This window comes from Calypte anna, chromosome 1, assembly GCF_003957555.1.
Source record: "Calypte anna isolate BGI_N300 chromosome 1, bCalAnn1_v1.p, whole genome shotgun sequence".
Classification (NCBI taxonomy): domain Eukaryota; kingdom Metazoa; phylum Chordata; class Aves; order Apodiformes; family Trochilidae; genus Calypte; species Calypte anna.
The window spans coordinates 181,645,932-181,790,110 of NC_044244.1; the positions used below are offsets into that span (position 1 = coordinate 181,645,932).

Consider the following 144,179-nt stretch of genomic DNA (forward strand, 5'->3'; position numbering starts at 1 on the left):
AAAGAAATAAAGAGACAGGAAGACACTCTGTGCTGGTAATGATCTCAGTGCAGCAATTCCTCTACCATACCTGAATAGCTGCACAAAGCTGTGCAGATGCTTCCTTGGGTCCTCCTCTGCAAAGCAATGAGCCAATCTCATGGACAGGGCATTGCTCTTACACTGCTAGATCACTTTTTTTGTGCATTCAGCTCAGTCAGCACTACAAGGCTTCTTCACTTCCCAGTGGAAACATACCCTTGCTGGCTGTACATGCGGAGGGAGGAGAAAAGCCCAGATGTCATATATCACCTCTCATTTCAGGCTTGTGCCTGAACACACACGATTCCTCATCTGAGGTGCTCCCCACACTCAGACAAATGGTCCCCAGGGGGTCCCCAGAGGGTTGCACTGTGCTGGTGCTGGTAACACAACCTCTGCCCACCTCCCTTCTTGCTCACTGCCATGTACCACAGCAAGGAAGGAAACCTGCCAGCTTCCAAGCACTGAAGTACGCTGCAAAATCTGCTGACTTCAAGGACATCCACAGCCATGCATGCAGTCATTCACTAAAGGCATGGGGTGGGCAGCAGGACTGTACAGCAGCTTAGGCCTCTGGCTGCCTGCACCAGGAGCCCCCATGGGCTGCTCCCAGACACGCAGGTGAGGGAACCATTGGTCACTTGAAAAACAGAGAGGCTCTGACAGTCATGTAGAGATGGGCAGTTTTATGAGCCAGCAGTACAGGGGTGACTGCCTGTGCCCAGACAATTCAGAGTTGTGAGGAACCTGCAGATCTCACTGCTGGGCAGTAGCCACCACTGCCATCTTCTCACTCACTTTGTAGTGGGAGTGCAGAGAATGCTCCTCCACTGTGCTAACATATACATGAAGTGATTCAAACACGTCCTTTTTTTGTGTATATTGACCTGGTGTTACCTGCTCTTCATCTTTATAAGCAGGTCAATTGGTTTATATTTAAAGATTTTATATCCCTGAGCTTTTTGCTATTTTTCTTTCCTATGACAGGAGGCAGTGCAGGCTGAGGACAACGAGAAGCTTACAAGAGATGTGCTGTGCCATGCAGCACTGCAGCCCAGGGAGGGAAGGGCATCAGAGCTCACTGCTATCTTGGTTACAGGACACGATTGGTGCAGGAAGAGTCACAGAGCTGGAAGTACAGGAGGAGCAGCTACTGCAGCAGGACAAATCACATCCCTCCTGTGTGTACTCTCTGCAGCCTCCAGCCATCATGTCCCTGCAGCTTGATGGCTCCTGGCAGTGGTGGACAAGGAACCAAGTTCCCAAAGGACTATCCCAGGTCTTTTCCCAAGTGATCCTCTTCCCTCTTCCCTCTCCATTGTATGGAAGAAGTATACGCAGGAGGCCCTGAGCACTGTGGTGTATTTCAGGTAGGAGAGGAAATGATGCTGAGCTGTGGGATGGCTCATTTCAGGGAACTGACTGAAGAGGACACATAGGTAACTCTTCTCATGGTGGGAACTGGAAGGGGGTGGGTGGGGTGATGGCATTTATGAGCTCCGTGTCTGCAGAGATGGCAGCCCACCAGAAATCCAGTGCTTGTGCATGGAAGCTGTGTGTGTGGAAAAGAGAACATGACAACTCCATTTGAGGTTATCAGTTAGGACAACAGAGGAAGACAAAGGAAAGATAGACTTTTTCTACACTTCCACATTCTGTGTATAAAATGCTTCTTCTTCTTACACCCCAACAGCAACCCCTGGTCCTCTGTGCATCCCTCTGCAAAGCTCTGCTCTCCAGGCCCAGCCATGACTTTACTCTGCCCCATGAAAACCCTGCACATCAAGCCATGACAAGAAGCCCTGAGGTATGCTGCTACAAGAAGTTTTCCAAAAGGAGGTTCTGCTGTATGAACATGGGAGGCAGAGATGGAGGAGAGGCAGAGGAAGGTCTCCTTTCAGATCGTGCTTCATAGAGTCATAGAATTATAGAATGTTTGGGGTTAGAAGGGACCTTAAAAATCATCTAATTCTACCCCCCACCCATGGACAGGGACACCTCCCACCAGACCAGGTTGCTCAAGGGCCCATCCAACCTGGCCTTCAACACTTCCAGGGAGGGGGCAGCCACAACCTCCCTGGGCAACCTGTGCCAGTGTCTCACCACCCTCACAGGAAAGAATTTCTTTCTAATGTCTAACCTAAATCTCCCCTCTTCAAGTTTTAAACCATTTCCCCTTGTTCTCTGACTACACACCCATGTAAGAAGCCCTACCCCAGCTTTCTTGTAGATCCCCTTTAGATATTAGAAGGTTGCTATAAGGTCACCTCAGAGCCTCTTCTTCTCCAGGCTGAATCATAATTTCCTTAGCCTGTCTTCACAGGGGAGGTGCTCCAGCCCTCTGATCATTTTAGTGGTTCTCCTTTGGACACATCCCAGGATCTCTGTGTCCTTCTTATACTGGGAACTCCAGAATGGGACACAGTACTCCAGGTGGGGTCCCACAAGAGCAGAGCAGAGGGGGAGAATCACATCCCAGGATCTCTTTGTCCTTCTTATACTGGGAACTCCAGAGTGGGACACAGTACTCCAGGTGGGGTCCCACAAGAGCAGAGCAGAGGGGGAGAATCACCTCCCTTGACCAGCTGTCTGTGCTTCTTTTCATGCAGCCCAGGACCCAATTTCCTTTATGAGCTGTAAGTGCACACTGATGGCTCATGTTAAGCTTCTGTTCCACCAGCACCCTTAAGTCTTCTCCTCAGGGCTGCCCTCAATCTTTTCTCCTCCTGTCACAGTCATTAACTATTATTATTTTATATTTTGTTTATGATTAAACATTAGCCACCACATATATATGCCCCACAAATTGCAAAAAGTAACCAAATTTAAGATCTAAGCAAATTAGTACGGTTTATTTCAGGGATAAGCACTCAGATGGTAATGTGTTTCAGGAAGGGGTTAATAACGGAAGATATAATGCAGAGAACAGGTTTTAAAAAAGATGAATCAGCCAAGAGAGAACTTTTAAGAAAAAAAAAGGAAAAAAAAAAAAAAAAAAAAGAAGAAGAAGAAGAAAGGGAACAGATTCACAGTTTTCACCCTCTAAAGTCCTCTGCGAAATCACTGCTTCTCCACTGCCACAGTTGCTGTCTCGTTAAAGGTGTCCTTGGTCTCAATGATCTGGATGATGATGATGCTGTCGATGCTGTTGATGATTTTGATGACTTTCCTCATTTTCCCTCTGGTTTTTATAGCCAAATGTCTGCTTTTCACAAATCATTGCCAGGGATTTTTTCAATTTGTACTTCAATTTGGCCTTCCATTTGCTATTCAGACATTTCAGTTCCTTAGCTCTTGTATTCAACACCAGCTGTTTTGCACCAATTCCCATTACCTGTCTGGCAACTTTGTATCAGGAGCTGTTCTGATTTGCATTTTATCTTATTAGCAGGATACTTCAAGGTGGCTGTTACCATATCAAAGAAGAGAGAGTCTGCTGCTGAATTAACTTTGTTATCTCTGAAGAATGTAGACAGTGAAAATGGAGCTGACTCATGCCAGCTTGGATGTCATTTAGCTGATTCAAGAGACATTTTTTTCTATTTATTGATGTGTCTATGACACATCCCAACCTGTATTGGTACATGGGATTGCCTTGACCCAGCTGCAGAACCTTGCACTTGGCCTTGTTGAACTTCATGCAGTTCACACTAACCCACTTTTCAAGATTGCCAAGGTTCCCCTGGATGGCATCCCTTCCCTCCAGCGTGTTGATTTCCCCACACAATTTGGTGTTATCAGCAAACTTGCTGAGGCTGCATTCAATTCCACTGTCCATGTCACTAACAATGATGTTAAACAGTCCAAGTACTGACCCTTGAGGAACACCACTCCTCACACATCTCCATTTGGAAGCCAAGCCATTGATCACAACCTCACAATCTCTGAGTGTGATCACCCAGCCAGTTCCTTATCCAACGAGTGGTCCAGCTATTAAATCCCTATCATTCCAGTTCAGAGATCAGAATGTTGCACAGGGCAGTGTCAAATGCTTTGCCCAGGTCCAGGTAGATGATGTCTATTGCTCTGCCTTTGTCCACTGAGGCTGTGACCCTGTCATGAAAGGCCACCAAATTAGTCAGGCAGGACTTGCCCCTAAATGAAGCTGTGTTGACTGTCACCAATCACTCCTTTGTTACCCTTAATGAAACCACTCAGTATAGATGGAGGGAAAAAGAGCACCTTTAGCTACTGCCTTGATGCTTCCTTCCACTATGCCTGAACATGACATCCACAGTGAATTTGCTCCCACAGACTGTGGAATTGGAGACTAAGAAAACTGGGGAGAAAAAAAGCCAAAGTCCTGACAACAGAGCAGATTTCTGAGCCTACAAGGAGCATGATAGAGAGGGCAAAGTGGGAATAAGATATTTTTAACAAGTGAAAATTATTAAGATGACAGAAAACCACAAAATGGCTACAAGTTGGAGAAAAAGAAAATAGGATGAGAGAAGTTACCCTATTCATTTTAATGGAGAAAATTGTTCACATGGTCCAACTCCAATATTCCTTGCCTCCAGCAAGCTGCAGGAACTAGCAATATAGAAGATAAAATATTCCAATTTTTATTCACACAGTCCTTCAACTACAGATTTCTGGAGCTGGGTAATTCTCTATCACCCTAGGTACAGAATGCAGCAAAGGAAGTCTTGTTCACCCACTCCTTAACCTTCATTATCCTCATATTAACAAAGCCATTCTCCTATAGAACTGCACTGGAAATAGTCCAGGGACACATCTCCTGCATTTCTTGTCTCTGAAATATACAATTAAGGGTTGGCTCCACCTGACATGATCATTGCCCTGCTGCACTGAATGAGAAGCAGTCTTGTAAGGAAGCAGGCTAGGAACTTGCCAGTTCCCTCCAGAACATATATAATGATTTCACTGACATTACTACTAAGGTCTTGTAGTCTCAAGAGGGCTTCAGGGCTTAAGGCAGGGTTTCACTGTGATGGAAAGCTCATCTAGCACTAATGATGTACAACACAACAACATTGTTGGGCCCAGGACAGAAAGAAATTTCAATATACACTCCACATCAGAAGGCATGACAAGAACACCACTAAATAAAAAGATATAGGTGACCCTTCTGCTCTTGACTGACAAAACTGTATTTAACAGGCAACCATTTAGATGTTGTCTTTGGACCTGATCAGTTCCACAGGAAAATTTTAACTCTGTTTATTCCGAAAAAAATGTCATTATGAGTTTTAATTCTTATATCTTGTATTTTCACCTGCACATTGGACTGAAAGTCTCTACAATTATGGCACAAACCTAATGAGTGGAAACTACTGAATGAGGCAGCCCTCAGTTGAACTTAGACTTCCTTAAACAATTATGTCCATCCCACACAGCAAATGGGTCTCTGGAGAGAGAATGTGCTTTTGCTGCAAAGAAGCCCTGCAAGGATCAATGCCCCAAGCCTTAGAGCTGTTCCAGGGGCACTTGGATAGATGCTGGCACCCCAGGCAGATGTCCTTGCTTCCTCTGCCTCTCCCATTAGCCATGACATGCAAACAGCAGCACTCTTCACTGCAGCATTGCATTGGTATACCAGGAATTTCCTCTGAGCCCTTTAAAAAAATAATGCAATGTTGACACATCAGTGAAGGAATAAGCTGTAATGTCACTGCAAATTCAGCTTCATTTAATTCAGTTCCAAGGAAAAATTCAGCAAGGCTTTCAGTATTCATCAGAGGCTGAGGCAGCGCATCTCAAGATTCCTAAATAATGTATTGAAAGCAAGAGTTAGGTTTCCCTTTAGTTTCTATAGCTCTTTTGTCAGCGTTTAACATTACTGATCACAAGCTCTCTCTTTTCATCCATGGGAGGTGTCTTGTAGGATTCTCAACCTGCAAGGACTATGTCAAAGTTGTTCCAGAAAAGAAAGCCTTGGTGGCCTGAAGATGCTCTGGTGAGACCCTACAGCCTCTGGTGTGATGCCAGCTTTCCCCTTTACCAGCATCAGGGGCTCTTGGTACAACTGACCTCTGCTCTGTGTGCTGCTTTTGTACCTGGGGCATGTGCTTGACAAACACATGGCAAGCAGCATGTCCTTGGAGCTGGGAATCCAAACAACTTGAGTAGTATTTTGTGCTTTTATACACCTGCCCTATACTTAGGTGTGGGTTGCAAGAAGCAATATCTTTTTTTCTCCTGGCCCCGAGTCGTATCTTGTAACATCAAAGCAAATGTCACAGCTTAATTCCAATGCCAGCCACCAAAGCCTTATCTTTACCGGTTTCCCACCTAATTTCTCTTCTTTCTGTTTCAGCTAAACATGAAGAGAGTTAACTCCATTTCTTTTTCCCAGAAGATGATGGATTTTCAGGACACTATAGGAACCTGTATGAAGATTAGGTCAACCCCATACTGTTGGTAACTCCTCTTTCAGAGCAGTAGTTTAACCCTGGCCAAAGTCACTTCTTATTTGTAGCTACTTGCTCACCCAGGCAACAGTCTCTTGGCTGTTTCCAGAGCTTACACTGGATGCACATGAGAAATAGTTTAATCTCCAAAAAAAAACCAGGCCTAGATTTAAGGTAGATTTAAGGTAGATTTAAGCATCTATCCATTTTTTCTCCAGAAGCCCTGACCTGTAGGGACAAGAAATGATGTAGAAATTTTTTTAGGAAGCATAAGCATCTGCATAGCAAAGTTTCCAAATGAAATCAGCTTTAAAAATCCTCAGGTTGATTTTTTTTCTTGGAGCATGGCTTGTCCTTGCATGGTAACATCTCAAAGAATGGCAGCAGGTTGGTATGTACAAGCCTCTGCTGCCTCCAGGATCTCAGTGCCCCATCAGGTCACAGAAATCACAGAAACCACTGAGTATTAGAGGTTGGAAGAGATCATGGAGTCCAGCCCCCTTGCCAGAGCAGAACCACCTACTGTAGGTCACAAAGGGACTTGTCCAGGTGGGTTTTGAATGTCTCCAGAGAAGGAGACTCCACAACCTCACTGGGCAGCCTGTGCACACACAACCTCCTATGCTCCAACTTGCATCCATTACCCCTTGTCTTGTATGTCTCAGGTTGCTCAGTAGAAGCCTGCAGCAACAAACAATTTACTGACCTGGAACTTAGCTCAGAAATTCAAATTACAAACTTGGCAATGGAGGAAAAAAACACCAAGTTCTCTTCAACTCCTGTGTTAAACCAAAAATCAGAAAATCTAATAAGAAAGAGATGCCTGCTGAAGATTATTCTCTCCACGGAAACTTGCACTAACAACAGCAGGTTTCTGTTACATAAACGTGGATGGGGTTAAAACCTGATCAATCAAAGAATGTGTCTACAGCACCACAGGACAGAGGATTCACTCTTCAGAAGTTTGCCTGTGTCCACTGCAGAATTGTTAGTCAGACAACTCTGGAAACAGACTTAGCTTAAAGCTACAAGTTAACAATGTAAGATTACCAGTGTGATACCTGAGCTATATGGGAAAGACCATGTTCCTGCCACAAGTTCTGTCCGTTCAGAGAAGCTCAACATGAGCCAGCAATGTTCACCTGCAGCCCAGAAAGCCAACAGTATCCTGGGCTGCATCAAAAGAAGCTTGGCCAGCAGGGTGAGGGAGGTGATTCTCCTCCTCATGAGAAGCCACCTGGAGTACTAGTTCCAGTTCTGCAACACAGGAAGGACATGGAGCTCCTGGAGTGAGTCCATAGAGGGGCCACAAAGATGATCAGAGGGCAGGAACACCTCTCCTCTGAAGAAAGACTGAAAGAGTTGGTGTTGTTCAGCCTGGAGAACAACCTAGGGAACAACAGCCTAAGGCTCTAGGGAAACCTCACAGCAGCCTTCCAGTGCCTGAGGGGAGCCCTCAGGAAAGCTGGAGAGGGGCTTTGTATCACCCCAGGGCATGGGGTGATATTACAATAGGAAGATTCACATTTAAAAAGGGTAGATTTAGATTAAATACTAGGAAGAAATGTGAGACTTTGACCAACTTGATCTAGTGGGAGTTCTCCCTGCCCATGGCAGGGGTGTTGGAAGTAGGTGATCTTTGAGGCCCTTTCTAACCTAATTATTCTATGTTCCCTTATGCTCCACTTTATACGAAGATACTAGTAAGATGCAGGCTTAGTATTTATTCCTTTCAGTGTCCTCTACATTGCCTGGGTATTCCTTTCCACACCACATTTCATCATGACCAATGTAGGACTGACCTATACATGCCACAGAGAGGCTTGAATAGCATTTCCTTGCACTGCTGTCAAGCTCTGGTATGAGCATTGTTTCTTATTTCACCAGGGAGGTAATGACACTAAGAAACAAACAGAACAGGTGGGACTGGCCTTGTACTTTGGGAAAAAAAAAGCAACCACAAAAATAATCAACAACAAAACCAACCTAAAAAGCTCTCCCTTCACCCCAAAACAAAAACAAAAACATCCCAACAAAAATACAACAAACCAACTAAAACAAAACAAAACAAAAAAACAAACAAAAAAAAAAAACCAAACCCAAACTAACAGAGTGCTTGTGATAAAATATGCTCTTTTCACTCCTTATTGGATAAGATGTGGGAACACTTTCCTGCCTTCTCAGGCCACACCATGTTTCTGAGCAGCCTGGGTGCCTTTCAGATCACCATAGACAGACAGCCTAATAAAAAAATAATACATGGGTGCCCAGTCAGTTGCCCTGAATGCCTGAACATCTGCTTAGGGCTGTGCTGGTCCCCAGAAGCCCTTCCAGGAGAGTCCCTAGCATGACCCTCAGCCAAAATAGTGAAACCCTGGGGAGGACACAGAGCACCTGTCGGGCAGACAGAGCTGAGGTGGTGGATGAACCCAATGGGAAGCAGGGGCCATCACACACCTTGGCACCTTCCAGACTAAGGCAAAACACACTCCCTTGTCTTTGCTTTTTTGTTTGTTTGTTTTTGTAGCATGAAGGAAGCCATACAATAAGACAAACAATTTTCTCCCCCACTCCCCAAATCTTAATTGCTAAACTGTAAAGTGAGAGAGCAAATTCCATCCACCAGAGATTAGTGAGGCCTCACCATGTGCTGCTTTAGGGTGCTGTAGGAGCCAGTGCAACATACCAGCCACCATGACCCTGGCTTTCCTCCCCTAGGGTCAATTCACCACAGATGTGGCCTGATCCTTTGGAGAGGAAATGTTTTAGCCTGAGTGTGAAATACTGAGTTGGATTTATCCTGAAGGCTACAAAATAAATAAAATCCAGGAAGATGTCCTGGCACAAAATTACTATTGAGTTATTCTACTTGTAACCAAAGTAAAAGTAAGAAAATCTTACTTTCTTCATTTTATTCTGAAATGGTGTTTGCTGTCACAGTCTGGTTACTACCACCCTTTTCCTTTCCCCTGCTAGAGTTGCCCTAGATAAAGAGCTGGGACCACCACTCTGCTCTTTGGAAGAAGCAAACTGGAGGTATCCCAGCAGGGATTTGCCTATCTTTCATTCACAGGAATATCCCATTTGACAGATACTGTTTGTATCAACCCATGAATAAGGGCATAAATCTAAAGAAGGATCTGGGATTATTCTTGACTGTGAGGTGGTAGCGTGCACCTTGCTTACTATTGTGTTGCCTCCCCTTACTCTCTGCTGTGTCATTAAATGAAGATCCTCCAAAGCAGAGACTCCTTAAGCATCAAAGACAACAAAACCAGTGGTGATGAGCAGGAATTTCTATTACATGCCAACCCAGTGCCTGCCAATCCTCATGCTTTTTCTTCCCATGGAATTCATGTTGCCTTCACTCCTTCCCAAGTCTCTCTAATCTAAGCCTCTACTGCTACCCACGTCCTGAGGCTCAGCTTCACTTCTACATCTGCATCCCTCTGACTTTCAAGTCTCTTGCAAAGTCTTTTCTTCTGGATCATTCATTAGTCTAAAGTGGTCATTCCAAAACAGTTTAGACTTGAAACCAGGAGGGTGCAGAATGAGGGGAAGAAGGAGAAGAGAGGCAAAAAAAAAAAAAAAAAAAGATGAGATCTGTGCAAGATCCAAGGCTCACCACAGCCATTTGCTGCTCATCTCCATGTGTACATTGCCTCTTTAGAACACTTCTTTCCAGCTGATGGTTTAATTTTTGTACATAAAGTCCTGTGCAGTATTATAGCATCATGGAAATATTAATGAATAATGCAATCACACATCTTCCCACTGGAATAAAATTATCATTTGATTTGTGAATAATTTTCTTTAACTCCCACTAAATTACTTCTGTCAGAGATTATTTTTTTTTTTTTAATGAATAATGGTGCTTCCCATTAAAATAAATAAAACAATATGTTGAGTTTCTTAATGGCATGGTGGTATTCAGAGACAACTGCAGAACAAACTATTTGATGAGGCTGGTAATCATGAAAAAATTAATCAAATTTTCTTTTTTTAAATGGTAAACATTTCCTAAGGAACACACCAGCAACATGTTAATAAAGAGTCTTAGGATCACAGTACAGCTGAGATTTCTTCTCACCTTGTTTCCCATATGGAAAAGACTTGCCAAAGGATCCCTGATTCCCCTCTAAAGTGATGGGGAGTTTCCCTTTTGTCTCAGTCAGTGCTGAATGAGCTGCAATGTCCCCATACAGAGCACAGCAGCCATGACTGGAACCTTCTATGCCTTCCCTCTTCTTCCAGGCAAATTTCCAGGACTTTGCTGATGGGATATGTGATTTCTTTGTTGTTTTTCTTTTCTCAGTAGCATAAATTTCCATTTTAAATCTTCGGCAATAAAATTTTCAATGCAGTAAGCAAAGGGCAGTTCAGTCAGGTGACTTTCAGCTGAGTTTACTAAAGCTGGAGATCACAAAGAAGTGGCAAGTTAAAGCTTAAAGTAATTAGAGATGTTTAGCAGTATAGCATGAGTATGTTATGATTTTGATTAATTATAGAAACAGCCTGAAATAAATAACAAACATTTCATTAGGACAAATATAAATTTACTTCGGAAAATATTTCCCCAGATGCAGAAAGACTAATACTATTAAATGATCTTCAGAAATATACTATCAAGTATTCCATTGGCAGTGTTCTCATGAGGATGATGTTGAGGTAGCATGGAACAGCTGCATAATCTGATCAGGGTTTTCATAAATTATCCTTTTAAAAAATACCTTGAAGTCCTCTCCGAGCAGCAGAGGAAGAGCCATTTGCCTCACTGGTTTTCATTCTCCTTTATCTTGTCCCAGGGTGCCATAAAATCCACAGCAATTATATTTAAGTACCTATAATCAAGAATCTTGAAGGAGGATATATGAGAGAGCATAAGCAGCAGTAATTCTGGTGCCATCACTGTGACATGCACAGGCAGAGTGGATCCAGGGAAGGGGGCACAGAATTGCTGGTGGGAGGAGGAGAAATCTCCATGGGTCCTCTGCACCCCTCGAAATGACTCCCAGCACCATTGTGAGCCCCAGGGGAGTGATGACAAGAGGGCAGCTTGCTGGCATGAAACTCAACTCAGAAAGGTGGCTTCTCCTGAAAAAGGATGAAACAGTAGTTTGTGCAGAGTGTGGTTCTCCAGAAACCCATCTCCAAATCTTTAGGACATTTACCATCCAACAAACACATGAAGTGAAACATGACCACTCTGGCCCCAGTTCCAGTCACACAGACTTTGTTGCAAACAGAGCAAATAGATGACAGGTTCTGTGACTGTGCCAGAGCAGTAAGCCAAAATAAAGTCACCTATGGATATGATGTGTAGTGAATGCACCATCACCTGGGAAGCTGCATAAGCTCATCTCACAAAGCACTCATGGGGGGAGAGTAAAGGTGGAGTACATTGTCCTTCTGTTCACTGAAGTCTTCTGGTTGTCTTCCTGCTGAACACAGCTTATGCAATTTTAATGTTCATGCACTTTCTTTTAATCATCAGAAACTGAGAGTTAACATTTAAATTTGTTGTTTTCCTTCTAAGAAAAAGGCACTTTACAGCCAAAATACTCTGTCCATTCAAGAACAACATCCAGCCAGGCAGGTTCCTAAAGGCAGATTTGTTTCATCCTTTACTGGTTCAGTTCAGTCAGAAGATTTCAACAGATGTGAACCAGGCAGGAGCTGGTGGTCCCTGTCAGAGGCTGATCTGACACCACCTACAACTGAGCCCCCTGGATCCCTCCAATCACCTGGGTGATTACTAGTCCCAGTGTGCTTTGCTTTGGTCCACAAGGTCTTCTCCCCACACCCAGCAGCCACATCTCTCCCCGTACACAGAGTCCATGTGCCAACCACAACCACATGAGATGGTGATGGCCGTTCCTGGCCCAAATCTCACCTGGGTGTCATGGCTCAGGTCTCCTTCATCTCTGCAGAGCTCCTCAGAGGCCCATGATCTGCCTCTTCCTCCTGTAAGTTTGGCTAAGGGCAACCAAAAGGTTAAAAAATTATCATAGATGTTGGAAAAGGCAAGCAAAGAGATAGGGAGGATAGCTGCAGGAATTTTGTCCCCCTAGGAAACAGTGAAGACTTGTTTGGTAGGGTTTAAGCATTTGCTAAAGTACCAAAGCAACTTAAAATATGACTTTCACATCTCTATTAGTTGTACACTTCTCAAAGATTTCCCAAAAATATATAAAAGTACTTCTCCTCAGTGGTGACTGTTTCTCTGCCCCATCATAACATCATGAGCCATTCCAAGAGTCTTAAAGGTATTTTATTTAAGTAAAAGGAAAAGCCTTTCTTGCATTTATCACTGCAAAAGGAAGAGCGTATACACTCACAGAGATCCAGATTAAACAAACAAAAGAACAACTAATAACGTACTCAGAACCATGTAAAAACAGAATATAATACAAATTTGGTGACAATCTTTCTACATTGATCAAAATTTTGTACTAGATACCCTGTTTTCCCCAGAGGGCCTGACATCAGTTTTGAAAAAGTTGCTGAAATGATCACAGGAATAAATCTGGAAATATATTTAAACTGTGGGAGAGCATTAGTTTAAATTATGGTAATATGACCTATTAAAGAAAGAAATTAAAATCTCCAAATTTATTATGTCAAAAGAAATTAAAATCCAAAAGGGAGTTGAAACACCAGTTATCATAGAATCATAGAATGGTTTCAACTGGAAAAGACCTTAAAGACCATTTAGTTCCAGCCCCCAACACCTTCCACTAGACCAGGTTGCTCAAGGCCCCATCCAGCCTGGCTTTGAACAATTCCAGGGATGAGACATCTCTGGGCAACCTGTGCCAGAGTCTCACCACCTCGTAGTGAAGAATTTCTTCCCTATATCTAACCTAAGTCTAGTGTCTTGCAGCCTAAAGCCATTACCCCTTGTCCTATCACCACATGCCCTTGTAAAAAGTCCTTCCCCAGCCTTCCTGGTGTCAGCCCCTTGAGGTACCAGAAGGCTGCTCTAAGGCCTCCCTGGAGCCTGTTCTTCTCCAGGCTGAACAACCCCATCTTCCTCAGCCTGTCTTCAGAGCAGAGGTGCTCCAGCCCTCTGATCATCTTTGTGGCCCTCCTATGGACTCACTCCAAGAGCTCCATGTCCTTCCTGTGTTAGGGGCTCTAGACCTGGACCCAGTACTGCTGCCATTCTTCTTTTGATGCAGCCCAGGATACTGTTGGCTTTCTGGGTTGCCAGCACACATTGCTGACTAATGTTGAGCTTCTCACCAACCAGCACTCCCAAATCCATCTCCTCAAGGATGTTATCAATCCATTATCTGCCCAACCTGTGTTTGTGCTTGGCATTGCCCTGACCCAGTTTCAGCACCTTGCACTTAGTCTACTTGAACTTCATGAGGTTGGCATGGGCCCACCTCTCAAGCTTATCAAGGTCCCTCTGTGTGGCATCCCTTCCCTCCAGCACATCAATCACACCACACATCTTTGGTCATCAGCAAACTTGTCAAGGTGAGTGCCAGTTCCACTGTCTATGTCACTCACAAAGTTGTTATACAGCACCAGCCCCAGTACTAACCCCTGAGGAACTCCACCCATCACTGGTCTCAATTTGGACATCAAGCTGTTGACCACTACTCTTTGAGTGCAACCATCCAGCCCTCAATCAACAAACCTTTGGGTGGATTTTCTGCTCCCTGTCCCCCACTGGGAGTGGGTAGTGGGCAAGTGGAGGCCTGATTGTCATTGTCTGGGCTTAAACTGTGACAACAAAGAAGTAGAAAACAGAAAGAGTTACAATTCTCTTATCTTCACTCTCACATTTTCCTGAAACAACTTATTTATTGTTGTATTTTAAATATTATATGATTATCTAAGAACTGAAAGGCAAGGACTAGAAGGTTACACAGGCAGTATACAAATACAATATCAAGTTAATAATTCAGACAAGTGAAAGTTGCCCAAAACTTGTCCTTTAACTGAATAAATAAATGTATGAGGCATGGCCCTGCTGTACTGCTGGAAACACTCTTTGCTTTCATGGCACTGATATTGTAGAATGGTCTGGGCTGGAAAGAATCTTAAAGATCATCTAGTTCCAAACCTGCCATGGGCAGGGAGACCTCTAACTAGAGAAGGTTGCTTAAGCCCCATCCAACCTGGCCTTGAATGCACCCAGGGAGAGGGCATCCACGCAGCGTCCATTCCCTCACATACCCTCACCCCATTAGCTGTGTACTGCCCCCAAAATTAAAGGAACATATCTTCTGGAATATGACTAGAAAAAATTCAAGACAAGGCCTGCACCACAGAAAGGAAAAGGGTTATGTAAAGAATTAGATCAGTATGACTCATCCTGAACATCAGGTTTGAAGAATGGTAATAGGACTATTGTGGTATCAACCTGGCTGCTACAGTTAAGATTGCACTTGGAATTTCCATTATAAATCCTATTTTCAGGGGTTTATAACTTGGCTTTAGTATAAATTCAATCACAGCTGAAACTCAACACACAAAGTATCATTACTTGAAGCAAAAGGTTTTTCAAAGAAAACTTGTTTTGGTTGTTTGAGGTAAAAGGATTGGAGAGAAAAAGGTAGAATCATGAAGGGAGAGTTGAAACTTTTCTGGCCTCCTGTTAATTTACAAATGTCCTCTGTATTCAAACTCAGGGCTGACAGAAGACATGAAGGCACAGATCCTGACTGCCGTGCACAATCAGAATCAGTTTATTGAGTGGTTTGTTACACTTACATAGTATCCTGATATCTATTGATTGATCTACAATTTACACCTCAACATGCCCTTTCTACTCACATAAAACCTTATCTATCTGTTCCCACTGGAGGCACCTGATAGCAGGACATAACATCATCCAGATGGCAAATACCTTATTTACAGCTCTTTTTTCTTCTTCAGGGTCAGCAAGTGCCAGAGAATCTGCAGCACTCCTCTATCCCACACAGGCCTGCTCTTCTGCTGTTCTCCTACAATTCCCCATTTTTATATTTGAAAGCACCAAACAAACCATCTTTTCTTCCAGCCTCCTGTTGCTTAAAATCACTTCAGAGCAATAAAGCAAATAATTACCAAAATTATCATTCCTGCCAGAACCACTAGACCTCCCAGTACCCAAATCCTCAAATTCAATCTTGTGAACCATTGTTTAGGATTTAAGCAACTCAGATAATTACTCAGCGATTGCCATATCTTCTCTGTATGCATATCCTGTAATTGTAGCACTTGTTGTTCCAGCAAGTTGTTGTTCTAAGCACTTGTAGATGGTGTTTAACCAACCCATCAAAAGCTCCTTGCAGATGAGCTTTTACAACATCCCCCTCATGTGGGATTGGGAATATCATAAGCAAGATCCGTGTGTCACGTCCTTAAAATAGGATCTTTCCACTATACTTTGCCCAGCTGGTGAATGAGGTATGCCAGTATGGTGTGTAATTCCCCATTCTTAAAAAAATTCCAAGAGAGCTGCAGATACATATGCAGGACCATTATCAGTTTTAACAAAAGATGACAGAACCATAGTAGCAACTGCTTTCCTAAAATGTAGGTGTGTATCTTTTGCTTTTTCACCTGTGTGGGCAGTAGCCACTATATAGTAGCCACTAATAGTATAGTAGCCACTAATAAGTATCTATTGATACATACACATATTAAGATGACTGAATTCAGGAATGTGTGTAATACCTGACTGCCACATCTCATTGATATAGATTCTTGCCATATTACTATTGCTTCCTTTAGTGGTACTGCTATTAAAATAGTAGAGCATTGTATGGTTAATTAATTGCAGTTTTGCAATCACTTCAGATAACATTTCAAATCTAGATCCTACTGTTTTGGTGGAATGATGTGACAAAATTGCCATTCTAACATCCAGACATCCTTTCCATCCCATTGCCCTACTATACCAAACAGCTGGAAAGTGTTGTTTATCACAAAATCTCTGAAAATTAATCTTGGATTATAATGATGTGCAGAAGACTATTTTTAGTCATAACAATTTCTAGTGCTTGAGATGCTTCAGGATTCAATTTCCTAGGTGATGTAAGATTACTATTGCTTTTCAATAAATCAAATAATGGGGATAATGTATCAGCAGAGATACCAACCAAAAGTGCTATCTAGTTTTTTGTCCTTAATAATTTTTGCAGGTCATTCAGAATTTGGATATTGTTTTCAACTGTCAATTTTTGTGGGGAAACTCAGATTTCTGTTAGTTTCCATCCCAGGTATTTCCAGGGTGGTTCTTACTGAATTTTTTTCAGGACCTATCTGTAAGCCATAGTTTTCCAGACATTGGGTAAGTAAAGGTAAACATTTTTTAATTTGACCTTCATCACTTGCACAAAGCAAAATATCATCCATATAATGAGATAGCATAATCTTAGGATGAGCTTGACAAACTGGTTTCAATGCTGACTGCACAACATATTGACAAACTGTAGGACTGTTTTTCATACCCTGTGGCAACACTACCCACTCAGACCTCTCCATAGGAGCTTGGCAATTTACAGAAGGAATTGAAAACGCAAAATGTTTGCAATCATCTTCATGTAAATAAATGGTAAAAAAAACAATCTTTAAGATCAATAATATAACATTGCCAATTATCAGGGAACAAACAACGTGCTACTCAATCCCACAACGCTTGAGACTGAAAGTCGAAATCTTTACCGATGGAGCAAGGAGTGTATGGAGCAGAGAGAACAGCGCAGGGAAAGCACGATGGAGGGAAGGGGGGAAGAGGAGGGGCAGGGGAGAAGAGAAAGAGCGCAAAGAAAAGAGGAATTCCACACACAGTAACACTCCCTCCCTTGCTCGGTAGAGACCCCGGGAGCAGTGGCGGCTCCGGTGCGGGGGGTGCGGCAAAAGAAGCGGCAGTGGCCCCGTCGGGCGCCCGCCCCCCCGTCTCGGGGAAGCGGCCGGGCTGCTGCGCTATCCCTTGGCAGGACTTCCCGGGAAATCTCGGGCATTCATGGCATGTGGCAGCAAATCAGTTCCAATTTTTACTTGGTGATCTCTATCGATAATTAAACCAGTCATTGCAATTGTCAATCGAAAAGTCACAGGCACGTGAAACTTTCACAGTTTGCATCAGAGCCGAGAGCACAAAAGCGTTCCCGGAGCTTTCCCCTCCCTCCTCCACTTTTCTCCCCCCATTCTTCCTGCGGGCAGCTGTTAAATTGTGTTTTACAGTCACTGCTGTTAAATTGTGTTTTACAGTCACGGCCACAGTTTTTAAAGATGCGAGGGGGGGGTGTAAGTCCGGCTCCCCTGCAGGATCCATTATCCCTGGATCAAAAGGATCCTTATGCCCTGTAGAATCCAAGTCCTGGGTTGAAAAGCTTTGATGTGAAGTTTCAGAGTCAATTAACAATGTATCGATCGTGGCAGGTATATCGGTAAGTCTGTATTACTGCGTCATGAGAAAGCGGCAGGGACAAGCAGCTTGGCTGTGGCTCCTGCACCTTCAGTGGCAACCGACATGAGATTTTTTTCAGTCTTTTCCTGGTCGCCAGCATTCTGAGACTGCCCTGCTTCTCGAGCAACAGGACGTGAATCAGATAGCACCGGCAAGGTAGTCAGTCGAGTATGTAACAGGCTCATAGCAGTCATTCTCATTCCCCAGGTTATTAAATGATCAGGTGAAAAATCTTGACCAGCAACCTGCACCTTTGTCAATTCTTCACCCACTTTTTGCCATTCCATAACTTTGTTAGTCCCTGATTCTGGATACCAGGGGCAGCATAGCACATTTCAGTGAGGTACCTTGTTCAACACACCACTTACCTGGACACCTGCCCACTCCCCTCTTCCTCTGCATTAATGTAGCTGATTAATAATAAGTATTGAAGTTAATAATAAGCATTTCAGTTAATACTTCATTTTCAGCTCCCTAAGCACACATTTTCTACCTTAGCTGAGAAAAGACCACCAGTTCACCAGCATCCAGAAGATACACCTTGCAGGTAGTTTTTGAGCTGAAGGCTTTTTTCCTACATTCCTTATATGCAAGGAAAAGGGCAAGAATACATTAAATAGAATGGCCATTCAGGCTTGGGAGAGGCTTTACACGCACCAGAGGCTATTGGAGTCCTGAAATTGCTCAGTAGCCCTGGCCCACAGGTGGGCTCTCCCCAGGCTGGTCCTGCTCACATGGCAAAGCACTGCAGTGTGTAGCCTGATAAATGAGCTACAAAGAAAAAAAGGCTCACTTTGGCATCTGGCAAAAAGGATTTATCTTAGGCCAGCAGTTTTCACTTCAGATCAAGCTATTTACTCATTGCTAGTCAGATCTTTCATGGCAGTAGCAGTGGTTTGGAAGGTTAATAGCACTTCAATGATACAAGTTGCAACTTAATTGGAAGTTTCTAATTGAGTGGTTCTAAATTGAAGGAATTAATTGCATCTATGAAAATTTGATGGGGCTCTTGTCAGGTGTCCGTCTAGATTGGTAGTATTTTCCCAAAGCTGCAAAGTTAATAAGCTTCTCAATTTCATTGAAGAAGATTTTGTTTCATTAACGTCCCTCACCCACATCTGCATAAACTTGTCAAAAGAATTTCACATGAACATCACATCACTGCAGTGCACCTCAAACACATAACCTCTCTAAGGACATGCATCACAGGCCCTTGAGACAAAATGTACAAAGCCTTATATAATGGCTTTGATCTTCAAATTCACAATGCTCTTTCTTCGGTTTTTTTTTCCCTTCTTCACATGAAAGATACATTGGGTAATGAGCAATGCCTGCCAGCACCCATAGGAAAGACAGGGCTGAGGCAGTGGGAGCAGCTGCTTGGCCCAACCCAGGAACATCCCCAGGAGCTGCGACACTTTGCACCCAGTGGGTATCATCACAGCTGCAATTCATCTTTCTGTGTTTGGGTTTTTTTTTCCTGCTTTAACACAATGTTAAGGGATGTTCAGTAGGTTCCACATCATATGACAGGATGGCAAAGCCTCTGCTTCATCTCACCTTCTGGTTGGTCCTAACCCTAACCCTAAAGATAGGCTTCAAAGTTAGCCACAGTGTGGCACAGAGCCATGAAGGGATGCCCAGGGGATACAGATGGGGAGAGGAGGCCTGGTGGAGGAGCAATGGTCAGTGCAGCTGCAACATGTTGAGTCAGAGACATCCACAGATTTGCTGAACTGGTGGACAGAAAAGAGAGAAGAGGTTTCACCTAGGGAGGGGTCTACTTCTACACCAAAACAATAAAAAAGGGAGGGCTTGCATATCTGTCACGGTTTAACACTGGCCCGGCGATTAAACCGAATAACAGACGCTCTCTATTAATCTCTCTCTCCTTGATAGAGAAGGAGAGAGAATAAGGGAGAGAGACTTATGGGTTGGAAACTAAACTACACAACTTTAATGAAAACAGTAGTGATAAATAGGTAAAATTACTAAATATATACAAATATACAGGAAAATGGAAACCACATTCCTCCCCCCTCTCCCCCAATAACTCTCACGTCACCACCGAGGCTGCAGGGCAGCCCTGGGAAAGTCCAGGCTGGACTCCTGGAGTCGGCAGCAGTCGGGAACCGGAGGCAGGAACACACAGATATGGGCTGGCATGGATCAGGACCACAGGCAGATGAACAGACAGGATCCTTCCAGGATGCCGGGTGAAGGAAGGGAAGCAGGAAATCAGGAAAAGATCTGGCTCGGCCCTCGTGATGCCTCAAATTTATACTGAGTGTGACGTATATGGGATGGAATACTCTGTTTGGTCAATTCTGGCATCTATCTTGTCTGTTCCTCCCCAAAGGAGGGTTCAGGTGGGACCTCTTTGCTCCTTCTGGAGGGCAAAATGTTTTCCTTAGAGCTGATAAGAGTCCTTGGCTCTGCATACCAGTCTCTAGCAGTAACTATAAACATCAAGTGTTATCAATCCTAGAAACAGACACTGAGAAACTTGCTGTTAATTTCAGCAAATGCAACTACTTACAAGGGACTTAGCTAAAAGCAAAAGTACAGAAACAGAAAACCACCTTTATCCTGGCCCAAACCAGGACAATATCATATTCAGAGCTTTCAGGTTGGTACCATGCTTGGTATTTCCTCAGTGCTCCTTCTCTTGTCATGATGCTGCTTGGAGAAGGTGCCTGTTCCCAGTCCTCAGTGGGGTGAGCAAATGTCATCTCCTGGACTGAATCACACATATGCCCTTCAAATTAATCTTGTGGGAACACGTATGGAATAGAGTACATTGCTAATCAACATAAGCAAGGTGGTCAGCATAAAAGGAAGGATGATAGGCTGAGTTCTCAATTTATTTTTAAAGAAATCATGAGATTGTTTCTCTTTGAACTCAAATAATTGTATTTGATGCATTATAATTTTTTTCTTATAAGCAGAAATATTTATTTCTAAAAGATAAAACCAAAAGCAAAGTGATGTTTTCAAAGGATTTAAAACACATTTTGTAATTTTCTCAGGGTAATTAAACAAAGTAAGAATAGTGTTAGCTAGACTCAAAACTAGGCAGGAGGAATTCAGCTATCTATATGGGTGGTCATAAACCAAAATTAATCAAAATTGTATCTTCTGTTACAGTGAACACAGAAGGGAAAATTATCTGTACTAGAAATGTAGGGAAAAAATAAGTTACACCTGAAAAATAAAATTATGAAAATCTGTTCCAGCTGCATGCTCATCAGCTGCCATAACACATCCACTATGTTCCTGTGGGCTGTCCCCTGAGTTCTGTCCTTGATGCCCTGTGTGAATGTGTGTCCTTTAATGATACACTGGGAAAATGCCCTAATACAGAAACATGAAACTTTGCCCATGATATTTAATTGCATAAGGATTTTTTAAATAGAAAACATTGTTATCCTTTTTCAATCTGTGAGGCTATTCTAAACAAGGGAAAGTAAAATTTAATTAAACCTAATTCAAATTTGTTCCTTGTGTCCCAGTGGAAAAGCTTTATCTACAAGGGCCCAGCTGCCAGGCTTGCTAGAGAGACACATATTCAGGGTGGTTTATGTCAAGCAGTTATTTTATTAATGTACAAACTGTTTGTATTGCTGAGACTGGAAACCAAATCTTTCAAGTGAGAACACAAGTGCCGTGGGCATTCACTTCCATGCTCTCTCATCCCATGAGTTTTTTCATGCACAAGGCAAAAATCTCTTATTTGATGATGAAGAGAAGTGGAAGGAACTTCTTCAGGCAAGGACAAGTTTGGTCTTGGTCTTCTACATGACAGAAAGATCACCTCTCTTTTCTTAACTACCAGATTGTAAAATAAAGGCTCGATCTCTACTGCTTTTTTTTTTTTTTTTTTTTTTTTTTTTGGCAGTACTAACCTTCAGGAAAAAACTTGCAGTTGTAAATTCAGATTGATTCAGTTCTTCCCCTCCCTTCTCCTTAGCTCTGAGAGAAGATCTGAGTCTCAGAGTGGGAAACTCACTCCCATCTCATGTGCCCTTCACTAACTGGCATAGCTCCTGCCTGCTCAGCCTGCTGTCTCCTGCTGCTGCCCTCCACCCATGCTTAAACCTTCTCCTATGCTTACAGATAGAGAGCTCTTACCTGGGGCTCTGGAGTTTACTGCATAGCAAAGCCACCAAAACCACAAACCACTCCACATCATGGGGCCCAAGTCCCTTTTTTGGACAGCCATTCCTGTTTCACAGATCACACACATCATAGGTCAGAGCATCAGTTCTATGAGCCCCGTGTAGACACCAGTTCAGAATCAAGGACTTGGAGCCCAGGACATCACTGACCAGCAGGTCTGTGGATGACAGCTCTGCTCCCATGCTTCATGGTTCCTCCCCTTGGGATTCAGCTTCTACATGGTGTTGCACACTCGCTATGCTGCACCCTTCTCTCCCCTCCTGCCCAGTTGTCTTAAAAATTATTTTCCCCCCTGTTAATTAGCAATGGCTTCACTAGCCATGTAGCCCAAGGCAAGTCCAGTAGTTTCCACCATGGTTTTCATCAGCTCGTGTCTTCCATCAACATTTTGGAAAATTAAATGTTACCTTTATTATCCAGCTCACACAGGATTAATTTGGTCCATGCTGGCTGGGCGGAGGTCCAGGAGGTGCCCCAGGGCAGGCTGCAGCCAAAGCAGGAATGCACAGTACATTTCTGGCTAACACTGATAGTGAGACGTCTGATTCTTCAGGCTGGGTACTTTCTGCACACAGATCACCATACCAGGCATGGTACCAAGAAGTGACAGAAGAATCAAAAGAGGAAAGTTCTAATAATCTCCCTTTCTCTTCAGTCAGAGGGCTTCTCAACACCCACTTCCTTCTGCACCACCCCAAGTGGTTAATCCCATAAAAATTAACAGCACCATGGACCCATACCTGCTTCTCATTAGAAGACTTACCTTACCTTTGTCTTGTTTCCATGGTGTGTCATGTTCTCACCCCTTCACACATCTAGATAATAGCAAATGCATTCTAAGACAGGGCATATGTTAATTTTGTTTATTAATTTACTTTTTTGCACTATGAGGGGACCACCATGTTTTAGTTTTTTTATAAATAACAGGCAATGAACTTGATCTCATGTATCCTAACTTTGATAAAATTCCAGTTAACTTTACAAAGATACTCTGTAGACTGAACATTAAATCATCCAGATCAAAATAAGTAGTGAAAATACTGGTTTGACTAATGATCACACAGTAAACCAGAACTTAATCTGAGTTTGGAGGGGGGTATTGATTAAATTTTATTCATTCAATTTACTTCAAGCAATCTAGTAAATGTGTGGTTATTTAATTTTTTTTCCCTGTAGATTACTTCAGCAACTTCTTCCCTCCTGTCTCTGGGCACTCTGCAATAATTAAATGCATATTAAAACCATGCCAACTGGTTATTCCTAAGGCAGTACTAATTGCTCCCAATGAAAGGCTAGGCTAGTTGCTGTAACATATACTGAAACCATGAATACTTGTATCTATAGAAGCAGAGTAATGAACAATATTCAATATGAAAACTGGGAATAGATTTCTGTACTTCATGGGGATTCCTGAAGATCTAAAGGAAAAATTCCAAACCAGCAGATAATCTCCTGTGAGAACCATGTGGTTCTCACCACAAGAGGTAAAAAGAGTGCTTCACTGGACACAAAACTCATTTGGCAGATTTTAAATTTAGTTCACATAATATAATTCCAAAATTCAAGTGCTTATTTAGGATCTAACCAGGGCAAAAAGTTCTCTTCGTTGACTTTGAATCTCTCAACTTCTCTATTTTTCTGCCCATCCACTGAAGATCTCTCTCTCTGAGATATTTCATGCTCTATTAGTCCACTGGCATTCAGAAGTGATCTCTGCTTTCTCTTCATCCTGCCTTGTCTGGTCTATTCAGTTCAGCTGCAGCCAAGTGTCTACAGCTGAGTCTACTGCGGGCCTCATTCGAGAGCTGCAGATGTTCTCTAGATCTTCCTGGAATACTGTCTGCATTGCCAGAAAATTGAGTAAAGCAGGACTCAAACTGAACAAAAGAATTGGCCCTGCCCATGCACTGCCCATGCTCTGCCTATCCCACACCAAGCTCTGCTGTGGGGCAGCACTGCCTCAGCCCTGGCCAGGGACCATAGTACTCATGCACAATAGCATAACCCAGCACAGCAATATGTCCCAGCCAAGCACAAACAACATAATGGAGCTGGCTGAAAAATCTGTTTGGGATTTTATGGCATTTTTTACCCACTTTATTTGCGCAGCCAGCCAGAAACTATAGGAAGCCTAAAGCAGTTAGGACAAGATGTTCAGGACACAGTGCAAGGCAGGAGAACAAGAGCAATTTGTTCCATATCCACAACAGGACAAACAACTCAGTGTAACATCATAGAGTGCTAAAGAGAGAGACATTTTTAAGCAAGCTGGGGATTCCCTTAGCAATGCACATTCTGCATTTACTGAGCCTGCATCCAGCTCATCGTCCTTCCAGATGGGTTTCTATTGCAAGTCCAAGCAGCACTGGGGTTGTGCTCCATGCCTTGAGTGTGGCCACTAAGAGGGTGCTGGGGATGATCTTTTGTTTCCTAGCACCAGGGGAGCAGGGGGCTTTCAAGCAGAGTGTGTGGTCCCTTGCAACCATAGTAGGAAACAAGCCCACAGTCTGTCCCATCTCCTCCTGTGGAGCAAAGGGCTCCAATGCAGGCAATCACAACAGTGCATCTGATTACACTAAGAGGGCTGGCACAAGAGAAAGTGGGGGTGAGTTTGTCTTGCACTCCCTATGCAGCACTTCCAGATTAAGACCCTGTGCTTCACTTCACTCTTCCGGTTAAGCAGAACTTCTGACTTAGAGGATTTGCCAACCCTGTCCTGCCAGACAGGAGAAACCTGGTGGGACCTGGGAAGCAGGATGATGGGGTATAAAAAACAATTGCTCAGGGTACTAGTCTGTCACTCTTGATCCCTCAACCATTTTAAAGTCTCAGAGCAACACTGGAACGCACCCAAGACTCCTCGGGTTACAACTGCCTTCATCCTCTTTCACAGCTTTTTGGTTAAATACAGGTGTATTAAAGTACAAAAGGAGGTTGATACCATCTTCAAAGGGCCCCTAATCTCACAGGAGTTATTGAAATTGAAAGGATATTTTGACTCATCTCTTCTTGTTTAACTGGCTGATCAGACAGATAACTTTGTCTGATCTGTGCCAGCATGGAGATTGAACTTAGGATTCACATCTCATAGCTCCTAATTTTATCACATTAGAGCTCAAAGGAGATAAGCAGCCCAAGCTCTTTCCAAGTGATAACCTGCAGGACTCCTTTGTGAAGTGGTTTAAAAAAGACCTTTGGTAATTTCCTAATAGATAGCCTTCATTATTTACAGATTTTAGAATGACAAAAAAAGATTCACTGCAGAGCTAAAGCCAGCTGACAGACTACATCTGAGTTGCATGTAACAGATAAGGAGACATTGCTGAACTATAGACTTTATATTTCTGAAGCTCTGATGTTCAACCTGTTTTTAATACATGGAGGATTTGCCACCCTTCTCTGCTGGACTTTTCACCATAAGGAGGATATCTTATAGGACAGCTCCTTTCCTGGTGGCTGTGTGCTCCATTTAGATTATGTGAGATGTGATTTGGCTTAGTACAGAGGTGTTTTAAAACCCTTGAGAAGGGGGAGGAAGAAGGCATTCTGTCAGAATTTCTCTTCTCCTGTTATCTAGAAAAGAAAGAATTAAGGGGGCTTTGCAGGACTTTTTTCTATTGAAACCTAGAGTATGGCATGTGTCTGGTGACAATCCAAAGCTCTTTTGGTATGATGCACTAAGCTATCCATGGGGCTAAGGGCAAATGCTGCAACACTGTTTAGAGAACAACATTTTTTCTACATTTTCTTTTTTTTACCAGGAACCAAATAAGCGAGAAAGCCAGTGGCAGGTTCTCTGCTACCAAGGGTTATTCATTTCTCTGGTCATTAGCTATAATTAGCTATGTAATTATACAGGTTGCTATTTTATGCTTCCTGGAAGGCTAATGTCATTTTATCTGAAGCAGAGGGTGCAGTGTGAGAAATTAAATTGCTGGGCCTTTTGTGGAACAACAGTCATCTCCTCCACATGCACAGCCTCTGGGATAATGTAAATCCAGCTAAACCAACAGGTGACAGGTTGCTTCTTCATGTAAGCCAGAGAAGGAGAGCAGTCACTGCCATTTCTTTTGGCACTTACTGATACAAATTAGAGTGTGTGTTGGTAACAGATAGATGAGGAGGGATTCTTACTACTGTAGCACCTGGAAATCTCAGCCAAAGTGTGTCTCCCACTGGGGGAGGTCCTCATCAAGCAAATAAATGTATTTATCAGCCATTAAGCATTTGCAGCCTAGACACAGCATGGACAGGGAACAAGAGGACAAACGGGGACCAGAAAGGGAATAGCATTGCCCAGTGTGATGGTGAGGCAGAAGATGATCATTTCAACTCTAGATTTGGATGATGTTTCCTTCCAGCTGTATGATTGGTCCCATTGTATTGATCTCTTGTTCACTAAGCGTGAAGGATAACATTTTCAAACATGCCCTAACACCTAAGGCTCCTGAGCCCTATTTACAAAGGTGTTTCTTGAGATACCTGTGGCAGACAGCTATGTGCCCAAGACACTGAAACACTTCAGACATTTTTACCCAGGTGTTTAATTAACCCAACAAGAGGTGCAATGCAGGCATTGCTGTTCCCCATTTCACCCTAACACTGACCCTCAGGCTTTGCTCAGGCAGCAGGCCAGGCTGTGGGGCCACATGGACATTCAAGTGCTCTCCTGTATCAGTGGCCAGACAGGGCTACCACAGTGTCAAAGGCTTTGCTGAAGTCCAGGTAGACTCCATGGAGTATTTGCAGTAGCCACCATTGCAGCAATTCTTTAAAAACTTGGGCAGCACTGTGCCCAAGATGTGAGGAAATAAATCAGTTAAAATAAGTCACTGTGCATAAAGTCAGCTTTAGGATGAAATGGTTAACTGAACCACAGGCATCCTGTTGGAGGACAACCAAGACAAGGTCCAGTGAGATCATGTATATGACTCAGCACCATCTCAGTACCAGCTAACAGTGTCCCTCAGGGCACAGATCTAAACTAATTGACATTAAACCAAAGATGGTAGTGAGCAATAGACACCTACTAAGTCATTGGAGGGGGCAGAAATAAGAGTATTTCCAACAAGCAGGATGGGTGTCTGGTCCTGGCAGCTCTTTTCTGAAGATACAGAGCAGTGGTTAATCTTGCAAGCAGATGCAGTAGGAGCGTGCAAATGAAAGTAGCAGTAACCTTCAGTTCCCATTGTTCCCCGTGTCCCAGTCATCCTCAGAGAGCTGCCCTCCACCATGCTTTACAGGAATCAAAAGAGCCATCTTGTTCCTAACCTATGTGCCAGTTTGGCTCTTGCATAAATCATGGTTTTATCTGTCTCCTTGTAAAAGGACAGAGATAACATCCTCCTCCAGCTCATCAGCATGTGTGTCCCCAAATAAATTAACTGCAGCAGCCGCTTTTGCTTTTCTCAAACAAATTAAGATTTCGTTCTTAAATTAGGCTATAGAGAAAACATGTACAACACAGGGACAAAGAGATTACGGGCTTCATTCTCAGGAATATATTGCTGCTCTGCTCCAAAGTAATTTCAGGAGATTTTCTCACAACTTCCAACAACATGATAGTCATCAGAATCTTGATCTGCCCCAGTCCTCCTCTTGGAGAAGGTCAATGAGTGTCTGTCCTAACCTCTGCTGTATAAGAAAGAAGATGATGCTTCACTCCTGGGATGATAAATTGCTTCAATACACTCATTCAGGATTTGATCCTCAAAGTCAGAGCTGCAATTAATTTCATCACAGAGCATGATTCTAACCCTCAGTCTTGCAAACATAAGACCTCAGTCTACCAAAAGACTATGCAGTGGATAAATATTTGAAGTTCACATCTAAATAAGGCTGCCTAAAGCCTAGAAATTGCCACTGCTTCCTGTTAGTTCACTAGCATATAGAAATGCTTCTAGATTAAATGGAATGTTTTGTGTCACTAGGAACAAGATAAGCAAAGTACTTCTAGTGAGTAGTATTTAGCAGCTAAGCTGGAGATCTGAGGCCACTGCTCACTGTGCTGCCCGTGCTCCCCTTGTTATGAGGTGTTTCTCACCTCTGCATACTCAGGTTTTTACCTCATGACATTCCTGAAACTGGTTGTCCAGTGAGGCTGTGCAATCTCTGTCCTTGAAGATGTTTGAAACTCAAATGAAATAAGCAGCCTAACTTATCTGGAACCAATTCAAGAAGGGACTGGGACTGGATGGCTTCCAGTGTCCCCTTTAAACTGAAATTATTCTGTGATGTGTTCACAAGTATATGGAACAAAAGTTACCAGTTCTTTGATTTGTCTTCACGAAGCTAACTAGTCATTTATTGACCACAAAGCAGGGCAGTTCCCTTTATCTGCCTCAGTGTCATGAGTGTAAGAACAAAATGGAAAATCAAAGCTTTTTCAGTAAAGAATTATTGCATGGTATATGGAGCAAACAATGGATTTTAGTATTATTGGGCTGAAATGAAACAGAATAAGGCTCTTAGGAGAAAGAAAACTCTGAAGGACTGTGAAAATGGAGTCCATCTGACAAAACCAGTAATTTTGCTAGACACATTGCCTACATAAGCAGACACTGTTCCCAGTGTTGCCAGCAGGCAAAACTTCACCAGAGCCAGAGCATTCGGTCAGTGCTGTAGAAAGTACCAATCAATCAGTAAATGTCAATCTTCCTCCAGGTGATTGTTGAGCTATAAATGATCTAATGGTAAAAGCCCTGAATGGTTCTTTTGACCTTTGCAAAGATATCCTGTGTGTCCTTGGCACTCACTTAGACTGATTCAGCTCAGCTTACTGCAGCTATCTAAATTTAGTCACCTGCTTGTCTAGATGCTACCTGTAGCAAATGGAGAGCTAAAGACCTCCAGATTAATCTCTTACTTTGAACAGGTATCTCAGATTGTCTTAAGTTTCCCATTGAGGGTATCTGTCTCACACCTTTTACCCCTCCTTGTCTTTACATTGGGTGGGGAAGGTGTCTGCCCACTTTGCAGGTTGACATCATAGACCCAAGCACTGGTTATTTCTTGCCCATTTTCTGTTTGGCACACAAAGGAGCACTTGTCCTTGGCTGGGGCATGAAGGTATCATCATCAGACAAAGCATGGCCAGCAGCAACAAACAAACCCACAATATCAACCAGCAACACATACCCCCAAGAAGGCACCAAGAGACCAGATTGGGGTGGAGGCACCAAAATACCCATCGTGCAGAGGAGGCACACACCAGCATCCCACAGTAGCTGGACCTGCACACTTACGTAACGAAAGCTGAAAGCTAGCTAAAGTTCTGCTGGTAGGACTGGTCTAATTTTATTTTATGTTCAATTACTTAAAAAAAAAAAAAAAAAAAAAGGAAAAAGCAGTAGAAGATATTTTGGTATTCAGCATGCAACAGTGTTTTATAATAAACTCCCTGCATAGCACCAGGAATGTATATGATCTGCACTTTGAATAAATATTTAACATCTAAAGTGGAGACTCCAACTTTGATCAGGGACCACACTAGGGAATAAATTGTCATTGCCTTTTAAATTGCTGCAGTTAAGCTATAGCAGGTTATATACAGCAGTTACATAAAGCTATATACAAAGAACAGTTTCTATGCCACCACACCAGGAGCAGACAATGAGTTATACAATACTGAGACACTCTGTCCAAGGGAAACCCTATTACTTATTCTGAGATTTCATATTTTATACCTTGGGCAAGAAAATGGATTTTTATTGGAATACATATAAATACATTTTGCTCTTATTCAAACACAGCATTTAAAAAGTATATTAAAATCCAAATTAGAACTGAATTGCCTTAACTGCTCAATGCCAGGTCTTCTCTGAACAAAACCATATTCAAGATATTATAGGTCTTAAAATTTTCTAATTAATCTTCTGATAATATGCCAAGTAGCTATCACTGTTCAAAGAGCACTGGCAACTGGTAATCAAGACTTACATTGTGGTCACTGACTCTAGGTCTTCCATGACAGTAAACCCCCCCCTCCCCCCCCCTCAAAAAAAGTACTTTCAAACTCTGTTACCTACACATGAAAACAATCAGTGAGAGGAAGAAAACAACACAGGTATGAGGATATCAAGACAGCATTCAGCACTAGAGAACTGTGTAACTAGTTCCAAACACCTGGAAAATCTCTGTCAGGAACACCATTTCTTTCATCTTTTAGGCATCTTTCATGCTTACAAAACAAAATTGGTTTTCCCCCTCCAGAGCTTTAAGTCATCCTAAAGTGATGGAAAATAAACACTACCAAAAAAGATACCTTGTCTGTGGTAGAAATATTTTTTATTTCCACTGGAGAACCAGCACAACCAGCTGGATCTGATAAGACTCTCTGTGGTCTGGAGGGGAAAAATGTCACAATGTCACCTACTAAATCAGTGAGTTAACTTTCAGCAGTGAGCAGATGCTCTCCAGCTGTCTCCAAGGAAAGCTGAGATGAGTTTCCAGGGGTGTATGGCAGCCCTGGTGCATCCACCTGGAACCTGCACAGCCATCCCCTGGGCAGTGAGTGGGATGTTTGGGGGCTACAGTGCCTCCTGAGCACATCCTGCACAAAGCATGGGCAGGATTCCCAGCCACAGCCTCACAAACCCAGGACAAGGCAGCTCAGCACAGCAGGAGGGGGCCCTGCAGAAACCAGTCACAGGTCACAGCCCCTCAGCAGATGTCACAGGACCTCAGAAACTCAGCTTTGTCTCCCATCCAGGCAGTGTTTTCCTGGCATGACATTTTGTTTTGCTTTGTTTTCTTTCCCCAGGATCAAGAGGCTGCTACTTGTATTTACAGTTCAAGCTACTACCCTGCCCCAATGCCATTCCTTATGGAATGCTGCTCTTCTAAAGGAGTGCACCAGCTTCCTTTTAACTCTTAACTCTAAGAGAAGACAGCTGTGAGGTCACCAGGCCATTCCAAAGGAAAAAAAATTGAAATTAATCTACAACTGCTCCCTCAGACCTTCTGACTCCCCACCCCAAACTCATAACACTCCAGACACCAGAGCTTGTGATTCAGTCCGTAAGTCCCAGGTCTTGCACACAGGCAGTAACTGGAATTATTGAGGGTGATATCCTATCACTTTAATCAAAACAACATCTCCCAGGCCTTCATAAGATGTGAGAAACACGTCTGCTTATCCTGGCTAAGGACGTAGGCCCGGATCCAGACAGACTTTTCCCTCTGACCTCTCACAAAGCAACCAACCCACAGGTACCCGCACGCTCCCATAGCCCACCCAGGCTCATGCTCTCCAAGTTACCTGTGCCATAGCCCATTTGCCATTAAACCCCAGCTCAGGTGAGGCTGAGAGCAGCACACTAAAAGTCCATCAGTATGCACATAAATGCAGCTTGCACATTAAAGCTTCACCAAGCATAGTTACAGTATAATGTATTTTACCTTCTGTGAGGTGAAAAATTTCAGTCTGGCTCTTTCTTCTCTGAGGTTTATAGCAGCCATTTCAGTTCAATGATATCTCATTACCTAGAGCATGAAGCCACCCTGGAAAGCCCAAAGCTGCTGTCTAGCCAGCACTTACCACAGCCTTTCAATCAGAGCAGCAGACCTGCAGGCATCAAAGAATTTACTCAGGCATCGCCTGCCTGCCCCATCAGTGGTTGCAAGCGGACTTTCCCAATTGCATTTTCTTTCCACCAGAGGGTAATTCTGCATTGTTCATTTGGAGCCATAGGCAGCTGACCCATTAAGCTTCACACTTTCAGACCCCCAGGTCATGGTGCCATTTGATGCCAACCAGGCTCTGGAGTACCAGAAATCCCTCAAGCAATTCCCAGCACAGGAGACTGAGCTGTGATTTAGTCAGCCCTGCCTCCCTGGACAGAGTCCCATGGCACCCACAGCCACCTCACTGGGGTTGCTGGGGATCCCTGCTCACCTCCAGGTTCTCCTCCAGCAGAGGCTTCCTGAGAGTGCCATCAGCCAAGCAGGACAGAGCCCCTTGGAGGAGTCCTGGTAATGTGCTCCAGCTCAGGATCTACTGATGTAAGAGGAGCCCCAGGTCTCAGAGGAATTTGGGAAAAGGCCCCTGTGCTGAGGCTGAGATACATGATCAGCTCCAGGCTGAGAATGAGGAAAGCCTGCAGGTTACCCAACCCAAAAAAAAAAAAGTAAATTTTGGAGGTAATTGCTACAAAGCTGTGCTAATAATAAAATTGGAAGCTGCTAGGAAAAGGATGGTAATGTTATCTCCATGAAGATTTACCAAAAAAAGAGTATTGCCAGCAGAACACATGAATTTAGCTTCATAAACAAATTCCTTGCCTAGACTAATAGAAATAAAATCTTTTCTTGATGATTTTTGGCAGATGGGTAGAAACAGAAAAACTTTCTGTAAATGTTGAGGAGATTCTGTCTTCTCTTGCAGCTGCCCCAAGTGTCAAGGGAGATGAGATTACCTCTGAAATCAAGAAAAGGCCAAGTATTCATAGAAAGTAGAAAGCCTTGTCTTGAGAGGATGCTGCAGCCACCTGACAGAACCAGGGATCGATGCCAGTGGTCAGCCATGTCCCCTGCAGGACAATGTTGCTCTTACAGGCCCCTGCTCTGCCATGAGCTCCTGGAGGCAAAGTGGACTTTGACATAATCATAGAATTATAATCAAATGGTTTGGGTTGGAAGGGGCCTTGAAGATCACCTATTTTCAACCCCCCTGCCATGGGCAGATACATCTTTCACTGGACCAGGTTTCTACAAGGCCCCATCCAACCTGGCCTCGACTAGTGGAGTCCCTCAGGGGTCGGTGCTGGGACCGGTGTTGTTTAATATCTTCATCAACGACTTGGATGAGGCTATAGAATGTGCCCTCAGCAAGTTTGCTGATGACACTAAGCTGGGAGGAGTGGCTGACACACCAGAAGGCTGTGCTGCCATTCAGAGAGACTTGGACAGGCTGGAGAGTTGGGCAGGGAGAAACATGATGAAATTCAACAAGGGGAAGTGTAGAGTCTTGCATTTGGGGAAGAACAACAAGATGTCCCAGTATAGGTGGGGGCTGACCTGCTGGGGAGCAGTGTAGATGAAAGAGACCTGGGGGTCCTGGTTGACAAGAAGATGACCATGAGCCAGCAATGTGCCCTTGTGGCCAAGAAGGCCAATGGCATCCTGGGGTGCATTAGAAAGGGTGTGGTTAGTAGGTCAAGAGAGGTTCTCCTCCCCCTCTATTCTGCATTGGTGAGGCCGCACCTGGAGTATTGTGTCCAGTTCTGGGCCCCTCAGTTCAAGAAGGACAGGGAAGTGCTTGAAAGAGTCCAGCGCAGAGCTACTAAGATGATTAAGGGAGTGGAACATCTCCCTTATGAGGAAAGGCTGAGGGAGCTGGGTCTCTTTAGTTTGGAGAAAAGGAGACTGAGGGGTGACCTCATCAATGTTTTCAAATATGTAAGGGGTGAGTGTCAGGGAGATGGAGTTAGGCTTTTCTCAGTAGAGACCAGTGATAGGACAAGGGGTAATGGGTGTAAATTGGAGCACAGGAGGTTCAAGTTGAATATTCGAAAAAATTTTTTTACTGTAAGGGTGACAGAGCCCTGGAACAGGCTGCCCAGGGAGGTTGTGGAGTCTCCTTCACTGGAGACATTCAAAACCTGTCTGGACACGTTCCTATGTGATGTACTCTAGGTGGCCCTGCTCTGGCAGGGGGGGTTGGACTAGATGATCTTTCGAGGTCCCTTCCAACCCCTAGGATTCTGTGATTCTGTGATCTCCAGGGATGGGGCATCCACAACTACCCTGGGAAACCTGTGCCAGTGTCTCACCACCCTCACTAAATTTCTTCCTAATCTGTAATCTAAATCAATCCTCTTCCAGTTCAAAGCCATTTTCCCTTGTCCTATTGCTCTATGCCCTCATAAAAAGTCCCTCCCCAGATTTCCTCCAGGTACTGGGAAGCTGCCATAAGGTCTCCTCAGCGAGAGAGGGGAGATGGGAGCCCTCCATGAAAATCAATAGGGCTACAACAGAGGGCAGCACAGAAATTAACATAGGAAGGTAACCAAGCCTATAGGAGCAACCAAGAACTTTGGTGCCTGCTTTGCTCTTTAACCTGGATGAGTGACCTTACTAGAATAGTGAGAGATGCAGACGAGCACCTTGGGGAACTGGAGATACCTGCTGCAGGGAAGTAGATGGGAAACTGAGACTCATCCTGTGCCAAAGACACTTGCAAACACTTCAGCCCCCCCTGAGCACACATTCACCTTCTGCCTACTCTGGAAGACAAAACAGCACAGGAGTCAGGCACAGTGCATGAAGTCCCACCAAATACTGGTGCAGTCCATGGCAAGGGTGGGACCAGCAGGAGGAGAGGGGGCAGGGGCAGCATCTGGGATGGGCAACTGGGCAGAGGCAGCTGCAGGCACTGACAGAGCTCTGCAAAGCACACCTCTCCTCCTGCCTTCAGCTGAGCTATGAGAATGGGAATCAATTACAGAAAAACAGATAGAGCTCATACCTGCCAAAAATGAAAGAAAATTGAAAAGCAGTCACAGACTTCAACAATAATAAAAAAAATGGTTGAGTCCATGCATAGGTGGCTGAGAGGAGACAAGGAGGAGGCAGGGCTGCTTGATTTTGCTCTTCATGGGAGAACAGACAGGCTGGGGATAAAGCTCACCTGCAATCTTCAACTAAACCCTTTAACTTTGCCATCATGGACACATACTCTCTAGAAATGTAGTACACTGAAACTGCAGGGAACCCTTTGCCAGAGTCATCCAAAGCACTAAAGGAAATTGGGAAAGATAATTCTTCATAGCACATTGGGAGGCAGATATGGAAAAAAACAGCACAAAATTAGTTCTGGGATCCATCTGATGAGGTGCAGATGGCTACATCTGTGCTAACCCTCCCAGGTGCCCTGTGTGCTCCCAAGAGGGTTTTCATGAGGACAGAATCCCCATGTCTTTCCCTCTTTCTCTCCCCTGTGAGCAGCAGGAAGTATATGCATGGGAGACAGGATACATGACTTATGTGGAAAAAATAGTTGTTATATTTTATAAGGTGAGAAATATTATCCTATCAGAGAAGCTGCACTGCAGGATACCATGGGTGGAAGACAATGTTTTCTGATTCATTTGTGACCCTAATAACCATCTGTGTGACCTTAATAACCTCTTCTCCAAAGAGTTTCTGGCAAGGCTGTGCAAGCACACACATCAGTGCTGGTTAGAGGGTGATTGACAGTGAGTAATTGATGTGCTGCAACCCTTCTCCAGATATCTGACTGATAGATGTGTGTATATGTGACAGAGCAAAAAGTAATTATACACATCTAGCTCTTCACTCTTTCTAGCCTCGGCTGTTTGGCAGTTTCCTGAAGTTGCCTATGTCTGTAGCCAAGTTTTAATCACTGTTAAACCACACCATATAACTTGTACTTTAGAGTATTTTGTCAACATCAAGAATAAATATTATTCGCACAAGGAATTCGGCTGGCTTCTAATTAGCTTTCAGAATATATCAATTAAGGTGTTAATGTGCTGTTCAATGATGAAAGCCTCCATCCCATCAGCTTCTAGAAGATCAATAGAACTGTATTATATGAAATATCCACCAATTTATTTTCCTGGCAAATGAATCAATATGCCAGTTTTAATGGGACCAGTCATTAAATAAATGCTATCAATCCTGGAGAAGACCCAAAACTAAACAAAACCAGTTGTATACATTGTATTCAAACACCATTTTTCCATACCTGCAAATTTCTTTCAGGTACTTCTCATTGCTGAGTAATGACACTTGCATAACAGCAGCAATACCACGAATGTAGCAAATCACTGTCCTGAGTTTCAAGCTCTGCATTACACAGCAAAGCCATCTTTATTTTCCTGAGGAGCTATCTCTGAGAACTGTGGAAATCCATATGAGATTCAAGAAAAAAAAAATTCTATTTGCCCTCAATCCCTCTGTTTTATCATATTTCTGATGGCAGAGTGGCTATTAATGTTCACTTCTTTAGAAGTCCCATGTATTTCATGGCTATCTCAGCAGCATCTGAAACTCCTTGTAGCCAGGTTTACTGTATTTATATTTCATTCTGCTTCCCATTTGGGTCTGTTCCATAACCAGGAGCAACCCAAGGTTTGAGACCTGATGCTGTGGGATGCCTGAGTCCCTGAGCTCTGTCACAAGCAGAGCCAGAACCTTGCTCTCAAAGTGACACCGGCCAGGATGCACAATTAGGAATCAAACAAGAGGTTGTTGTCCATGAAAACATCTCACAGAAATGCTTTTACACAAGAAAGGAAAATCTAGTGAAAAAATCTCTCATCAACCCTAAAAATGGGTCACAAATTAGCGAAGTTGACAGAGGTACAAAATGCTACAAGAGCATCCCAGAGGCTGTTATCACCTGCAGTAAAGCACTTGTCAAACCAGAAGAAAAGCTGAGGCAATGGCAGCTTTCACACAGCTCTTGGGAGAACACATTTGCATTACTGCTCCCAATGAGTGCTCATTAGTGTGAAGTGTTTGAATGTACACTGAGAAGCAGCAGCAAGCTCACAGACAGGGGAATAACACTGCAAACATCATGAACCAGAGGGCTTCAAAGTACTCAAAGCCCAGCACCCACCACAGGGCACCCCTTTCCCAACCTGCCCCTGCTCCCAGATGATGCCAATCTGCTTTGATTTCCAGTCCCCTCATCTCCTGCACTGCAGACACCAGGTTTTTTGCTCATGCTTCACATTAATATACTGAGCAGATAAACCCACAGCTGGTCCAAGCTGACACTGCTCCATTGAGGAGATGCTGGTCAAGTCATGAGCTATGTTTATGGACAAAGAAGGTACAACACAGAAGTCCAGGCAGTCAGGGTTTGTCCCTTTGTAAATCCTTCTAAATGGCCCTTCCTCATGCTACTCCTCAGAGGCTGGAAATAACCCTCTGGAGACACAGCTACTGGTGCCTTGCACATTTCTTCTAGGTGGGGAATGGGCCCAGAAGCAGCCTGCCTGGCTCTGTCTCTTCTGTTTGGCAGAGCCTCTCTTCTGTTTAATAAATAAAATTAAGACCACTGCCAGTGCGGGGATTGTAATGGGTTTTTCATATCTGAGCTCAGGTTTTGCAGATGCAAAATCAGTCCCTTGTCTCATTCCAAGAGTTTCTGCATCCTTATCTTGCCAGCCACCAACTTCAGTGACAAACTTGTTTGCTTCAGGAGAGAAAGCAAAATGAACTTAAGCTTGAGCTCTGGGGCTCAATTTGATGCTAATGAATCCTGCTATTGCCTACAGTAGCTCCAGAACGAGGTCCTGCTTTGAATACTTTCAGACCATGATCAAATCTGTTTCATAGACAAAGGAGCTTTCTGTTTAATCTCCGGAAAATAGGGCACCTTTGAACAGCATCTCATTTTTAACATTACAATGAATTACAGCCCCTTCGTGACTCTATGTAATTACTTCTGCAGTTGAATTGCACATGTATCAAGTGCAAATTCCTGAAAGAGTATCAGAGGCAGAAGGTGTTTAAACAGTACAGGCTAGTAAAATTCACCAGTCACCTTCACAGTTTCATTTCCACACATCCAGTTGTGGACAAAGTGTGCCAGAAAACAGCCAAGTGCTTTTCCCTCCTTTAAAAATCATTTCTCCACCAGACTCAGAAAATGCCTTTGCAAGGCCATCGATGAAGTGATGAGAAAGCAGCCAGTGGTGCCCCTGCTAATTTACAGATTTATTTTTGACAGTGGCTGATTACTGCTGAATTTTTGCAAAGCTAGAAGAAACTTCAAAGCATTTCAGCACACAGCCAGACCTGAGCACACTTACCTCCTAATGCATCAATTTTCACAGCACACAGTTTTCTTTCCAATAGCCCTCATAGAGCCCATCACCACCTGGCTGTTGCTACTGCTCAGATCCACACATTAAACAGAGAAGTGTTATTCAAACAGAATTGGTTTTATAAAATAGATTATTCTTTATGAGCCATAGAGAAAAAATTCAAAGTGATCTCGCATGAACAAAAATGCTTTTTCCCATACATCAACCATCACATTTTCTGGGGCAGCACAGAAGCCTTACAGAGGGGGGTGAAATGCTGCAGCCCAATCTTGCCCAGTGCCCGACTCATGCACCATTTGCCTCACCAAAGTGGCCTTTGGGCCCCTCCAGACTGGGCTCCTTTATGCTGTAAGCAGCCTGACAAACCTCCTCCCTACACACCTTGTGCTCTTGAAGGCCAGGAAGACAGAGCACTTACCAGGTAGGTTTGCAGCCAGGGCAGCCTTAATAGCCCTGTGCAAAGTTCCACCAGTGGTTGGTTTCTCCTGGCTTTTCATCTCTGAGGTTACTGCCCATGGATGAACAACCTGCACTGGAAGGGGACAGACTACCACCACAGCTATAACAGCCTTAAATGCACATGATCCTCTCATGCCCAAGTGCTGGGTCTTCTGAGGGCACAGTCTCCAACAAGATCAGCTGCTTGGAGGAGAAAAAGAATAAAGGAGACAACCCCAGCAACTCCTTTTCCAAATGCAGTGGGGGACTGGGTGCCACAATTATGCTCTACCACTGCTGAAAAGTAGTGGTAGCTTCCTCCTTTCAAGATGGAAAAGGGCTCAGGGAAAGAGAGAAATGGGTAAGAATCCATTGGCAAACCCGCAAAGTTGGGAGAAACTGGGAATTTTGAAAGACCAAAGCCAATGTGCATTATTGCTCTAGACTGGAGGTTACCCCATCCATCATCCCAGTTCACCACAGCATCAGAATGTGCTCAGGGCTCCTCCTCACGAGGTCACCAGTGAATTGTGCATCTTTTCCCTCTCTCCCAGGCTGGGGAATCCAGCTCTCCCCATCCCTCTCCTGCCTCATACAGAAGCTCTCTGTGTTCACAGCCTCTTTTTCTTGGCTGGGCTCGCTCTCCAATACACAAGGTGACATCAGGAGCTGAAATCCTTCTCTCCCACACATCCAGGCCTCCCCATCATTGCTGACACAACCAAACCACTGCCCAGAAAACAAAAGTGGTTCCCCAAAGCTTCCCCTGAGACAGCCTCACTGGTAGTTTTTCACAACACTTTGGCTCAATATAAGCTCTTGAACCCAACTCCATGCAGTAAGTGCTGCTCAACATGAGAACGGGTGACAGGTCACAAGCTGGGGGAAAATATCACTGGAGCTGGAGTCAAAAGTAAGGTTTTTTTCAGAAATATGAGCCCTGAGGCCACTTCCAGTCTTAAATCATCAGGAATTTAATTGCTAACCTTGAGGCACAGAAAATGCCAAACATTTCAAAGAGTTGACCTGTGACTTTCAGATGCTTCAAGCAGTACTTAAAGCACTAACATGGGTACAGAGAGAGGTCCTCTCCCAGCCTGCTGTTTCCAAATGAGGGTAGGGGGTTGATGCCAGCAGTTCTTCAGGACATGATATGAACAAGAGGGAATTAACAGCAGCCTGACCCAAGGCACATAACAAACCTGGTGTTTCCTTCTGGAAAGGATGGCAGAGGCACTGGTAGGATTTGCACCTAGAAGTCTGAGACCCAGGTTCTCTTCCCAGCTCCACCACTGGCTCCTTCTTCCCCTGAGCTCAACAAACTGCTGATAAAATGAGTGTAACAGGGTGCAAACCAGGATCCTTAAAACCCTCTGCAGAAACAGTTTCATGAGCCACAGCTGAGTCCCAGACTGGCAAATTGGCAGCTGAAACACCTATTTTTAATTGAAATGATTCATGCTAGACAGATTTTCATTATTGTTCGTACATAATAGTAAAATTGCTCTTCATAGGGTAATCACCCATTAATCTGATGAAGATCATGGTTTCCTTAATGATGAGGCAACTCAATGAAACATTTTCAGTAAAGTGAAAAATTTCTCCACTCTCTCCAAGTTGATCATTGCTCATTTCTGTTCACTGTAATCTTTCTTACACTATGCATAACAACAGCCTCTTAAGAACTCACATCATTTTCTCTGCTCTTGTCCAGAAGGCTCAGTGTCTGTGTAGGGCACCACTTCTCCAGAGAGCTCCTGTTGCACCACAGATGAGCTCTGGGGTGACAAAATAAACATCAGGTCCACAAGAGCTGCCTGGACAGAGGTTCTGACCTTAAACTACACAAGGACCAACAAGGGGAATGTTTGCTCCTGCTAAAAGGAGAGTGCATGACCCAGTCCCTGAGGCAGCAACCCCACATTTCAGAAAAGTTCACCCTAACAGAGGTGTACATGCACAAGAGCACTGCCAGAGGTTTGCAGCATTGTCCTCTGCCCAGCACAGCCCCAGTTGTCCTCAGAGGGACTTCTCAGGCCAGCTTCAAGGCTGCACTTGGAGAGGGACAGGGCAATCAATCAAGGAACCAAACCAAGAGGCCAAGAGGAGTGAAGACAGTGGGAAATAGATGCTAGAGAGGGGAAATGGTCTGCCCACTGGACCTGATTGCCCAGCAAGCCCATGGATGTCTTCCTGCTGGGAGGTTGTAGCAGGAGATGAGATGTCACAGGAATGAAGTGGGCATTATGGAGATCACTGCAACACATGGCCAGGAACAGACTGGACAACACAAGCTCCCTGCCAGCCCTCAGACTGCTGACAGCATTTTGCTGTTATGCTCCAGAGCAGGCATTGCCTGTCAAATGGGCAGTGATGGCCAATAACACACAGCTGACTGAGAAATGGGGGAGGCAAGGGGCTGAGAGCAAGGGGAGATGTGGTGGTGGTGGTGGTGGTGGGTATTTTAGATTATTTATCAGGCAAGATCAAACACTGAGCTTTGTGTTTCCCTAACAAAACACTCACCACATGATTTTGTGGGGTTACTTGTTCCTGCAGAAGCTGTGGCTCCACTAGCTACACATTCACTGAACACAGACCAGATGCTAACAACACTGCAGAGCTCAAAAGACAAGCTCATATTTTCACTTAGTTGAGAAAAGCTGCCCCTCTTAATGCTTTGTGGCTTGACTGACAGAAAGAAAATTTCTGTGTCTGTGCAGGCAGTCAGGAGTAGATTGGGAAAATGATGAATATTTATAATACAGAGGAGAATATTTAGGTGAGATATTGAATATTACCTACCAGAAATATCAGTGTGAATTGGTTTTAAATGTCTAAGACTTGATATTATCGCAGAGAGAGTAAAATTTTGAACATTCAAAGTAATTTCAAGTAGCTAATGCAATGAAAGAGCTTTTATTAAGTCTTGCAAAACAGCGTGGTTGGCCAATCACACTTGTCAAATGACCAGAGAGGATTTGATGGTCATATTTTGGGAAAAGACCAAACGAGTGGGGTGGCCCTGGCTGCCCTGGCAGCCCAAGGGGACAAGTGCACAGCGACAGTCCAGAGCAGGAAATTGCTGGTGGCCAGGAGAGGGCATCTCACTGCAGCTATCTCTGAAGGGCCTGGCCAGATTTCAGAAAGCAGGAGAGAACTCTGACCACCTCCAACCCCAGTGTCTCACCCCTTCCAGCTTCACTTTACTTGGTGGTTTCTTACTCCTTGTCCTGACAAGGGACAGGGTTGCCAGGGCTTGGTTTTCTTCTGTGCTGTTTGTCCCTGTGCTGACCTCGTGGTGCTGCATTAATGCACATCCCTCCATCATGGGCTTGGGCATCTTCCTCATGTCCCCCACATAGCAGAGAGGTGCTACCATCCAGATCCCACCAAGGTGAGGCTGTGGATGCTGCTGCACAGAGGGGTTTGGGGCAGACTGAAGGTGCCCAAGTCCCCCACTCCCATCCTTCACTTACACCATGTGAAAAAGAGGATAGAAACAAGAACCTCAGATGCTTCCCAAATTCAGTGGGGAAAAGAACAGAGCCTAATGCAGAACTTTACCCTCCCTTGATTTTGTTTAGCAGGTTTCTGAAGGAGAGCTGCTCTTTTAGCCAGGCAATTCTGCATCACTAACAGCTTGGTATTGTTTATGCCAAAATTAGGTGCTGAAGAAGCACACCAGTTTGCAAAAAATGTATCAGCATTCACAAGAAGCAAAAAGATGAAATGAGCTCAATTTGTCTCTAGACAAGGAGCTAGATGAGTGCATTCTTACATATATTTAAGAAATGCAAGCTCTTCATCCTACCCGGCACATTAGATTTCTTATGCTGTCTTTATAAATAGAGGACTGAACAGCTGCATGGGTCAAGTACCAGCTATCCCAGCAGCCACAGGCACAGAGCAGATGCTGGACAGGAGCACAGCCTGAGAGAAGGCAGCAGTGAAGCCTTTCCCTGCACACAGAGCATCCCTTGTGTCCTGATTCCTCCTGATCCCCTTCACCACCTTTCTGCTAGGTGTAAGATTAGGAAAACAAATTTATGGAGGTAAAAAAAGAAAGAAAAAAAGTTGCTAGTGAGGACAGAGACTTAAAAGAAAGCTCCTGGCCCAGCCCCTGACAGCTGCCATCCTCCTGTCACCTTGTCACTATCTTGAGCTGCAGCTCACAATATTGTTTGGGATGATACCAAATCATTTACTGAATTCCCAGCATTTCTCTGCCTTCTCTGTACCTACTAATGACCTTCTCAGCCAAAACCAATCAGGATAGGGTTGTGCAGACACTGCATGTGTTTTTAAAAGGAAAAAAACCCCTAAACTATTGGGAAGTTGGTACAGCATTACACAAGGGAATTATTCACAAGGGAGATCAAATCTCCAAGCTGGTTGATCATCCAGTTGGCAAAAATCATCTCCATTTCAAGGGTCCTTCTGGCACCATCTTCAGCGGAATCAGGAGAGAGTCCTCAAAGCACTGTTTTGCTCAGCTCTTGGCATCCAATTGGTCTTATTCCTGTGACCATCCTTCTACATGCATAGATCACTGCTACTGAAGTGCCATAACTGCATACAAAACTTCCTTTGAACACCTTACCTACATACAGAAGACTGTCCCGTGCAACCACTTCTGCAGAAGCCATTTCTGTTGACACTTTACAAATATTTTTACTGCACAGAATGGACTAAGCAGGTCTCTGGGATAGAGGTGTACAAACTGGACTGACCACAGCAGGAGTTGCCTTTGGGAAAATTTCTAGCACTGTCCAGAATTTGCATTTGGAGTCAAATACTGAATTGTGAAGGTTCAGCCAAACATCCTATTTCAAGTCGGCCCAAAAGCTCCAGCCACTGCCTCCCCTCATCACCACGGAGCATGGCCTGGGGGTGCCTGGGCCACCCAAGGAACAAATCACTTAACGTGCCAGGTGTGTAAACAGGCACAGCCCTGACACCCAAATGGGTGATCATGCTCATCTTATAACTTAAGCCCCTTAACTCGTGTCACCTTAGCCAGCAATTGCTTCCTGAAGGGTGTTAGAGGTTTTATAAAACCTCTTGTAGCACTTAGAAAAGAAGCTACCTGTGGGAGAGCAGGGTAAGGTTGAGGTTGTGGGCACTGTGCCCATCTGCCCAGGGCTGGAAGCTGGGGCAGATCTCACCCTGGCCCAAGTGTGGGTGAGGCACCCTTGCCCACCCATGAGCAACCCTTCTATTGACAATTCAGGGCATCAATACAATCTCATCAGCAAGTTTCTAAGGGCAACTGAGCATGAACTGGCATAGACTCACCTCATTGCTAGGGGAAATGATGCACATTAGTATCTGCTTTAAGGGAACACAGGGTTCTCTTAAAAACAAAAACAAATTCCAGTGTTTTCCACAAAGGAAAACGTGCCTGGTAACATCTCCAAAGAAACAAAAACTGTACTCAGGGCAATGGTATAAAAAACTGTGACCTGCTGAGATGCCATTTGTAAGACATTTGTGGTGATTAACAAGCTTAAAATAATTCCTTAGCTATATTCATTAGCTTCCTCTGACCTTGTGAAATAAAAAAAAGTTGCATTTCAGTATAATAAAACGCAATTGCTGGGAAGGATCAGATGAGTATGGCCATTGAACATGGATGGGAGGAACCATTGCACTTCTTATGTAAGAAGTGCAGCACAATGCATAGATGATGGACTTGCAAAAAAATGAGCCAAATTCCATTCCACCTGAAGTGTGATAAGCTCCAGCACACCAACACAGGCAATAGCAAGGTCAGGTCACAGCCTGTACTTAGACATGGCTTTTTTACCACAACTTAGGTTTAGCATCAGAGGGACAATCTGTACATGAGGGAGAGGACTTCTGTAGCCCCAGAGAGGCCATAGCCAGGAACATTCATTTCCTCCAGGATCCCACATGTGATTAGGAGAAGAATGCTCGTTAGCTTCCTCTTAATGTAGCTGAAATCTCAGCAGAGCTACTTCTCAACTCAAAAGGAATTTAAAAACTGCTCAACAAAGCTAATTTAGTTTAATTAAACTTATCTATATTTTATAGATAAAACACATCTCAGATGATGTGCAAAACGTACAGATAGCATCTACCCAAGAGATTCCACTCCTGGGGAAAACCACAAGCTGATAGCCCAGTGTAATTTAAGCAATCATTTTTACATGACTGAATCTGATGAATCGTTTTCTTTGTGAAAAATGGCTCCTTGCCAGACATGGAACGAAACAGGCAATGTACCAGGCATTCTTGAAACAGACTGACTTATCTCTGCTGATTTAATCATAGCAATACCTCCTAACAGGCCTGAAAAGAATCTTCTTCTGCATTAGGCCTTCTTGACTGACTCATTTGCCTTTGAAGTTCGCAGAACACTTCATTATAAAAGTGTTCACTTGGTATAGGCTAAAGCCTCAACAGTAATTTTTATGATTTACAGAGATGACGGCAATGCAATTTTCTGGCATCTAATTCTACCTTTTAAAGATAAAACTTGCAGATCCTTCTGAAAATAAAACATTAATCTGAAAAGATGAGACTAAATTTGGTAAGGTTTGGCCACATTTTGCTCAAGTTCCCTTTCAACAGACACTGCACAAGAAAGTGTTCCTGTCCTTCAGCTGCCTCTTACCAGCCCTCTGCCTAGCCAGCAAACTGGATGGTGTAAGGATTAATCAGCCAGGAAGGTTATGGCTGGGGCAGTGACCTCCAACATACACCCAGCAACATCCTGAACCACAGAGGCCATTTCTGCTGCAGCAGCAGCCTCCCAGCGCTCAGCATACCTGCTGCAAAGCACACTCAATCTCTCACAAGAAATAAGCATCAATCACGTCAAACTGGAGAACAGCACGATAAGGAAAAATACCCATTTGCAACCTTTACCAAGAGACATTTTCTTCTTGTGTTTTATATCAGTTTTATCATATGTATCTGGGATTACAGCAACCCACAGGGTCACTTCAGTCTCTTCAGATCTTGTACTATTTTTTTTATAGTCTGAATTGAATGTTCTCTACCACAGCTCTCTAGTTTTTAATGTTTTGCTTCAGGCATTTGTCTTTCTTTATGAATCTAGCCAGAGAGCAGGACACACTAGTCAGTGTTTTACCTGGATTCAGACAGTTGCACGAGGAATAAAAATTATTTTTTATTTCTATTCATACAGTATATAAAGGAAAACACTAATTTTAAATATTAAGCAGTAATTTGCAACCACTGGTGTTAGAGCCTAAATTTCTTATGCTCTTCACAGTTTAATGTGCTGCATCAACAAGGCTTTTACAAAGCAAACCCTGAACAGAAATGTCTATGATGCTGAAGCAGAACACTATTTTTGCAATGACACATTTCACGTCTCATGAAAAAGCTGCAAGCTGGACACCTTTAGTAGGTCAGTCTTCAGTTTAGTGTCAGTCTATTTAACCAGATCCTTCTTCATTAACAGATTCATCAGCAACACTATTCCCAAACCACAGTATATTCCAGATCCACTGTGGCACCATGGACTGCACAGCACTGTGCAGCAGCTGCCAAGCAGGTCCCATCGTTCATGTTTAGCTGCTCATGAAACTCGGGTCATTTCTTCTCACTCCACATTGTTGGAAGGAGCATATGGCAGATGTGCTCTGCCTATAAATATTATGTTTTGATGATAACCTGCCTGCTGGCAGAACAACAGAAGCAACATTTGGAGGCAAAAAATTTGCAGTATATTTTCAGTTTTGGGTAACTGAGCTAAAAGATAGCAGGGGGTACAGACAGAGGGAGAAGGGCTTGTACTTAACTGATAAACTTCCGTAACAAAAATGGAAAAGTGATAATAAAATGAGGAATGTTTACCTTAATATGTTCTTCATATAGGTGACAGTAAGACCAAGCAGACACAACTTAATGAGAGAAGATGTACTGTAGGGTTTTGCTGAGAGGAAGCAGCCAGGCATTTGTCCCTACTCAAAGTTTTACTCTCTTATTTTGCAGTGTAAACTTCACTAAGACACAACTGACACTGCTGAAAACTGACAACCTTCACTTTACATCCTGCCTGTTTGCTGTCAAAAAAGTTGTGCCAGCAAACAAAACACCAGATCTTCCTTCTCTCCTTTGTTTCCTCGTGCAGCAGCCTTCCCTTTGCCCTCTGCACCCTTCTGCAGATGTGTAAAACTCTGCAGTTTTCATCAGTCTCCACGCTGCCTGTAAGGGCTTCCCATGTGTTTGTCTGAACAGTGTGCCAGTATTCTTGAGGGGTATTCGAAAAGGCAAGCAAGAATTCAGCTCAGAGCTGGCATCTGGATGCAAGCAAGAGAAGAAAATCTACTTGGGTAGTAGATTTTCCTTCCCCAGGAAAGGCTCCACACAGCAGGTCTCTTGCAGCCACTCATCAAAGTACAGCAGTTATGGGCAAATGCCCAAAATCTCCAACAACCATGGAAATACACTCTACAATACATTAATTTTCTTCATTAAATTTGATCCTAAAAAACCCACAAAGTAGCTCAATTGCAGTTGTAATTCTGCCACAAAATCTACCTTTTAACACATTTCATCAGGCAGTGCTGTACCTTGCTGTGGCATCGCTGCATTCTCATTCACTTAGGATTCAAATGCAAGAGTCAAAAGTTTTATCTAAAAGTGAATTTCTGAATTGCCTAATGCCAGTGACAGAATCATAATAGAAACTATAAATGGAGGACACACAAATGCTTTTCTTAACAAAGCTGAGACATAAAAAGGCTTCAGAATTTTTTATTACAATACTTGTAAAATATGTGCATGATACACAGGAGGAAAAATGCATTTTATTTTTAAGTGATGTGATTTGTGCTGCAAACAGTATTTCTTCAGTAATAATTTTAGTATATGTTTATATCCTTAAATAAAAAAACTAACTCAGTCAAGAAAGGAGAATCTTGTTCTTAATTTTAAACTTGCTTAATATAAAAATAAATTGCTTCAGAAATCGGAGGTTTAAAATTATGAATGTGTTACTGCAGAATGACACCTGGGGATGTGGTTATAAATCAAATTAGATATTGTCTATAATCTATGAGCCAATCTAAGGCGATCCCACTGTAAATGGAACTCATTTATTTATGTCCACTGGTACCCAGCTGCCCCGATGCCAGATTCATTTTGTACAGACAACTGACAAAATTGTAAAGCTGTCCCAGAAATGAAACCAGCAGAAAAATAATTAGCTGTGACTGTTGAGCAGACGTAGTACAAGCTCTTCATCCTCTGCCAGAGAAAGCCCAGTATCTAATGGCAAATAGGAGTCCTCCTCCTCCTCCTCCTCCTCAGTGAATTTCACCTTCTTTCTTTTCAGTGGCATTTCTTCAGCTGCAGTACTGTTGCTGTAGCTTCTTTTCTTTCTTCCACTTTTCTCCTCAAGTTCACTGCAGAAATAAATCAATTTGTCTTTTTTTAACAACACTGGTGATCAATATCATCATGTCATCAAACAATTTTATACAAGGCAAATGTATGTCAAGATATGAGCAAACAAAGCAACAGTTCAGAAGGGTGAAACAATAGAAGCCAAGGAACTCTGAATGTTTAAATGAGAACTGCCCTCAGGCTGAGGTGCTTGTGGATGTTCTGCTGTCTTAACTGATTACAGCATATCAGGATACTGCTATCAGTCTTATCTAATATTTGATGCCTTACAGAGTGACAGACAACGTGAAAAAAATGATTTAGTGATGTGACACTGGACCTTCACACGCATTCAAGATTTTGTCTAAAATAAGTATGTGACAAAAATAAAAATAGAAGAACTGTAATTTCATTGTGAATCCTACCCTTAATACAGTTTTGATTTGGATCCATTTAATTCAAAACACTTCCTCCTTCTTTCAGCAGCTCTCCTTAGAAGCTGGTAAACACCTTTTTGCCATGAGAGGAAGAGATAAACCCAAACCCACTTATTTTCCCTGGTGAATTCCTATTTTTTCTGCTGCTTTTCTTAAGACTTGAGTGAATTGCCTTTTGCGGTCCTCAATCTGGATAAAATAGCTGTTTTAACACTTGGTAACTGTTTTGATGCTTTGACTGCATGACAGCAACAGGAAGAAAGCCCAAGCTTTTCTGTATCGTCATGTGTTTTTTGTCCATAACATAGGAAAATTACTATAAATATCTTATGTAAGATTAAAATAATATAATCTAAAGAAATCTATTCTAAGGTATAATATCTATGTGCCCGGTTATAGAGAGATGACTGACCTCTGCTGTAAGGTAGATTTCATATTTTTAAAAAAAGGCAGCAAAAAAATGAAAAGAATGCAGCCTCTCACACCCCAAACCATTCTCTCCAAACAAAATGGCATTCCCAGTTTTTGATCTTTGTATTTTAAAGAATATAACAAAAATAAAAGTGGAACTTTAAAACCTGAGTTTAGGCTTTTCAAAAACAGATAAATTCATATTTTCAATTAAAATCTGGCAAAAATATACCCAGATAATGCAATTTACATTTAAATGGTCTTACTTTTTTTGTCATTGTTTAAGTAAATACAATGTCTACAAAGTGTTTCATTCATAAATGCTTTTTGGAGAAATAACACGTGGAAGCAGCAGTTATAACAAGCAGTCAGACTGGGGAATACTGTCCTTTGAACCATCACAGTCCAAGAACCCAAAGCCCAATTCCAACCACCTTCAGCTGCCAACCTTGTTTTTCCCTTAGTAGGACCAGTTGCTGGTCTGTGAAACACTGGTTTCCCCACTCACTAGAAACCAGCCTAACCCAAACAGTATCCCCAAACCTTGGCAGTTTTCAGGAAGTTCCCAAATCCTCTAGGGGAGGGATTGGCAGCACAATGCTTCCTCATCTTGTTGCTCATACACTGTGCTTTCTGGCTGCCCCTCCATCCAGATGAAGAAGTAAGAGAAGATCTGATGGCCTGGCACTGGATCCCACCTTCCATGGGAGAACAGTGCCAGCTCCTGCCTGCTTATTACAGCACAGAGAGAGGAAGGAAAGAAATCCTATGAGAAACACCTTGCATTCCCACAAATTAAAACAAGCATAATACCCTAACCTTTATATTGTCCTCCCCTGCCTAGCCAAAACACACTACCTAACATAACCTGGCCTAGTGAGAGATGTCTCTGCCCATGGTAGCAGGGCTGGACTAAATAAATGATCTTTAAAGGCCCCTTCCAACACAAACCATTGCAGCAAACACTTCTAAAACTGGAACATTTCAAAGGTTATAGCACCTTTGCCCACTGTGAACTGTCACTTGCATGGGGGTGGCTTTTCAGTGCTTACTATCACTGTTTATTTTATACTTTTTCAGGGGAGAAATCTCTCTAGTGCTTAAGCTGAAACTATACTGGAAGTGAATGGAAATGCTGTAAAGCTGTAAGGCTTCTTGCTTTTTCAGGTGACCGGTGTGGGCTTTGTCTAGAGTTTCACGGTGTTTGCTTTGCTCAGGACAGAGTATTGGGTTCACTTTCAAAGGCTAAGGCTGAAGCCTCATTAAGTAAAAGCATTCTAGCTTGTTAGCAAAAGAGACAATTATTCCAACCTTTCAACAGACTCTAAATCCCAATATTCATTCATAACTGACTAATGATTCATCCATGACATCAGTTTGAAACATCTTAACAATTAAGTCAATGCAGAAATCTCATGAGTTATAAAACAGCAGACATTAAATACAAAAAATTATATTAATTTTTGGAGTTCAGAGGCCCACTGGCCTAGATGTCTGCAAAGTATTCCATTTAAATACAAAACACACTCAGAAGAAATTGTGAGATTTCTAATTTTTTTACACAAACAAAAGCACATCAAGACAATTACGATTAATTTTCATTATAAGTTTTATGGGAAGATTATGCTGAGTCAAGCTGTTTCTTATTATTACTGATGGATCATGGTGCTCAATTAGTACTACTTACTAGCAATGTATCTAGACATCAGCAGTGTATTTTCACACTAAGTTGACCCCAACTGGGCTGTAAGCTGGAGAGGTGAAGAGGGAGGAATGTATAACATAGGAAGCAGCAGCAGCAAAGTCATCAAGCAATGAAAAGAGCTAAAGACTTGAGTTTTACTGATGCACAGTAGGTAGAAGCAGAACAATATTGGATAAAGGAAACTTAGGAAGGAAAGCTTAGAGTCACTTGGAACGTGATATTTAGATGTTTATAATTTTGAGGTGCATTGAGAGGACCAACATGACCTGTCCAAAGAATGGTTTGGGTTGGAAGGGATCTTAAGAGATCAGCTAGTCTGAACCCCAACCTCTTCCCGCAGGATGGGTTTTTATGAGCAGTGGTATGGCTGGTGTGGTGAGGTGCTGTACAACTCTGGAAGAGCAGTCACAGATGCAGCTTTTACAAAGGGTAAAAGTGGTAATTTTAGAAGGAAGCTGGAAAATCACCAGGAGACCTGTCTGGCATCGTAATGCCAATGGGTATCCCCATGCTCCATCTGAGTGTTTCTCCTGTTTGGACAGAGAGGTCTTTGAAGAAGATGCAATGGGTATAATTCAGTGGTGCACATGTAAAAGGCCAGCTACATGGCCAATAAGACTTCTGTACTTATTGCCAGATGTATTCCCCCTCGGTCTCCAGTGACTGAAGGCCTGCCAGCCCACTCTGCAGAGCCCATCTTTTTATCATTGGTCACTTCCCATGGACATAAATGGCCCTTATTCCTCACAAACTGATACACTACCATCTGGAGCCCATAAATAGGGAAAAAAGAGAAATTTTTTAAAAATTAATTTATAATAAGGGGAACTATTTTCTAAAAGAACAATGCAGTTAGAAAGCAACCCCACAATTCAGATCCAAACCAAAGCCAGCGTCACATAGTCTTTTATTTATAGCACTTAGAAAGCAGCATGTGCAGCTGGATTACAATTCCTTCCTTTTACCATCTGGTGCAATTTAGCTTTTCAGCCACCTGAACAACCCTCATGGCCTGATGGAAGGATTTACTGGGATGGGACGTGTTTATACAGGTGAGGAGGTACTAACAAACAAACCATCAACAAGCACAGGAGTTTCTGTGGTCACTGTTGGCACAGCTGTAATAACAAAGGAAGGTACTATCATTTGATAGGTAATGTTTATTACTCAAACACTAAAGCAAGGTTTATGAATCCTGTCCCTTAAATAAATGCCAGCATATATGAATGGCACATGGGAAACAGATCTATGACTGTGACACACCAAGAAACTCTCTTAAATTAAGTACAAAAAAAATTATCTCACAAGTGCATTTTGAGATGACACCATGAAAAAATAGGAAAATTTTAATTGTTAGTATTGAACCTGCTTCTGAGCTTCAAGGTATGTCTTGGCAAGCTGTAACATTTCAATTTCAAGTGCTCAAGAGTCAACCATCTGAAATGTGGTGCCACAAAGCCAAGTTGCTGTTGTTTAAACAACATGGTACTGTGAGATCTGTAGACAGGATGTTTTAGTTAACATTTCTCAGAGCTTGCTTTAGAGACCAGGTTTGCCAGCACTGGTCTGGAAACAAACTGTCCTTGCCACAGAACTGCAAACCATGAGTCAAGTTTCTAGGCTGTACTATGCTGCACACAAGCTCTTTCCCAAAGAAATCTAGAGGAGCAATGGATGCATCTTCTAATAAAATACAGTTCAGAAAAGTTGGGAATAATTTATCCCATAAATATTGGCATCTGGCTAATCAAACATGCTGTGCCACAAACCTTTTCTCACATAATAAATTTTAATTCACAAGGCCATGGCAGCAATCCTAATGAAGATTAATTACTGCAGTCCCTTCCATAAAGCCCAGTGCACCTTCTTTCTTACTTGCTTTCAGAATGCTACAGAACACAGCAATTGTAATGAAAATATATCTTGTTATGTTATTTCCCTTACTGGCCATTCCACTGAGGTAAATCAAAACAGTTCTAAAACTAGATTTATAAAAAACAGTAGCAGGAAAGGGATGAATAATCTACTCGCAATGAAATACCAGAAGTACCAGAAGTACTAAATGGAATAGACAAGTCTGTCTTGGAGCTGAAGTACCATTATCTATCTGTAAGAAGTTAAAAAAATATTTAAATGGCAGCAAGACCAGCAGGAGAGTATTCTTAATATTTCCTATGATTGCATTGGAAACATATAGAAGATTTGACAGGAGAAAGCCTTCAAACCAACCATCAACATGTTTCTGCTCTGAGGTCACCTTTACTTTCTAAAGACTCTACCACACAAGTGGCAGTGGATCTGAATTTCATGTCTGGAGCTGCAGCAGGACTTTCCTTTTGCAGATATTGCTAATTAAAAAGGACCAGAACCTGATCCAGATCACTGGTGTTTCTGTTTTGTTTATCTGGGCTAAGCAATTTGAGCTTATCTTAATGCATCAGTCTGAAAACTGAAATAATTCAGGGGTTAATTCTCATATGGATCAAGTATTTCTGCTCTGGGTTGAAACCCCAGCTTGAGGTGGCCATGACTTCAATGGAACCATTTTGATTTTGGAGGTACTGCCAACCACCTACCTGACCCCTGTGTTCATTCATTCCTCCTCAGCTTCATCTGACACTGACATTCTTCAAACCTGTTCCCCTCGTTTTCTTTTTCTGTGTGACCACTGCCATCCTACAGTTGTTGATAGTTAAATTACCAAATTTCACTAGGAAATTCTACCTTCAGGTCCATTTCATATAGTGAGCTAAAACACAACTATTACAAAGACTCCCATGGAATAAGAACACCACGTCTCTACCAACAGCAATATAATGCTTCCTTGCCCAATTTCACAGTAAAACAGCATGACCAAGCCCTTAAACTGAGACCTTTTACAATGTCTGCCTTATAGTGCTTTTCTGGCCATCTAAACATGAAGTTCTGGCCTTCACAAAGTCATTGATGTGATTTGAATAATACAGGCTTGAGGGAGCACCACAATTTGCAGATGAATCATCTCAAAAGACAATGTAATGTCAACAGAATCAAGAATCACATAAAACTTCACAGGTCAACATAAGCATCCTGCTATAAGAAGGAGGTATAAGTAACTGCAACGTCTCCATAATTTTCATAAAGGAGATACACATCCAACCAGCACAAGCACTCCTGTCAACTGGTGACTAACCATAAAATCACACACACACACAAAAAACCAAAAAACAAACAAACAAACAAAAAAAAACGGTACCAGAACTAAGATATTTCTCCTTTCCCCTCATGTCCAAGATCTTTTCCATGCTTATCTAAGAGTTACTATGGTCAGTCACACCTATTAAGGATTTAAAGAAGGTAACGATGAGGCCAATCATTGCTTTGTTCCTCCTCAACATTTTAATTTAAAGAGGTTGAGGGATTAGAAATATCAAAAATGTAATTTGGCTGCCAAATGAATATTTAAGAAATCCAGCTGCTTTTCTTCCAGCTTACTCGATACACTTAAATTTTTCACCTCATTACACTGATAGCCTTAAACCAGATATGATGAATGTTGCTAGATATACAAAAATTAATCTCATATTACATGCCTAAAGTCATTAATTGCTCTGCTCGTAGAGCTATGGCTGGAAGGGCATTTTTTTCAAAGGCAAATTTAACTTATAATTTTTATAGCTCCTCCAAATAAAAAAATAATACTTGGTGTGTAAGAAGATTAACTATGTTTTTGATGTCTTAAACTATGGACAGATGGCCTGTTTTTAAAGACTGATGAAGAAAGACACCCTAGTTCTTGCAAAATTTATTTGAATTATCCCTTTTAGAAGCATTTTACCCCCTGCAAGTAGTAACTAGGGTAGCTCAACCTATTTCTATTTTAATTCAAGATTTTGATCAAATACCTCTGAATTCTGGACACATAAAACAGAATTACGTTGTATTTTCTGATTTCAAAGCCCATTTTCACTGTGTGCTACTCCGAGCTCATTTGGTTTTGTTAAAATCATTAGGTCAGTAATTCTCAGTTACAAGAGCAACTCATCATACAGTTCAGTGACAGCTCCAAGAGAGGTGCATGATGCATGAGTGTTGATTTAACAGAAATCCCTCCTTCCCACTTGCAGCAAGATTTCTTGCCTGTTACCTTTTTTATTCTTCTTGATGCACAAGATCCCCATCATCCTCCTTTCAAGCATACATTCCCTCCACCTCTTTCCTTCCTCATGCAAAATCAATACCAGCTCTCCATGGCCTTATCCTCACTACCAGCCTCTTCAGCTACCACTTTCCTTTATCCATAGGCTTAAAGGTCATTCCAATTCTCTTGTTTTTCTTGATTTCCTCTTTTTTCAGCCCTAAAATAATTTCTTGTGCTGCATCTTCCTCTTTCAGTTGTGCCTCACTTTCACAGAAGCCTCCTAAGGATTACTCAGAGCACCTCACTGAGCCCAAAAGCTGAATTCAGAAATAAAGAACAAACCACTTCATTTTCCCCCCCCCCCACACCTAGAAGAAATGTGGTTTCATCAACACTGCCCACTGAATGTGGCAGGGTTGGTACCATCTAAAGTCTCAGTAGTTGTGGATAATCATGTCCCAGAACTTAAGCTTGCACCCTAGCCAAATCCATTTAACCTGTGAAGACACAACTGATGTTCCCTAGGCATTCCCAAGCCAGCACATGATGAACCACCACATGCTGCACCCCTGGAGCCATCAGCTGTTCTTAATTCTGACTCACTCTTTTCAGGCACTCCTAGAAATGAAATTTTGTCCTGGACCCTGCCATCTTCCAAATCCATCAGTACGTTGTCATCCACTGCTCTTGCCCTCATGATATCCTATAGTTCTTCACTCTCTCTCAGTTCTTCCTTTTGTGTACCTGCCCTGGTTGTTCTCACCACTAACTTCGATTTAATCACTATCCTTAGCAATGACTGATAAATCCACTCCTGGCCTGTCCCCAGCTCTAAGATAACAATATAACAGCATTTTTCCTATCTACTTCTGGAAATTGCTGCTGATAATACATTCAAAATTGTGGTCTTTGATGTTGCAGGTTTATCTGTAGTGCTTGTCCCATTGGACAAGAGTCACAACTGAGGTGGTCTCTTCCAGACAGCTCTGAGTGACAGATCTACCTGTTTGAAAGTGCTCTTGGAGTCCTTGTTAACTCCCACTCAATTTAAATGCTGGAAAAGGCCTGAAACAATTTGACTCACTTTAAGTCCTCCTGTCTTCTTAGTAAAGGCTGAAAACATCTACTATCTACTGCTCCATTCCTCCAGCAAACACACACAAAACTGAAAAGCAGGAAAGTATTCAGTCTGATTGGGTAAAGATAGAAAAGGTCACACTGGATGGGGCTTTGAGCAACCTGATCTTGCAGGTGGTGTCCCTGCCAATGGAGCAGGGTTGGAATAGATGATCTTTAGGGTCTCTTCCAACCCAAACCATCCTATGATTCTACAAAAAATGAACTCAAACCTTTAAAAATGCCTCTAGAGGAATTGGTCATCAACTACACTGTCAAACATTTAGAAGATACTAAATCCATATATTGTATTAAATTATGATATAAAACGTGATATATTTGATGTGCCTTGGCATTCTAAAGTCATCTCCAAACACAGTCCAAACAACATAATTGAAGTACACTGAGTATATTTAAACTTGACAAACAGTAATATATAGCAGAAAGAAATTTCTATCTCGGCTCTCGCTATATATATCTGTACAGTGTATTTTTTGTGCTCAGTTACCCTCTTCAGTCCAAATTACTTTCAAGACTAATCTCCTTGGGATAACTGAAATACTGTAGACATCAAAGTTACAAGAAAATATTACGAGAAAATATTATATGAAAAAGTAACTCTAGCAAGGACAAGTCTAATAAAATAGAAAACCAGAAAAAAAGGACTAAACTGTGTCTACGTAATATTAAATTTACATTTGTAAATCTGAAACACTGAAAGCAAAGATAATTTTTTCTTGTTACCACATGTGATTGGCTGCAGTTTCCAAGGGAATGTTGTCTGTCTAGAGGACAGACCACTCAGTGGGCCCTTTGGTTGTCTGAATTTTACTCCCAGCCCCCTGCCACTGCCATGATCCCAAGAGAAGTTACTGTGTGACTCAACATTCCTGCACACAAAAATCATTCTGAACTCTCCTTTGTAAAGTGTTTTGAGGTTTGTTGAGGAAAATCTTTCATCAGGAGTTATTACCACATTCCTGCTTTCCTTTTTTTCTTGTTCTTTCTTTTCCAATCCACTTTACAGAAAGGGGAAATGACCAAGGCCCCAGTGAGTCTTAGCTCTCCTTTAGAGCTGGTGCTCTGAATCCAGGGGGGCAGATCAGCCACTGATAAAGACAAAAATCTGCACTGATTACCACTACCAAAAAATCTACCTGTCTGTCAACTTTTATTCTTGAATCTTAGCTAATCATTAATGTAGCTGACAACTTTTGGGAAAGAATCAATACAAAAAGTGATGTATGAATACATTAAAAAAAACCAGACGTGATCACCACTAGAAAAATGGTTACCTAATGATATTGAAAGTAAACTGGAAAAAAACTCCTAGTTTTAAACTGATTGACCCCGTAACATTTTCAAAATACTTGTGAAGTAGTTTTGCTATAAAACATTGTACTGTCATGACAGCTAAGCCTAACTAGAGCCACAAGTTGAAATAATGCAAAATCTTGTTAAGAAACGTAGAAGTAAAACACTACCTTATTCCTACAACAAGTATGCAACAATTTAGCAGTAATTAGGAAATGCCTGAGGTAATTAAATATTTAAGAGGCAGTGCTGAGACACTAGGTTTCCTGTATTTGGTTGCTGGTAACTTGTTCCCACCAGTTCACAGTTGTCCATCAGCTTAATGGATTCCAGGAATCTGTCCTTCAGTGCCAACATACACAACAATAAATAAAAGAAGTGATGCTCACCATTCAACCACTCACCAAAACTTTACTTCAGACTCTCTCAATAAACTCTTGGTTTTACTCCTTCCAAAAAACAAAGTACTAATAAGTATCCAGATACCCTCTAGTTTGCTACCTGCAGCAACACATTACCATAGAAATTAGCTCAGAATGTGCTCTCAAAGGCAAATGGCAGAACCAACACTGACATGGTTCCAGGTGGGGAAGCATTTGTATCCCCAAGTACTTCTCTTGGCACCTCTGTTAGTGCCCTGTGTAAATGCAGAATTGCTAAATATACTTTTCTTCTGGTCCTGGTAGCATAGTTAATGTAAGGCCAAACAGAGATGGCCCCTTTCAACAAAATGGAGTTTTACAGAATCTTCTAGCACAAACTGCCACCTTGTATCCAGGTTTTACTCATCAGAATCTCATATATTGAAGAAACAATATTAACCATATTATTGATATTACCTGAGGGAAGCTGAGAATAAAGTTTCATTATATGATATTAACTTGATTCCATTACAAGCAGTATGTGAAAACCATTAGAGGAAGCATTTATCATGTATAGACAGATATATTTTAACTCCAATAACATGTGAAAAGCAATCTACAAATCCTCTTAGATAGCTCTTTCCAATAAATATAAAATCTTAAATGCCATTAAAAGAGAACTTCTTTAACTAATTATGCTGCTTCCTCCACCAAAAGCTCATGGGCAAAGGCAAGTGATCATAAATACAGAAAGAATTCAAAAGAATTTTGTTTAAAAATGGTGGGTCATATTTTATACTTGTAGCAAGCTGTACTTTTTCACTCATTTTACATGGAGATACTGACCCATCTTAGGGAAGTAAAAGAACAGAAGGAACTGAACTGCTATATAATTTCTCCCCCTTGAACAAAGAAGGAGCAATTTACTGCTGCTTAGAAAAAGCAATGCATTTTCCCCATCCCTGTCCATAGAACTCTACTGATCAACACACTAGTGAATGGGCTACAGGGGATGTGGTCACCAGCCTTAGGTTCCCAGTCCTAAGGGGTACCCCATCCCTAAATCCATGTCCCAGCACCCTGTGCTACATACTGCCCTGCAACATGCAGTGACATGGGGCTGGGGACAATCTAGCCACTAGGATTTAGCTGATTCGGATGTGAAAAGCAAGACTTAAGAATCTAGACATCTGCAAGAGAGCAAAATTAAGATCTATGCTCACATTTATGTGACAAAATTTCATTTCTGAGCTGGTTACTTGCTAGACTGCTGTTAGAAACTTCCTTTTTGAGGTGAAGCCAATAACACACAGGAATTCATGCAGCATCCCTCCTCCCTCTTCATCCAGGATGTGCTGAAGACCTGCAGTATGCTGCCATTAACTGTGTATTCTCATCCCCACTCTGGGCTTTTGTTAAACTACAAGAAATAACTTTTGGTTTATGTAAACAAGCTTCTGGTTTATGTAATTAAAACCACCATTAAGAGGAAAAATTTAATATTAATAATTTTATTATACATTAGCTTCTAACTCATATTCCAGTTAATTTATAGTGTTAAAGAGTCTAAACAGCACAATCATCGAACTTAGCAAGTTTCACTGTGTATGAATTTATTTAATATAGCACAGGTACAGAGGGCTCATTGAATTCTCAAATTACTGTAACATTTTCCTTTCAAACAGAATCTGTAATGGGACCATAGAGCAGCTGGTATCCAGCCAGGGTCAACCCACCACAGAAATACATGAAACCTGCATGTGTTTGCATGTGGAACATTCTCACTGAGACCCCTTCAACAGTAACTCAAAAATCTCTGTCATACAGCTTCACAAAAGAAAATAATAGACTTCAGTACAAATTTCTGTTCAACTTCTACCTCATAAACAAACTTTAAAAAAAAAGAAAAAGTTCTCTTGCTTCCCAAGCAAGAGAATGACTGTAAAGTAAGTTCTGATCGTCTAAACAAAACAGTTTAGAACATGAAGATTTCAAAATTAATGCAGAAGATGTGTTCATACCTATAGCTGTCTTCACTTTCTGAATCCTGCTCTTCATCAGAATCTTTGTATTTATCAGGATCTGGAAGAGTACTCGGATCAAACTCTTCTTCACTTCCACTATGAGCAAGAAAGGCCACTGTTTCCTCTTCAGCCTGCCAGGTGACAAATAAAAAGTTGTAAGACAAGGAAACAAGTCCATGCTACTTGCTGCAATACCAATAATAGGGATGTCGTAACAAAAACCATTGCCCTCAACCAGTCAAAGCCAACTGCTGTTATAGCCAGGAAAATGGAGTAATTTGTCATCATCAGCGCTTACCTCCAAGGCTCTTTTTTAAAGGTTGAAGAAATTTTATTCAAAAAGAAAGCAAAGATTTATGTTCAAACACTACCTTCCCAACAGCCTCAGCTTCAATCTACCAAATCTAAGAGAGATTTGGGCAGCAACTAATCAACAGCCATCTGAGGGAAAGCAGTTAAAGTAATACTGAAGCCTTACTGTCTGTCAGAAACACAGTGGTAAAAAGACAGAAGCTTGTAGACACATTAATCACTGCTCTAAGTTGTATTTCACTAAACACTTTGATTTAAAAGTCATCCAAGTGTCCTTGCACTTAAAAACCAAAATGCTGCTTGAGCTGAATTAACTGGTCTGAGGGAGTTTCAGCCATCCACTACAACTGATGCATGTTCTTCAGGCTTCCATCCAGACTCCCTCATCCATCTACTTTGGGGTCAGCTTCCCTCTGTTCCTGCAGCATGTCTTGGGATGGGCTGCTGTTGTTCCCGCAGGCTGTGGGAATGCTTCACTAATTTCTTAACTAACAGAGCACAGGAGATACTGTGCCATACAGGTCTTGGATAACACAGTAAAGCTGACTGCTTTTGCAGATATAGATTCTGCTCCATACAGTCCTGAGCTGATGGCACCATTATGGTAAAGTTTTGCCAACAGACACACAGAAAGGAGACAGACATGAGGGCATCTGCAATTGTATATGCACACAAAAATGCAAGCAAAAAGCATTTCTCATCAAAGTGAACCCTAGATATACACATACTTATGCTGAAAAGCAAAAAGAAATGCAAAGAAACTATAATTAAAAGGCATAATCAATGTGCACACAGGTGAGCTTTCAAAACAGCACCAATTTAAATTATCTTTCTACAAATAAGTTCATCTCTAAATATTTGAAGTTAATTTTTGTTCTTTCACTAGGTTTTTAAAACATTGTTCTCATACGCATACACCTCAGCACAAAACAAATCAATTTTTTTAAATTGGATCAAAATAAAATAAAGTGAAAAATAAAAAATTAAAATAAAAATGCATATGAAAGTCCCTTTTACATCTGGATAGACTGAGTGAAAGCAAATGAGCTGGTGAAGGGTCGGATCAGTCACCACTGCATGAGTCCCTTACTGCTTGACCAGTGGGACTTCTGCAGTGTTCTGAAAGCAAGAAGAAAAAGATAAAAGCCTGATTTTTAACCAGAAGGCAGAAGAAAAACTTATATTAAACACATTTTGTTCCCTATTTTGAAATACCAGTAGAGGTAATTGTGTAGCTGGACATACAAGATCACTAAAAGCATCACCAGACTCAGCAGGATTCTAACCTGCTAAATGCAAAAAAACACTGTCAAAAAAGCATTAACTGCAGGCAGCTTCAGGTGCTACTTCATAGCATTGGATTGGGTTTTGTGGGGTTTTCAGAAGTATTTTCTTGCTAACAAAAATATCTTCTGGCTCATCTTTTAATATGCTATTGCAGAGCACTACTGACACAACAGAAAACTATTCTGAAGGTCACCTTGTTGTGACCTGAATTTCCATATTTGAAAATCATTCTGCATTAAATTATAGTTTATTTCCATTTCCCTAAACATTAAATAATTGCTTTTTACTTGTAACTCCCATTACATCTATTATATCAGTACATTGGTTGCATACCAATTATTTTTATTAAAAAAAAAAAAAAGAGAAGTAGCATTCAAAGCTGTTGTACAGAATGCATTTTTTTAATATGTGAATGTGACACTATGCGACAGAGCTCTGTAATGCTAACTTTTACTGGCAACAATCTTTTAAAACTTGGGCTGTTCACTCATATTCTCAGTTATGCCAGTAAAACGTTGAGGCTGCACTGTTCCCTAGATTTTGTCATTTTTATGTGCACACATAAGACAGTTATATATGCAAAGATCAAACCTTTGCTTTCAATACACATTCATATTGACTTTTTTCAGCACAAGTGTTGCAGTGATGAGTTCAAGGCAGTGCTTATTATAGCAAAAAGAATAACTGGCAAAGATGCCTCTCTAATTCATTAAGAATCATGAAGATATATTTCTTACAAGTGTTACCAGTTACATATTCACTGAAATATTTGTAAGTCACTACAGAAATTGCTAAGAATTTGGAACTGAATATTTATCATCCACAGCTGAACAATAAAACTCATTATTTTTCCCTACTGTTTTGAATTGATATCAGCCAGTCAGGAAAAAGACTTGTGACTTTTTAGGACAGGTAGCAATAGGAAAAGGGGTAAGATCTTAGGAAGAATTCTTCACTATGAGGATGGGGAAATGCCGGAAGAGGTTGCCCAGGGAAGCTGTGGTGCCCCATCCCTGGAAGTGTTCAAGGCCAGATTTGACAGGACCCGGCCCAGTCTGATCCCGTGGCAGAGAGGTGGGAACTAGATGATCTTTAAGGTCCCTTCCAATCACTCTGTGATGCTATGATTACTCACCACAAGAGATGAAGGGAAAAAGAAGTAAAATCATAGTTCAAAATAACAATCATAAAAGTTCTTCAAATACAAAGGGAAGTTACAGACTGAGGATTAGATCCTTCCTGACACAGCTGCCACCAAGGAAGATATTAACTGAAGAACAGGCTGACACCTGCACTTGGTGTCTCAGGCTGGTGACACTCTGGCTGGGAGTGTGTATTTCTTACGAAGTTCAGCTGTGGAAGGAAACCCATTCAGACAACAAACCAGGCCACTCAGGAGAGCAGGATTCAGTGGCAATTACCCTGCTATTTTCATTCTGCTCAGGGGACACAAGGTCTCTCTTTTTTTTATACCAGATTGGCCCCTGTACTTTGTAATCTTCTTCCTCAGACACTTTGCAGGAGGACTTTCAGTTTGAACATGGCTTTGAAATGAAAACATTTCTGCATTCACATAGTTTCCCCCTGAAGCATAAGGAGCTTCTGCTTCTGCATACTTAACATTTTAGAAAAATTCAGCAAAATTGATGTGCTGGAGGTTTTGGCACCCTCTAGAGCTTTTGCCCTGCTTCTTAGTGGAATACCTACAATTCAAATTCTAGTTGTCTTTGTTTCAAAGACATAATGAAGCCTCCTGTTCATAAAGAAGGCTGAATAGCTGGTGGAGCTCAGTTAAAGGTGTTAGGCAGGCAAAGAGAAGCTTTTTTTTTTTTTAAGAAAACAGACAAGGGACTAAATAAGAGAATGATGTTTCATTTCTACCAGGCATCAGGCACTGAGGTGAAAATTATCTTCTACTATCAGAGAAAATGAAGAACTAAAAAAATATTCCATGAAAACACACATACAATAAAATGTTGCATTTTCATTATTTACAGAATACATATCTAAATACTGCATTTTCCAGTGCCTAGAGAATACATATTTATTATGATACTTCATTTATATCTAATGTAAAACATTTTAAAAAAATTCTATTACATTGTCTGGAGTTGCAATTTTTACATTCATCACTTTAAGCATTTTCTCAGTTTTTAGCAACCAGGTTGAGGGGGCAAAAATAATTGTGTTGGCATTATCAGTTCTGTTCATACTACAGTATAAAGCACAGTGGAGGGATATTTCTGATCAGTAAACATTTGCAGTTTGTTTAGAAGTTGCTCTGACTTAAATTAAGTTCATCAACAGTAATATTTAAACAATATTCAGTTCCTTTTGAGCTATGCTCTCCTTTAGCTTTTGATAATAATATGGCATCTCCCAGCAACTGGTGTTTATGATTTTAATGCTAAGGAAAGGTGAGCTTTAGATACTGTTAATAGGTTATTATGCACAAGTACTCAACTTTTAAAATCTAGCATATTTTAGCTTATCTAAGAGGATATTTTAAAATATAAGCCTTTTCATGATATGACAGTATTACACAACTTAATAATTTTTCTTCTTGTTGGCAATTATTTTTTTAGGATAAGAATGGGAGTTGTTTCTGCATCACGTTCATGATGGAACACATTCACAGAGAGGTTCTGTAGCATTTCCTTTAAAACATCTTACCCTTGAAGGATTTTTTTTCATAGCCTGTACCCCCAATCCACAACACTGTAGTTGCTCTGATAGACTCATCTTCATTGCCCCAAAGGAACAGAGCTATTCTGGCAGTTCACAAATAGAAATACAATCTTTGATGTAGCTGGGGTGTTTGATCCAACAGTTACTTTGAAGATCAAGACCAAAACCTTAGATGAAACTGAAAACTGACTGGGAGCCAGTAGAGTGAACCACGTGCTGATCTGACATACAGAGAGCTGCCTAAACCGTGCCAGAACTGGACAACTACACTCCATACAATCTAATACTCATCAACAGCCTTCAAATCCAAACCCAGAAAGTATTGTTTCCACTGTGGGAAAGACCTTGCAAGCTAAGAGTGGAAAGGCCACCTTTCAAGAACATTTCTAAGATGGGTGCTATAGTGTTCAAGGTTAAACTCCATGAATTGTGACCAGTTCATACTTCAAACAAACTTTCATCCTGATGACATCTACATCAGCACTAAAAATGCATATCCCTTCCACAAATGGTTTTGCTACCCCACTTAGGATTGTTTCTTCTTATGGATAAGTGATATACAAGAGGGTGAGAAGAGCAGAGAAGAGGTTGTTGTTGTGGGACTTTCTGCTCCCTTGGTACAAAGCACACAGATGAACCACAGAACACCAAATAGGAAGGGACCTCAAGGACCATCTCATCCAACCAGATGCATTCAAGGCACACCACAGAAAGGAGATAATGTGGATATGAATGGCATCAACTGTTACAGAAGGTGATCTGGCAGGAGTTAGCCATAGCTCCTGTTTTTCACACCACTTTAAAGAATATCATTCTTGGTTTTCAAATAGAAAGGGCAGATAACTCAGCTTCATCTTCAAATCCTTTACCCTTCCAACCACTAGCAGTTACATCAAAGTATGGAAATTTTTATGATTTTTATGATTCCAGAACATAGTTCTGAACTGTGTGGAACAGATTTCCATTCATAGTTCCAAACTGTGCTTGTGAGATTGCTTTGCTATAGTTACACAGCAAAGGTTTGAATGTCACTATATATGCATCAGTGTAGTTTGTAACAGAGGCTTAGCTATTCACTGACAGGAATGCCAAGAAAGTTAAGTATATTTTCATGTATGTTATTTGACAACAAGATTCTGAGCTGGCAAAACTAGGTTAATTGTGTTATTTAAAGTGTAAGATGGCTTCAGAAGAATGACTGGATGAAACTGAACTTCGAAAGATTTCTAAGGCTAGGTTGTCAGGCATCATTTTTCTTGCAAGTGAGCAGGCAGTATAGAGGGGGAAAAAAAGGTTTTATTCGTTGTGTCTTATAAAACCAGAAACGAGTAAAAAACTCTTGGAAAATTAAAAACTCCAACAGATGTTTCCAAAAGTATAAGGCTCCCACAAAAACAACAAACAAACAAACAATCCCACCAGAAAACCACAATGCAGAATGCTGGGTTTTAATTTTTATTCTCCACATATAATCTTTGGACTGTCTCTTTACACTCCCTCTTTCTCTCCACTTTTATATTCACAGCAGTCACGGCTGTCAGCTCAAATAGAAAGTAACTCTCCAAAGTGGTGTCCATGTTCAAACATTTCAACACATCAGTCTTCCCCAGGGAACTTCAGCATTTGCCCAGAGACAGTGCCTAACACAAGGGAATTTTATCTACATCACTTTCTGGCATATCTGAGCAATCCTGCAGGAGGTGCATCTTCTGCCATCACAGAGCAGAGGTGTCCCACCACCACCACTCCACAGACTGGGCACAGAGATCACTCTTAGTTTAGGGACTGGTGTATTTTTCGAGAATGAACAGATCACAGCAGCCCTGACATGAAACAATTACAACAGAAACCTCAAAAGTATCATTATTCTGTAAACTGGTTAGTTCTGCTTTTTTTGGAAACTGCTTTACATTCAGAGCATGAGAAAAAGCAAACTCATACTGAGCATCTGTCCTATGACAAGACTTTCATGTTTTCACTGTACTGCTTCAGTTGTATACTCTAAACACTTGTAGAAAAAACATATGTAAAATAGCACATTTACAGGGAAAAAAATCCAAATCAAATTAATTCCTTGCAGTTGAATTTTAACAGCTTTATTTTAACTGCTACTGATGCTTCTAGATCCAAAAAACAAAATGAGAAGTAGCACTGTTGCTCACAGCACTGACTTTATTGCTGGCTGTGAGCACAAGACCTTGTCTGCCTTCATTCACCATCTATTTACCAGCTGCAACAGATTTACATTTGTTCAAATATGCAAACAAGTACCCAGCAAATCAGAAAGTGCCTGACTGATGCTGCACACTTGCCATTCATTATTAATTTTTCGTTCCTGTCAAATCCACCTTTCTCAAGCCACAAATCCCTTTCTACCAAATTTTGCAAAAGAAAACTCCTGCCTCAGGGAGCACTAAGGGTTAACTATAAGAGAGGAGAGAACAGAGGGATACAGGCTGATGAAGGACAAGGAAGCAACCTGCCTGAGGAAGATCATGATCAATGGGCATGACACAGCAGGAGACCTGTCCTCTAATATTTCCACAGATATTGCTGCAAAAGAGAGCCTGGATGAAGAAATTGAAAAAGCTATGTGGTAGAGTGGCTGCCACCCACCAGCTGCTTTCGTTTAGTGTTAGGAAAAGCTGAGGCCAAAAAAATTACCAAAGTGGTATTTGAAAAACAAGAAAGAGCAGTAGCCTCTTCTAGTTCTTAGTTCTTCTAAGCTCTTGATAGAAACTGATAGATGAAAGGTGCTGAAAGTTGAGGGACCAGAAGACACATAAACAAAGGCAACTTTGGGGCAGCATTTTTAATAGATAATAATGGAGCATAATGGTGTTCATAAAGGAAGGTGAAGACACTGCAGAAATCAGAACAGAAAATCACAGTATCCTCTGAAAGCAAGGATATCAGTATTTACAAGAACTATGAACAGGAAAGGCATGTCTTAAAAATGCCAAGTAGGAAGAACAAGAAAGATTTATGAGGCAACACTTTTAGACCAATTAATTGAAAGAAATAAATTTTTCAGGTTTAAAATAATGCAAAGCGACTTTAAAGTAAAACAAACAAACAAAAAACCAAACAACAAAGCAAATAAAGAATAATTACCGAGAGTTTATATTACTCTGGGAATTGAAATAAAATGTAACATCATGTGTCTAATAGGGCTGGGGAATGTCAGTAAGGGTTCCTTTCAGGAAACAGGGAACATGTAATTTGTCATCTGCAGAAAATGAACAGACAAAGGAGAATTAAGAAGGATTCTGATAAGCACCAGGAAGTGACCACGGCAATACTAAAGCATAGACTACAGTGAGACATTGTGGTGATGCTCACAGTGCTCATGAAAGAAGATAGCAATGAAGATTTAATTTTTTTTCTTGAGAATTGCCTAATCCACAAAGCACTAGCTAAGATTTTAATATGGACAGAAAGGTAGAGCTGGAATACAGAGATTGCGATAAGACTCATTAGTATGGTCATGAATTTGTATGCATGGACTGGATTCCTCCAGATAAGAGAAGGAAAAGAGCAAAAAGCAGCACTGTACAAAACACTGTTAGAAGGAAGCTGAATTCTATGAGATTCCTGAAGTTATGAAGGAACTACTAGAGAAGACAGACACCAGAACAGAGATTGATCACATCTGCAAAGCCAAGCAATCAACCAACAAGTGAGAGGAAAGGTGATGAACATCAGGGCTGTGTGAGAGGGAAATTAGAGAGAAGCTGCTAAAGAACAGGATGGATGCTGCGTATAGAGCAGAACTGAAACACTTCTACATGTGCAAATGAATAGAAGGACATGAAGAAATGTGGCAGCTTGAAAAGTACGAAAGGTCTGAGCAAATCCAAGCTGTGAATCAAGTGGGAATCAAACCAGGGAAGAACTGAGAGGGCCAAAGAGAGGAAGAGTATCAAGGGAAGATCCGATGGAGATGACACAATAGTGACAAAAGGAACCATGGTGGAGAGAAGGGATGACTGAAGGGAAAGGAGGAAGAGTAAGAAGGCATGAGAATGGCACTGATGATTGAGAAAAGAGGCAGAAAAGCAGTGATGAGGGCAAAGAGCTCACAGCAGGTATAGAGGCACTAACAGCAGCCAACAGGGAATGCGTGGCCTGAAGGCACCTCCTCTTCAAGCAGCAAGTGAAAAAGCCATGAACAAGACACCAGAGAATAGAGAAGGTGTTAATAGCATATGTGGGCTCAACAAGCAGGGAGGGAGGTAGGTACCCATGCTGTACTACCTCATTCTCTGGGTTTTGTACTGCTGCCAAAACATCTCACTCTGTTTTCAGCGACTGAGTAGCAACTTTGGGTTTTAGGGAACGGAATACAAGTGGCATACAAATACTAAGAGTGGAAGGTCTGGCCCTCATCTGTACATGTAATTAGCATATTATAGATCTCTAACTGACTTCACCCTGCTCTCCAGAAGTCCATACTTGCAGCAAATCAGTCTCAAACAAGCCATAAGCATTTCAGGCATCTTCAGAAATTTTAACTTTGGAAACAGCAATTTTCAGCTAAAGACACATGATACCTTCCAGTTGTTAATTTGCTTGCCTGTTCATTTCAACAACATGTGAAAAATCTTTATACTGCATAAATAATGTATCATATCCATAACATCAGGGTACAGTACAGTGTATGACTGATTACCCTGGCATTTAGCTCCTGTGGGAACAGCTTCTGTGAAACATGGCTCTATTGGACTCCCTGAAAATTACATTTTGGTATAACTGTGTGAACAATCAAACTTAGGCATGGCTAGACATAATGTTATTAACATTGCACAGGCACAAACTTGAATTTTTCATACTGAACAAAAACAATGCTATTTTACATTTGTTTCTTGAGGAATCAGAGATAGCAAAGTCAAGGTAGACAAATTTAAAGCTGCTATTTGAATCACTAATTATATTACAGACTAAAATCAGCAAACCTTGAATTCACACTGTGGTTTACATGAGTATCCACTGCTACTTTTGTTTTTATTTTGGTATTTTGAAACATGGTTTTTTATTGTGGACTTTACACATTTGGTACTATTTTATGCTAACTACCTAAAGTCCAAATTTTTCACCTTCCATTTTTCTTGTCCATAATGACATTATCAAATGATAAAAGAGCCATGACTTACTTGCCAGGTCATTCTACTTATTATTTTTTAATAATGATTAATGTCAAGTTGACTCTTATTCTATCCAAAGTTGAAGCATCTTTCTATCAGAATTTTAATTATTTTCTGAAAAAAAATCTATATTATTTGAAAATTAAATTATTAATAGTTTAAGTAGAAGAATCTTAATTAAAACAGCAGACAGAAGAAAAATAAAGTTCATCTAATCCGGTGCTGGTACAGTAAATCCAACATTTATGAAGGTATACATTCTCTATTGCTAACAGAATTTATTACTTCTGAGTATCCTATCTTATGAGATATCAGTATGGCTAACAGCCTCAAACCTGATTTATATTCAGAGTCTGAAAGAGAACAAAGATAACCAGTTCCTCAAATCCTGATGTTTTACCTTTAACTGGACATCAAATTGTACTTATCAAATATACTCAAAACAAAATGCCACCTCAGAACCAGGAAAGGATTCAATTTGTCATGAAAACACAGTTAACTTTCCCCATTTATAATTGTTCTCTAAATCACATCCCTATCTGCAGCTTTATCAACTACTTTACTTCCTGAATTATTCTAGGAAACTTTTTCATTGATCATTCCTTAATACCTTAATCCTACCTACCATTTTGAAGTTATCAAAAACAAAAGAATCTGTCTAATAAATTAAAATATGTATTTAGAAAGTGATTTGCTCTTTCTACTGAGGTGTTGATTTTTATCTACTATGTCATTAATAATTATATGATGGTTTCCCTCACCCCATTCCCACAAATATTTGCAACATGCATACATAATAGCAAGGAAAGTGGGAAGAAGAAGGATAAATGTTAAGCTCATTGATTTAAAAATAAATCACAGCATTCTTAGGAAGTCAGAAAAAGTAATTTTAACCAAATTTTACTTCTCATTATGAACCCCAGTACAAACAGTTCATTTGCTCTACTGACTTCTTAGTGTTACACAAGCTGCTTGCAATTCTGATCTGCCATACATTAGTAAATATTGGAAACAGAAAGAGCAAACTGAGAACAGGATCTACTGGCTTGAGGGTAGATGTATTGCCAGTTCTCATTAATTCATTGGCTACAACTGATACAAAGGTGTAAGACTGTATTACCACAATACACCCCCACCAGCAATGGAATTCAGTCCAGCTCTGATAACATTCTTTCTCCATGGGTCACACTAATGAAAAGCACTATCTTCACTACATATAAATAAATGCCCCAAATAAAACATGAGACTGATAATATTCATAAGTGTTATTCTGAAGCATTTAGGTTCTAATTCTGCACTACATCACCATTCTCCAGAATCTCTGATTGTTTTAAATTAATAAAATTCCAGATTTCAGATGTGCCATAAGGGTTATGAGCTAGCTGAACTCTGCAATGGCAACTGGATGACTGGTTAGTCTCACTACCCTGATGTTTTCAGTACCCACAAACACTGTTAAGTGCTCTCTGACAGAAGAAAAACCCAGTGGATGGGTTTTTCCAGCCTTCCTAAGCTGAGACAGAAGCCTCTGACACACGCTGCAGGGCAACTGTGCCAATAGAAAAGAAAGACCTCCAGAAAAATAGGTCTGGTAGCCATCAACTCAATCCTACTCTGTAGTGAATAAATAAGGTACAATTCCATCATTCCTGACTTTGGTTTCAAAGCCTTCAGCAACGAGGATCTCACAATCTCCTTGCAAACTTATTTCCAGTATTTACCTAATATCACCACTGGAATGTGTATCTAAAGTCTGTATTGCATTTCCCTGTTACTTGTTGAGCCAGTCTGAGAAGGTTGGACTGGATGACCACTTCCAACCAACGACATTGTGATTCTGTGATTTACTTTTTAAGTATTTGATCGATTTCCCCAATTTCTCTTCTCTAGAGCACACCAACTATTGTACAGCTCATCACCCTGGATACAGTTTTGAAGAGCAGTTTTGTGGCCTGCTGAAAACTGAGATGCAGAGCTACTGCTTGTCCTGCTCAAGGACAAAAAGACTCTCTATACCTACTTCTTGAGTGGATCACCAGTTAAGAAAAACAAAATCACATTTGCCAGCTGGTCTGGCACCAAACCAGAAGATTCAGATAGAGTAACAAATCAGTCCAACAAAAAATGTTCATGTTGTCACGAATGAGGAGAAACACAGCAACTGAAGGAGAGACAAGCAAAGTGCACACTTTTGGATAGGAGAACTGCTGCCAAGCAGTGACCCTGCAGAGGCAAATGTCAACCACGCACTTTGGCTGGGCTTTCCTGCTGAAGGCTTCTCCATAGCAAGAAATACACAAAACCCAAAATAAATTATGCAAAAATCCCCTCATAATTTGCTTTTATCTTGAACGAAGTCAAATCACAAAGTTGTATCTATCACAGAACCTTCACAGCTGATTTGGTTTCTGGGTCACACTTGAATTTGGAAACTGCAAACAGACCTAGGATCAAGGCTACTACAAGACTCTGGGGATCTTGGAACACCAAAGTCACTGGCAGACACCTTGGTTACTTAAGCTACACACCTCTGGCAAGCTACTGAAGCACACACAACCTTTACTGCATTCCTGAGGTCCCTCTGGGATTCCAACATTAGCCCACCTAATGCATCAGACTGGAGGATGACACTTCAACCCATAATTTTTGTTTCTGAGGTGAATCACTTACTTCTTAAGAAAACGAATCCCAACCAAACTCAGACTAATAAAAGTATTTTACCATGGAGAGAAGTAAATGTGTAAAAATCTTCCCTAAACTTCTAAAGGGACACACAGGATTTCTTGTGCCCAAACTGGTACCTCCTAGAGACATATCCTCAAGATTTGTTCAGGTGTGAGGACCTACTAAGCCACTTACAGGATTAATTAGCAGTCACTAGTATTTACCATTTCCATCTTGACAAAACCCAAGCAACCATAACATATCCATACATAAAAACTATCTTCCATTTCTACTTTCTTCACTACCTGTCATAAAAAGATTTAGATTTACATATTAACTATTTTCATCTCTTATGTTAAACAAAGGCATGGTTTGTGCCATAGGTTGTGGTGCAATCCACAGCTGGTTCAGGTCAATCTCAGCCACCTCTGCTGTGAAGGCAGAAATGGCCAGGAGAAAGGTGGTTCCCCTCCAGTGGTAGGTGGGATAAAACCTTTCAGCATGCTACTCCCACCCGTGTCCCCAAGCCTTCCTCACTGCATTCTCTCTGCCAAGGAGTTCACCGTGTAGCTATGGAGTCCTATAACAACCCACAAAGTTCTGACTGAGCAGAAGAGTGTCAGCTTGCACAGTTACATACTAGAATTGCCTGTATCTTTCCTAGAAAGAAGAAGCTGGCAATGCCTGTTAAAACCAGATTCTCAGCCTTGTGAGCATGAAGGACCACCCATCCAACAAAAACCATCAGCAAATTTATCAAGTGTTGTCCTTGAAATATTTAGAGATATTTCACTTGCAAAATGAACAATTTCAAGTGAGTCTCAAGAGAAGAAATGAAACTAGAAAAACTAGCACACATCAAATTACCAAAACAAAATAGACTCTCAAACAAAAAGGAAAGCCCAGCTTAAAGGAATCAGTATTCTGAGCTCTAGAAAAACCTACCAGAATGGTATAATCACACTGTGACACAAAGGAGGGGTGGTTTTATGGTGGGGTTAAGGGTTTTTCTTACTATTAAAATGCTTTTCTTTAAAGGTTACTCTTTCCATATTTGCAAAGAAATAGTTTTTATAGAGCCTAGTATTATAGCATTCAGCTTTTGCCCTGGATAAATACCTCTTCAGAACAGTCCAAACCAAACTTCCTTGGAATCAGCACTTTGTTATTTACAAGTTCTACATCACTTCCTCTTTGATAGCAATCAAATGCAGACAGATTCACCAGCTAACCAGCATTAATTAGAAGCTGCAACTAATTCTCTGTTGTAAAAATGGAAGCCCACAAAGATGGTTTTCCTACTGGTGAGAAACCTACTTAGTATCCAGGAGAAGAAACTAACAACTTCTGAATTACCAGGCACTTTCTAATTTAACTGTGCAACTCTGCTCCATTTCCTGAAAATCAGACTAGAATGAAGCACCCACTACTGTTTCGTTATCAATTCAGCCAAATTGTGCTTTAAGCTGACTTTTTAAAATCTCTGAAGTAATCTGTACTGCCAGAAAAGTCTGATTTTCCATTTCCTCTTGCTTTTCAGACTGGTAGGTAGCCAGAGGTTGAGCATGGTCATAAACTGGTAACAGAGAATTTGCAACACTTTTTGTTTGCACTAAGCTATACAAACAAGCATCTTGCAAAGAGAGCTGTAAACAAACAAAATATACAGCACTTATTATGAGCTGCTGATTTTGTGCAGAAAATAACCTGAAAGATGAGTCTTTTCACAATATTTCTTGACTACATCATTCCTATAAAAAACCAGACTGTGTGTCAATGCTGATGACATGCTGCATATACATACATAAAAAGCATAAATAAGAGGAGGCAAAATGCTTTAAAGATGTGTACAGATAAAACGAGAACTATCATCAAATAATCAGCTGCACAAGAAATTCAAATACTGGAAAACTATTAAGGTTCTATCTTTGCTGTTTGTTCTTCATTGCTAAAATGTTGTAAAATTCATTTCATCACAGCCATTCAGTGTACTCCATTTTCAAGACCAATTCTTTTAATTTTGCAAATGTGAAATATCTAGAGCTTCAAGCCACAATTCTTCTGAAGATAATCTTGGACAATGAATTATCTTTATTCTTCTATTCCTCCTCACCTTTTCATTCTGTTCACTGCTTTTGATATGGCTTGCATAATGCACACTGAAGTCACTTAGATTTTGTTAAGGAATGCTTATTTGGAAATGAAGATGCACAAAATTATATTCTGTAGCATTTGGAAAGAATGAGAAGTGAGCAACAATGAACCTCCTGCATGCTAAGTAGAGCTACTGACTGCAACACATATCAGAATTTCTGTGCCAAAATGTTCTTGCTGCTGCTCCACTGACAACTCTGAATTGGAAAAAATGTGGCTCATTACGATGAGGAAGAATAAAGACAAAACTGGAATAGAGATTTTGCAAAGTTCTTCCCTTGCAGGTTAAGTTATTTATGAATTTTATTTTCTTCCTAATATAGGTAGAATGGCAAGAACCAACACATTACATATGCCACAGATGTCTGAAGAGGTTTCAGCTGAAAAAGTCCTATCTCTGGTTTGTTCAGGAGGTGTAGAAAAGTTAAATGAATGACCTAAATAGAGTAATTCCAGATATGGGTAAAAAACTGGCATTTCAGTGGAAAAAATCAGAGTCATCATGCAACATATGTAAAAAATATAGTTGAGAGAAGTTGATTCTGCAATTTTTTCCAACACTGGGAGGATGCCTGCTTTTTCTTTAACTGAGACATAAATTTTCAACTCCCTGTACCTTACTGATATTTTGATTTAAAAAAAAAAAAAAAAAAAAAAAAGTGTTTCCAAAGCAATTCATAGGAAATAATACATATGCATACATATGCATTTTTCAGTGGGTCATACACATTTTTGAGAGAGACCTAATGCTCAGTATTTCTCTCACTTTTACAAACTTTCTGTGCTTCTATTAAATTTCCAGTCTGAACAACTTCTAAAACCTAGTAAAGATAAAGCACCTGTATTCTATCACGCATCCCAGTGACCAGGTTACAGCTCACAGTGAAGCCCAGAACTGCACAGAATCATACAATGGTTTGGGTTGGAAAGGACCTTAAAGATCATTTGGTTCCAACCCCCCCTGCCATGGGCAGGAACACCCTGTTTGCTTTGTGCCTATTAAAGCAGTGATGCTTTGCCTGTAATCTTTTAAAAAGATTTTTATTTATACTGTCCTACCTTAGATGATGCTCAAAACAAGACCAGACTCAATTGTTCTTAGCTAATTACTCAAAAAGGCTTTTAAAATCTGAATTACAAATATTATTTAGTACAGTAAGCAGTTATTCACAGTCACTTAATACCAGCAGGCATATTTAGGATCAAACAAATTTGTCACAGACTTGTAACACGCTGTTCAAGTTTTGCATTTGCATTCCTGAATAAATAGCCAGTTCCATAAAATAAGGTGCCACCTTAATGCAAACAGTATTTACAGGGACTTGCTTGAATAAACAATGAGCTACATTCTTAAAAGCCATGGTACAATCTGACAAATTATGGGCTACTTGCAAATCTGCTAAATTTAAAGAAAAAACAGTCACTTTCTTCACTTCAGTCTCCTTCCTGGGAGATGAGAATAAAACTACAAACTCAAATTACAGCCACAATGGAGGCTTGACAATTCACTGCTCAGATGGTGTTAGGTACAGGTTTTCCTTTTAGAAGTCCACTGTGTCTCACTCAAGATATAGCTACATTATTTAATTATTTAATTTATTTAATTTATTTAATTAATAAATTTATTTATTAATAAATAAATAATAAATAAATAAATTAATAAATAAATAATTAATAAATTTAATTATTATTTAATTTATAATGTTGCAATCCTTAACGACATATGCTACAGAATAGGGTTTTAATGAACTCCCCATTTAAGAAAAATAAATTAAAACTCTTGCCAGCATGCAACTCTTACTAGAATTGTGATTAATGTAGCTGCCATAAGAACATATGCAAAAATACATTTAATTTATTGAAAAAATATTCAGGACAACATTTGGATGGCTGGAGGCAACAACAACACCTCCAACTAAATATATTTGCAAACTGCCTGCTTAACAATTATGCTCTTTATTGCAAAGTAATTCTATAGACTTGATCATTTTGCATTCAACTGGAGTAGAATTCAAACAGGAGAAGTTAAAACAACTGAAGAAACAAATGTTTTCAGAGCACTCAGGTTTTCTACATCAAGAAGAAATCACCTACCAGCATGAAAAAATAATCTAGGGACTGGTTAATCACTTCAGCTTTTTTCTCATCTGATAATACGTGTAACAGGTGAAGAACACCTATTCTGAGTAAGGAACTGTGTCCTGGCCTGAGAGGATCAGGATAGAAAAACCCTTCCTGGGAGATCCCCAGCAGCTGCTGGTTGATGTGGAAGGTAAAATGGGGAGCAGCTGAGCCTACAGGAGGAGAGGATGGGTCAGGTGGCACAAATGGACACCAGTACTCCATCCCATTATGCCCAGTATAAAATGGCTCCCAAGAGACCCCTCCAGTGGCTTCTCTGTCTGGGCTCTGCCTGCTGCTGCTCCTCACTTCCTTGCTGGAGAAGAACATTATTCCCCAAGCCAGGTTGTCTTCTACCTTCCCAAGCAGGACCAGCTTGGTTGCTCAAAGACTGTTGTGAACTGTCATTGAGAGCCTGGACTTGGGCCACCTCCAGCTGCTTCCCAGTCCAGTGTGGGACTTTTCCAGTTGGCAGTAATTACCAGCTGAGGAGGGAGAGTTTCATATTTACATATTTTATATATATTTGTAATTCACTATTACTACTTCATTAAACCTACCCTCATTTTTTCTTCCAGCATTAAAGTCTCTCTCCCTTATTGCCTTCATCTTCCTCTGGGAGGGTAGTTGGGAATAATAGAGAGCATTTGTCACCCACCTACTGTCTAGAACTGTGACAAAATGAGATTCAGAGTACAGAAAATATGAGGGAACTGGTTATAATTTTTATTTAAATGCTGATACCACCCGTATCACATAGATACAGTGAGTATCACATCCAGAGCAACAGTATTTACAAGCAGTGCCATACCAGAAGTGTCACTACATCAATGAATATTTGCAAGGTATTTCACCTTAGGCAATGCTACAAGATTTTACACATTGACATGCTTAAGCTTGCTTTTTAACTGCCCTCTTCTGTGTTATCTCTTTCACTGAGTCTCTTCCCACCACAACTGCCCTTAGGTAAGTTCAGACACTAGAAATTTCCCCTAAGACAGTAGCAAGTTCTGGAAATAAAACTAGAGAAAAATACTGCATGACACAGCCTTTTGACATCTTTATCATTTCTGATTTAGAAATAAAATTTCTATTGCTTCAAAATAAACTCTTAAGATAGCACCAAACATTAAAGTAATGAAGGAATGGTAGGCACTTATCTTGGTCCCTTGGTCCAGCATCTTATAACTGCAGGCAACCACTCCATGATATCCTTGCTGCCCCACACTAAAACACTTCCCAAAACCTCAGATCCAATGTGAGCATCAAAACCCATAGTTAATAAAATACCTCAGAAAGACTATTTTTCATAGTTCCTATGAGAGCCAGGAATCTGTAGAGAGGTATTTTCAGAGGATGCTGTACAGAATTAAAGAACAAAACAAAAAGAAAACCTTAACCCTAATGATCCCAAGACCAAAATGAACCCATGACGTATCTAACAGGCTTTAAACCATCCTCAGCAATATATTCTAACTTTACCTTCCAGAAAAAGCAGAAAGAAGTCACAAAAAAATTAACACTGAAATGTACAATTAGTTTTTTTAAATATATTAACATAAAAAATACACAAACAACTTTCTTTTAATTTTTGCCCAAACTTGACCTGATCATAGAAGTCAAACCCATGTATCTCATCATGATTCCTTTAAATGCAGTTTACTGACAGCTTTTGACAGCCTCTCTAACCATCTGCCCATGGAAACAGATGTGACTGGTATTTTAATTACTTAAGACCATTTCCACCTAATAAAGCAACACCCTAGTTCTGTGACAGCTGTATTATTAGTATTAAGCTGTTCTAAAATTTTTATAAAAATATAATACCAGAAGACTTTAGATGGGAAAAAACGTAGCAGTCTCCTACTATCCAAACTAATACTTACTATTGATTTCTGTAAAATTAAAGTCTATCACTGGATGTAGCAATAACAGAAAACTATATTGAGGTTTTCTTTTTAAAAATGCATTTAAAGAGCCTCCATAAAGTCAGCACATTAGCTTCAGTGGAATGTTAGGACAGAATTTTTCATTTTCAATAACTTTCAAAGCTCAAGTCAGGATAGATAAATAAACTTTCAAAATCCATATGCAATGGGCAAAAAGCAGAAACAAAGTACACGGCTTTTCCCCAAACCAATAAATATTGCCTGATCATTATGAAAAATATTCCTATGTAATCTGCCTTGTAAAAAGCATTCCTAGAAAAGATGACTAATGAGGATGCTTCACAAGCCATGAGGAATTACATTTCAAATGGTATCTCTTCTCTGAAGAACCTTAAAGATCCATCTTCCAAATTAAGAGCCCAGAATGCTTCAGGCCAGTTAAGGAGAAGTTACAGCCCAACATCCTCTATCCCCTCCTTCATATTTCCACGGAAGCTGCCCCTCCATAGCCACAGCCTCAAGCCCATGTGCTTCAAGCCTTGCAGCAGCACTTTCTACACCTTTGCAATTTAACCCTTCAAGATGAGACTGTCATGGAGGCTGAGTACCATTTTTTTTTCTGTTTAGCTGGACTGACACTGTCATGTATAAACTTTATTCTCACAACTTGAGGAAAAATGCCATAAAAATGTTGGCAATCAATTCATGAAAAGTTAAGAAGGCTTTACAATCTTACACCTGGAAAGGATTTAATACATTTACAGAAACATCTTTCTGTTTTCAAGAAGCCAACATAATCTGTATCTGCATTTCTAATTGTAATCTACACACATTTGAAATCAGCCTGAATGTAGCCCAATAACTGACAAAGCTGCTGAAAATTCTGATATGTTAACAACATGGCCTGGAAGACACCTGTCCTGGTTTGGGCCAGGATAAAGGTAATTTTCTGTCTTGTACTTTTGCTTTTAGCCATCTCTTGTAAGTAGTTGCACTTGCTGAAATTATCATCAAGTTTCTCAGACAGTGTGTGCTTCTAGGACTGATAACACTTGATGTTTATAGTTACTGCTGGAGACTGGTATGCAGAGCCAAGGACACTGCTCAGCTCTGAGGAAAACTTTTACCCTCCAGAAGGAATAAAGAGGTCCCACCTGCAGCCTCCTTTGGGGAGGAACAGACAAGATAGATGCCAGAATTGACCAAACAGAGTATTCCATCCCATATACGTCATACTCAGTATAAATTTGAGGGATCACGAGGGCCAAGCCATGATTTCCTGCTTCCAGCTTCTGACTGCCTGCCCTTCCTGCCTTTCCTGCTTCCCTTCCTTCACCCGGCATCCTGGAAGGATTCCGTTCATTCGTCTGCCTGTGGTCCTGATCCATGCCAGCCCATATCTGTGTGTTCCTGCCTCCAGTTCCTGACTGCTGCCGACTCCAGGAGTCCAGCCTGGACTTTAGGGCTGCCCTGCAGCCTCGGAAGTGACGTGAGAGTTATTGGGGGAGAGAGGGGAGGAATGTGGTTTCCATTTTCCTATATATTTGTATATATGTAGTAATTTTTCCTATTTATCATTACTGTTTCATTAAAGCTGTGTAGTTTAGTTTCCAACCCGTAAGTCTCTCTCCCTTATTCTCTCTCCTTTCTTTATCAAGGAGGAGAGAGAGATTAATAGAGAGCATCTGTTACTCGGTTTAATTGCCAGGCCAGCGTTAAACCATGACAACACCTTTGCAAATGCCTCTAGAATATTATCAGCAACTGATGCAGAAAGTATTGGCAACTCGGCCTAGCTTACAGTTACTGATCAGGTAGAAGAAATGCTTGTATCATCATACCATGTATGTACTATAATATTTTAAATTCCATCGTTACATCTGTCTCCATAAAAGCCTTTTCAGATAGCAGAAAGGAAGGAGTGCCCAGTAAGTAAGCAACTAGCCTGACATTTGGGAAAACCGGTTCAATTTTCTGCTCCAGCCAAAAGCAAGGAACAAAGCCTAAGGAACTCACACAGTACATCCCCTCTGCTCTTTGCTTCTACATGTGAAACAGAAGTAAATCCTGATCACAGACTGCTGTAAGGAAAAGCACATTAAAAGTGCCCAAGGCACTCACTACTACAGTTGCAAGGTATGAAAAATTTAGTGTCCTGGTTTGGGCCAGGATAAAGGTGGTTTTCTGTTTCTGTACTTTTGCTTTTAGCTAAGTCCCTTGTAAGTAGTTGCATTTGCTGAAATTAACAGCAAGTTTCTCAGACAGTGTATGTGCTTCTAGGACTGATAACACTTGATGTTTATAGTTACTGCTAGAGACTGGTATGCAGGGCCAAGGACACTGTTTTCCTCAGCTCTGAGGAAAATATTTTACTGTCCAGGAGGATAAAGAGGTCCCACCTGAACCCTCCTTTAGGGAGGAACGGACAAGATAGATGCCAGAACTGACCAAACAGAGTATTCCATCCCATATACGTCACACTCAGTATAAATTTGAGGCATCACGAGGGCCGAGCCAGATTTTTCCAGATCTTTTCCTGCTTCCCTTCCTTCACCCGGCATCCTAGAAGGATCCTGTCCGTTTGTCTGCCTGTGGTCCTGATCCGTGCCAGCCCCTATCTGTGTGTTCCTGCCTCCGGTTCCCGACTGCTGCCGACTCCAGGAGTCCAGCCTGGACTTTCCCAGGGCTGCCCTACAGCCTCGGTGGTGACGTGAGAGTTATTGGGGGAAAGGGGGGAGGAATGTGGTTTCCATTTTCCTGTATATTTGTATATATTCAGTAATTTTACCTATTTATCACTACTGTTTCATTAAAGTTGTGTAGTTTAGTTTCCAACTCATAAGTCTCTCTCCCTTATTCTCTCTCCTTTCTTCATCGAGGGGAGAGAGAGATTAAAGAGAGCGTCTGTTATTCGGTTTAATTGCCGGGTCAGTGTTAAACCGTGACATTTAGATAGGCTAAAATGTTTTATAACAATTTATTAACCTATCTAGGTAGCAAACTCAGGAAAGCATTTCATAATTCAGAGCTAAATGACAATTTGAAAATTCACTCCACCAAGACTTACATACCAGTGTTTTAAATGAGGCTTACATTCACCAGCAATGAGTGTTCTAGAAATGCCATCAATCAGAATCAAGGCAGACTCACTTCATTTAGCAGCTCCTTACACTGGGAAAGTTGCTGTAAGGCTACTTCGTAAAATACAACTAGAATTAGAGAGGACATCTCCAGCTCCTTCAGTAAGTTAGGTGGTTGCTGGTATTGCCTTACAGATAGTAATTTATTACCAGCCTTTGTCACAATTTTCTTATTGCTGAGGCAACTCAGCATCTTTGCTTAAGAATATCATACTTAAAATGCATGTACTATAACAAGAGAAAAATTGCAGCTGTAATGGCTGATGGGCAAAGAGACTTCTATGCTAACATCTTCTGCATTATACAGCTGTCAAAAAGCAATGACATGCAAAACCAAACTGAAAATATTTCCACTGAATGGTGAGGGTTACTGATGAAAACTCAAGCAGCTACAGATCTATTTAATGTTTCAAGCTGCCAATAATTAAGAGTCAGGAAACAAGTTAAAATTACTAAAAAAAAAGGTGTATGATTTTATTTGAGAGGGCAAGTAATTAATTTTTCTTAAAAACTGTTTATAACACTATTCCACTCTAGTACAGAGATTATGATTCAAATATCTTAAAAATGCTTGAGCTAAAGGTGCCTTTCTAATGATGTGCTCTATAAAAACAAAAGATGCCAGGCATCTCTACTACCAATGATCATTTTGAAGATCAGTATTCCAGAAGGAAAAGGTATTAAGTCCTACTGAAAATCACCACAAAAACCTAAGATCAAACAAATCAAAGCCAAGCTTGAAAATTTCAGTTTCTTGTGTGTATTTCAGTTTCTTGTGTTTCAGTTCCCTTGGGTGTATTGGATATAGTATCAAATACCTTTTATATTGAAAAGACCACAAGTTTTTTTGAGGTCTAGCTGGTAAACATTAAAAAATTGTAAAACTTCAGGACAATTCTATGTACAACATAGAACTTTTACTGTGGCCAAACCATCTTTGTTCAAGAGCACATGTAATTACAGAACACACTCCTTCTTCAGCATGTGTCCAGACTTCAGCAATCAGGGAAAACCTGGCTGCTGCTATCTGTTAAGGAAAGAGCATGCCCTCCCTCCCCAGACCCTGCTGGGCAGGCTGCAGCCAGAAGACACACAGTGCAGGGGAAACCAGAAGACTACAGCAGCATTGCTCTCACACCATGAAAATACCATGTTTAAGAGAATTGGTCATCTTTTATTACTTACTGTTACTATATATTTGAGCCAGCAGTGTGCCCAGGTGGCCAAGAAGGCCAACAGCATCCTGGCTTCTATCAGGAACAGTGCAGTCAGAAGGAACAGGGGAGTGATGATGCCCCTGCACTTGGCACTGGTGAGGCTGCACCTCAAGTACTGTTCAGTTCTGGGTCCCTCACTGCAAAGACACTGAGGTCCTGAAACAGGTCCAAAGAAGGGAAACCAAGATCATGAAGGGTCTGGAGAACAAGTCTTACAATAAGCAACTGAGGGAACTGGGGCTGGAGAAGAGGAGGCTTAAGGGAGACTTTATCACTCTCAGCAATTACCTGAAAGGGGATGTTGTGAGATAGGTGGTGCTCTCCTTTCTAGTAACAAGTGCTAGGAAAAGAAGAAATGGCCTCAAGCTGAGACAGGTGAAGTTTTGATTGGATATTAGAAAAAATTTCTTTACTGAGCATGTTATCAAGTATTGGAACAGATTGCCCAGGGAAGCTGTGGAGTCACCATCCCTGGATTTCTTTCATTTAAAAGATCAGTCGACGTGATGCTTAGGGACATGATTTATTTAGTGGGTGACCTGCCAGTGCTAGGTTAAAAGTTTGACTCAATGATCTTAAAGGTCCTTTCTAACCTAAACAAATTCATGATTCTATGCCTAAAATTTGTAACATGAGAAGTTAAAGACCTCCAGGAATTTCAAATATTGTGATGCTACTCTGAATGCTCTCAGTGACATAGAAAAAAAAAAAACCCAACATAACAAAACACTTTCATATATGCAGGCTGCATTAATCTTTTAAATACTTTTTTATATTCGTACCAAGAAGCCTTCTAGGAGTTTAATTCACTCAGCATCTGACAGTCAAATGCAATTAGTGATCTGTAAAAATATGAGTCTGTAAAAATCTGAAAACTATTTCAACCAAATACATGCCTAATGAATTACACAGGGAATTGTCTTTCAAATACCCATCAGAAAAAAACAATGCAGAAGATTTTCTTTAGCACCTGGAAAACTACTGTCATGGATTTGTAATGAAGAAGGTTGGTTGTCAACTCCTTTTTAAGCAGAACTAATTAAAGGAACTGGTTTTTAGCTGGTGGATCAGAAGTCACTAATATTATCTACACAAATCTCTTGGTCTCTGTCTACATTTAGGTGTATTCTGAATGTTTTCAGGCTCAGTGGCATTACCAATTCTGAGAATAGAGACATTTAAAAACACTACAAGGTAAAGTAGTGTGTGAATGCACAACTCTGCCCTGACTGCCCATAAAGTGCTTTACTCCCCAGGCAGTTATAGCAAACCACTCACAGAAGAGCAATGGCTATCCAGCCTTTTTATGAACAACCCCATTTGCAGAGAGAAGCCAGCATCCAGCCAAGTATCATCCCAAACTTACTCCTGATCAGTGTCATGGCAGCTCTGTGAAAGAGAAAAACACAGGAACCTGTCCTTTCTGCCATGGCATGGATGAACTCATCATTCATCAGCAACAGATACAAGTGGATGGATTTCCCCCTACAAATACACTTGATAAAAAGCCCCTTTTTGTGATGCAACACTATGGCATCAAAAGTCCGTTCACCAGCTATTCTGTGCATCATACATTTGCACATTTCTGATAAGTTTGTAAGCAAATTATCTTCAAATCTGGTAAAATCCTATGTAAATTATCTTAAAAGTCCACAAATAATGTCTTCCTCTCTAAAGGCTCAAAAAGTGGATCTTCCTTCTGCCAAGGATCAAATACAAAAATCCTGGCCATTTAACCCCATTTTAATGATATGTCAAGACTTCAATAAAATTTTAAATACATGCTTTTTCAGCATGACACATTTTCTTTTCTATGAACTTTGTCTGAGCTATGGTCTGACCTAATAAACAGAGTAGAGCTAACTGGCAGAATTCAGCACAAATTTGTTGCTGATCATTCAGAGAGCTTCTCAGCCTCTATTTTTTACCTCTTCTAATTTTAGCTGGGTTTTTAAATTTACATCTGTGAACTGGGGCCTTTATGTAAGCTTTGTATAATTTCACTGGGAAAAATGTGATTATTTAAAGAAAGAAAATATCATATGTAGCAGCATAGTGGCCAGACATGGGTTCTGGAGGAACAAGCAGGTGGCAGTAATTTTTTGAGTGCCAGCTTCAGCTACTGCTTGCTATCTGCTCACTTCTTACTGATTGAAAACTCCAAGGTCTAACTGTAGAAGTAGCGTGATTGGAGGAAGGAACCAAAACTGAGAATGCTGTCTAGGGAAAAGATGGCAAGGTAGGTGGAAAGATATTTAGAGATCCCTAGGCCAATTTCCCAAAGTGGTACTATCACCAACAAAAGATCAGGTCAGCTGAGGCTTTGTCCATCTAACTCTCAAATACCTCCCGTGTAAGGAGGTTCAACTTCTCTGGGTAATCTATTTTGCATCAGCACTTCCCTTTCTGTACTGAAGACCCCATAACAGGACACAGTATTCTGGATACAGCCCCAGAGGCAGAAAAGCAAGATACTGACTTTCCTCATTCTGCTAACCATACATCTTCCTATAGCATCCTAAGTCAAGACAATGGCCCTGTGACAGCAAACACACCAAAATTTTAGAGACAAATTATGCCAAAGAAGACATCCAGAAGGGTGCTTCCCAATTACACCTTTTAGTGAGTAGCAGACGAGGGTTTCCTAAAATAGAGGCTGCATTTGGGTAGTTATGGTGCACTGACACCTCCCCTAACGTGTCCTATTTTTAAACTAAACTCTATACCTACCCCAGTCACTATTCAGAGAGGCTGTCCTGAAACGCTGTGTTCCAGACATGTGTTTTGGTTTGTCCTGTATTTCTTTTCTAATAATTCCTTTGCTGAACACAACTGAACATCAAGATGACATTCCTTAAGAAAATGCTGTAACAGCTTAACTTTAAGAATCACAACTCTGAAATGCAGTATAAATTCAGATCACATCCTGGTTCTGATAAGCAGCTCTCTTTCCTTCACAATTAAGATATGGAAGCAACATTTTGAAGAATATAAAACAAGTTATTTATATTTTAAAACTGAGAAGTCAGAAGAGGTTAAACAAACTGAATAATCAACCAATGAGAGAAAATTAAAAGAGAGTTCCATGAAACAAAGTGACTCCATGCAGGTATGATGAAGGGAGAAAAAGAAATAAAATAGCAGGTTTCTTGTAGAGATAAAAAAGAAAATTTCAAACATAAAGAAGAGACGAAGCGTACATGAAATGGCACAATCTACTGATACGTGTTGCTGAGGTACCATCAAGTCCAGAAGTTCTGGTGAGCACAGTTTCATCACTCCAAACCAAGGCCCAAAATATATCTTATTTTACAGTAAAATCCTTTCCTGCAATAGCTTTCCTATCACAGAAATCTGCACAAGAAAATTTTAAAAATACCATTAAAGAGGGAGGTCAGGCATTCCTTCTTCTTCCTGCTCCAGCTCCTGGGGAAAATCAACCTCCAATTACTCATTCTCTTGTTTAGAAAGAAAGGTGTCCTTCTGCTTTTAAAGTATCACTCTCAAAAGGCAGAAATTAACAGAGATGCTCTCCAGATGTCACCAATAAGTATGACAAGTCAACTCTAATATACATCTCTACTTGATCTACTCACAGTCAAGAGAACCAGTCTCAAACCATAGTTTTAGTTCCTCCACTTCATAGCATTTTGCCACACAAAACACTTGAATTTCAAAAATTCTATGCATCTGCCAGGTTAGTCAGTAACTTGAATGGTGATTAATTACACCCTAAGCACTAATGCTGTGGATATGTGACCTGCTAGAATATTAGGTGAAAGGAAATAAAAAAATGCTAATAACTTCTGACATTTTTACCAGCACATGAATTATATAAAAAAAAAAAAAAAAAAAGACTGTTTGAGATTGCCATTTAAAATGAAGCCTAAGGATCTTTATGAGCTTTCAACTCAACTCATCATGTAAACTTAAGTTGACTGTGACTGTAATTAATCAATCACCTTCTCTTGTCCACCCACAGTTTCTCTTGCTGAAAATTTCAAAGCTCTGGCAGATTGTCCAACATGAATGAACAGAGGAGAGACATTCTTGTATAAACTAAGTCTAATCCTATTACATGCTGCTGACTGATTTTTTAAATTAATTCACCCTTACTTGACTCAGTAGGCTTTGATATAATAAGCTACTGAAATACTGCACCACATAAATTGTAACCTAAAGATTATATATTAAAGGAGTACTTCATAAAACTGCTATGTAGCTATCCATATATCTACACATTAAAAAATCAAGTAAGAAAGAGGATTAGAAGTGCTCTTTCAGCTTTTCCTCAAGATTTTTCTACTTACTGACAAATGCTTAACCTGCCTTTCTATCAGCAGTAACTGTTCACTTTGCATAGCTACTTACAAGGTAATTCTACTTATTTTTTGAGATATCAGACCATTTTTTCTCCCATGTCACACACAGAAGGGCATTTGTGACCTCTCATTTGTCTAAAGGGTCAGTAGAATGTATTTCATATCTACCACCACACAGGCAAAGACTGGAAAGTTCTGCACAAGAGAAGCCCAGAACAAGTACAAAACCCTGTAACTACAAGGTCCCCTTCCCACCTATTGCTATAAATGTAAACCAATGCGAGAACAAAAATCTCTCAGATTATTATAGATATTTTTCAACACTGTAGTAGTTATTTAGAAAAATGTCATGTGGGAAGATACTAATCTCTTCCTCACTAAAAATTTTAAAAATTGGGAATTCAAAACCAAGTAAAAAATCAAGTACCAACCAACCTAAAAGAAATGAAACTACAAGCAAATACTGTGCAAATGGCAAGACAGGCAGTGATTATCTGTGGAACAAATCATCACTAACATCTGGGCATCTAAGGGATTACCACAAAGCACAGCTATTTCCAGATCTTTGGGAATTTCAGGAATCATGAAAAAGGATGGGTAGCAATACCACAACACCCTTTTGCAAGACCTGTGTGTAAAGCTTGGCATGTGCGCAGTCATCCAAAGTGCACATTACTCATACACACACACAAGTAACAGTTCTCTGATGTGACAATACAGCAAACTGCCTTTCCTGATGATAACAAGGATGGAAATAATACCAAGGAAGTTAAGGAACCCAGTTAAGAAGCCCTATTGCAAATTTTTGGGAAATAAAACATTTGCAAACCAGCCCTTCATGGCCTTTGATAAGCAGCTCTTACACTTAAGCATAGACTTTGAAAATAACACCTTGCTGTTCCATACTCTCCATGTCCAACTTCACATCCACATTGTTCCAATTTTAATGGCATCTGCACAGGCTGGGGATCGGAGGTCAGGAAGAGGAGGAGAGGAAACTGAGCCTGCTCCTTTCACTGAGTTAAGCCTACACTGTGCCAGGCAGTTTTCCCCACTGCTTCTGTTCTTAGTTTACAAGGGAGAAAATAACCACATAGAAGCAGCAGCAGCTTGAATATAGCTACTCCAGCAGAAACAGATAAGAGTTGAGGAAACAGCAAAAACAAGAGAACCTACAAACCTAGAAAACCTCAAAAAAGGAGACTGGGGGGTGGGGGAAATAACAATAAAAAACACCAAGAGGACAAGGAACCACAAGATGGAGAAAAAATAAAAAATAAAAATTTTTAATTGCCTTAAGGAAAAGTAACCTTGAGGAAGACCAGATCCTACAGGATTCCTCCAAATCAGAGGCAGAGCTCCATTTGGGGGAATTACAGGGATTACCACACTACCCATCTACTCTGTAAAATAACCATACCCACTAGTTACTTGTTTGGCATTTCCTAATAACAAACTGGTTATCAATGCAGCTGATAGTGTAAAGAACAGAAAACCTATTACAAACACTGCATGCTGTGGGAAAACGGGATAGTGCACTATTCCTGATCTAGTTTATCTGGCAAAGGAGGACTCTGATAAAACACTAGGTCTTCGGAAACTATCTGCAAAAAATATATTGAGAAAATCTTTGGGGGCTCTTTTCTTCTAATGGTCACGTAACATTCAGCATAAAGCAGCTGGAACCCTGGTGACTACATGACCCTGGACGATTCTGAAAACAGCTGTCAGAAGAATTTTAAAATGCTGGCAACTGCAGCATTATCAGTCAGAATGCAGATAATGGTTTCTGATTGCCCAAATCAATTTTCATCACTAGTAGCAATTACAACTGCTGAGAGTAGCTCTGGCAGGCTTCATACAATACTGCCAGCAACACATTCCAAGAATATAAACAAGGGAGATGTTGAGAAAACAGCTGCTTAATTTAAAACTAACTATGATTCCTTACTGCAAGAGGATGTCAGCATCATCAAAGTGCATCTAAAAGATTACCCTGCTCATCAGCCAATTAACTCATTCTCTAAGAAGCTCATACCTGAGATATGCAGCAAAGTTCCTGAAGCTGAAGTCTATAATCCAAGAACATTTTGAACACGCAAGGGAAGATGAGAAGTGGCTCAGAGTAATGGCAGAACAAATCAAGATGCAAAATAAACAAGTTTGAACAGTTTGATACTTTCACTTGTGAAATGCAACAATCTGCATAATACCTATACAGAGAGAACTGAGGTATGTGAATATACATGCTTTCTACAATAGAACAGAAAAAGACCTCACACCCAGAAAGAATTTCTAACTTCCTAAATAAATTCTTTGTGTGAAAGCTATTGCTTTCACTGCTATTTCAGATCATTACTTCTGGATTACCTGGGGTTTCCCACATCTTCAGGATTGTGAGTAGAGGCAGAAAAGATGGTTAAAGTTCCATTCTAGGCTACTGCACTGTTGCTTAAAGCATCAAAGGACTGTGGTGAGGTGAAGAGAACAAAAAGACCACACTAAAAACCAACTCCATGTGCTGCTCAAAATATATATGGAACACATTAAATGAGCTTGATATAACTGCTTTAAAATTTGTGCTTTAGAGGGAGAGAATTTTCACATATTGGTTACTAGATTGGTTAACTAGTAGCACAGAGCAGAATAACAAATAAAATATCATTACAAATGAAGTATCATTACAATTAACTTCATACAGAGTCTGCTTACTAAGATGAAAATGCCTATGGGATGGTTTGTAACACTGATGAACAGGCGCCTTTTTTTTTCCTCCCTTCTTTTCATACTGGTGTATGCATTGCTTCAGCATTATTGACTCTCGTTTCTTGACCAGAGTCAAGCCAGGGCAAAGTGACCATTAGTGCTCTGCTCAGACTGTGACTATTGAAGAGGTGTCAAATCAGTTAAGACATTGATGTAAACACTTTGAAAATACAAAATATGTCTCTCGAATCAGTATTTTTTCTGCTCTTTTTAAAATATACCAAACAATCCCAATTAACAGATTTCTTCCCCAAACTTAACTAGCTTCTGTTTTATATCATGCTTGACAGGCACCTAAAGATAAGACTGCTTATCAGGTCGCCTCCTGGTACACGGACCAGACAAAGATAATAAATTTAGCAAGGAAACAAGGACTGAAAATTAGTAATAAATAAAAAAGAAGTTCTTGGGATGGCAAAATCTGTGTTATCTTTAGCAAGTCTGTGTGCCAGTGATTTATGAAAAGACAGAACCCCTTCTACTGCATAAAACTCCAAGAGAAAAAGGAGAAACGGCGGGTCTTCTTCCCCCCCCCCTCTCTCTCGACACTTCGGCTACAGGACAACAGCAGCGGAGGAAAGGAAAAACGGAGAACATCAACCCCCCCACCCCACCCCAGCCAGAGACCAGGATCTGGGACGGTGATAAAATCTTAATTGCTCCCTCGTTTTCTTTTCTTTTCTTAACAACTCTAATCGTGTTTACCCTTTAACAGTGATATTTTGTTTCCCCTTTCCTAAAATAAATCCTTGTAACTTGCTTAAGTTTCAAAACGCGTTAGTGTGCAATTTCCATGGTTTTCTCTGAGTAGTGGCTGCATTTTCCTCTTAATCAAAATATTAAAATAATAACTCGGATCACAGCAGACATTGAACAAGAAATTCTAGAAGCTGAGAAGAAAGGTTGCTGCCAATTTACACATATATTCCACACCACACTGAAGTGGATAGTTATGCTTAAATTGTACACTTGCCACCTTCACAAGAGAGCATATTCAAAACTGAAAGGCTTACATATTGATGGACAGTGATCACAAAGCAAAGTCCCAGTGCTCTCCTCTTATTTAAGTATACAGAACATGGTGCTATGCAGTTAGCACAAAAACATTCTATCAGTGTTGAAACGGAAATCTGAAGCTCAAGTGGGAAGGTCTTTGCCCTTGAATATGTGTTTGCACTTTATAATGCACGAGTTCTTGCCTAGTTTCTTGCATACTTAATATTTTTCTAGATACATGGTATTAAACTGAAATATGTTATCTCCATGGATAAAGTGTGTACCCAAACAGAAAAGTGTATGTCAGTTTACCTACTAGGTCCAGTCATTAGCCTCAGGAAGGCACCAGGGCAAGACCAACAGAGCAAGTACTGCCCTCCCTGTGCTCCACCACACTGCCACATGCAGGTAGGAACCTGATGCTGGAATCCTGTTCCTAAGATCCATGGAGACAGGCAATGAGCAAAAATTAAGTGGAGTAACATGGTAACATGTATCTCCCTTGTTCAAAGAAGCGACAGAGCTCAGGAGGCAGCTGAAGCTTTCAATCACTCAGTAATCAGCTGATCCTCATTCAAAGGCCTGAGTGGAACAGTGTCAAAGCACTCCTTAATTCTACAGCCACTCAGAGTTATTCATAACTATATGACCTAAATAAATTATAACAAACCCCACATAATTCAAAAGGAAGAGAGAAACACATATGTTGGTGTGTACTTCATTCCATTAGCAATCCCACAACTGATAGCTTAAGCCTTTAATGAAAAAAATACTGAGGGTTTTTCTCCCCTCAGTGCCAAAATATTGTTGATTCTGAAATAAACAAAAATGTTAAGCAGTAGAAGCCTAAGATGGCTCCAAAGCTCCTGTTTCAATGCTATCCAACTTACATTGGTATTCTAGAAACAAAAACCTCCCTAAAGAATAATCAATAAAACAGTGCAGTTTTGTGTGGAGTTTAATGTAGCTACTGAAGAATATTCCTCACTATTGCCCTAAAAAATTAAGAAAACCATTTGCAATCAAGTAATACAATAACCTTTGTGCTCTTTAACATACCAGAAATCTTGTTCCTCTACTCTTAGAAATACATCTTTCATCAAAAGCTCCCCTAGAACTGCAACCCAAAAAATTATAAGTAAAACAACAAAAGCTTAAGGAAAAAAGAAGTTTTCTGTATTTATAATAAATTCGAGAGCAAACACAAAACAAAGTACAGGATATAGGCACTGTAACAAAGATGTATTTGTGTTGATCCGCTGAGCATCCACCTCATCCCAGCAGACCTTCAGGAGGTAAGAGAGCACGAGTGAGGTCCAAGGCCTCCTTATGCCAGGACCATAAAGCAACCACTTTGGTAACTGGCAAATCCCTATCTTATTCCAGGTAGAGCAGCAGACTGTCATCTCATACTACATATGATTAGAAATAACAGTTGTGAATATTATACTCACAAAATTCAATTGCTATAGCCATGGCCAATTAGTTCAAATGGCCAATCTGATAAATATATATCAAATCCTCAGTGTGCTGGTGACTGCAGTGAAAAGGTTCACAGAAGCGTGGATAATTGGCAAATCAATCCATCAGGATCCTTCCTTCTTTTTTCTTCAGGGTTAGAAACAGATATGTTGGCTTAATCATACACATTCTTAATTGTAGAAAAGGAAGGACTTACCACAGCTTTACTTAAAGTAATTTAAGTGCTACATTAACTGGAATCACCAACATGTTATTTTATAAGAACAAAATACAGGTAGCATTTCCGTAAGGCACATTAATATCCATTTTCAAATATTAACTTCAGTATTGTAGTACATGCTGATTTAAAAAATATTTTAGAAACCAAGTAGTTCAGAATCAGCAATTTATCTTTTTTTCCATTTTGGGGTATGCATACAGAACACAAGAGCCAACAGATGAGAACTACCGCAAGTTAATGAAATTGTTTTAAGAAAGAAGTTTAACTTAATAAAAGGGATGTAATTCATGCAGCAATTTTGTTTGTATGTTCCCAACACAAGAGATACCAGAAGATTTTGCAGATGAACAAAAGTATCATTGCTTCATTTTCTGCTTTGTGGTTTGCAGAATCAAGAATAATTATTGACTAAGAACAACTTTAAGCCCTTTGCAAGTATCAAACAGCAGTGACAAGGTGTAGCTTGTCCTGAGGCTTTATCACAACAACATATCCTCTTCTGAGGTCTTCAATGAACAAAATAAACTCCACAACCTCTACATCTTCCAGGCAACCAGAAGGATCAACCCCTGAAACCCTGCTCCAGCTCCAGATATTGCAGGGAGCTAAAGCAATGGATCCTCAATACCATCCATGAGAGGGTCATGAAAGGTGACCCAGAACCAAAGCACCTTCACCAGTAACCATCAGTATGCAGGGAATCCCATGAGACTTTCACATGAACACTCAGTGAAAAACTCGGGGATCTGGGAACCCACATTCACAGGAGGCACAGTACAAATTCCTCCTTCACTCCTGCAAAGCACTTTCATGGACTGTGATTCAAAGAATGTCAAGGATCAGAAGGGACTGCTGGAGGTCACCTAGACCAACCACCCTGGAAGAAAGAGTTCACACAGAGTAGGTTGCACAGGATGGCATCCAGACAAGTTTTGAATGTCTCCAGTGACTGAGACCACATCTCTGTGAAGCTTGTTCCAGGGCTCTGTTACTCTTTCATTAAAGAAGTTCTTCCTTGTTACCACTGAACCTCTCAAGTTCCAGTTTGTGACCATTAACACACTTCCACAGGGAAGCTGCTGTTCGCATCCACGCTGAATCCAGCCTAAATACGAGGTCATGAGCCAGATCTCAAGGAAAAGGAAAATCAAGACAGATGCAGAGATATCATGTAATACAAGCCAGTTCCAGTAATACAGTGGATTCAGAATTTTAATCATATTTTCATAGAATCATAGAAGGTTAGGGGTTTGAAGGGACTTCAAAAGATCATCAAGTCCAAACCCCCCTGCCAGAGCAGGGTCACCTACAGGAGGTAACACAGGAATGCATCCAGGTGGGCTTTGAATGTCCCCAGGGAAGGAGACTCCACAACCTCCCTGGGCAGCCTGTGCCAGTGCTCTGTCACCCTCACAGTGAAAAAATTCTTCCTTTTATTTATGTGGAACCACCTATGGTCCATTTTATAACCATTGTCCCTTGTCCTATTATCAGTCACCCCTGAGAAAAGCTTTATTCTGTCCTCCAGGTACTCACCCCTCACATACTTATAAACATTAATGAGGTCACCCCTCATTTTGCTCTTCCCCAAGCTGAAGAGCCCTAGCTCCTTCAGACTTTCCTTGTAAGGGAGATTTTTCCCTCCCTTAATCATCTGGGAGGCTCTCTGCTGGACTCTTTCAAGCAGCTCCCTGTCCCTCTTGAACTAAGGGACCCAGACCTGGACACAATATTCCAGATGTGGCCTCAGCAGGGCAGAGCAGAGGGGGAGGAAAACCTCTCTCGACCTACTAACCACCCCCCTCTAATGCACCCCAGGATGCCATTGGCCTTCTTGGCCACAAGGGCACATTGCTGGCTCATGGTCATCCAAATTTTAAAGATCATATTTGTCCTAGTGCATTATTAGCAAAAGCTGCTCATGAGATCTGACTCTGTCCCTTTATTGTTTAATTTTGCTACATGGTACAGATTCCTTGAGCTACATTCAGCAAGCATATCCCAAATCTCATGAAGGGTAGTGGAGTTTCAAATAATTAAAAACAAAAATTAAGCTAAAATCTGAACAGAGTATGGCACAAGGTGGAGAGAACAGAATGCTAGACTGAGGATTATACTTTGCAGTGATGGTGATACAGGCAGATATCAACACTTGAATCTGTCATATCTTTGAGTATGTGCCTCCTCCCCACCCAGGTGTATTTTGAAAATGTGCTCATGTAAATGCCTTCATAACAGTGAAGAAAGATTCATAGCTTCATATGACTCCATTAAAATCTTAAATTATATCTATACATAAAAAGTATATTGAGTATTTCTTTTGTAAAAGATGTAAAATCTCATACAAAAGTACTAATTTCTCTGGGAATACCAAAATATGTTGGGGAGAGAGCACAGGAGAAAGAGAGGACATAAGAAAAGTTAAATCATACTTATTATCCTGCTACTGCTGTTGATGTTTTAATGCTCCACAATTATTCAGCAAGAATTCATCCCTATGAAAAAGTGCCCCTGACAACCGAGTGCTTGGATGTCTCTCCGAAAAGGTCAGTTATCTGGCCTGATAACCATCCCCATCCTCAACTTTATTCCAATTTTTGTCCTCTTCATTCTTTTAAAAAAACAGAAAAACCCTCTAAGGAGTATGTGTTCATACTGGCTTTCCCTAGGTTTCCAGCAGGCTGTATCTTATTTATGGAGCTTAGATAAACAGCCTCTGGTCTGCTACTCAGCCTTTTTTCAGGTTTCTCTGTTTCGTTTTGGACACCACTATGGTGTAACAGCTACAGGATTGCCAATGGCTGAACTGATGCACCAAGCCATCATGATTGAGCAAGTTTTCCTCCTAGTCCTGCAACAAGATGCTGATGCCTCTTTTTAGAGGCTACTTACAATTTCCTGCATGATGCTGGGAGCTGACAGCTGAGAATCAAAAAAGTACTTCAGTGATGGGGCAGGAAACAGCACCTTCTCCTCACTCCTGCTCTGTTCCCCACCTTGCCCCACAGACCCTTTCCCACAAAAATAATTTTCTTAAAAAGACACCAAAATCTTCCTCATTTCATAATTCTTACCACATCAATACTGCTCTAAGGCATCAGGATAGCAAACCACTAAACTCACTAAAGGTGAAATATGGTCTTGTTTAGCTTCATTGCAGCCAGCATCTGCTTGCAGAGCAAGGACCTTTAAATGATGGTTGTAACCTAAAATAGAAGTCCTTTATGTACACTAAAAAAATCAGTACAGTATCACATATCAGTATGTGATAGATTACAAGTAAAAGAGCAAAGCCAAGAGCTGAGCACTGCACCATGCAGGGAAATCCTGGTGAGCCCAGGGGTGGCTTCACACAGTAACATCCAGCCACTGCCTTACAGAAGCTGCCCATGTTGCTGCTGCCTCTGCACAATCCTTTACTTCTTGGTCAAAACACAACATGGCTGCCTCATTTTCTCAAGAGCATCTTTAAGCAAACAATATCAAAATTTGTTTGAGGGCTGTAATGTTATCAGTACTGAGTGAGAAAAAAATACTTGCTTTTTTCATCTTAAAACACTGCGTTTGTAAATATCTTAAAAAATTCTCCTAAAGTGAGACACAAATATCTGATGATAAAAAATATATTCCCAGAACACTTAAGTTTCCAGTTTTTCTTCACTAAGAACACATGAGAAAAATTTCTTTCATCTGTTTTCACAAGCCTGCTCAAATTTAATTAATGATCATAATTTCCAAGAAATACTTTCATTAAAGCATCATTTAACAGCTCCCACTTCCTATTCATTTTAGTTATTGCAAGGTGGAGTCAGTAACATTTAGCTACCTACCCATCTAATCCCCCGCTCAAGCACATTCTGCTCAGCAAGAGTCTGCCAGAATTTGGTTGATCAATTCCAGTTGCAGGGAGCCTTCCACTTTCCAGCACCATGAAAGCTGAGCAAAACCATCCTGGAAACAGGCTCCTGGAGCACCAGAATAAAAATCAGGAGGCTCATCTGTCCTGTGATCTTTCCTTTTGCCAATGTACAGACAAAAAAAATGGAGTTATGTATAGCTGAGTAAGTGGGTCGCAGGCCATATTCTGAAAGCACTAGTGAAAATGCAAATGTTTTTTAACTCCTGATTTAGTCAGCACATATTTTCTAAACTTATTTCTGGTTTTTTTCTACTGTTTTCTTCTTATTTTTCCCCTCGGATGTTTCATAGGAGCTGAACGAGTCAGATCCTACACATCCTGCACAAAGCTTCAATGACTCTGGCTTCATCTCCAAGACTCTGTGAAGCAGGGAGTGTTCTTAATTAATTCCTCAGACACCCAGCAGACAGAAACTGCCACCTTTATCAACCATCTACTGCTCCCTTCCACTTCCAGACCTGAACAGCCTGGCTCCAAGCTGGCAGCCTTCCCCAGTGGAAGCAGTTCCCTGAAATGAGCCCCACTGAAAATGACAGGACTCGTCTGCACACAGTTCCAGCAAAACGAATCTCTAAACAAGAAAAAAAGCCCAGCAGTTTGCACTGAGGACACATGTTAGCTCCTGAGGCTTGTACCTTCTTGCAGAGAATGAGCTAAGCACCTCAGGAAAAACTTAAGTCAAAGTAATAGCAGAATTGCACAGTTGGTACTCTCACAGAAAGCATAAACCAATCTCACACCAGACCAGGAGTAGTAATAAATCAGCTTCCCAAGTGCAACTGTTGTTCAGAAGAGAGGCAGAGATACATCAAATTGTGGCTTTAACTCACACAGTTTTGGGGGTGAGGCTCCACATTTAACCCATAATGTACCCAGGGACATACACCCCCTGCACACACAGATCATTCCTCAGTAGAGATCAACTTCATTCATTTTCCAAAAGGATAAAGAGATTCATTTGCTTGGTAGAGAAAAGGATAGAAGTGCATCAGTAGCCAGATTGTTTTGAAAGGAATTGGTTTACTTATCCAGTTGCTGAATAACACCACAGTGGGGATTTTGTCATCCCTTAAAAAAAAGCCATCTTAACAACCCGCATTTATGAATGTGATACAGTCTGATTTGACCAATGTTTTCTATATGAATTGTTTGTTAATAATTAATTCCATAATTTTCCTAAAAGGCTTGCTCAATACATTAAAAAGATGCATTCCTGTAAATTCAATTACATGCAGAAAATTCCTATTGCTTGAGTAGGGAGCCACGATGCAAACAGCTCCGACAGTTTGCCATCTCTTAAGACAGAATCATACTTAATACCTAATGTTAGGCTTTTTGTCTTAAAACGTAATTACCTTCCATTTCAGAACTAAAGCACCAAGCATCTCCTTACACTTAAGCCTTCTAGAACACAGCCAGCTTGCAAAAATTGGACAAAGAACATTATTGATTTTCCCAAGGGAAAAAGGTATTTGCTAAGTGCCAAGAACAAACCGTAACTATTCATGTGTAGCATAAGGAGATGCAGCATGAGAAATGACACACATTACTCTGTCCATATTCTGGAAAATCACAGCAGCTGAATGAAATCTCAGTTTATCACAAACCAAGCAATATGAAAAACTGAAACAGCCCCAAGGAAATCAGTAACAAACATACAAAGAAAAAGATAGCAAAGGTTTTATTGATAGATCTAAGAAAAGGAAGGAATAAACTTCAATGTAAATAAATACTTGCTTTTTAAAGAAAAGGTTCAGCAGAAACAGGTTTAAACAAGATCTGACCAAAAAAATTATACTGCTGCTTGCAAGTTATAAACACGACCAAGTATGCAGAGAAAAAAAACATGGCATCAGCATTGCAGCTGAAATTGGAACTTACTTGATACACAGAATAAAAAAAGCTTCAATTTCAAAGGGATTCCACACATTTTATATATTTACACACACACTTACACACATATAATCATGCTTTCTCAGTATCCTTCTACATCAAGTCAATATAACTACATCAGAGCAAGGGCGTAAGAAAAGGCCAGCAAACAGAAAATACCTTTAAGGACTTATTAATAAAAACATTGCTTAAGAAAGAAAAGAACAAAATAATTTTTTAAGTTTCAAACCCATGATCAGAAGGTCAACAAAACCAACAAAAAATCCTTACCTCTGCGTTCTTATTCCTGGCTTCTCTCCTTGCTGCTTTTTCTTTCAGTCTTTTCTCCTAAAACAAACAAGATGAATAGTTTGAAAGCAAACTCTCAGGTATTTTTATTCTAAAAATAAATTTAAATTTAAGTTGAGCCACCTAGATATTTTTAATGCACACATGCTACATTGTTGTTATTACCTTACATGCTACTGATGAAAAATTATTAATAGAAAGATCTGATTGAGCTATTATTCATTCTTCTTGTTCTTAAAGGGAAAAAAAAACTTCAAGAATGATTCAAAGTCACATTATTATCTTCACCAAGTCTTGTTAATCTTAAAAGGAATGTTGTAGCCAAGTACTTTGGCAAAGTCAGTATCTTGTCTCTAAAACAAGGTAGTTAAATAGCACCAAGAGATACACTTGCTATTTCTTAGTGACTTAATATGAAATACAATCTATTTAAGAAACTAAAATTATAATCTTCCTAACTTCCAAATTGCTAAAATGTGTTCTCCCTACCTTTCATATCCCTGTTATTAACAAATATTCTACAGTAGTATTTGCTTGGTAATTGCATTGATTCAGGGACCACACTAAGTTCCCTCTATCAAAGAGATTTGGCTATGGGAAAATGAGCAAAACATAATGAAAATTTTTTCAAAGATGTCTGTCAGATTTCTGAGCATACAAAAGTGGTCAAGATATTTAATTCAACTGACATATATTGTTGCTTTTTCTGTAGTTGCTGTTCTTACTGAGATTTGTGTATTTTAAAACCAACCGAAGGGTTATCTCTAATTTAGACTCTGTCAGGCCCTTGCAATTGAAAATTCTAAGACAGACATTCACTTTTTTCTTTTGTCTTAGCTGATGAGACTGGTGATAACATGGTGATAACACTTATTCGTGCTAGCATAAAAATAGTTCTGGAATACAACTCAGTTTCTTTGAGCAATATAGGCCATTCCTACACATTTAGAATTGAGTAAAAGGGAAACTTTATTTTAACAACAGTCCAGGGGCAACACCCCAGTATACAGAAGGCTGAAAAGCAGTCACATTTCAGCTCCCTCACAGAAGTAATGAGAAAGCTACAGCTACAGCAGTCCTGGTACCATATCATCACAATGATACTACCAAACTCTATCATCCTCACACGTGAAGCTGTTTGAAAACAAGTGTGTTTGAGTGCAGACCTGGAAAAAGGAGAACACAGCTGCCAAGATTTTCAAAATTGGTGTCTAAATTCAGTTTCTTTTGAGTTATTTGTCCGGTGTACGCCTTCTTCTGTTTCAGGTCAAAATCCCAAGGTTGGAGACCACACAACATCTCTAGGCAACCTGTGCAACAGCCTGACTGTCATAAGACAGAAAGTTTCCCTTACATCCATGAGGAATCTCTTGGTTTATGTTACAGCCATTGTCTCTTGCTTGTGCAGTGCTCTGAAGAGACCACTTTCATCTCTGTGTCCTCCATGACCTCTCTGTAGGAATTGGGTGCCACTGCCAGGCCCTCCAAAGGTCTTTTCTCCAAGTTGAACAAGTTCACCTCTCCCAGCTAGCCGTGGTGGTTCCCATGGGTCCACCAATCTCTGTGACTTCAGCTTAACCCACTCCTAGTTTGTCAATGACCTCCAGTTCTGAGGCAGTCGTGTAGGATCTCATGAATACTGAGTAGAGGAATTACTTCCCTAGGTGTGATTCAGTTCAAAGCATGAGAGCTAATACAGTGTAACCCCGCCAACCACACAGAATGCAATCTGGTTCTCAGCACCAACTATCCTACTATATCAGCTTCCCCTTACTGGGCTATTTCACTTGCTAATGCAGGAACAGCAATTGGACTTCACCTTAGGCTTCAGTTTCAGAAAACTCCTTCAAGAGGAGATCCTGTTCCTCTCTAGCACTAACTGAAAGGAGGCTGTAGCAAGGTGGGGGTCAGGCTCTTCTTCACATAACAAGTGATAGGACAAGAGAAAATGGCCTCAGGTTCCACCAGCTGAGGTTTAGATTGAGTATTAGAAACTATTTCTTCACTGAAAGGGTTGTCAGGCACTGGAACAGCCTGCCCAGGGAAGTGATGGAGTCACTGTCTCTAGAGGTTTTTAAAACATGGAGATGTGGTACTTAGGGAATTGACTTAGTGGTAGACTTGGCAATACTTGATTAATTGTTGGACTTGGTGATCTTAAAAGGCTTTTCCAAACAAAAGGATTCTATGAAAATAATACTATTAAGGCACTGGTTATATTTATACGCAGCTTCAAGCACATGTGTAAGTAAGTACATCATGCTGAGCAAATGCTTAAATACTTATCCCCAGTCAGGACTTTATTTTCACCTGCCCTTGAGAATACCTGTATATTCTACTGTGCCAAAGTAATACTGCCACATCATACGCTTTTATACAACTACATAAAACCCATAAATTACCTACCCTGCCTTAATTTACAAAGAAATGCTACAGCACAGCCAGAAACACCAAAGACTCAGATGAGTATTTCAACAATTATGTCATTCACCCTCACATTGCTACTGCTAGGAGGAAACCTGGGCCCATGCAGAACACCACTGACAATGTAAAAAGGAAACAAATGAGGCAAAGCTGATCCAGCAAAACTGATAGATATTGATATACCTCATGTGAATAGCTTTGTTCATCTATGAACAAGCCTTTAACTATCTGTAACAGTAAGCTTTCCAACACAGAATTTCACACGTGGTGTGAAAACCAACAGAAAAGTCTGGATTTTTTTGGAATATGTAAAGCATAACACAATAAGAATTCTAGATTTTATCACTGTTCTATCAAGCTATAAATCATCACATGTAAAAATAGTACATAATCTTAAAACTAAAATTGCAATTTACTAGGGAAGTAAAACAAAAGATGATGTTTCAAGTTATGAAAACTTAATTATACATTACTGACATAACTTCATAATACAGCACCACGCAGTTGTCAGATAAATCACAATCTGAATAAATATTCTTTTGTCTACAACGGTGAAGCCAAGCATCCATATTTGATTTTGCATTTCCATTGAACAGCACTTCTTTGCACTCATGTGGCATCTTCGTCACAGCTGAAAGATCTAGTAATTTCCTTTTAAGCCTTCCAACACAGGATGAGAAAGAAGCTTAACCAAAAAATAAATGCAACAATTAAGTTGCAGCTTAACTTCTAAGTCCTTCCCGCCCTTTTAGGCCAAAACCAAGTAATGACACCTGAGAGGCAGTAGCCAGAACACTCACTTATCTCAGGTCAGCATGATGCTGTAACAGTGGCTAAAAAAAATTATTTAGACATCATCTAAGGAGTAGTTTGATCAAGAACCACAGGTTCACAGACTTATGAAACAGGAGAAGTGATGGGCTCAATGTGCTTGGCTAGCACAACACAGGTTCTAGGATGGCAGTAGTCATATCCTGGTTTAGAACATTCTATCTATCTAGATTTTAAAACATTTCACTGAGGCCAGCACACCACAATCTTTCAAAAGTAACTTCTGCTATGAGTTGCTACTAGTCTGAGTCTTCTCACCTTTGATTTTTGTCTAACCAGTCTCTCAACCAGTTTGAAGGAATTCCCATTTTCAAAGTTTAGGTCCTAATGTAGATTCGTCCTGATCATCTTTACTTTTAAATTTCTGCTTTGCAGGGTAAAGAAAATAAACTTCAGATCATAGCAGTTAGGTTTACTTCCCTAATGATGCTTTCATCATATAGAGCATCAGGTTGGATAGGGCCTCAAGGATCATCTGGCCCAACCTTCCTCCTACACAGTAACACAGCTTAGATGAGATTGTCCATCACTTGTCAAGCTGAGTCTTAGAACTGTCCAGTCTTGGGAAACCCATCACTTCTCTGCAGAGATTATTCAAATAGCTGACTGTTCTCATAGTGAAAACTTTTCCTCTGATGTCCACTTGATATCTCCCTAGGAGTAACTTGCATTACCCCTTGTCTTGTCCATGTGACTCTTGTCTTCTTGGTAGTCACCCTTTAAGTACTGGAACATGGCAATAAAGTCTCTCAAGGCTGAATAAGCCCAGTTCTCTCAGCCTTTTCTATGGCAGGCTCCTTATTTCCCCAACTCTGCCTGTCACCTCTGTTTGTATATTCAATAATTCTATCAGCCATTTTCATCCCACCAGAAAAATCCCACTGCAATAGTTGACCTGAACAATCACCACCTCACCCAAATATTTTCCATTGCCTGTATATCCAAGGGAAGAGTTCTCAGTCCTAAAATTCTATTCTAAATTGCTTCTTCCTAGAGATTTGTATTTCTGGCTATGTTAAAACAGAACTTGCTTTGTTTCTGAGCCCAGCTTAGCAAGAAAGCTTTTCTTCATGACACTAAAAAAAAATTTTAAAAATCTGCAAATACTAAACTTCCCATTTATTAAATCCCATGAGCCCACTAGAAACATCTACTTAATCAGAAACCACTGGTTTCTCCCAATTAGAGATTTTAGTCCATTTAATTTGTGCCATGTTCATTTATTAATCAAAACCCTTAAATGAAAAGCCCTGCAGAAATTTCATTGTATTCCATAAGGTATTTTCAAACCAGATTCTGCTCTGATAAAAATATATAAACACACACCATTCACTACAAATCTACGTTCCAAAAAGATACACCAGTTAGCATTACATTCCTTTTTATTTAGTTCATTATTAATGATACTACACAGCTCAGAGACCTCTTTGATTAGATTTTTTAAAATTTCCTGCAAATTATCACTTTTTTCTCTGCAATTTATCATCTAGTTAACAAGGATGGTTAAAAACCTCAATAATTAGAGTTGAAAGTTTTTAGCCATCATGTAATATGGCTCAACCATGTGGCTTTCTACTAAATGAAGAGTTACAGTTATTAAAACCTTCTCCCTCTCCTGCACTGGAACCAACAACAGAACCAGCTCTGCCTGAGAAGAAGCAAAAGCAATGGATAAAGCAGCTTGCAATATACAGAAAAGCTACTTTCTATTCTTAGTTTTGAAGTTAAGAAGTTTGCCACTGGCTTCTTTTCACACTTGTATTTCCTCTTTCACTGTTGGTTTTCGAAACAAAAACTCATATCCCTTTTGCTTCCAAGAGTCCAAAAAAAATTTACATTCCATGTTCTCAAGCTTGAGGGTTAAAAAAAAACCAAACCAATAACAGTAGTATGGCAGCTCTCTAGTTGGTTAAGGTAAGGAATATGTGAAAGATACATATACAGATAAAGCCAAGATTTCAGTTATAAAAAAGAAAATACAGCAACTTTGAAAGCTGAAAGTTCTTCCCTGCCATCGTCACCCCACCACCTTCTCCAGAGGAAATCTCCCCAGCGTAGAGCTACTAAGATGATTAAGGGAGTGGAACATCTCCCTTATGAGGAAAGGCTGAGGGAGCTGGGTCTCTTTAGTTTGGAGAAAAGGAGACTGAGGGGTGACCTCATCAATGTTTTCAAATATGTAAGGAGTGAGTGTCAGGGAGATGGAGTTAGGCTTTTCTCAGTGGTGACCAGTGATAGGACAAGGGGTAATGGGTGTAAATTGGAGCACAGGAGGTTCAAGTTGAATCTTCGAAAAAATTTTTTTACTGTAAGGGTGACAGAGCCCTGGAACAGGCTGCCCAGGGGGGTCGTGGAGTCTCCTTCACTGGAGATATTCAAAACCCGTCTGGACACATTCCTATGTGATGTACTCTAGGTGGCCCTGCTCTGGCAGGGGGGGTTGGACTAGATGATCTTTCGAGGTCCCTTCCAACCCCAAGGATTCTGTGATTCTATGATTCTATGATACTCTTTTCTTCCTACAGTTAAGAGAACATTTTACTTTGTCCAGAGAATTAACTACCATACTAAAAAAAATACAGGGTTTATTACCATGTATTATTAACAGCTTTGTTTCATATAGTATTTTTTTCTTTCAGCTTTTTAATTTGTAGACAACTTGTACAATAAAAGCCTTTCTCTCTTAGGGAATTTGTACATAGATCGTAAGTGCTCAGACTTACATGTAATAAATTCTTTTCATTACTGATATAATGCAGTTTTCCCAGCCCAAAATTTCACTGCCTCTTCTATTTGTTTACCTAAAACAAGAAATAGTTTAACTCAATATAACTAATGCATCTTCTGGCATATTTAGTTCCAAGAGCTTTTCATGTTCACTTGAGTCATCAGAAGTCTTTTGATTTAAATGCCAAGTACTCCTGCAAGTTTTGACCAAAGGTTTAAACACTGCACTTTTTATTAATTGATCCCTTACATACTGATGCCATAATTTGGAGCTACCAACCTCTTCTATTTTAACAGCTTGGGTGATGATATACCACAAAACAGATTTCAGAGGCGGCTGAGGTTTGGAACCAATCACTCTGCCTAGAAAAATGTGGCTGCCATTTGCAAATACATCTGGTGAACTTGGCAGTGCCCTGGTTAACAGTTGGACTTGATAATCTTAAAGCTCTTTTCCAACCAAAACAATTCCATGTTTCCATTCAAGTTGACAGAAGTACCTGCTACAGTTTCTCAGCATTTTACTATATTTTGTTATTTTAATGGGACATTGAACGAGGACACTCAACTGTGCTGCAGAAATACACAAACAGTTGCTCAAAAGTTCACAGATTCTCTCATATAAAGGTATCACCCTATCCAAGAGCTGCTTTCCAACCAAATTTTAAAGCATAAATGTGCTCTAAGAAGTGACTTTATAAATGTCACAGTGGTAACCAACATTGTCTTCTCTCAAATTTCATACAGGTTTGTGCTGTTTACAGTTGTTGTTGTTATTATTATTATATTAACTGCTCAACTTGCAGCAACTCGGTGCCTGAAAATCCAGCTCTAATAAATACAACATCAGGCTACAAACCAAGATTACTGACTTGTAGCTACAAAATCAGCACACACGAGCCAGCACCCACTCAAACTGCGCCTTCTTTCACGGCGGTTATGTGCTGCACAGGTAGGTGGAAATCAAATTAGAATTAGTGACAACTATTTATTAATGGCTTAAAAATGAACAGAATGGGGGAGGACTGAATATGTTAAGTAAGAAAATTCTGTTGCAGTAGTCACTTTGTGGTCATATTTGTGGTCATATTGCTGTGTAGTTTAATATTTGTCATGTTATACAGCTCATCAAATCATCTACATGCAGTAAATGCTCCAAGCATTAAAAAAAAACAAAACCCAGCTTTCCCAATTGAAAGATAAAAGTTAATCAGCCTATTAGTATTTCTATGAACATAATGGGAAAAATAAAAGCAAACCTTAATACCTTTAGGGATTATTTTGTGTTTGCTTTGGCTGTTTTTTTTAAAAATCTTAACATTTGGGTTTAGAATCTACTTAATAACCTCTTCAAGAAACAAACTATAAAAATGTAATGTAAGCTTACTCTATAGAGCTGATGTATACTGGTAGGGAAACTGAAACATAGGTCTAGTAGCAACTATTTAAGACTACAGGAAAAATGTGTCATCAAAGGCATGTAAAAGATAGTACAGTGACAATCCTAAACACTAAACAAGCACTGGGAAAAGTCTTTGAGACAGCTGGAAAAAAGGCACTCTCATTTTAAAGAACAGCAACTAGCAGAAACTGACCCTTAAAAAGACATTGTTAAAAAACAAAGGAAACCAGCAGACAAAACTAAAAATTATTCCTTTCTCATTAACATCTAAACACAGAACATATTTTAAGGTTTTTTTTTAAGTTGGTAAGTAGATAAACATATGTATGTTTAACATGTATATATAAACTCACAAAAATTATTTGAGATGGTCACTGAGTGAAGCAAAAAGGGACATAAGGTAGAACACATGTATATATCCAATTTGCTTCAGACAAACAGCCTTCAAATAGAGATTTAAATCGTAGTAATTAAAATACACAGACAATTCAATAACCATCTTTTCCTGTGTGTAAATTGACATGTGAGACAGATTCTGAACTTACAAAGAGTAGTTAGGCATTGGAGCAAACTGCAGATGGAGGGGGTAGAGCCACCATCCCTGGAAGTATTTAAAAACCATGTAGATGAGGAATGTCAGGACATGGTCTAGTGGCCATGGTGATACAGCTATTGATCTGCATATATTTCATTTATTTTATTGGAAGGAAGATGTTGATGGTTGGACAATGATCTTAGAGGTCTTTTCCAACCATGACAATTCTATGAATTGGGAATTCTGGGAAAGCAAACCCTGCAGCTACCTGCACCTGCCTGAGTTGACAGGCACCCAACAGTACCTGAGTCTTCAGCAAGTGAAGGGTGCAGCTCCCATCAGAAGCTGTGTCAGAAGCTGCCAGGTTGCCTCTAAGACCCATGATAAGTAGAGGTCAGCATGTTGGGCAGCTGTGCCATTACAATCTCCAGTAGGACAAGCAGCCTGGCACAGAAGTTCCCTTACAGCACTAAGGCTGCAGCTCCACATTAACTCATTAACTGAAGTTAAACCTGCACTACTTCAGCCTGCAGCTGCATTTTCATCTAATTAGGGTGTACACAAGCAATCTACTCTCTTATTTAATTTTCTTACTTTTCATATCAACAAGATGAGGCCAAGAACTCTGATTTTGCTGGAAAAATCATAGAAAACACTCACGGGCACTTCAAGCTTTAAGTGTAGCCCATTCAGCTGTTGAAATGACAGCAAAACAAACAAGCCCTTCCCTCCACCATCAGCACAGCAAGACCAGAGGGATGCTGCTGCTAAGATAAAAGAGATTCCCCTCTACCCACCTGCCAATGTCCATCCCTCTTAAGAGCTCTACACTTGGAACATAAAGCTGTAAGGCCTGCACACAACAGCTAGGATGAAAGGGCTCAGATGGTCTTTTTAACAAAATAATACACTCTTGATTTATTTCACACATCTCTTTGTTTCTAATACTTTGTTGTTCAGCTAAACACTCCTCCCAGTAGCAACCTCTTCCCTTCCACTCAACCTTCCCTGTGCTGGCACACTCTTCACCTGAGAGAATTTTATCTTCCTCACCCAGCACCACATTAAGCCAACTGTACAATTACAGTGAAATCTGACTTATTTCACTGCAAAATAAAGTACTGAGTAATAGTGAATACCAGTACAATAACATGCATAATACTGCACTGAGATTCTTTTCCATTCAGATTTTTTCCTTTGAAATATGATGCAATCTCTCTTCAGAATTAATATATTGGTTGATTTCTAACTATAAAAACTCTCTCACAGGTACATTTACCTTCCCACATACCAAATGGCTTGCATGTAACAGCATCTATTTTATTAACTGCATATAATTTTTTACTTAGCCATGATAAACATTTGACATAGAAAATCCCTGAGGGGGCATATTTTCTATTTCTTGAACTATTATACATAGCATTCAATGACCTGTTATAAAATGCTACCATTACTTTTAGCATTATTTTAAAAGAACTATAAAACATGCTTAAATTATAACTACTCTGCCATCAGCAGAAATCACTTGCAAAAGCAAGACTGGGAGAGGGGCTGCCACAGGAAGAGGTGAGATGCAAAGCAGTTTCCCCAAGACCTTTCACATCTGAGCCACAGCTCATCCAATGCATGGGGTGAGGCTTGTGGAGGGGGCAGGAGGCAGGAGAGAGAAAAAGGCCACAGCATTACAGCAGGAGGCAAAAACCAAGGAATGCAGTGTGGCATGAGTTACACAAGGCAAAATAATCCACTATAAATGACATTTGATATCTTAACTGATTTAGTCATGCTAGTCTACTGGTTAAAAAAAAAACAAAACCACCAAAAAAACCCAAACCAAAAACCCCAAACAAAAAAACAAAGGAAAAAATCACCAGCATTTCTGCTTTTACAATGACTCTCAGTTTGATTCTGTGCTTTGCCTAACTGCAGGTTGTAAAGGGAACAAATTCTTCCTTCATAAATTAACTTACAACTTTTTTCAACTTCCTACATCACGTGCGTATTCCTTTGCATTAATTCAGATCATACAGATTTTAAGTCATCATGAGGTCAATTTTAGTTCTAGCAGTCTCTCCAAGCATGCCAGATATCCTATATGGTTCCTTCTTTTCCCTCCTAAATGCCTACAGAAATCTTCATTCTTTTTACATGTCAGCTCTAAACTCAGTGCTACAGCTGTTACAACATCCCTAGTATTATGCCTCCATTTTTACTTCAACAGAGAAAGCATCCTTTTGAGATTCTGAAGAACTATTATGTGAATTAATATAAAATTAACAATGTTACTGACTCTCACCTACTCTCCCTCCTATGTAATGATGCAAAACCTGTCAGAAAATATTCCTTTTGAACTCCATGTTTAAATATACCTGGGTGGTCTTTCTAGCAATACTTTAAATGTCATATAAGGATATCCTATTAACAGTGAGAAAAAAAAAGAAAGGAGGAGAAAAAGTAATAAACTGAACACTGAATATACTTACCCTAGTGAGAAAGAAGGCAGACAGTAACAGAGACCTAAACTTCTAAGTCTCTTACTAACACTGAAGGAATCACACAAGCACAGCCTTGAGGAGGCTGACACAGAATTTCATAACAGAGAGGAACAAGAGGAAGAAGGTTGTCATGGCAAAGAGTAAATTTACTATGGAATACCTGAAAGGCACCCTGAGACCGTGCAGAAAGATGAGCATCTGAAAAAATCCATGGACAAGGTCAGTGACTGTGTAAGATCCCAATAGTGTTGGACACATCAAGGGCCCAGGTGATTGTTCAAGGGATCAGTGAATGTGAGTGGGCTGTGACCCACAGGAGCTGAGGGTGTCATGAGTTCTGCTAGAAACTTCAGTCCTGATCAGCCAACAAGAAGAAATAAGCTTGTGCTGCCTGGGCTGTTGATGTCTGCACAAGTGCTGCCTGTGTTTACCTTTCTGTATTTCCTGTCCCTGTGGCCACACATTATGTGTGTATTGTATGTGAATATCTGGGCAATACCTGTGCAGCCTTGCTAGGGCTGGGTCTGTAACCTTGGGACAGCAGCAGTCTCCATCTAACTGACCTGTAGAGGGAACTTCTGGAGTTGAAAGCCAAGGGATTTGGCTGCCCTTAGCAGTCAGCAGTCTTCCATATGCAAGAATGAATTTCAGTCAGAAGGTTATTGAATAAATTCACGGGGCTAAGTGTACTCTTCCTGAAATGGCAATTTAAAAAATGTATTAAAGTCTTTCCATACAGGTTAGTATGAAAAATTTATTCATTTAGTCTTGGAAAGAGGTAATTAAGTAGCAATATTTAGGGAAGGGTGAAATATCATACTGTATCCTCCTCATTAAAACTATTCACTCTCCCAAATGCCTTTGGGGAAAAGAAGACAAATGAGAGAGACTCTGTTTGAATAGAATTTTTTAATTAGCTCTATGTTTTCTATTGAATTAAGAACAGTATGAGAAAAACAAAGAGACCACATAACTTTAAACATCAGGCAGTAAAAACCAGCATCATTTCATCACGACAAGGATCACAAAGTATCTCCATTGGCCTCCCAGTATCTTATTTAAGATCCCCGTGACCTGAAGGCTAACTACAGCTGTCAAGCCTCTACCACCATGGTTGCTTAACTACTTTCAGGGACTTAGTCCCTGCACCTTGCTATATCAGGTCCCTGGAGACAGCTTCAGTTTGTTTGCTACTAAAGCTGCCCAAATTAAAAAAGAAAACTAAAAAACTTACTTCTAGAAACCTTCTCACATTTATCATCCCAAGTTCACAATGCATCTTGCTGGAAAGTGAGGTAAGAAACAGAGCCTCTACTTACTTTTCTGTTAGCACCAATTGGCATTTTTCTGAGCTTAGGTTGGTACAGAAAGAAAGGTTATTAAGAAGTAAGATGACTCTTACTCTGCCACTACATTTTAGGTCCTAACAGCAGAGCACATTGTCAGTTGAAAACTTGAAAAACATAGTGCCAAAGCATGTTCTGAATACTTTATTCACTTATTTTATTGTTGTCAGTAATATCTTGCACATTTCAAAAGAGCTCAGATCTATACCACTAGGTGGGCTGGCTTTAAGTATCCATTAAAGAGGAATTCTTTTAATATAATTTTGATCAGTATTACTGCCCTTTCCCTTGTGCTCCACAGCTAAAATTTACTTAGCTTCCAAAACTTCAATGAGTGTTAATTACATCACAATCATACCTCAGATTTTTTTCTTTTTATCCATCTGATTTTCAATTTTTCCCCATTTACAAAAGATGGAGAGGATAAAAAAAATGTGAGACTCATGAAGCAAAGCTAATTTTAGCATAAATGCTTTGCAAGTTTCCACAAGCCTTAAGGTACTATAACACACATCTCATCTGATCCAGACATCTCATGAATACACCAAAACATATTTCTGATCATACTGAAAACTGTGCTCATTTAAAGGAATTCACAAAGAGATTTAAAAGCAATGGCTTGTGGATATTTTCTGAATAGTTCTGCACTTCATTGGAAATGGCTTTGCACGGACAGTTCCTACTAGGCTACACAAAACATGTACACCTAGAAAAAAAGAAATTTTATCCAAGTTTTGATTTTAAGAAGTTAACTTTTCTTCCCCAGAGATTTTTCTTTTATCTTCTAGATTATACTGAAGAAACCATAAAAGGAGGATTCTCAATTGAAGATGACCCATAAAATCATAAGCTTTATACAACCAGTGTTTTTTTATATCCATTCACAATCTAAGTCAAAATTTGTGCAAAAGATTAAAAAAACCATATGCAAACTATAAAATACTAGATGAAACCACATCTGCTTTCATAGCCTTCTTTAAATTATTTTGTTATTTTAAGTCATCATTTTAACACTACTATAGAGATGGTGTCAGGGATTAGCATGCATTCAGTTTCAGATGACTTTCTGATTACTGAAATACCTAACCATGGAGCAGACTGCCACATTTGGTTTATACAAAACCAAAACACATTTGTCTCTAGTGGTCTTCTAATCTACTTATATATTAATTTTAATAGAGTTAGCTACATTCCACAAACTGATGGAAAAATAAAAACTGACAAACATACAAACCAGGAAACTACACCAAGAATCAGTTTCAGTAGGAAGAAAAGGAATTAAGAGGAGGAAATAGGAATCAAGATAAAGACATCAAAATAGGACATAAAATAGGACATCAAGATAAAGACAATCTTGCTCAAAGTTAAGGAATAGAAAAAAGTTAAACTGATGAAAAAGTTAAGCAAAGATCTTGTACAAATCTGGAAGAAAAATTTAACAATGACTTTTTGAAAAAACTAAGAGAAAAAGAGAGAGTTATAGAAGAATTTTATAAACAAGCTGGAAAACAAAGAAACAGAGTTGTCACGTATGGCTGTTAGATGTCACATGGACAAATAAAAGATCCACAGCAATCTACTTTCAGGAAAGAAATTAAAGCAAAGGATTAAATAATTAGTCTTATAGCAGAAAGATAACAGAGGTCGTGCTACACCATGATGTATTTTGGCTGACAGTGAAGTACGAAGGATTTTAAGATAAGCAATCACAGTCTCATGTGATGGTTTTAAGACTTCCTATAAAAAGGACCTGCTGAATGCCTGGGGGGTGGGGGTATAAGGTAGAATGAAAGTAAACAGCTTTCAAAAGCTCCTCTTCCAGTGACACAAGGGGCACTAAGAGATCCACACTTATACTAAAACTGAAGTCATGAAAATAAGATAAGAAAGTCTCCTAGTATTGTTGTAGCTTCATTGGTAACACACTTGAATCTCCTATGTTTCATCCCCTCCCTCCCAATGAAGCTAAGAAATAATACATCACTACCCCATGAGGTTACACAAACAAACTTGTAACAGCAAATTCAGACAATGATGAGGAACCTGATGGAGCTTCAGCAGTACAGTCATTATAGATGGACTTGGATAGTCCTTCACATCACTGAGATGCCACCCAAAGATTCAAACTCAACTAAGTACATGCTGCAGAGTGATCATGTTATCTTTTGCAAAGGGAAACTTTATGCAGTGGGAGAACTTTTAAATACCATTGGGTAGTCACTATTGAAGTGACCACATAATTCTTCCTTTCTGTGAGGCAGTTCAAATTTTTCCCTAGCATTCTTCTGTTAAGAAAGGACTGATGAGGATAACTTCTTAAGCGAGGCAAATGGTAATTCAGACATTGGAAAGGACTGCCCAGGAAAGTGGTGGACCATCCCTGGAGGTGTTTAAGGAAAGGCTGGATGTGGGACTTAGTGCCATGGTCTAGCCTGTGTGGTCGTGTTCAGTCACAGGCTGGACTTGATGATCTCAGAGGTCTTTTCCAGCCTTAATAATTCTGTGCTTCTGTAATAGACAACCCTACCAGAGCTGACATGATACTGGACCTGATGGTCACCCAATGCAAGTGAGCTTATCAGTATCACTGAGACTGGAGGCAGACTGGACTGCAGTGAACATGTGCTGGTAGAATTTGCAGTCCTGAGGGATATGGGTCAGGCAAAGAGCAAAATCAGGACCCTGAATTTTAGGAAGGCAAACTTCCAGATCTTCAAAGGAATTAGTCAGTAAGACACCCTGGGAAACTGCCCAAGGGATCAGAACAAAGCTGGCAGATCTCTAAGGATGCCTTTTTTATTTCTCTGCTGCAAATGCTGACTTTATCCAGTTTGACTTTATCCAATGATTACTAACTAGTAGTGTTAGATACTCAATTACATATTCAACTAGATATTCAATGTTAGTAGTATTTTTCCTCACTGAGCGTATCACGGTATCTATTTATGAATTTCAGTAATCAAGGTAGAAATCAACTTACCCTATGTTTTTCCTTTACTTTCTTCCTGTATTCTTCTTTGTCAAATTTATCTTCTTCCTGCAGTATCTCCTTGGCTTTGTCTAAATTGATACCAGTGGCATCATCTTCTTCATCTGCTTTTGCCAAACTGGATTTCTGCACAGGTGGCCACTGCTGCACTAACTGAATTATGCACATCAAAAAGAAGAATAATAGTTAGAATAATTTTTCCCACATCAATGTCTTGATGCCCTAAACATTACACTATTTTTCTAGGCTAAATAAAAAAAAAAATCATTCGCTAAGGAAATAAACAAAACCTTTGCACAATACAGACTTGGATACCTTATTTAGCATCACATTGTCAAAAATGAGTCTTTGAAAATGTATTCTATTATACATTATTGCTGTTTAATGGGTTCACTTGAACTACTTCCTCTGTCTTTTCTCTTTGCCTAGGAGAAAAAATAATTTATAATCCTGCTAATCACTTTGGGAGAAAAAGGGTATTAGCTTTCAAGAAGTGAGTCTTCTTGAAAAGAGAAGAAAACACTGGTAAATCTGAACAGTATGCTTTCATTTAAATAATCAATACTCCAACATATTAAAGGAGATAAAAATATTCTTGCTTATGGAGTAGTAGCTCCTAAGGAGAAACCACATGGCAGCAAATAGTTTCCTTCAGATACCAATGCAAAACCAAACATGTTTAGGATACCTTAATGAAAAACGGGCTGTTATTCACCCATTACTGATAAAGCCAACCTTGTGTTTTCACTTCCTTTTGTAAAATGGAGGTTTTGTACTTGTATTTTCTAGAGAACTACATTTTTGTATTTTCCCTTAAATAATTCACCCCTTCTCTGTTTTGCTCATTTTCTAATTAAATTTTTTTCTATTTTTTTCTTCGTTCTCACTCCTTTTTGCTTCACTGTACAGATACAGAAAACATTTGCACATGTAATTTAAGATGAAAAAACAGCCCCTGAATATCTAAAAAAACTGAAGATGTAACTTTCAGTCAATGGAGCAACCTTGAAAACTTTAGCCATATAATTACTGACATTAGAGAAGACTTTATACTCCCTTCACCAGCAATAGAAAATGTTCTATTTTATCTGGTCACAAAAGTAAATCATAAATCACCTTGTAAAGGTGATTTCTCTTTCAGTTTAGGCCTCACTGACATTAATTCAAAGTAAAAAAACCAAAAAACAACAAAAACCTCTTTTTTTCTTAATGCTGGAAATAGAAAACAACATACACAGTACCAAAACTGGTGAAAACAAGTGTCAGAAAAGTTTATGGGGCACAGAGGCTTGCTAGTGAGCTTATCACCATGTTGAAACTTCAGTGACTAGCATCCACATCCACTACCAAATCAATACATTTTCCCCAGGGCTGTTCAAAAAATACAATTAAATTACTGGCAAATTTCAATGAACTGCTACACCAGTAGGTGAAAATTTGATACTTCTTCAGCTTTTCTAACAACAATTTCATTCTAGAAACAGTGAAGGCTGAAAAGAGAATCAGGGACTTCTTTTAATTCCAGTAAGTTAACTTGAAACTTGGAGTAACTTTTGGAAATACCTACAGGAAAGTTATTTTACATTTCTGTAAAGGAAAAATAGGCTCTTTACTCCACCTGAAATTGAAGATAATAGGCAGAGAAGAGGTCTGGTTATGTATATACAGTAACAGATCACATACAAGTATCCTATCCATATAAAGGTGAAAAAAGTTCAGTGCCCAGCACTCATCTAATTCTCAGTGGAACTGAATTCTAAATGGAAGCTGACAGTTTTGAAAAACTTAAACTGATTGTAAAAAAAAAAAAAAAATCACACATTTTTTGAAAGTATTTTTGTCTTGGTGACAACACCAAGCTGAGTGGTGAGTTTGAGACACCTGAGGGACAGGATGCCACCCAGAGGGAGCTGGACAAGCTCCGGAAGCGGGCCCATGTAAACCTGATAAGGTTCAACAAGGCCAAGTGCAACCTCCTGTACATGGGCAATCCTCAGTATCAACACAGTCTGGGCAATGAAGGGATTGAGAGCAGCCTTGCCAAGAAGGACCTGCAGATACTTGTGGCTGAAAAGTTGGACATGAGCCAACAATGTGAGTTTGCAGCCCAAAAAGCCTACTGCACCCTGGGCTGACCAGCAGGTTGAGGAAGGTGACTCTTCCCTTCTACTCCGGTGAGACCCCACCTAGATTGTCCAGTTCTGGACATGTTAGAAAAACTCTAGGGGAGGGCCACAAAAAATGATCTGAGGGCTGGAGCATCTCCCCTGTGAAGAAAGACAGAGAAGGGAAGGCTCTGGAAAGACCTTAGCACAGCCTTTCAGTACTTAAAAGGGGCCAATGAACAGGGAGAAACTTTTTAGCAGGACATGTAGTGACAGGACATGGGGGAACTGCTTCAAACTGAAAGAGAAGAGTTTTAGATTAGGTATTAGGAAGAAATTCTTTACTATGAGGGTGGTGAAACATTGAACAGGTTGCCCAGAGCAATGGTAGATGCCCCATCCCTGGAAACACTCAGAGCCAGGTTGGATGGGGCCTTGAGCAACCTGGTTTATTGGAAGATGTCCCTGCTCGCTGCAGGGCAATTGGAACTAGATGATATTTAAAGGTCCTTCTCATCCCAAACTATTCTGTGATTTAGAGAAACTATGAATTCAGTTCCCACCAAAATATAGTTATTTAGAATCAATCTTACCTCTCCATCTTCAGTAAAGACTATTTTTGTGTTGACTTTAAATTTCTTCTTCACTATTTTTTTGGCTTCCTGGGTTTTAGTTGTTTTTTTCTTCATCTTTGATTTTGATGCATTCTGTATAAAAGAAAATGAGATTACTTATGGGGTGTGTTTCTAGTCACAGAGTATATGCTTTAAACTTTCTTCAAAGCAATTAGATGTTTTAAAAAAACATGTTTCCTAAAACTCACGAGTAAGACTAATTTCCAGTAAAAATTTGCTAACAGATCTTTTCATTGAAGTGTTTTAAGCAGGTCATAACATTAAGAACTCTTTTACTCTGCTACAAATGCAGCATAGCTCAAATCCTGTCAGCAGCAGGGCACTTGACTCTTTTCATCATATACCACTTCCATCTCATTTGTCACCCTGCTGTCCTGTCAGTGTTAATGAAGAGCACAGGTGGCCATGCAAGAACTTTCCTATTTCATAACCCATCTCTTGCAGTTCCATCAGGGTACAGACCATCAGTGCTAAGAGATGTTTAACAAACAGCATTAAACAAAATTTAGAAACATAGAAGTTATTAGCACCAGAGGAAAAAAGTTGTATTGAAAGGGGTGGAGACATTAGGGAAACTAACAAATGAGTCAGCAGAGATTGTGAAATTCAGACACTGATGTGGTTTCCAACAGGGTAAGGTTGTTCTGCCCTGGCTACTACTAAGAAGGAAACACTGACCAGAAAAAGCAAAAAAACTGTATCCCTGCATAAACCACACTGACACTGAAATTAATTTTTGTGTGTGTGTGCAAAAACCACACTGTAAGAATGAAAAGTTAAAGAGATCACTTCTATTTTTGACAGAGCTTGAGGATTTACCCATAGCATTTTCACATTTTCCAGGTGGTTTGCAACCATTTTATTTAGTTCTATAAAAAGCAGAGGAGAATAAATTATCCACCAGGTAGCCCTGCACAGGTTTTAAAGAGCCACCCACCTGGTGGCAATATCATGGAATCAAAGAATGTGGAGAATCCCAACCTCCAGATCTTGTAAGAGCTCTCCCTTTGAGACCAGTGGCTGCTGTGTATGTGTTCAGGCATCTAATGAGACACAACACACACAGAAGACAATTTAAGCAACAACTGTCATTGAAGAAAGTTTTTTATAACAAAAGATATTGCACAAGAATACATGGAGACTCCATAGGAGAACCCATTCATCAGCTTGTAAAGACTGCAAAGCTCCACTACTTGGAAAAAAGTGCTGGAAAAGCTGTCTAAACTTCTGATAAATAATAGAGAGTGGTCAAAGCAACCAGAGAGAAAAAGGAAAAACTGAACTTCTTTGTCTCACTTTTCTTATTTTAGTCAGTTTAATCAGTTTCATGTTCTATACTAAATCCACTACAAAAGGAAGCAAAAAAAATTAACTCAGAAAGTCACTGTCATGATGGTTAGCACTGAAATATGAACTATAAAAGAGAAAAACTGCAGTCTTCCTAATAGGAAAAATGGTTTGTGACAGCTACTGCATTGTGCTATCAAGCAATGATCATATATATCTATTACAAAAACCAGGAACTGTAGCAGCACTTATGTCCTCAGTATTGTCAGATTTTTCTTGTACTGTGCAGCTACTACTGCTGAGTCTCAGGCACACCCTTAACAGCTCAGAAAGCTGTGCTATTCCCTCACTGCCTTATCACAGAAATGCAAATTCTTTGACAGTTTGCATAAACAGAAACCCCTTACCACAGAATAGGGACTGCTTAGCAGAACAACAGGAAATAACCACAGGAAGATTCTAAAGAGAGGTGTATTTCAAGATGGTAGGATGACACTTGTCACTATCACATCATTTTCCCTTACCATTTGCCTTGGGGTTTTGGGTTTCTGTTTGTTTAGTTTTTGGTTTTGGTTTTTTTAGCTTTCCATTTCTGCACTGCCAGTATTACTGGTACCTGCATAATTCACTGAAGTATAAAACTGGTAACAAAGTTTAAATTTGGTACATCAACATTTTGTAAAACCATATCTAATTGCACATCTCAGCTGTTCACATTTCTTGGTTTAAAAAAAAAATAATCCAATGGACTGTCTCTCCCTGCATACACAGACTTAATTTCAAGTTGTACACCATTCACTCTCCTTCCTATTTTGTTTTTGAGAAGTAAAAGTATTTTGATAGTGCAAAGTAGTATGGAAAAAAATAGGATAGGACAACATTTCCAAACAAAGAGAAGGATGAAACAAATGGGAAACTAAATTCCTTCACTATACACCTAAAAAAGCATAGTATAAGGACAGTGTATGAATTAGGCAGATTTATAGTGTGCAGCATTAAGGAAAGGTAAGAGATCAGAATTTAAGAAAAACATAGAGGAAAGAACATTGGTATAAAACTCTACGTATCCCATAGCTACTTTAACTGATTTTTATTAAGATATTTTCCTTGCTTTAAGAAGCTGAAAACACTTCAAAGACAACAGCTCCAAGGCTCACTGAACTTCAGACACCATCTCCCAAGTGTCACAGACTGACAGCATGGAGACCAAACAGGCACAGATACCAAACCATGTTAATCGCAGATGGGGGCAGAGTTTTACAAAGTACATGACTTCACTGTTCATCAGCAGAGGTGCAGCCCAGGAGGGATGTTGAGTGGGTTAGTGCAGTGGTTCCTCACAAGGCAGGTCAGCCATAGTGTGTGTGTATATATATATATATATATGGGGTCCCCGTAAGTTCTGCTTTGGTCCTCTCCTGAGGACCTCTGTTACACTGTTCAGTAGTCCCTATATAGTCCTAAAGTCTCCTTGTTCTGTCACATCTCCTTCCATGTCTCCTGTGCTGTCTCTTTCAGAGCATCTGTTCCTCACATCTCAAGAGCCTCCCCCCATATCTCCTGTTCTAGCAGCTGCTGCTCTACCTTGAATACACCTGGTTGCAGTCTTGACAGAGGATGGGCTACTAACATTTGTCTCAGCTCATAGCCTCCTCCACCACCCATGCTACCCCTGTGATCCCCTAACCCTAATACCTAATGCCCTCACCCAAATTTCTAACTCCACCACATATCTTTGATCCCCCAGCTGAAGGATTACTTTGAAACATCAGTTCCTCACCAAGCAGGGAGATGAGCCACTCTAAGAGGTATAATAGCAGACCTCAGGCTTTAATCTTCAGTGCCAACACTTGCTTCCCTGCACTTTCAAGCCATTCTACTTACTCAGTTCTCATTTTCACCTTTCCTACTAGAAGAACCCTGACAATTTACAAGCAGCAGCTTGGCATTTAACCCACATTCTCCATGGCTTCCTCTCTTCACAATCAGTTCACCACACCAGCTGCAGAAGGCTGCTGAAATATCTCCTCCAGTGGTGCAAAGAATAAAACCATGGCAGGAGCAACAGCTGCAATCAGGTCACAGGTTTTGCAGGCAGAAACACTGACACATCAGCAGACACGGGTGACCCGAGGGTTTCTGCTGACAACTTTGCCCCTAACACCAGAGAGAGAGACATGGGCCTGGGCATCTCGAGCTGCCTGAGGGCACAAGAAGCTCCCACGCTGACCGCCTGACTCGGCAAACACCATCTATCAAAACCTGCTTAATATCTACCTCAGTAATGTTCTAAACCTGAATTACACCATCAAATAAGTCATCAGTTGGAACAAAGCACTCCCCTGTCAATGAGAAACAGGCTCCTGCTGCTCACCAGCAGGTAACCTTTGTCCTATGCCCAACAAAACCAGCCCTCAAGTCTCCATTTTTCTTCTTTGAGGATGTGGCAATAGTTAATCTGATTAAACGAGATCAGAGTGGTAATCAATCTCTTTAAAATTATAGCTGTATATAACAGCTAAGCATTAGCAGTTAAGAGTCATGTGAGTTTATAAAAATTTCATAAAATGTAGGCTGAGCTGCAGGGCTGGGGGATTTTCTATTGCTACTAAGCAAAAGCCTAAATTTCTTCTTCCATTTACACATGCCAGATGGCTTGTTGGATTATTTAACAAGTTAGAACAGAAACTAGCTTTTAGAAGCAGAGAAAATGCAAACATTTTTTTTATATAATCAGAAACAATACAGCCAATAGGCAAGCTCTTTTCTGTTTTTCTAAAGAAGGAGCAGGATTTTGTTTTCTGGCTTAAGGGATCTGATATTCTTAGCTGAATGCATGACAAGGGTTTCCTGCATGAAGATACTGACAAGTTAAAGACACAAAATTAAATACTTTTCAATTAATTTTTTTCTGAAAAAAACAGGGTATCAGAAACACAAATGTCACTAAACTTTGCTATTCTATTATGGAATAATTTTTCTTCTTAATACAGTTTCTTAAGTCAATAGTTACGATTGAGTATGTAATCCTCAGTTACTCAATTTCAAAGCACGTACAGTCTCCTACCATAACTAAGACAAATGCATTTGCTTTGATCTTTGGAGTGTTACAAATCATGAAATGTAAAGTTTCTTTGCTTCTAACTATGATATCCTTTTAAATTTCAATTTAACTAGCCTGTGAAAGCAAGTAGAGTGTTTTCACTACAGAAGCTAACTAAAGACAGGACTACATTAATGTGGCAGGGTAAAATATCTTTAAAAACATGTTACCAATTTTTCAGTCACATTAGCTGTACTAAGTATTACTGCTTTTCTAGGGGTTTTGTGGACTATTTTTCTTCCTCCTCCCATCTTATATCATACAGTTCTTAGGAAGAATGGTGTTGGACCCAAAAATATTTTTCAGTCTCTCCCCAAATTAACTACTTTACCCAGAATTCAACAGCAACAGCCTCTTGAGAAACAAAAATCGATGCTGTACTCAATTTCATAAACTTTTTTCATATTTCCTCAAGAAACTGCCCACAACAGGAGCAAGTATTACCCCATTTGTATTAACACCAAGCATGTCATAGAATCATAGAATCATAGAATTAGCCGGGTTGGAAGGGACCTCAGAGATCATCTAGTCCAACCCTTGACCCACCGGAGCAGTTGCTAGACCATGGCACTGAGTGCCACATCCAGTCTTTTTTTAAATGTCTCCAGGGACGGAGAATCTACCACCTCTCCGGGCAGTCCATTCCATAGCCTAATCACCCTCTCCGTGAACAAATTCTTTCTAATATCTAACCTAAACCTCCCCTGGCACAACTTAAGACTGTGTCCTCTTGTCTTGTTGAAGGTCGTCTGTGAAAAGAGTCCAGTTCCCACCTCGCTACAGCCTCCTTTCAGGTAGTTGTAGACAGCAATGAGGTCTCCCCTGAGCCTCCTCTTCTTCAGGCTGAACAGCCCCAGCTCTCTCAGCCTCTCCTCATAGGGCCTGTGCTCGAGTCCCTTCACCAGCCTGGTTGCCCTCCTTTGGACCTGTTCCAGGACCTCTACATCCTTCTTAAACTGAGGGGCCCAGAACTGGACACAGTACTCGAGGTGTGGCCTAACCAGCACTGAGTACAGGGGAAGAATCACCTCCCTGGACCTGCTGGTGACGCTGTTTTTGATACAGGCCAGGATGCCATTGGCCTTCTTGGTCACCTGGGCACACTGCTGGCTCATGTTCAGTTTCTTGTCAATGCAGACTCCCAGGTCCCTTTCTGCCTGGCTGCTCTCCAGCCACTCTGTGCCCAGCCTGTAGCACTGCATGGGGTTGTTGTGGCCAAAGTGCAGGACCCGGCACTTGGCCTTGTTGAACCTCATCCCGTTGGAATCGGCCCAGCTCTCTAGTCTGTCCAGGTCCCTCTGCAGAGCCCTCCTGCCTTCGAGTTGGTCCACACTTCCTCCCAGCTTGGTGTCATCTGCGAATTTGCTGATGATGGACTCAATCCCTTCGTCTAGGTCGTCGATAAAGATATTGAACAGAACTGGGCCCAATACTGATCCCTGGGGGACACCACTAGCGACTGGCCGCCAACTGGATGCAGAGTTCTGACCTAAGTCATTCCCCAGAGAAGACAACACAGGCTTGGCAAGTTGAAGCTACCTAACCTTAGACAAAGAGAATGGCCATACTTCTCTTCATGCCATGGAGAGCAGGGTTTCATCTGGCAAGTACTACAAACCTTTCAGAAGATTATGCTCTAACCACTAGTCTAAAGCAGCTTAATGACAAAGCATTTCCTCTCAAACCCAGACATCTCAAACTGAGAGTACGAGTCTTTAGTTACCTACAATGGAGATACGGTTAGAGGAGAGAGAAATTTTCACTCCTCCCAACAAGTATCTAACCACAGATGCAGCACTGATATACAAACTGCACATCACACATAATCATAGAAAATAAGAAAGAAAACATCAAGAGAAACAAAATAACCAGACTTTGAAATCTAGACCATATTATTTCAAGCATCTACAAAAGTAATCACTACTTGGTCTGTCTTCCCGTGAGTGTAAAGGACCAGAGAAGCAAAAATCCTAGGACATGGCATGCCCACAATGAGATGTATGGATGCTTCTTCTCTTCATGATCATGGCAGCTAGGTGGTCTCTGATTTCCAGCCCATTTCTCTTGCAATAAAAGCTATTTTAGTCCTTTCCAATTTCTGCTGACTGCTTACAAGCCACAGACCACTCTGTACTTTTGTGAACCCAAGAACAAGCCAAAGTCACAGAGAAGCAGCAGTGCAAAGGTCTTCAAACCATCCTTCCATTTCTAAAACACAACTCCCCCGACCTTTCCTAGGAAAACAACTATAACATCTATAACATCTTCTGTTAACATGCCTTGGGTTTTTTTCTAATGTACAAAGTAAGGCTAATTTTGCCTTGGTGAAGTATTTTAACCTTTTTCTTCTCTAATTAAATGCTAAAAATTAGGAACCTTAAATTTAAAGACACAATGAAAAATATTTGCATAGCATCTTTGTATGTTACCAAAACCAGGTTTTATCATGACAATTGTTAAACATACAGAAATAGGCAGGTTGGTACACAACAGACAAACCCAGCATTCCTTACATGGCCAGTTTGCTTCTCTATGAACTTCTAAAGCACATCAGTCAAGTATCAAGACCAACATGATCCTGGATTTTTCAAGCGATAGCTTAAATTAAAAGGGTGGATTGATGGGGTTATATTGGTTTGGGTGGTTTTTTTCTTCAGGATGTGGCTGTAGTTTTACTATAACGCAAGATTTCAACCAAGATACTGAAAAAGCACTAAGTCAAAATTATTGATTGGCATTTCCTTAGTATTATAGTTTAAACAAAAAAACTATGGGCAGCATCTATGCATTATTTACTTTCTGAATCTACTGAAAAAATGTTCATTTTGAAAGACCATTTTCTGGGGTAGAACAACCAACATGAAGAACCGAACATGCCTGTTACAGCAGCAGCTGTGAAGGTAAGGATAAGTCAAGGTTTGTATTTAAAAAAACTCCGTAACTCTTAGCATACAGGATAGCATAGATATGAAACCATTAAAAATCAATAGGAGGGGGGAAAAGTAAAGGAAATAAGAAAAGCTTCTAATAACCACTCTTCGACTAACCATTATGGGCAAAGACCACAAGACCAGCAGTTCAAGACATCACTTCATTTAAATTGCCCTTCAGATCAAAGAAACAGCAACAGATATATGAAACCACAGCAAACACCCTTACAGTAGGAACCACAGGCTCAGACAATGCTTGCTTTTGCTTTTGATTTACCATTAGGACAAAAGACTATACCTGAACCTGAATTCAATCAGTTTTATGTTTGGGTGCAAGAGTTTGGTTAAAGAGGATGTCTTAATGAACAACATTCTATTACTTTCTATAAAACAAATAAACTAAGCCATGAAAGTTGACATGACCTAAATTTAAAATTAAAAACTTATTATTTAATAGAAATTGTAGAAATTAGGAATAAAAAACTTGACAACTTAGAAATTGCTAAAACAACTAGAATCAACTGCAATATTTTTACATTATGAGATCTGTTCTATTTCTGGGCAGGTATTACAATTCCTTGTATTTAAAAAACACCCATTTTTTTTAGGAAATAATTTTACTTGTATAAAATCCTAGGAGGAATTATGAATGAACAGCACTGTTCAACCCAATTTCACATGTATTTTCTCCTTGCTATTTTCCTCTTTACTTTCTTTTTTTAAATTTTTTTTTGTCTTCCCATTCCTTCCCTTTTTACTGTTTTCTTTTTTTAAAAATATATCTCTGGCTCCTCCAGAGAACAGGAAGATATTAAGGAATGATTTAGTGAGGAGACAAGCTCCCCAGCCCACAAAAACCCCATTTGATTTTACTACTCTATGTTATGTAATTGTACACACAACTCACAACTCTAGTAACTTCATACCAAGAAAAGGTTTTCATCATTTATCTGCAAAACCACTCACCTCATTTTCCAAATACTTTAGTATTAGAATATTATATAAGAAATAAGGGAGGGGGGGAAAAAAGCCAAGTTAATCGTTATGAGATCTAATATGGACAAAACCACTATTTAAGAAATGTGTGAGTTACAGTAACTAGATAATATCTCACTCTGAAAGACTTCTCTATTTAATGTGATGGACCACAGAACTTTTCAGTACAGCTATTACATTAGCCTGAAAATATTTATTGCCTGTGAGTATAAGCAGCAACATTATTATTTTCTAAAGCATTAGGCCTTTAGCAACACAAGACCATGACTTTTCATGCAGTTTATTTAAAGGACAGGTGAACAGCTTTACACATTTCTAGGCAAAAAGACATTTAGTTATAATTGAGTATTCCTGACCAAGTGAAGATAAAGACATTTCAGAAGACTGTAATTAAAAACCAAACATTAACACAGCTTTCATCTATTCCCGGAGTTAAGGTTGGTAGAAAAATGTATTTCAAAGAAACATATACAAGTGAAAATATCCTTCCTAAGAACTCAACGACTGCCTCAGACAGAAAATATACAAGTAAACAATAATGATTTGTGCTCCTGGTAACTGCTGTGTTCTTTATAAAACACCAATTAACAGGAAACATAATTTTGTTGACTGCTATTCATCCTCCCTATGCCAGGACTTCCATTTCTCTAAGCCAGAAAAGGCCATCTTGAAGGTAATATTTCCAGCAAAACATGGCAAATAAGAAATAAGAGCATGAATATGTCTTCGATGTTGAACAAAATTGCTTCAGATGTAGCCATCTTTTGTCTGTCACTTCCAAAAAAATGCAAACCAACCAAACAAGAAGACTCAACCAGCAGCAACCCAAAATACATAACACATTAACGTGGAGTTGAGAAAACCTTCACCTGCTTTGCAACTTTGGTTTTATTACAGAACTCAAACAATGACAACGTGGAGATCTCGCTTTCCAGCAAGTGGAAGATCCTGCCCACTCTTCACCCCTAATATCCAACATGAAGCAAGGCCCACAGTCAATATGGGGGTCAGGGGAGATAAGTGGGAACAGGAGGGTTTGTTGCCTTGTTTTAGTATGAAAAGGACCCTTAAGCCCTTCAGCTGAGCTGAGAAACTGCTATTTTCTGAAACTTGTAGATTTTCACTCTCCAGAAGGACTAGAATTGCTCCGTCTCTCACAGGCTGCTCATATTATCTTAGTGTACAACAGTTAAATTGAAATATTCAGAGAAATGTAATCACTGAATGTTACAGCAAGAAGACAATACTGAACTGAAATTTGGGTCTTTTTTAGTTAGAAAGTAAAGATCCTTTTTTTAAATGCAAGCGTATTTTCTAGTAGTAAGAAACACTACTGCTAAAAAAAATATTACACAATCATTAAGGTTAAGCTCTAAATAAATGCCATAACATCACTAAAATTATAGCTTAAAAATACTTTACAGAGGAATCTCACGTCAGAATGTGAGATAAGATCACACTTTCACTCTGTCAAAAGCACAACACAGGGCCCCAGGAACACAGCAGCCAGGGCTGAAGCTTCTTAAACATTTTGTCCATTACATTCTCCTGATCAACCATGAGAAAGTAACAAAAACATTACAAAGAATGAATGTATTTCTCTCTCTTCCTCCTTTTGCATATGCTAAAACCTAAAACCATGCCCATTTAATTACCAGACCACAATGCCATGTTTCACATGCAGCAACTGCAAACAGCAGAGGCTGCATATTTTTTTAAGAAATATTGAATCCCAAACTGCGTATTGTTCATTTGAGCAGTGGAAGGTTGGCAGTAATCATTAGCCTAATAACAAACATTATTTTTAGAGAGTTTTATTTCATCTTTCAATTGACATAGCACATACTCCTTCCCCTTTAGAGGCCACTAAACACATTTCAACACACAAGAGCCAACACAAGTATAAAAGCATTCAGCTGGTCTCCACCTAGGCACAGCACTGCTAAGGCCACTTAAAAGAGAAAGAAGCTGGTGGCTGCCTCTGAGGGTTTACTTTTGAAGAATGGGCTTGTTTGAATTTGGGTCCCAAACAGGGGAGTCACAGCCTATCTCAGAACCACACCAGGGCCTCCTCCACAAGCCCACACACCAAACAAACAGCTGGGGCAGGGGAGACCCAGCTGGGGTAAAGGCAGTGGCACAGCAAAAACGACAAAAACAAACCTCAAGAGAAAAGAAAAAAAGAGAGGTCAATGGAGTGAGCTGCTCATCATCAGCAAGAGCCCCAATAAGAACATTGCTTCTTCCAACCATCAATCAAGGTTCATCTGGAAAGACAGTTTCTTCACAACTAATGGCTGATGGAGAAGCCACAATTATTAAAACCATAAAAAAAGAATTTTTTTTAAAAAAATCCAAACAAAAACATTTCATTTTTATTATTTTTCTTCTTTATAAATGCTTGAGGTTTTTTACTCCTTCCCCCATGCATTCAATGCTAAAAATGCTGCCAGAAGTAACATTCTAGTTTCTGTGTGTTGCTCCTTCAAATACTCTCACTGATGCCTTTTGCTAGCACAGGTCCTTTCCCAGTCCTCAGAAAAACTGCTTCAGGGATTTAAAACTGACAGAAATCTAACTCTAAAATGGCTGAAAATTATATCCCATTATGTTTGCTCCCAGGGTCAGACAAGCACTTCTGAGGGCTCGTGGAAGGGAGCTGAGCTGGTGAGGTGGAGACAGGAGCCCTTTCAGTAACAGGCAGCCAGCATCTCAGCCATGCTGCCAGGTGGAAATACACCTTAAATACATTCAAGAATTCAGGCAAGAAAAGTAACAAAACTTACTCTGAGATCTTAAGGTACACAATGAGAACCTCAAGCACTGATAAACATGAGGAAAAGTGCATCTGCTCTCAGGATTCCTGTTTAGGAAACACAGACACGTGCCTGGTGTCACTGCCATTACAAGTCCACAAAGCACATGGTGCAACACTGCTCTCCAAAGCATCATGATGGAAAAAAATACCCTAGGGTCCAGCATCCTTTGGAACCAGCACAGCCAACATGACTGAATTAGTCTGCTTGGCTTCTGCTTTTGTTCCACTAGAGAAATGCTCCAGGCTAAATCTCTGACAAAAACGCTGCCCACCTGAAGTTGCATGAAAGAGTTTGGTAGCTGTGAGCACAGCCATCTGTATGAACAGGTACTAAATCTCACAGCACTAACACCTACTTGTCACAGGGCTCCAAAATTGTCTGCAGTTTAAAACCACCTTCCCTTGCCTTTTGAAACACTTTGCATCTGAGCTGAAAGCCTCCACACCTTTTCTTTGCAGGAATCAATTCTTAACAAGTCGACTTTATATAGGTGCTTGCATAATTAATACTTTAACATGTTTTGTTTTAAGATTATTTTAAAAATATACACATCTGGGTCCAGCAGAAGCAATTAAAATTTTCAGTTGTTTGAGCAATATATATTCAAGCACTGCCTAACTCCCAGAGCTTAATTATGAGAGAGAGTGAAGAATCTGTTAAGACAAAAGGGATGGCTCAGAGCAAATTTGCAAGTGAGGGACACACTGTACGGCCTCAGTCAGCTTCTCCCAAACACCTCTCCTCAGAGCTTATGCCTTCAGTAGTTTTCACTCAATTCAGTCCTGAATGGCTTATGTGCAAGAGGATACAGCTAGAAGAAAATGTTCATGAAGGTGATGTTGCTTCATTTAAAATAAATATTACTATTTTTCTCAATCCTCCAGATTCTCTGGTGGTTTGTCAAAAGTTCTCACTTTTACATTTTCAGACTGATGAAAAAACCCAAAACATTAATTTAAAAATACTTTCAGTTGCCAGGATACAAAGATCAAAGTGTAGTAGGCTGATATGCTGAAGTACACTAAGGTTTTCTCTGTTACTTCTAAAGCAGCAGAAAAGGTGGAAATTCCTTTATCACCTCACACAATTGGAATTAGATGTGCAGTTTAAATAAGCCTGATCAGTTTATTGTAATTTTCTTTCTTTCCTCTTAAAAGCACAGCAATTAGGTGTAAAAATTGCATTAATTCAGCACAGATGTCCATTCAGGAAGGATTTAGATTTTTCACTATAGAGAAGAGGACCACTGGAGTAGATAGAAGAAAAAGGGGAACTCCTATCACATTAAGTCATGAAACTTGTAGGTTTTTTAATTTTCAAATAAATCTTTCTTAGTGGAAGTGGCAGATTAGAACTGGAAATACCAATATTGATTAAAATGGCAAAGAGAGAGGAAATATCACCCAGGCTATCCCAGACCATTACAAGCCCTCAGTATGACCTCAACAGGATGCAATGCAGAAAAGGCAGTTTTAGAGGAATGATGGATTACAAAAATTGAATGGGAATTGGAATAAGAAATATGTTATTCCACAGCAATGTCAAAGACAAATTTGCAATAAAAATGTTTTCTTTAGTCTTTAGACAGAGCCAATATAATGGGACTAATTAATATTAAATTTCATTGGAATATTTAACATAGTACCTCCTTTAAAAATACCAGCTGAAGAAAAAAAAAATAGTCAAGGATTAGAATAGCTACAAATGGTGACTACAATTATCTGTGGTGTGAGATAAACTACCAGGGCACTAGCAAGTCTCCCCAGTCAGTCCCATGGTCCCAAATTTGCCCAGTGGAACAAGAGATGCAATGTCCCCGTGGTACAAAGCTGGGAGCTGCTGCCAGCTCAAGAGAATGAGCAAGAGGTTACTCAGAAGAATGAGACAGCCTTGAAAATAAGACACATTAAAATCAGATTAAACTCAATCACACAAAGTACAATGGCTACTCAGAACTGTAAATTTTAAGTGAGAGCTCAAACTGCAGAAAGAATGAGAAAAGCAGCTGGGCACTTTCTGTCACAGGATGACTGTGAGCCCCACTGTTCACACAGCCATGGAAGAGACAAATACAAACCCCAAGATCTCCTGTGCAAGTTGATGCCAGTAAAAGCCAGCAAAGATTACTGTGAGTACAGAAGGCAGTGGTGTGAATACTTCTGGCTACTCAGACCAGATCAGGATGACTTCAGATGGACCACAAGCAGAGAAGAGTTACTCGGATGAAAAACCCATCTTCTGAGAGGAAATGAAAAGAGCCAAATAAAGCATCAGAAAGAATATAGAGCAGCTGTCTTGTATACATATCTGGGATAAACACGGGAGACAGTGAAAAAAATATTTAAGCTTAAGAACAGTTTTTGAACAGCAATAAACAAATATAAATTCACCATGAAAATATGTTTTGGAAAATAAACCAGGATAGAGAATAATCTCAAAAACAGCTCTTGCAAATAGGAATAAAAAAGGAAAATCATCATAACCTTTTGTATAAATAGATGAAATAATTTTAAGAGGGGCAGATATGTTTGATACATCTTTCTGTTGAACCCAGGGACTAGGTTCAACCTAATCAGAGCATTAGACCTTGAATGGACCAAGACTCAACTAGTAAATAAAAACGACAGCAAATGCTGCAACAGAATATAATTAAGAAATGAAAAAATTCTTTAATCTCTATTTGAACATGTGAAAAATCTTCAGAAACTTTAGTAAATGCAAATAGATTTTAGTTTAAAATCATTACATTTTAGTTTAAAATCATTGAATAGGGTCAGTCTTTTCAGCTGTCTTCAAAGTAAACAAAAAAAATAAAGTGGTCCACTACATTTTAATATTCTTGTTTCATAGAGTAGCTCTGATATAATTTTTTAACTGGCTTCACAATAAAATTATCTCTCCAGTGTTTGATAAAAGCACACACAAAGCTCCACAGTATTAAAATTATTTTTAAAGTTTATTAGTGATAAACAGACAAAAGAGAACTATCAGAAAAGTACTTAAGAGAACAAATCTTAATCTGCAAGGATTAGAAAGTATGTTTGTCTTCCACAAGAGTGTTTATATTCCTTACATTGTAACAAAATCACTTATTTCAGGTTTTTAGGAAACATTTCTATGAATTATTGAAATCACTGATTTTACAGGAAGATACTAATTATCTTGCTTTGGAACTCAATACAATTATTTTGTGCAGTATCTTATTGCACAAAATTACGATTTGGTATTGGCAGCTTTCACTTGGAAAACAATAAAATTAAATAAAATCTAAAAATTAAATATTAGTAAAGCATGTCCCTCAAATTTTAATTCTAAAGTGCCTTACTTTAAAGTTTGCATTCCAAGCCATCTCAAAAGTTGCCTTCTTAAAAAACATGTTATTACACACATATTCAGTACTTGGACAACTACTCAGAAAGAAGTTGAAAAGCAGACTTTGGTGGATACTAACATTAAAAAGACAGAAATCAGGAAAATTATATTTCCAGTCTATATTGACGGGGCCAGAGGTAGAGCCAATGTATCTACAAAAATTTATAAGCCTTAGGACCAAACACGACTCATAAATAACTTCAGGAGTTGATTACTTAACAAAACTTCCGCTTCCAGAAACATTAGAGCTTCGTATTTCAAAGAAGTGTTGAACTTTAAAAGCATCAAATAGAAAAGCACAACCCAAAGTGGATGCAATAGCTGGTATCAGAGAAGAACCAAAATGGACCACTATCTCCTCTCCCCTTCAAACCACTTCCACTTTTATACTAGGAGGAACTTTGTCTTTTGTGTCACATGGGGCAAGATGATGACATGTAATGACCTTTAAAGAACAGATCATTTTTTTTAAGTCTGCTCTGAGGTTTGGTTCCACAAATTTTTACAGAACTGTTCCACTAAAAATTACATGCATATACATATATGCATGTACATGAGTGTACATGAAATAATGCCCATACATGAGGTTTTACATCAAGCTAGTGCTGAATTAACTATCTTTTCATCTATCAAATTCTTGTAGCTTGAGAAGCCACAAAGTATAGGCAATGCTTTCCCACTTTACCTCTGAACAATTTGAAATGGAACACAAATCCTTAGCGTATAATCTGCTCCATGTCTGAAGGCACTCTTATTTTTCAAAAGTATACAAAACACCATCAAAATGTAAAAACATCTAATATACATTCCACCTGTTAAAATGACCTTCCACAGAAGAAAATTGTTTGAGCAAGTCTTTCATAAGTAGAGCATGCAATACCTCTCATCCTACTGAATTCACACTTTTATTACATATTCATGTAAAATATCAGCAACTACAACTGGGAGTGGTGGTGGACCAGAAGCTTAACATAAGCCATCAAAGTGCACTTGCAACTCAGAATACCAATTGGATCCTGGGCTGCATGAAAAGAAGCACTGACAGCTGGTCAAGGGAGGTGATTCTCCCCCTCTGCTCTGCTCTCCTGAGATCCCACCCGGAGTACTGTGTCCCGTTCTGGAGTCCCCAGTATAAGAAGGACACAGAGATCCTGGAACATGTCCAGAGGAGAGACACTAAAACGATCAGAGGGCTGGAGCACCTCCCCTGTGAAGACAGGCTAAGGAAATTAGGATTGTTCAGCCTGGAGAAGAGCAGGCTCTGAGGTGACCTTATAACAACCCTCTTGTATCTGAAGGGAATCTACAAGAAAGCTGGGGTAGGGCTTCTTACATGGGTGTGTAGTCAGAGGACAAGGGGAAATGGTTTCAAACTTGAAGAAGGGAGATTTAGGTTAGACATTAGGAAGACATTCTTTAATTAGAGGGTGGTGAGACATTGGCACAGGTTGCCCAAGGAAGTTGTGGCTGCCCCCTCCCTGGAAGTGTTGAAGGCCAGGTTGGATGGGGCCTTGAGCAACCTGGTCTGGTGGGAGGTGTCCCTGCACATGCAGAGGGGTTGGAATGAGATGAGCTTTAAGGTCTCTTCCAACACAGGTGATCCTATGATTCTATTCTATTCTACAAATAGTAAAATCTTCTAGTAGAGCAGATGTTTAAGCAAATCAATGCCTTATTATATTTAAAGCTAAAACTGCATGTGAGACAATAGCATTTTTCCAAGCCTGTAGGTACTTATAGAAGTACATATTCATTTATGAGTTGTTTTCAAAGTGGAAAAAATATCTGTCATCCACAGTACTAATTGTCTTAAAATTTATGGCAGGCAATTAAATTGCATTCCAACACAAAATCTCTCCTCCTGAGCTTTTACAATTCTGATCCTCTCTCTGGGAAAACTGACGTTCTGGTTATCAGAGCCACACTACATACATTTTAAAGATATGAAAGTCAAGCTGAAATCAAACTACAATTAGTTCTAGAGGAACATACTGGAATTTATATCAAAAAGTACAACTTAGAGCTAGATACTTCTTGGGCTTACTGAAAACCCTTAAAATTTAACTACGAAGCTTCACAAACCAGAGCTGATGGAAATGCATCACTAATTCAGCAAAGAATTCTCCAAGTCAGGCCAAGGAAGACACACGGCACTGATCTGTCATTCCCATCTCTCCCCCAGTGCCACACCAAGGCCAATGTTGAAGCCAGGTTACATGAAGACACATGAAGGAGATAGGAGGGGTGCTACCACTTGAGCTCTACATGCCACATCATTTGCAAGGCCACAACAACCCCATGCAGTGCTACAGGCTGGGGACAGAGTGGTTGGAGAGCAGCCAGGCAGAAAGGGACCTGGGAGTCTGGATGGACAGGAAGCTGAACATGAGCCAGCAGTGTGCCCAGGTGACCAAGAAGGCCAGTGGCATCCTGGCCTGTATCCGGAACAGCGTCGCCAGCAGGTCCAAGGAAGAGATTCTACCCCTGTACTCAGCGCTGGTGAGGCCACACCTCGAGTCCTGTGTCCAGTTCTGGGCCCCTCAGTTTAGGAAGGATGTAGAGGTCCTGGAGCAGGTCCAAAGGAGGGCAACCAGGCTGGTGAAGGGACTCAAGCACAGACCCTATGAGGAGAGGCTGAGGGAGCTGGGGCTGTTCAGTCTAGAGAAGAGGCGGCTCAGGGGAGACCTCATCGCTCTCTACAACTACCTGAAAGGAGGGTGTAGCCAGGTAGGCGTCGGTCTTTTTTCCCTGGCAACTCTCAGCAAGACAAAAGGGCATGGTTTTAAGCTGTGCCGAAGGAAGTTTAGGTTGGATATTAGAAAGAATTTCTTTACGGAGAGTGTGATCCGGCATTGGAATGGGCTGCCCTGGGAAGTAGTGGATTCTCCGTCCCTGGAGATATTTAAAAAGAGACTGGATGTGGCACTCAGTGCCATGGTCTAGCAACTGCAACGGTGGTTCAAGGGTTGGACTCGATGATCCCTGAGGTCCCTTTCAACCCAGCCAATTCTATGATTCTATGAAAGACACTTCTGCTATCCAAAGACACATCTCCAGTCTTTCCAGTGGAAGTGCAGCACACTGTTGTCAAGTCTGCTGCAGGACACATTGGGTACCCAGGTCAATAGCTGGACCATACCAATTTAAGCAACACAAATTAACTAACACTTTCCCATTTGGGGAGCATTTGTGTAAGTATTGCGAAAAAAGCTGCCAGTTGTCCATTTTCAGGCTTAATTCCCATCCTTGGAATTCAAGGAATGTGGCCTCCTGAGAAATTTTCCTAAATTAAGAAATCCTCTCTGGACAGACATCACTTGGCTGGACTTAAATGCACTTCCATACCACTAAAAAATTTTTCCCATCTGAACCTTAGAGAAGCTCCTGGACACACACACAAATTGCTCCAGTGAAGCTCGAGCCACCAGGCACACCAAAACCAGTCTGGAGCTGATAATATAATTGGGAGAGAGGAGCTTGTTTTAGTTCAACCAGGCCACTGCAACCCAATCATGTCACACACATCCTAGCTTGCCCCATGCTCGTTCTTTCTCCAGAAATAGGAAAGCTCACCTAGCAAGGTGTAGTGAAAATTAGGAGTTTGAGAAAGTACTTGAGGTTTATTAACAGGAATCTGTTATCACAAAAAAAGTTTTGCTAGCAGGATTGCTCCTTGTAGGTAGTCTCTATGGGATAAAATATCGGTCCTATTGCTATCTCACTAGAGAGCTCCATTTAAAAACAAAACAAAACAAAAATAAATCTAGATAGGTAAATGATAAGAGAAATACTACCCTCTTAAAAAAAAATGTTTGGGAAGCAATTGCAGAAAAAGCAAGGGTCACGTATGACAGATGACATTTTTTCAGCTAGGAATAATTTGTCTGGATGCCAAAATTTCTAGGATGGTGAGAAATGTTTCCCATTTTGATTGCAAGTGTTTTCACATTGTGCCAGCAGCCACTCATTGATCAAAGCTGGAAGAATCCTAAATGCCCTTTACTCAGAACATGTACAATGCCAGAATGTAAAGACAGCTGAATAGTTTTAACAGAAGGAAAAAAATAAAATAAAATCAGGAAAAGCAAGAAAATCAGGAACAATGGGAACAATGACAGACCGACTGCTAAAGGAAAACAGATTTAAACCCGTGTATCCACACTGACACATCGTGTTCTAGATTAAACAAAATCTTAACATTTTTCAGCAGAAAAATTATTTCTTTAAAGATCCCACATAGGAAATGCTGCTGAGCAGGAAGACCCCCATGTTCTCGGCATTGTCACTGATGTTTTTCTATTCAAAAAATTAGTTCAAGATGGAACCACTTGAGATAGAGTAATTTAAATCCCTCTTCTTCAAAGTATTTTCTCACATTCTGCAACTGTGATATTGCAGCCAGACAGAGCTGTAGCAAAGAGACCAGATTTTAAGAAGAGCCAATTTGACCTTCTGCACAAGCTGCTGACTTTCAAGCCACAAAGCATATTACTTTGAGATAATGCTTACAGCATTTCATACATACATTTTTTTCCCAGAAACACAAAAAGAATATATATAACAGGAAGAAAACTTAAAGTAATTTTCCTGCTGCATCTACAGAAACTAAGGTTATTCCTCTGTATTGTCGCATAGATTTTTTATTTTTATTTGTCTCAAAAGGGAGAAAATATTATAACTTACTCCTACTAGGTAGAGTAGGGAAAAAAATTCTGAAATGTTTTTTTAAAGAATTTTTTATAGTGCTTCCATGCTTGCACAGTACAGCTTTGTATGGTGCAGTGACTTTTTATCATTGATTCAATTATTTTATTCTTGTAGCCATTTACAGAAATGTGGGTAAGATTCTTTTTACCTATGGTTTTCAACTGTTCTGAGGAAAAAACATAAAAGGCATATCCAAGTTTAGGCTAACGTGGACAAGTAGAATTTGAGATATCATAAATAAAAGGAAATCTTTCATTTCTGTCTAGTGTGCAACTCTCACGCTTTGTTGAACACGAAACTTACCTTTCACTTACTTTTTAAAAAACTTACTTTTAAAGTAAGGCAATTTGACTGATTTGTTTTTAAATGGAAAAAGCAGCTCGGGGTATTAAGTGGCCAATAACAAGGACTTGACAAGAAGCATGATAGAAAGTTCACACTATGTTGCACAAGCACCTTTTTCCAAGGACATAACCATAATACGTTTTCTGCCCATTTAGCAGTTCCCAGAAGATAACTGTCATAATTTATTATCTTATTTATCTACTTCTCTGTTTAGAGCATCAGTGGGTTTCAGTATTTAGTATAGCTATGGGAAACATAACGAGGCAGCTACAGGCCACCCATGCAAAGAGATCAATATTTTAGCTAGGATAAAACTGGAATGTACAATAATCCAAACTATATATTACACTGAGCCAGTCCACCAGTAAATATTTCTTCTTAATATATTTTATACTTACCTTTAATAGAACCTTATGCACAACAGATTATTAACTTCAGAATCCATCTGCTCACTTATTTACAACGCTTTATTAATATTTGTCTTTTGGTAAGCCTCATTCTCACTGCTTAAAATAAAATGTATGGGAAGGCATACTTTTACTTTAAAAACAAAAAATTCAACCAGTGAAACAAACATATTAAAAAAACCAAAAAAATCAAAAAACCTCACACCTTAACAGGGCGGGCCATATTTCTCTTCATTTAAGGGGAAAAAAAATGCTGAGTGGCAGCAGGTATTTCCCAAGAAAAAAATCCTGACTTTGAATATTCAGATTGAAAGTGTGAGCACACTTCCCACGGGAGCAATTAATTCCCTTTCATGAACACTTGTTCAGTCAGGTTTTATTGTTCAGTTTCATAGGATGGTCATGTGGAAGGACTGAGGTTCAGATAAGACTAAATTATTTATATTTTTTTGAGATTGGGGGCCATTAAATCCTTCACTTACAAAATTATAACACTTGGTCTTTCAAAGGAGTTAGCATTATCTTGTTGGTATGGGATTTTTCAAAATCATCATAAGGACATCAAATCTCTGGACAGTTAGCATGCTTCTCGGTTGGGTGGTTAGAGAAATTAACTCAATTATAAAGAGAATCAGACATGAGCCTCCTTTTGAACCTTCTGAAAATCTTATCTGGAAAATTACTACATTTCTATAAAGATAAGAAATAGGGGGAAATAAAATTAATTAAATTAAATAAATGAATTAAGTTTATTAAATTAATTAATTTAATTATATTTTTCTTTTAAAGGTGACCTAAAAAACCACGAAAACAAAAAAACTACTTACAATTTCAGAATACAGAATCTAAAAAACCACTGCCACATTACTATGTCCAAGCTTCAGGGCACTCTGCACCTCTGGCCATCAGCAATGCTTCCCAACATAAAACAAACCCATACCAGTTTACTGACCAGGTACCTACATGATAATTAAAAGCTCTGCCATCTGAATTATTATTGTAAAGTCATTTTACTTGAAAGCATTAACATGAGATTTCACATCACATCCTGTAAAAAACTGCAGTGATGTCACTTGAGCATTTAAAGGTACAATGCTTCACCAGCCATTTTGGCTAAAGAGTTTTAACTACAATGCAGCAAACATTTGGTAATGTGTTAACCTGTTCACTCGAAATAACCCAGCAGACAGTCAACATTTGATAGGGCTTTTTCAGATATAGAGTAGCTATTTTTATACAAAAGACAGGCACAGTTTGTAATGCAACACAAATCAACTGTGTACAGCACAGATACCTTATGTAGATTTCTTTATTCCTTCCAAGTATTACACAGAGAAAGCAGACATTCTGGAGAGAGCAGTATTGTGTTTTACAGACTTCATGCTTTTCGTGCTTGAAGTGCAGAATATGAGACTCAAACCAAGTGAGGACAAAGCAAATGAGAAAAGCAGAGAAGCATACAAGTAAGCAAAGAGAAACTACTCTCTCTTGGCTGCCTCTGCACACAAAGGGTGATGGTGGGATTCCGAACAACAGGCAAACATGTGGGGCTCATTACCTCCCTTCACTACAGGAAAAACCTTGGATAACTGGCCTACCCAGCAGAAATTTGTGATTATGCTTATGGTCTCCCCTATCCATCCTTCAAGGTGTGCTGTAGCCATCTTCACATGGACCACAGCCAAATGTTCTAGCTCCCTGCTAAATATTCTCTTCCCTAGAAACCTTCATACACTTTACATGCCCTCTTGTTACTGCATTCCCACCACAAAATGGTGGCATGGTACTGGACCACAGCATCAGTTGTATTTCAAATAGCACAAGTTACCATTAAGTATTTCTACACAAGTATCTTGATTCCTTAGTACTTTTGCACTTTCCAGAACTACCTTTCAGACTCTCCCCACACTGTATTACGCTTCCCCTCCTCCACAGACCCATCTCATTAATGTTTTCCCACTGAATTTGTGTAGAGAAATTTTGCTTCAGGTTAAAGTTCCCCACATAAACATTTATAGGACATTCTGACTTCTTACAGCTTAGCAGACAGAAGTTAGACTGAGCTGCAAGAAACCAATACCAGTATTTATTATCTCCCTTTACTGACTTTCTATGTAAAGGCTGCAGATGGCAGAGATATGCTGACAGGGATCAGATAAAGAATCATAGAGTCATCATGGTTGGAGAAAACCTTCGAGACCATTAAGTTCAACCATCAGTCCTAAATCATCTCCTGAAACACCACGTCTACCCGTTGTTTTGATACCTCCAGGGATGGCAACTCCATCACCTCCCTGAGCAGCCTGGTTCAATGCTTCACCACTCTTTCAGTGGAGAAATTTTTCCTAATATATAATCTGAACCTCCCCTGGTGCAACTTCTACAATAGAGAAGAAAAAAAAAAAAAAAAAAGTCAAGGAAATCACTAGGCAACAGCTGTGTCAAACAGTGTTTTCTACTGAAACACCACCTACAATCTGTCTTCACATTTTCTCCATGCAAAATAAACTTCACCTGTCTTCCCAAATCACACTAACAGTTCCTTAACTGCAGTTTCTCCACCCATCACTTTCCTTAAAATACATCCTACTATATATCCAGCTGCATTAGTCACCAGTCAGCTTGACCCCAAACCTTGTATCAAATTGGTCAGCAGGTTTCCAGATCTGACAGGAAGAGGTTTTTGAGGAAACAGTGACATAACAGTTCCATTACTTTCTTAGTCTCCTGGGGCAGATGCTGCAGAAACCCAACATATTATCACTTAGGGGAATTCAGCTGAGCTGGCCCATCAGGGCTTGAGGGATGAACTGGCAAGAGAAGCTTAGCACTGAGTATGCTTGAAAAAATTCATGTGGATACTCCAACCCAGGCAAAACTGGGAAGCACCACATATAAGACAGAAGTCTTTCCATTTATTTCCCTAGTACTTTTGCACTGTATGAAAAATTATTACTCTTAGCTGCCTAGTCAGGGTAAAAATCATTAAAAGTTCAATCAAATCTAGTCAAAACAGTAATGCACCAAGAGAATACTTCATTTTAAGACTGGAAAAAAATATGTTATATTATTATTAAAAGATAATTCACTGATACCTCCCTACTGTCATTCCAGTAAGCAAGACCAGACTCCCCCAAACCTGGGTGATGAACACAGCTGAGAGATGGGGAAGAACTCTGCTGCCATAATATACTTTACCAACAAACTGCTCAAGCATATAATGAAATACAAATACACATTGCTACACCCTTCAGACAGAATGAGAAAATAGTATGATACAGTAAAAGAAGCAATATTACAAAATTTCTCTCCATAGCTCAGCAGATGGTACACTGCAACAACAGCTTATGAAAACACTTGTCATTGTCTCAATTACATTTCCCCATCTGTCTTCTGTCTCCACCTGGTTTTTTACCTTAACCTGGCAAGCCTGCCACAGCACATATGTAGTATTTTATGTGCCTAATGCAAAGAAGTCCCAGCCTTTAGATATTTTATACTTTATGCTAAACAAAATAGAAACTGCATTTACCATAGTCAGGATTGCATTTATTTAGTGAGGATTGTGCATTGATTATTTAAAATGCCCATTAATGACATCCACAAATCATGTGTTGTACTTTTTTATTTAGTTAGAAAAGGAAACAGATTTGTAGTGTTCTCTCATCTTCAAATGCAAGATGTTTACATTACATTGTAGAAGAGGAACAGTTAATTTTCAGAATTCAAGCCAGACACTCTTCTTTTTACTATCTTGCCTCTCTGCCTCCTTCAATGCTGTGTAATGTTCAGCTTGCCTCATTCTATAAACCTCAAGGATTAGTGTTGGTCCACAGACTAGAACCAGCAACTAAGATGCATTTTGAAGCTGAAATGCTTCACAAGATTCTACTGGACTCAGCCCAGCGCGTCCCCAGACAAGGTTCCCATTGCTCCCAAAGCATAAAAAAATCTCCATTGCCACAGTCATGGAAGGCACAGTGAAATGAGAAGTGCTTGTTTTTATCCTGTTCCCCATTGTCAGTACTGTGATTGCAGAAAGTGCACGTTTCCCACAGCTTCTCCAGTGTTGATTGTCTGAAGTTGCAGTCTGCAAAGGAAACTCTCATTTACTGTGCCATCAGGTGAGCACAACTGAGAAACAGCACATCTCCTTTGTGTCCCAGCCTTCTCCTTTCAAGTTTACAAGTCCTCATTAGCTGTGTCCTGGATGCAGCACTATGTAAGAAAATGCAACATCAAATGCAGAACTTTTATGCCCAGATCAGATGTTGTATTATTGCTAAGCCATTATCAAATCACTCAGCTAAAATATCACACCACATTAGTGAAATACATGGCTAAGACAGGACGAAAGCAAGCAATAAATGTTGATAGAAAGCATTTGATTAGTTGTTTTAATAAGCAGTTAAAAAGGAAATTGCATGTGTTAAGTCTTCATACAGGTCTTTTCTTCTTCCCAAATGCAAACTCTTAAATTCTGAGGCAAGCTTTATGCTTAAAAATCCATTACTGTCTTTGCCTGTGCATCATTTAATGGAGGTAGTGATAAGGGGGCTATTTACTCTAATACATTAGATTTCTTTCGAATTATATCCATAAAGCAATTTTTATTCTGATTGCAAATTTAATATCCCACTATTCTCCTTTTCTGTGAATTCTTCTTAAAGCAATAAGTATTCAGAAATACCAAAGCTTAAACACTGTAAGATATTGTTTCTGTAGGAGCCTCCAGATATGTATTTATGAAATAAATAGAAATTTCACTAAAGACTTGAATCAAACCAAAATGTTTCTGAAAAGCCATGTATTCATGAAGGCAGAAATGCAAATTTCAGCAAACAGAGGTTACATAACACAGTAAATAAAAAGCACTGAAGACAAATAGCAAGCTGTGAGAATAAAAGCTGGGGAAAAAAACAACCAAACAAAAAGCATTAATTCTAATAAGTACCTTCTGAAATTTCTTTTCATTCTCCAAAGATCAGTTTACCACAAATCATTTCATGCATTTATTGCTTTACTTCTGATACATGTGCTACTTATATTGCGTTTTTTTTCCTCATGCATCAGATTTTATTTTCTTAAACAAGAGTTTATTCCAGTGAAAGTGGGAAAAGATACAAAGTGAAAGGAGAGGTGAAAAAGAAAGGAAAAAAGATTCAACAGTATGGTCCAAACAGAAAGGGAACAAAGTCAATATGGAGCATCACAGAGCAGCAGAGCTGTGTTCTGATAAACAGCATTAGCTCATTACAGACCAAATCAACTTCTAAAGTCAGCAAACCTGGCAATAAAAAAAACTGGGGGAACAAAAAAAATACCAAAACATTTTGAGAGAACAACATGCTTTGTACTACAAAGCTAAAATGTAAATCAGTTTTTACTGAAAGATTGTCTGGTATTATATACGTGAAATTTATAAAGGAAATGCTGGGCTAAAGGCAGACAAGTGAGCCCTCCAGAGGAACAGAAAAAGGTAAAAGGCACATCAGTAGGGACAGGAATACACTGAGTATATGGTGACACTCCAGTGGACATAAACTGAAAATTGAAAATTTCTACAGAAACTGGTAACACAAAGATTCACAATCTGTATAAAGCAGATTTTAATATTTGTCTCTGTGTTAAGCCAATGACAATAATGTTTGCTTGATTATAGCAACTACCATGATCACTTTTATGTGGTTTCATTTGGATAAATCTGAGAAAAGCTTACAATTTAGAACCATTTTGATATAACTATCCATCATTTAGAAGTAATGCCCCTAAAAATATACATTAACAAATATTTTAAAAAGAAGGAAAGCTATGGTTAAAAAAAAATTAAGAGGAGATTATTTAGCATGTCTTTTAACCAAATACAGTTTGTCGTTATTAAACTAATAAAAAGAAGTATTTTCAGGACAGAAAAGTAAAATTTAAGGACAGCAATCAGGGATTCGACATCAAAAACTTTTCAATAATTCAAACAGACCACAATTCCTACAGTTTGGGATGAAGTGTATTATGCTATTTGGTGGCAATAAGAAATAAAGTTTAATTTATTTGAGAACTAACAGACCATAACTTTCCTACTGAATGTCCTTTGCTCAGGTTGTGGGGGTTTTTATTGCCATGCTTGGCCACTAGTGGTCAATAAAGTCTGATACAAAACTGACATTAAGAAATCTCATTTCCTCCAAGCACTACAGAAAGCTGATGGAAAAAGCAGTGCATATTTCTGTTATTACATGCTAAAGAATAAGACAGAATTAACAGAAGAATTAAAGACTATCAGTTTGCATTTTAAGAAAGAAGCTCTTTGGGAAACTGCAATTGCTACTCACCAAGTCAAATTTGGTCTGAAGTCCCTGAAGACTGATGGAGTCAAAAGAAGGACTGATGGTGAAGGGTCTGGAGCACAAGTCTTAAAGGGAGCAGCTAAGGGAACTGGGATTCTCCAGTCTGGAGAAAAGGAGGCTGAGGGGGGACTTTATCACATGCTAAAACTATCTAAAAAGACGCTGAAGTGAGGGGGGGGTTGGTCCCTTCTCCCTAGTAACAAGCAACAGGACAAGAGGAAACAGCTTCAAGTTGCACCAGGGGAGGTTTAGACTGGACATCAGAAGAAATTCCTTCATTGAAAGGGTTTTCAGGCACTGGAACATCCTGCCCAAGGAGGTGTTTAAGAGGTGTGCAGATCCAGTGCTTAGGAATATGGTTTTAGCACTGGACTCAGTGATCTTAAAGGTCTTTTCCTATGAGCACAATTCTGTGATTCTGTGAAGGTGACATTTCATTATCTCAAAGGAACCAGTCTCTCTTCACCTATGCTTCCCAGACGTGGAATATCAGTGCCTGGCACGTACTGCTTTGGATACTCTGAGCCTGAAAAATTAAAGCCATGAAAGGGCAGGCTGAGAAACAACTAGAGACCCATGGGAGGACTGATCACCTTCATTAAGAAAGAGGGTTTGTCAACAAGTGCAAAATTCTTAAGAATTTATATCTACGCAAAACCAAACCTGTAGGATTAAGAAGTTTCCTGAATAAAACAGGAATTACAAATTATGTGTGTGTGTGTGTGTGTGTGTGTGTATAAATATATATAGATAAAACCATAAGAAAACAACTTGATGGGAAGCCTAAAAGGAGCAGAAATAGGGATCCATGTGAGAAAAACAAATAATAAAAATCAGCTAATAGTTAAATTACAGCAAACAATCATAGATCTTGGTCTTCTTTAAATCAGAGGCTACATTACAGTAACATCTCAATACTAAAAATGGGAGCCACACTATGAACTGCATAAACACACCGTGAAAAGACGCTGACCTTGCAAGAGAGAAAAATATGTTCAGAAGTTACTATGTCCCACTGTTTGAAGTAGCCTCAAAAACTAAGGACTAATCATTTAAGGGCTAGAGACGACTGACAGCATCACACAGTAATTGGGAGCTAAATATATGTTCACATCAAAAAACCCTTGCAACCTGCTGACAAGGTTTCTTCTTACTGCAATGTTAGTTCCCATGAAACTAATCCACAACCAGTCGCCTCATCAAAAAATTCACCCTCTGTACAAGAATTTGTCCTGCTCAACAAATAGTGGGCACTAAAGAAAACAGGATCAGATAATTTTAGATAAAGGTAATATGTTAGAGATGAAATTTATTCCTCCATGAATGAGACACATCTGTTACTGGGGTACTCTGCCAGGAAGGGTGATGATATATGTGCAATTAAACAAACTATGCTAGAACATGTTCTCATTAAGTCTCAGTTAAGCAGGTTCCTGACATTGTAAATAATTTGCAAGAAAATAAAGCACTGCTGGAACAGGTAAAGGACAAGCATGAATGCTCCAAAATATTCTAGGGATTAGATGCTTAAACGTGTCCATTTTCTTAATGCAAGAAGAGAAGAGTATTTCAGCTTATTAAAACTCCTGGTAAGCTTTCCATGGGTGCAGTGTGCCCTTGTCAGAATCCTACTCTTTCATTTATGTTTTGTCTATATAAAACATGTCATATAGCCAATCATAAAAATTAATTCAAATTTAGTATTCTAAAGCTTGATCTGATTACACATGAGCACCCCTTAATGGGAAACAGCCAGGTAAGTACCTGCCTCTAGAATATGCTTCTACAATCAGTGTCTCACTATCCTACACATTAAACATCTGTTAAAGATTAAAAAATACATAACATAACTTCATAACCTTGCAGAGATTGAAAAATGTGTCCCTGTCAGAGAAAATACTTGGCACCATTTAACACTGAAGACACTGCTTCAGGCCTCTCAGCAGCCTTCCTTCTCAGTGAACAAAGCCAACAATATATGCAACAACAACTGATGCTTCTTGCACAAGGGACACACAAGAGGCCACAGCACTTGGTGAGGGCTGAGCTGACCTCCCACCAGCTCCCCCAGAGCTGTGGGGTTACACCACACCCTCTCTCTCCATCCCAAGGGGCTTGTCATGCACACAGTGATGGGGTGACCTACAAAGTATCTGGAGCACCCGTGCAGAAGGCATGCAAGCTTTAGCTGCAGAGAAAGATGTGGTGGAAACCAGCCAGATCAGCCTCACTCCATGTGCAAGATGTGGGTGACTTTGCCAGTTCAACACTGAAGCCAACGTTCAATTCCCTTGTTAAGCCAAAAGCACAATCACAGAATAATGAATGAGATGATTCAGAATAAGAATGACATGTTTTCTGCTGTTGGTTCTACACAAAAGCAAAACAAAATACACAGCCAGCCTGCAGACTGAGTAAAACATTTGGAGCTATGCCATCAGGTCTTGACCAACAAAACAATCCCTTAACTGTCATAATGTAAGCCTTCATCAGTACAAATCATTTCCTTGAATATAAGTAAGTAAATAAATAAATGGAAACCCAAAATCAACAAGAAAAAGACCAAGAACCTCTGTTTTTTAACGCACATTAAAAGCTCCAGACTGAAGAGGGCACACCAAGAATATATACCAGAAAGTCCATAGTTTTTCTGTTCAAAACCATTCTCATTAAGCCATCACATTTTTCATTAAATAAAGAAAAAACATCACTAGAGTTTTAGAGTTTTCAGTTTAGTTTTATATAAACTTCCAACCACTTATTGTAAAACCAAGTAA

General features: G+C 40.0%; 1 protein-coding gene across 1 annotated transcript; it reads right to left on the reverse strand.

Moving 5' to 3' along the window:
* Positions 1-47,011: 47,011 nt before the first annotated feature.
* LOC115600433 (probable ATP-dependent RNA helicase DDX10) lies at positions 47,012-115,152 on the reverse strand. The gene is made up of 5 exons (XM_030469080.1): positions 115,051-115,152; positions 112,344-112,505; positions 97,586-97,642; positions 59,099-59,232; positions 47,012-47,632 (listed from the first exon to the last, which is right to left on the reverse strand). The coding sequence occupies exons 1-5, from the start codon at positions 115,144-115,146 to the stop codon at positions 47,431-47,433; spliced, it is 651 nt and encodes a 216-aa protein (XP_030324940.1). The 5' UTR covers positions 115,147-115,152; the 3' UTR covers positions 47,012-47,430.
* Positions 115,153-144,179: the final 29,027 nt, after the last annotated feature.

What these genes read in the sequence shown, in the direction of transcription:
- LOC115600433 (XM_030469080.1), bottom strand. Translation starts at nt 115,146, where the DNA reads ATGAAGAAAAAAACAACTAAAACCCAGGAAGCCAAAAAAATAGTGAAG. An exon ending in AAGTAAAGGAAAAACATAGG is followed by an intron (nt 97,643 to 112,343) that starts GTAAGTTGATTT and finishes TGTTTGTTTTAG; the next exon opens with GAGAAAAGACTGAAAGAAAA. An exon ending in CCAGGAATAAGAACGCAGAG is followed by an intron (nt 59,233 to 97,585) that starts GTAAGGATTTTT and finishes GTCACCTGGCAG; the next exon opens with GCTGAAGAGGAAACAGTGGC.